Below are 143,109 nucleotides of genomic sequence, written 5' to 3' on the forward strand. Positions count from 1 at the left end.
GCTCTTCTGGCACCTCTCCAGATTGTCGTGAGCTGCTATACCCACTCACCTACCCTCGAAGTAAATCTCTGTTCCACCCTTTAGCTCTAGAAGGGCTTCTTATGTGTAAGACTAATGACTTGGTATGCAGGGAAGATTAATAGAGAAGTTGAAAAGTTTTAAATGAGAACTGTTAGGTTCTTCTATATCTGTGAAGGCTAGGGAGAGCTGGGCATGGGGAGCACACCTGTAGTGCCAGTGCCCGGAGGTAGAGCAGGCAGATAGTGGGTTTAAGGCCATCTTCAGCTATATAGTGTTTGGGGCCAGCCTGGGCTAAATGTGACTCTATCTAAAAAAAAAAAAAAAAAAAAAAAAATTAAAAGTAGGGAATATATCCTAAATAGCTTAAAAATACATGAAATCAGTATTCAAGTTTCTATAAGGTTAAATCATTGAAGGTAGTATGGCTGAATATTGCTTTGATAAATTAATAGTTTAATATTACATATAATTGTACCCCCCCATAACAGCATAGTTTAACCAACCCCCAATATAATAGGCCCTACCATTAGCTCAATTTTGCTCTCGACACATAGGTCTTGACCCTGGACGCTAATTCTCAAAGTGACAAATTCAACTTCCTTAAGGCAATGCCCACTGGGGCTCTTCACCTGGCCCTCAAAAGTCACCACTCGGAAGCCTAGCTGTGGTACAGCCCAGAATCCCGGCACTAAGGAGGCAGGAGAGGAGGGTGGTGAGTTCAAGGACAGCATGGGCCGTAGAGCAAGGATGTCTCACAAAACTAAGATCAACGGAGCTGCTGCTTTGGTGTGGTTTTGTCCGTTTGAGACAGGGCCCCACTATGTAGCTCTAACTGGCCGAGAACTCACACGAGTTCTGGGACTAGAGGGCCCTGAAACTACTCCTTTGTTATTCACCTGAACTCACTGTTTACCCAGGGAAAAACTTGTTTCAGAATTAGCTGGATTGCTCTGGGCTCCTCCCAGACAGAGGTGGTGGGACCTCTAAGAACTGACTTCGGGGGTGTCCTATGGCGGGAGGGGGAGCTCAGACACCGCATGTGGCTAACGTCTAAGCGTGACGACAACAACATTTATTAGATATATTCAAGTATCTGTAGGACGCCCACAGTCCTGGCCACTCAGGAAGCTGATACAGAGCTTAGGGCCGACCTGGGGAAGTGGGGACACTGCCAGACTCTTGTTTCCAAGCTGGGGGGTGAGGGGGGGGGTCAGGACCATCTCAAACGCCCCTCAAATGCCTGTTGAAGCGTAGACTCCAATAGGATGGGGGAAGGAGGGGGGGGGGCTGTTCCGCAGTCTTTCTTGCCTTCTTGTCCTTGAGTACGAGCTTCAGGTTTAAACACGTGAGAAACAATGAAACGCGATGGGCTATTTTCTAGGTACAGAAAATCCATCACTTAGTCCATCAACTTCAATTTTCCTGGGGTTTTAGGTTTCTAAATGGCACCGCTGTAGGAGGGATGGTAAGTATATTCACAGAAGGAGGGCTGCCGGTGTGGCTCTAAATAGGTCTGGAATCTGAATGGATCTACTTCACTGGTTCTACTAACAAAAAAGTGAAGGCCACGCCACTGCAAAATTACCTGTAAGAGTGACTGTCAGAAAACTCCCGTCAGCCCAGACAGCCTAGAAGATTCTGCTACATTAAGGTAGAGGATTTGTACCTGCTATCTTCCTCTTTAAACTTAGGTAAACCTCTCGTTACAAAGTCTGAAACTGTCCTCCTGGTGTCTAAGGACACACTGTGGATGTGGTTACCCGGCCCAGGGTTAGTGCACGGACCTGCCTCTGTGCTTAGTTATGTGTACTGACCAGTTTCTCTGTTCACGACTTCTTTACCACTGACTTCTCCAGCCCTTTATTTTAGCTGACATATTTTTATTAAAAATGAGGTATACTTGATGTTAAGTAAATAAAAGGCCATGTAAGAGGTTGGGATGCTAGGAAGCAGACAGTTAAAACTACTTGTGATTTGGTATAGCCATGTCTTAAAACAAACTTTTATACATTATAATATATAGTTATACATTAAAATAGCTACTGATTTCCTATATGGCAGAAAATACTTAGAAATCATTTTCTTTTTCTTTTTGGTTTTTTTCGAGACAGGGTTTCTTTGTGTAGCTTTAGAGCCTTTCCTGGAACTCGCTCTGTAGACCAGGCTGGCCTTGAACTCAGAGAGTTCACCTGCCTCTGCTTGCCGAGTGCTGGGATTAAAGGCGTTCGCTATCACCGCCCAGCTAAAAATCATTTTCTTAAGGACATAATTCCTATGAAACGAGAGACAAGAGTTAACAGCTTAGAAGTGTGCGTGTGCGTGTGTGCGTGTGCGCTCTGGAGACTGAACCTAGGGCCTCACCCATGCTAGCAAGCCCTCTGTAGAGGAGCTTCATTCCCAGTCTCTAAAATACTCTTTAACACAGATCTCATCTGCTTCATAGTCAAGTTCATTTTACTGATTCTGCAACCTGGAAAAACAAGAGATTTTATAAATAATCAGTCACTCTAAAGTTTCTACATCAACTTCTGGTTTTCAAATTATAATTTATAAAAAAGCTTATGGGATAATTTGAAAGTTATGTTTAATATCCATATCTTATAAGAACTGGTATGTACAACCTCAAAACCAGGGACAGATTATTTTAAGTCAACAGACCATGAGAAGGTAAATAATTTATGAATGAAAAGCGGTATAAAATTCTAAAGGAGAAGCCGCTACTCCACAAGGATGGTGTCCACACTCCCTTGTGTGAGCTCTGACTCTAAGGCACAAGGCAAGTCTAAATGTTCTTGTGACAGCCGAGAACTTTTCAGGGGGACATCGGGCCAGCTGTCACAATACTGCTGAAACCTCTGGGCCAATGAATTTCCAAACCTTTGGCATCTGTTGTATCTGTAAGATTTACCTTTATGTGTATACATGTGTTCCAGTAACTGGCTTTTTCGAAGAAATTTATGACCACAGATGGTACAACTGATTTTTCTTTTTCTTGAAAAAGAAAAATTACAGTTTAATTCTACTGGCTCGGTGTCTTTGGAGATCAAAGACACTTGACTGATCTGTAAAGGCTCGGCAGTACCCCGGCTCGAGTGCTCAGGCGGCGGCGGCGGCTGCTGCTGCTGCTGCTCATTCTCCTTGACGACGAAGGAGCTAAGCCTCCGGCATTCAAGAGCCTCACTGCTGTCACCAAGTGGATGCACTTCACCAAGGTCATTACTTTCCAGAATGGAAGCAGGGACACCAAATGGGAGAGACCCAGATACATGCGTGTGGAGGTGCTGTCTCAGGCTACTGCGAGATTCGAAACGTTCCCCACAGTAATGGCACAAGTGGACTCTGATACTGTTTTCTGTAAAAGAGGGGCCAGTCACTTCTGAGGAGGACGAGGAGTGGCCCTGGGAGATCCCGGACTCCGGATCACATCTCTCCTGTTTGATGGACACTGGGGGCTTCTGGTGCTCCTCCAAGGCCTGGGCAGCAGGATGGGCCCTCTGCTGCTCTGCACTTCCGTCATCTAGGCCAATCGCCAGAGAGAGCTGCAGCTGGGGGTGGTCACTCTGGACAGCAGCTCTGTTTCCACTGCCGCTGGGAGGAGTCTCTTTGATCTCCAGCCCTTGTTTGACAGCTGGCTTCTGGGTTGTGGAAATCTGAATACCGTACAGATTTGAGGTCTGCACAGTCTCTGGAGAGAACACTTGATTCATTTCAGTTGCAATGTGGGAAAGGTAGTCAGCATGGAGAAATCGGATCCCTTCCTCCAAACGACTATGATCCACAATCTGTTTTGGCCCTTTTCCTGTGTACATAATATGTAACAAGTAGCTGAATATATCGGGCTGGATGTCAGTTGGTTGTATTTTTATGCATTCACTGTTAAAAAAAAAACCCACACAAAATGAAACACAACCTAGATGGCCTTTTGGTTTCTAGCAATCTTAGGTTAAAACAAATTCTTCCTCAGATGTTTAAATCTGGCAATCTGCCTTGATGAAATACAATAGCAAAAAATCAGTCTCTGATTTTAACTACTTTTATGGGCCACTCACAAACCTTTGTGCATCCAATCTACTGCCTAGCACCAGGACACACAGACAGATATTCAGATTAGTTCAACATTAAGAAATGCCATCTATTATTCTAAGTGACAGAGGATAGAAAAACCAGTGACTAGAATAGGTGCTTGCTTTTATATTGAACATATAACTCAAGGAACTAAACACAGAAACTCAAAAGGATACCTAAGTGCTGGTGTTCACTGCAGAACTATGTACAGTAGCTAAAAGCTGGAAACAACTAAATATCCATTAAAAGAGGAATAGAGCCAGGTGTGGTGGTACAACCTTTATCCCAACACTTGAAAGGCAAAGACAGGCTTGAGTTTGAGGCTGGCCTGATCTAAGTCGGGAGTTCCAGAACAGCTAAAGCGGTCTCAAAAAAGAATGAATAAACAAAATGGGGCTGTAAATACACTGCTATGTTACTCTACCATAAAAAACAATGAAGTTCTGGTGTGTGTTATAACAAGGCTGGACTCTAGAAAACATGCTAAGTAAAAAAGCCAGACAAAAAAGTCCAAAAATTGTATGGTGCCATGTCCATGAAATAGTTAAAACAAAGCTGGGTACAGTGGCACATGCCTTCAATCCCAGCACTCACCTAGAGCCAGGGATACAAAAAGAAGCCCTGTTTCAACAAAACAAACAAACAAACAAGAAATACTGAAGACAAACACATTTAAAGAGACAGAACTGGGCTGGAGAAATGGCTCAGTGGTAAAAAACAACAACAAAAACAAACAAACAAACAAACAAACCCAACACTTGCTGTTCTTCCAGAAGACCTAGTTTTATCCCCAGGACCCACATGTGGCTCACAATTGTCTGTAACTCCAGTTCCTGGGGACCCAATGCCCTCTTCTGGCTTAGTGGGCATCAGGCATGCAAGTGGAACACAGACATACATGCAGGCCAAGCCCCCATATACAAGGGGCAGGGCAGAGACATGCGGGGTGGGGAAAACCTACAGTTAGACAAGGGGTAGTTATAGGTGGCGGAGGGAGAATGGAAAGCTACTGCTTAATAGGTACAATGTCTCTGTTGAGGGTGTGAGAGGGTTTTGGAAACAAAGATAGTTGCAGGTATAACATTCTGAATGTAATTACTGCCATTAAGTTGGATGGTTTGAAACTGTTAATTATAATGAGACCCTATCTCAGAAACCAAAGCCAGGGGGCTGGAGAGATGGCTCAGTGGTTAAGAGCATTTACTGTTCTGGCTTCAGTTTCCAGCACCCATATAGCAACTCACAGCATGCAGGCAAAGCAATCACACACATAAACAAACAAAACGGCAATCAAACGACCAAAAGCAAACCAAACCAAACAAAAATATTCACGTTTTTAAAGGAATCTAGTGAAATTATTAACATCTAAAATGTAAATGGTGCTAAGTTTATTCGGCTTCTAAATCTTTAAATCACAAATGAATACAGGTATAAATTTTGAAAAGCATTATAGTAATTTCAAACACAATTTGGTTACTAGATAGAATAACAGAGTAAATCTCTGTAAAACTGGAGTAGAAACAGCCAAAGGACAATAATGCCCCTGAAGAAACAGTGGACAGCATCAATGGACTCAGTTTCCCTGAGCAGAAGTCTGTTCTCCGAGTCAGAATGCCTGGGATTCAGCATACTGCACTCTAGTCCCTCTAGTCCTAGACTTTGGGATCCTTGCTGCCTTCCTCAGGTTTTACTCTCTTTGCTCGGCGCTGTCTGCTCACTGGCATGTTCTGTGACAAGCATTTTTGGGGGTATGCATTCAGAATTCCGTTACCTGGAGGAGTTTAGCTGCTCAATACAAACACAACCCAGGGCAGGCCTCACTTTCACAATGCCTATGTTTGGATAGCACCTAGCTCACAACAGGGGCTTTAGAAGCTCACAGCTTCTAAACTCACAAGTCACAATCCAGAAGCTGAGGGGACATAGCATTTGTAATGCGGTGAATGTAATCTACAGTGTCACGTCAGAGACAAAACTTCTCTAGCAGAAAAGACTTCCCACTGCCTGGCTGGCTGGCATTCCAACCCCATCTTTGTACTGTGCTACTTTCTAGCCACCTCATCTACTCTGTTGTCTGGGGGACCAAGTCCACTTCATACCTATAATGTTTTTATAGCACTTTTGTTTCATTTGGAGTTTTTTTTTTTTTTTTGGTTTTTCGAGACAGGGTTTCTCTGTGTAGCTTTGCGCCTTTCCTGGAGCTCACTTGGTAGCCCAGGCTGGCCTCGAACTCACAGAGATCCGCCTGGCTCTGCCTCCCGAGTGCTGGGATTAAAGGCGTGCGCCACCACCGCCCAGCCCTTCATTTGGAGTTTTTTTGAGACAGGGTCTTACTATGTAGCCCAGGCCTGACCCTTGCAATATAGCCCACAGTAATCCTCCTGACTCTGTTCCTCGAGTGTTGGGACTACAAGCATTGGCTAGTAAACCCTGATCCATGCCATTGCCCCTCTGACTGCAGTACACCTCCTCACATTCCTCTGCAACACCTGAAGGACTCCTGATTTTTCAGACTTGTAAACTCTGTTTCAAACTTCTCCAAACAGGTCTGTGAGAACTCTTCTACTTTGAATACACTCTGACGTTACCACCACATTAATAACAGCAAAGCTCTGTTCCTAACATTTTTGTTTTCCAAGACAGGGTTTCTCTGTGTAGCCCTGGCTGTCCTGGAACTCCCTCTGTAGACCAGGCTGGCCTCCAACTTGGAGATCTGCCTGCCTCTGCCTCCTGAGTGCTGGGATTAAAGGCCTCTGCCACCACACCTGGCTGTTCTAGGCACCTTAATGTTACTAATCCATTTAATCTCTCAGTACCCCAAGGAGAGTATACTGTTCTGGCATTTAACAGCTAAGAAAGCCGAGTGCTAGGGTGTGAATCTGAACCGTCCTCTGAAAGGCCCTTGTCACAGACTTGGCAGCCAGCGGATGGGCTCTGAGGAAGTGACTGAGTCATGAGGACTCGGGCTTCATCAGTGGATCAGTCCACTCACGAGTCACTGTGACGGCATTACTGGCGGGTGGACGAGGACTATTCGCCTCGTCCCTGACCTGTCTGCACGGCTCCTGCTGTCTTCCTGCCTAGTATGGATGGGCAGCTTTTCTGTCATGCCCTTCCTCCATGGTATCTCTGCCTTCCTCGTCTTAAAAGCAAAGCAGAGTCAGCCACAGTGGACTAAAGCCTGAGGCTGCAGAGACTGCAGCCCAAACAATCCTTGTCACATTTTGTCACAGCAATGAAAAGTGACTAACACAGAGAGGTCAAATTATTTGCTTTATATTTAATTCTCTATCAGACTATCGATTTCCTGAAGACATTGAAATTACTATGGTCTAGCTCAATCTCTTAGCATATGTACTTAGGAAATATTTAAATGACTGAACAATTAAATAAAAATTATGTAATTAAGGTTTGACACCTCAATTTCATGTAAGGTCCTTTAAAAACAAACAAAACAACAACACAACAATTATACACGGAACCAAGTCTGGGGGCTCGGCCTATAGGCCCAGCTACCTCAGGAGGCTGAGGCAGGAGGACCTTAGTGAGACCCCATCTCAAAACTTATAAACAAACAAACAAATAAATAAATACGGGGTGTTCTAGGATGGACTAAAGCCAGACTAAAATTAGTCTTTTCCCAGAGCTAAGAATTTGAATTCCCATGTTACCTAAATTTTAAAAATGCAAAAGAATTAAAGGCAACAAAACAAACCAAACACGAGAAAAGCAGTGACCTCTGACTGGTGGTGTGGAACATGTGATGGTACAATGTGGTACCGCAACATTGCTACACTAGCCATCAATAACCTGGCGCTTCAGACAGCTCCATCGGAGCCCAGCTCATCAGCTGTTTACTCCTGCATGGACCAGTCAGTAGCTCAGGCTCCCAAGACCCGGACACCAGTGGAATTTACATGATTGAATTGGGTACCGGTTAAACCTTTTTTGGTGGTGATGTTTCTTCAAGACAGGGTCTCACTAGGTAGCCTTGGCTGGCCTGGAACTCACTCTGTAGACAAGGAGGCCTCAAACTCTGAGATCCATTTGCCTTTCCCTCCCAAGCAGTATGATTAAAGATGTGCACCACCACACCTGGCTGGGCTGTCTTAATCAATTTTAGTTATACTTGTTGCCATTGATATGTTCTACCATAAATACTATGTACTGAGGTTAATTACTCATATACAAAAAATTAATTAAAATTTTGTATTAGGATAACCCCATAACAATCCCTTAAATGATTTTATAGTAAGACATATATATACCACGATATTAGAAATTCTTCCATCTACAAGAGCACATTCTTACCTTGTTTGGTGAATAAATATCATCTTGAAATAGTTGGAAAAAGCAGCAAGCACTGCTCGGTGGGCTTTGAAGTAAACATCTCCAATAGCAACCGTGCAGTCGCACAGAAATCCAAACTCTCGCTGCATGTTCAGCTGCTGCAGAAGAACAAGGCTGTGGCTGGCAGTATCCATTGTGGCTCTGAGAAAATCAACACAAGTATGTATGCTTTGGGTGTACAGATGTGTCTGTCCATAGATAAATATGTGTACACACACACACACACACTGTATACAGTGTTTTGCCTGCATACCAGAAGAGGGCAACAGATCTCATTACAGATGGTTGTGAGTCACCGTGTGGCTGCTGGGAACTGAACTCAGGACCTCTAGAAAGACTCTTCACCGCTGAGCCATCTCTCCAGGCAGGCCCCTAAGGCCTAATTTGAAATGAAGATACTCACCACTGTTAACTTCACCCCTATCTAACATTAAAGACTTCCATTATGAAGCTGACAGAAACTCTACTGAAGAGTAAGACAGGTCATTTTTTTTTTTAACCCAAGTAAGAAGGTAGCTTTGTATGAGTGATACATGAGTAAAAGAAATGCTCATCCCTTTCTATGTAATCACGTTTCTTTTCTGTGTATATGTACTTGATCAGACCTAGGGCCTTGCACATGCTAGGCAAGCCCCACCCTACTTTCCTCATGGTTCTGGAGATGAGCCTAGGACCTCATCTACACCAGGTGAACAATCCACTACTGAATTCCACCCCATCTTGTGATCCTTCCTTCTTTCTCCCTCTCTCTTTCCTTTTCGGTTTCTGGAGATAGGGTTTCTCTGTGTAGCTCTGGCTGTCCTGGAACTCTTTTGTAGACCAAGCTGGCCTCAAAACTTACAGATCTGCCTGACTCTGCCTCCGGAGTGCTGGGATTAAAGGCATGTGCCACCAATGCCCAGCATGATCATATTTCTAATGATGTTTCCTCATTGGAGAGATGGAAATGAGATACTGATGTGTGGCTCAGAGTTAGAGGAGGTAAGTGAAAATTGGGTTGTAATAGACACTATTACTCAAATATTACTTGTAAGTGGGAATAACAGGGCATCCTACCTGGCTGCAAGCCTAACCTATCTCTCTAGCCTAATGGGCATCCATCCTACCTGGACTAGAACTCTGTTTTCTTTGGAGATCCTCTGACATTCAGGAGATACTGGCCTGCTGGCTGTCATAAAATGTGTGGAACTTAGCCATACCCCAGTTTATATGGGGCCTGGGAGCTCATGACAAAGAACCTATAACCTGATCTCATCTCAGCTAGACTCAGATATACCTGGATGCAGATTCTCCATGGTAAGAAAATGGAGATACAGCAAATGAGCCTCAAGGGAAAAATGCATGAGAATGTGCAAGCCGGTTCTGGCCAAGACAGACTGTGTGACCGTGAGCAGCAAGGACACAGCCGAGTTAGTTTCAGGCAGACTGTATTTCACCCCCACCCCACCCATGCTATGCCAACAGCCCTGGTGCCATGTACCACTCATGTACACACATATGCAAACACTAAATAAACTACAGGAAAATTTTAATATGTGGTTATGTGTGTTTGGGTAAAAGCATGCCACAGCACACATGTGGAGATGACTGAGAGCTTGCAGAAATGTCATGGTTCTTTAATTCCAGCATGTAGATCCAGGGGTTCAAACTCAGGTTGTCAAGAAGCATCCTTACTGCTAAGTCATCTCAGTTACAAATGCATTATTATTATTATTATTATTATTTTGTATGGGGGCATGCACACCAGGGGTATTCAGGTGAAGGTCAGAGCACAACATAGTAGAATTGGCTCTCTATTGTGTGGGTTCCAGGGCTCAAACTCAAGCCATCAGACTTGTATAGCAAGTGCCTTTGTATGCTAAGCCATCTTGCTGGTCATTCCTCATGTCACTAACACAAAACAAAACTTTCAGCATCACTGAAATAATTAAACAGAAGCTACAGAACCTTGAGCCTATCCTCTAAATAAAAACAAAACTGCAAATTGTGGGTATTATTCTAAAAGGTTATTTGATCAAAAGTTACTACTTACAATCACCAAATTTGGTTCTAAAACACCACCAATTTACAAGCTTTTTAAAAAGCCCTATATTTGAAGTTTCAGCATACAAAAACTCTTTAGAATCAATAAAATGACTCCAAGTGTAATACTTTAACTCAGATGTAAGGGGGAAAAAAAGCTTCACAGAAACTGCTACCAAATTCTTCGATCATAGGCATTTGCACCAGTTTTACACACACACACACACACACACACACACATACACACATATATGTGTGTATATACGGTGCATTGGCAATGACTAGCTATTGAGCCATACAGAAATGAGAAATAGCACAAAAAAAGCTGCAATGCAAAGATCTCGTGGTTAATGGGCTAAGTGAGTTATAATTTTCATTTCTTCAGTAGATACTCACTGAAACACACACACACACACACACACACACACACACACACACACACACTCAAAAGCATGTTTTATATTAGGCTACAGACAGAAAAAAATGACAGTCATAAATGTCAAGTCAAGAATACAGGCTAAGCAAGGAGCTAAAACACAGAATAATAATCATATTACAAGAGTGTTAAAAGTGCCACCAGGGCAGCTGGAGATAAGTCCAGAGAACACGGTGAAAGTTAAGATGTTCAAACTGGTCTTACTTCAACAGGCAGACAGATAAAACAGTAACATTACTGGGAGGGGTGTGATACTCTGATATCAGAATTCAACTCAGTCTAGGTGGGGGAAATAACAGGCTGGCTCAGCTCCCTGAGGATACTAAGCACAAGCATACCCCAGCTGCCCTTGAAGCTGCTCCAGCTGTGTGGAAAGGAGCTACGGCGGACACTCCTGGAGGACACCACTGTCAGGTACTCATTCTGCGGCAGGAAGAGCCGAGTACTGAAAGCCTGGCCTCTGAAATCCAATCACTTCAAGAGTTTCAGCTCTGCCACTACGTCTGTGATCCTGACAGGACACTCAACTTCCTGGGCCTCGGTTTCACTTACAGAATATGGATAATGGCAGCATCTTCCTGAGAGTTGTCATGTGAAGACACCCGTAGGCACTCAGGAGACTGGGGCAGAAGGGTCTGGAGTTTAACGCCAGCCTGAGCTATATGGTGAGACCCTCAATGAGGGTGTGTAGGGGGAACAAGAGGCTGAATAAATTTAATAGTGGAACCCATAGTAAGTGTGCAGTAAGTACTAGACCAGCAATTCTCAACGTGTGGGTCGTGACCCCCTTTTTGGGGGTCAACACCCCTTTCCTAGGGTTCGCCTAAGACCACTGGCAAACACAGATACTTGCATTATGATTCATAACAGCAGGAAAACTAGTTATGAAGTAGAGTGAAAATAACTCTATGGCTGGGGCTCACTACACCATGAGGCACTGTATTAAAAGCTCACAGTGTTAGGAAGGTTGAGACCCTCTGGAGCAGACGGATCATCACCAGGTCTGTCGGTCAAGGAGCCAACTAGGAACCACGGAATGGCAGTGAGAATAGAGAGAACCCAAGAGACAGAGCAGCAGACACAGAGCTGACACAGCTTGGCGGCAGACCGGATGCAGTCAACCACAGGCTGTGAGGTAAAGGTGAGTCTCAGAACTCTAGGCCGAGTTACTAGAAGATGTCATTTGCTTCCTCAGAAAACACTTTCAGAGTAACTGCCGTGTTCTTGGTGTTGATAAAAAGGCACAGCACCAGAGCCAGCCGCAGGAACTGGCTTAGTAGAGGTTTCTTAGCCGGCGAGTTCAAAGCGTCTACTCCAGGAAAAGGAAGCAGACCTGTTTGGTTGAGGGGTGGAGACAACTCTCGAAGGAGCAGCGTCAAGAGGGGAGGCCTCTTTGACAAGACTGAAGTTTCTAAATGCGCATGGAGCTATACAGTGAGACCAAACTGAGGAAAAAAAAAAAAAAGCCTTAAAAAGCTCAGCATGAGTCGAGCCGGGTGGCAGAGGCCTGCTGTAATCAAAGCTGCCCTGGATACCAGGACATGGAGGTCACAGGGTGTTCAAGGCTTGCCTGGGATAGAACATAAACTTAAGGCCAATTTGGGAAACTTAGACCTTCCCTGTGGCAAAATACAAAATCATTTTTAAAAAGGGGTCTAGGTAGCGGTAGAGGACGTACCTAGCATGCATGAGTTTCTACGTTCACTCTAGTACAAACAAAAAAAAGTATGAATCCTTGGAAAACAGACAATAAAACAAAATAGAGACCCAGCGGTGACAGCAGAAACTTTAAATCCCAGCACTTGGGAGGCAGAGGCAGGAGGACCTCTGAGTTCAGGGCTAGCCTGGTCTACAGAGTGAGTTTCAGGACAGCCAGGGCTGCACAGAGAAATCCTGCCTCCAAAACAAACCAAAGAGGAAAACACCGGGACTGAGGGAAGGCAAAGGAGGTGAGGAAGAGAAGCAAGAACCTGGGGAGAGGAGGGAACAGTGGTGGCCGACCGGGAGAGCATGTGACCGCCCACAAGCGCAGGCAGTGGCCAAGGCAAACTTTCTGATTCAAGAGTAGAGACAAGAGGGAGGCAGTCAGGAGGACTCTGAGCAAGCTGCAGATCTGAGCTCTGGGTGGAAGGCAGGCAGGGCCCAGAGGAGCCTGGAGTTAGCTGGAGGGAGCTCTTTCCAACAGCAGAGATGACTGAGGTTGGAGGGTCTGAGCATTTAGCTCACAATGAAGTTGGGCCATATGGGAAGGGAAGAGAGACCAGAAATACTAATAGAGGATTAGACTGCATGAGGAACTTCCATACACGGTCATTTCTACGTTAGCGTCCATTAACTCACCTTCAACATCACTGACCTGTCTTTTCTAATTGGTTAAACCTACTCCATGAGACCCCAGATCTTCTTTCAGGTCTAAACATTTGTTTAACTTTGTCCTGCTCTTCTCCAAGCATTTTACCTCTCTGCCTTTGAGTACCTTTGCCAGAATCTCAGGAAGGTGCTGAACCCCCAACTTGGCAACCATGCCCTCCCTAGGCCTTGGTGTTGGCTTGGTTTTTTCTTTTTCTTTTTGAAGTCTTTTTGGGCTGCGAGTCTTCCTATTTGCTTACAACCTTTTGCATCTTTGATCTGCTAACTTTTGTTACTGTGGGGTCTAATCTTTGTTTGTTTTTGGTTTTTCGAGACAGGGTTTCTCTGTGTAGTTTTGGTGCCTGTCCTGGATCTCGTTCTGTAGACCAGGCTGGCCTCAGACTCTCAGAGATCCGCCTGCCTCTGCCCCCCAGTGCTGGGATTAAAGGAGGGTGCCACCACCGCCTGGCTCGTGGGGTCTAATCTTTATTGATCAGGGTGATGGTCTTTTTTCCCTCCACTTCACGTCTAGTCATTTATATCCTAAAAACCATGATGAGGGGCTGGAGAGAGGGAGCAGTGGCTACTGCTCTTGTAAAAACCTCGGGTTCACTTCCCAGCACCCACACGGCAGCCTTTTTTAACTCCAGTTCCAGGGGGGATTAAACACCCTCTTCTGGACTCCATGGGGATCAGGCATGCATAGTACACACACATATATATATGCAAAGCACTCATACATGTAAAATAAACTGTTATTAATGTAAGAGACTCTATATTCAGTAATACTCCTCCAAAGAGTCATGTTTTTATTTTAGTAATTAAATTGGCTGAACTTAACACTCCCAGGGTCTACCCCCTCGACTGTGAGCAGCAACTGAAAGCCATGTTTTTGGCCTTAGGAACACTGTTTGGAGACTGCTATGAACATGTCCAGTTCTGTGGTGACAAGACTGAGTATATACATATCACTCCAACATACTGTCTCTTGGCTATCCCCCTCACTTTCCATCTCTATGTTCTGTTCTACTGCCCCCCTTTTTTCTTCAAGCAATGGTTACCCCAGTTTTAGACAGCCACTGTACCACCAAAGCCATAAAAACAAACATCCACTGGTAACCCTTCTGAATCAATCCTCAGACAACACACACACACATACACACACACACACACACACACACACACACACACGCCAAGACATATATGCAGGCAACACAACCACATACCTAAAATAATAAAACAATAAAAAATCTAAGCCAGGTGGTGGTGCACGCCTTTAATCCCAGAACTCTGGGGGCAGAAGTAGTATCTCTGAGTTCAAGGCGACCCTGGTCTACTAACTGAGTTCCAGGACAGCCAGGGCTACACACACTACAGTCCACATTTGTAGTCCAGGATTGAGAAGCTGAAGCAGGAGGTTCAGTGTTAAACAGGGCTACACAGAGAGTTCAAGGCTGGCTGGCTCGAGCCGATCTTTAAAAAAAATTAACAAAAAAGATTTTTGTAGGAAAAAAAAAAGATGTAAAATTGGTTGTAGAAAAATGATTTACCCCTCATTATGTATTTATTTTGAGAAGCAAAGAGTGGCTCATTTAAAAAACCTTTATTAACAAATTAGTACTTTAATATTTTATTCTTTGAGTATTTCATACATGCATACAAAATATTTTAATCATATTCACCCCAATCCTCCCCATCCAAGCATTAACCCCTCATCCCCAAAGTAATATTCAACAATAGGCTTATTAGCACTGATAGTTATGAGACCATAAAAGCATTCTCTACTTTCTAGAGTGTAGTAACTTAGTTCTGGGTTAGTTCAAACTAAGAAAAGCAAGTGCACACTAGTCTGTTTATAACTCGGTTAGCACGCTAGTCACTATCTGTTTAGAAGGATCTCTGGCTGGATTGCACTCTCAGATCAGCAGGGGCAGAATGACCTCGACTACTCAGCTCTTCATTCTCTCAGGCTGTAAGAATCTCTAACAGACTTTAATCAATGATAACTAAAAAGATAGGGGAGTTGGCAGAGAACAACAAGCTTTTTTGAGCTACTTACTCATGGCTAGAAATACAAAGGTTAAAAAAAAAATCTCTAGCACTACATGATAAAAGGCTTTCTACACTGATTGTAACTTGGTAATTGTAAAATGGTAATCATTTTTAGATTGTGAGTGTATAACATTTGATTATTTAAGAAATGAATGAATTCATCTGGCTTTATTTGTGAGACAAGATCTCAGTATAGCCTAGACTGACCTGGAATTTACTATGTAGCCCAGGTTAACCTTGAACTCTATATTCTCTTGTCTCAAGCTCCGGAACAGTGGGATCATAAGCATATACCATTATTCTTAGCAAGAATGAAAGAGTGTGCAGAAAACATTTTCCCCTCGGACAGTGCATCCTATCACTGACTACACAGTACAGGCTATGCAGAACTGTACAGATGCTGAAGTCCCACCACAAAATAACCTGAAGAATTGCTGGGGCTGGGCTCTAGGACTTGTATTTCATTTTATTCAAGATGGAGGCTTTTGTGCACAGACCCGATGACCTGTGTCCAATCTCCATATCCCACAAGGTGGTAGGAGAACTTACTCCAGAGAGCTGTCCTCAGACCACTCACATAGTTTTAAAAATAAATAATTGAAAGCCGGGCGGTGGTGGTGCACACCTTTAATCCCAGCACTCGGGAGGCACAGCCAGGCGGATCTCAGTGAGTTCGAGGCCAGCCTGGTCTACACAGTGAGATCCAGGACAGGCACCAAAACTACCCAGGGAAACTGTCTCAAAAAAACCAAAACAAACAAACAAACAAACAAATAAATAAATACTGCTATTATTTGAGAGATGGCTCAGCTAGGTTTGATTTCCAGCACTTATATATGGCAGCTAACAATTGTCTGTAACTCCAGTCCAATGGGATGGATCCAATGATTTCTTCTGGCCTCCATCGGCACTATACACACATGGTGCAGATTTACATGTAGGCTAAACACCCATACACATAAATTTAAAAACCTTTATTGTATGCATGATCTGTGTGAGTACAAACCCACACATACATGCTACAGCATGCATGCAGATGTCAGAATAGAATCATTTTTCTCCTTCTATGGGGGTTCTAAGGACCAAATTCAGGCCATCTGGCTTGTCTGGCCAATGCTTTTACCTGCTGAGCCATAGCACACACACACACACACATCCCCACCCCCACAGAGTCCCTGCAGGCCTTTTTTTTTTTTTTTCTCCTTTTTTAAGAAACTTCCCAGGAGATTCTAACAGACACCTTAGTTAAGAACCTCTGCTTTAGAAGAACAAGAAGCTAAGGAAACCCAAAAGAGCATCTTACACTCTAACACCGCACTTGATATTTTACAGACTACAAAACCCGATTTACTTTCTAGATTACAGTAACTCTGCATTAGTTCAAACTACAGAAATGGGACACTCTTACACTTATTTATAAAGAAATGATTTCAAGGGGCTGAAGAGATGGTTCAGCAGTTAGGAGTATTGCTGCTCCTGCTGAGGACTTGGGTTTGGTTCCCAGGACCCATAATAGGCCACTTATAACCAATCACAACTCCTGGAAACCTGATGCCCTCTTCTGGTTTCCAGGAGCATGTGCACACATGTAGTACACACACATAGGAACGCACATACACATAAGTAAAATAAGAACATTAAAACTATTGCACATAGGTTTTCAAAGAGTTATATTGATTATATTAGATAAATAAGTACCAACAATTATTCTAAATGTGACCTCAAACTAAAACCTTGGGTAGTTTAAGGAAGCTAGACATGCTGTGCACACTGTAACTCTAGCTCATGGAAGTCTGAGGCCTGAGTTTAGGAAAACCTATCTCAAAAAGAAAACAAGCAGGGGACTTGAGGAAATAGCTCAGTCAGTCAAGTGTCTGCCACTCAAATATGAGGACCTGGGTTCAGATCCCCAGGACCCTTACTTAAAAATAGAGTGAGTGAGTGTGTGTATGTGTGTGTTAGGAATTTAGCAGTCACTGAATCGGGGTGGATATTAGAATGAACAGCTGTTTTTTTTAGAAGTACTTTGACCTTGAAGAATCCTTGTGGAAAACAGAAATTGTTTTCCATGATTGGTAAAACTGTTATGCTGAAGGGGCGTGGTAGCCATCCCATGACTGTGGTCACAAGAAGCCTCAGACATACCTGAGGCTCTTGTATTACTGTGCACTGCAAAAGATATATAATAAAGGACCAGAGTCATGGGGGCCTGTGATGCTCTCTCTTAGTTTAGTAAGACATGTATATTAAATTCGGGACCTTGGTATGAATAAATACTTTGTGTAAAAATCAGTAAATATGTCTTTGTATGGCTGTTCTGGGTTCAGTCCATCAGAAAGTTGGCTCTTTCTGCTGCCACAGAGTCCTTAAAATTGCATCTGGGAGTGCTTTCTTTCTTCAGCCGACCTGCACTGCAGTGTACCCTAACATTCATGCACGCGTGTGTGCATTCGTGCCTGCATGTGTGTGTGGTGCCGGGGCTGGAAAGATGGCTTAGTGGTTAAGAGCATTTGTTCTGGCCGGGCGGTGGTGGCGCACGCCTTTAATCCCAGCACTCGGGAGGCAGAGGCAGGCAGATCTCTGTGAGTTCGAGGCTAGCCTGGTCTCCAAAGCGAGTTCCAGGAAAGGCGCAAAGCTACACAGAGAAACCTTGTCTCGAAAAACCAAAAAAAAAAAAAAAAAAAAGAGCATTTGTTCCTCTCATAGAGGACGTGCATTTAGTTCCCAGCACCCACCCTGTGTCTCTCAACCATGTGACTCCAGTTCCAGAGGATCTAACAGTTCTCTGGTCTCGGCAGGCACCAAACACACTTGTGATCCACATCCACATAGACGAAACATCCATACACATACAATTTTAAAAAGCCTTTTTAAAAACTTAAAAATGTGTTTGGTGAGTCCTGGGGAGATGGCTCAGCAGTTAAGAGACTATACTAGTCTTCCAGAGGACCCAGGTTGATTCCCAGCACCCACACCAGGAGGCTCACAACTGCCTGTAATATCAGCTCCAGGGGATCTCACAGCTTCCTCTACTCAAGGGTACTGGGCTCACATGCACAGCCCCCTCCCACACAAGTAATTAAAATAGAAATAATCTTTCTCTATCATGTGTGCTGCAGTGATGTACAGCCGGACTAGTGCTCTAGGGGCAGACAGGCAGAACCCTGGGGTTCACTAGCCAGCCAGCTTAGATAACTGTCAGTGAGCTTCAAAGTTCAGTGAGACATTGCCTCAAAAAACTAAGGGTTCTGAAGAAACGGAGGAAGACACCCAACATCAACCTCTGCCCTCAATTGCACACACCCAGACATATACACCCAAGGAAAAGAGACAGAAATGATCTAAACTAAACAGTAGGGAGGTGGGAGACAGGAAAGGCCACACCATTTCCAAATTTTTTGTTGAAAAGTATTCCTAGGAAAAGGAAGCATGTCTTCTCATACTCCTTTAAATTTATTTCCATAGTGTCTACAAATGAACCAGACCTGCTGAATCTGAAAATGCAGTCCCAGATAAAAATCTGCCACGGACCCTACATATCTACTTACAACAATTTACAGAGAATGTTAGAGAAGGAGGCATCGTGGCGGACACAGGAAGGGCAGTTACCCTCTAGAACCCACCAACAGGACAGTTTGGGGCTCCTGGCAGACGGCAGCCTTTCCCACCTCTTACCATGGTGTGTATGCGCCTGATGAAGCACCAAGTCAATAGACCTTGGGAATAAAAATCTTAATACAGGAAGAAAAGGACTTGATTCTTCTTGATTTGTTATAAAGACCCCATCCTATCAGAACAAAAGAACGTCCTCAGAGAGCAGGGGATGTCAGAGATGACAAAAGTCAACAGACCTAGAATACAGCGCACAAGGGCAACTACAGCTCCTGGGAGTACTCACACCAGCACTTCCTGTCAGTGAACTACAGCTCTGTGAGCACACTACCCACAAGGCCCTGCAGGGGCGAATAAGACCCTCTGCCTAAAAAGCCTGGTGTTTCAGAATAAAACATTGATTTTCATCTGTAACTAGGAAAGCAATGAACTAGAAAAATCTCAAAAACTTAACAATATAGAAACATTTCTCTTAAAGAAGTGTGCTTTTTTTCTTTCTTTCTTTCTCCCCCCCACCCCCAGACAGGGTTTCTCTGCCTGGCTGTCCTGGAACTCACTCTGTAGACCAGGCTGGCCTTGAACTCAAGAGTTCCACCTGCTTCTGCCTCTTGAGTGCTGGAATTAAAAGCATGCATCACTCACAGCCCAGTTTAAATATTTTTTTAAGGGAGAAGAAAAAGGCTTAAAAAAATGAAACCAGAAGCCTGGCAAAGGGCTGGGGATATAACACAGCTCAGTAGTAGAGGCCTTGACTAGCATTCACAAGATGCCAGGTTTGCTCCCCAGAGCATAACCAAGAATAAATAAAATCAACTAGTAATCAAAACTCATACTAGCTTTAAACACCTTTTCCTCTACGTTTTTTGGGGTGGTGGGTGGGGGTAGTAAAACAGGGCCTATTATGTACCTCTGACTGTCCTGGTACTCACTCTGTAGACCAGGCCGGCCTCACACTCAGAGATCCACCTGCCTCTCTCTCCCAAGTGCTGGGATTGAAAAAGTGTGCATCACTTTTTATGTGCACCAGTCCTGGCAAAACATATTTCATGCGTGTACTTGCATGGATTCAGGTGCACCGTACGTGCACAGGAACCAGAAGGAATCAGATTCCCTGGATATCCTAGACAGTGCTGGGGACCAAATCTGGGTCTTCTCCAAGCACAGTAAGAGCTCCTACCTGACAAACCATCTCGACAGCCTAAAGGAAAAACAGACCGAGGGACCTAACTAACTGACGGCCTAGAGATCAAAGGCCCTAAGTCCACAGCCGGTACAGGCACCTATCCACTGCAGCAGTATTTTCTTTTCGGCCTTCTCTCAAAGGACTCAGGTTCGCATGCTCTGTGGAATAAATAAGCAGAAAGGGGGCACAGGAAGTGGTGTAGAACTTCTTCACCATTCATCAAGATAAGAACACCTGTACTGCTTTTCTAAGAGAAATCTACACTAATACAGCCCTTCCAACTCTTGTCTAGCTGTTACTACAAAAAATGGACAAATTGGTCAAATACTACCTAAAGCTGGCACAGACTCAATCACTGCGGGTGGGGGTGGGGGGCATTACACAACACTTCCCAGCAGCACAGCCACGGTCAGGGTATCTGACTGCCAAGCCACTTGGGCCCCTCCTCCCCAGCTAGACAGCCTGGCTCCTTTGCATTCCCCTCAGGAGATAGGGTGGAAGTACACAGCTCCACTCTGTAAGGCATAGAGGGCAGCTGAAAGTCCTGCTTGGCCTCTCTGGGCAACCACAGGCGCCAATAAATCAGCCACAGGCGATTCTCTCATCCCCTTCCCGGCTTGAAGTGGGAGCAAGACATAATGCACACGAGCACTGACTAGACCTGGGAGATAAGTGATCTAGGCTTACATTCCTCTGCAAGTGACTGTCACCACAGCCAGGTATCTCTCTCTGCTTCATTTCTGCAGGCTTAGAACGTGTTTGTGGCACGGAGAACAGGCTACCTTTTTAAGGGATTTCACCTGTGAAAACAGCTAGCAAAAGGGCAGCACGTAAAACTAAACACACATCGACAAAAACCCAACTGGGAACTCTTTATAGCTAAAAAAGACACAGCAGCCGGGAGGTGGTGGAGCACACCTTTAGTCCCAGCACTCAGGAGGCAGAGGCAGGCGGATCTTTGTGAGTTCAAGGCCAGCCTGGTCTACAGAGCGAGATCCAGGAGAGGCGCAAAGCTACACAGAGAAACCCTGTCTCGAAAAACAAAACAAAACAAAACAAAAAAAAGATACAGCAGTGGGCACAAATGTCTAGTGTGTGGGGGAGTGTAGTGGGGGGGGGGGAGCTCTTCTTGCTGACCCCCTCCCCCATGTTTCACAGCTTCCTATCTGCATCCCAGCCATCTGAACTATTTCATGTCTATCCCACTGTCTGTCAGTGGCTGTTTACTCTTAACTAAAACATACCCAGGTCGTTAAGGCTGATGCCTAACCCGAAAGAAGAAACAGTGGCCAGACAAGGTGGCATAAGCCTGTAGTCCCTGAACCCAGGAACCTGATGTAAGATCGATCCCTAATGCTACGATAGCCTGGACTAAACTCAGAGTACGACTCTTGTCTCAAAAAACAAACAAACAAACAAAAGCGTCAAATGCCTAGCCCTGTGAGTATAAGGTTGACGTGGTGCTGGGGGTGTGGGAAAGGAAACGAGCGTTTGGCTCCAAGATACACTGTGCACAATCACCCAGAAACAGTACCGTGCCTACTACTCTCTAGAGCCATCCCAAGGGCCAGGCCTAACTTCCCACTCAACCTGAGAAGTCCTGCAAGGCAAGTGTCATCCCTTCTGGTGGATACATTGTCCGGAGCAGGCTGAACTGACACTGTACAAGTTCAGTGGCAAAAAGTGTCTGCAGCTCTAAACCTAACCATGAAAGGTGCGGGATCTTCATCAAGCAACACTAGGCTCTTTAGGTCCGGTGTCTTCTGTGAAATGAATGAGAGATGAACTCGATTTTACCCAAGGTCCGTCTCAGTTCTGAAAAACCCAGATTCCAAGATGTACTTTAATCCTGTCAATCAACAGCTCTGCAGCTTTTAAAGGACTTGCTCGAGGCTCTAGAGGAAGAGCGGCAAGTTTTAACCCCTGAGAGGGGTACGGGAGTTAATTTATAAAACACAACTCCAGCTGCTATCAGGTTCCAGGTACCGCGCCGTGCGTTTCCTAAGCAACTGATAACGGCTTGCTATCTCCAAATGAGTGCTAGGGAGACAGACGGTGATGAGATGGGGGCGGACTTCAGAAAGAAAAACCATTTGGCTATGATACACGTGGGGGGGGGTGAATTATTAGGGTTGGGGGGTCTACCTGCCTTGGGAACTAGGTACTCACAAACTGGATGGGGGAGGGGACAGTGGTGGTAGCGCAGCCTGATCTGGATGGATACCCGCCCACTAGCTAGAGCCGCAGGCCTGGCGCGGTCGCCTGGAGCTAGCAGCAGCCACGGACCGACGGACACTTCTGCGCCCGATCGGGAGCCCGGCCCGCAGCGGGATGGGCTCCAGGGCTGTGCAGGGCCCGCGCGCACGCACGCGCGCGCGCCCTCCCGCCTGCGTTAGGCCTCGGCGGCCCACGGCCAAGGGCGGACGGCTCCGGGCGCCGCGCGCCCCAGCACTCGCTCGCCGTTGCTAATTTCCTTCCAGGGCCCCCGACTGACATCTCCAACGGACCAGAAAAAAAAAAAAGAAAGAAAGAAAAAACACACCCTCTCCCCGGCTACTTGCATCTGTCCCGCGCCGGGTGCAGCTGCAGCCGCCGCCCCGGGGCGGCTCGCGGCGGGAGGGGACTGAGCCCGGAGCAGCCCACAGGGGCAGGGCCGCGTTGCTTACCCAGACTCCGCCGCGGCCGACGGGCGGGCTGGCGGGCGGGCGGGCGAGCGAGCGGGCGGGCTTCTCCGTGCGGGCGGGGGGCGGGCTCCCGCGCGGCGCACGGCACGCGGCGGCGGCGGCGCCCGCTCACGCACCCGGCGGGCTGCTCTCGCGCGGCTTCCCGCGCCGGGCCCACGTGACCCGGCGGCTGGGGTGCCAGCGGCCCCCGGGCGGGTTGGTGCCCGCCTGCGTGCGTGCGTGCCTGCGTGCGTGCCTGCGTACGTGCGCGCTTCCCTGCCTGCCTGCCTGCCGGAGTGGCCAGGCGGGGGTCGGCCGGCGTTTCGGGCGCCTCCGCCACGGTCCCAAAGTCGTGACTGGAGGCGGAAGTGTGGGGACAAGCCTGAGCGTCACAGGCTCCCCACACGCCTCCGCGTGACCCGGGACTTTCCCCCGCGTGTGCAAAAAAAAAAAATACTAGCAAAGCAAAGAAAAAAAAAAAAAAAAGCACGGGTGCCCCCCTCGGCCCTGGGTGGGGACGGGCAAGGATGCTCCCGCGCATGGAGCGGGAGCGGGGTGAGGGCGCGGGGCAAGGCGGTGGCACGCGGCGGGAGCCAGGGAAGGAGGCGGGCCGGGCGGGGCATGGCGGGGGAAGTGACTCAGGCCAGAGGCCGACGGGCCCGCGCGAGGAGGGGTGGGTGGGGGGGCGCAGGGAACGGGCGACCCCGAGCGGACAAGCTTCGGGCGGGACGGGACGAGGGTGGCAGCGCTCCCTGAGCGTCCAGGGTGGAGCGGCGGGGGCGGGTCCAACTGCGGGGCCCTGCGGGGCAGGGGTCTGAAGATCCGGGCCGAGGGCGAGCCGCATCCAGCCCCGGGGGAGTCGGGAGGATCGCCTCCCGCCCCCCCCCCAGTGGCGTCCAGCTGTGCAAACAGGAGGAGGGCCAAAACCGACCCTGGGGGAGAGGGGCGACAGTGCCGCTCCAGCCGCCGCCCGGGCGCCCGCGCTGCGGGCAGTGCCAACCTCCTCGCAGTGCCCGACGCAGAAACTTGTTGCAACCAACAGGCGACCGCGGGTGCCCCTAGCCGCCAGCGGCGGAGTGGGTGGGCGGGCGAGAGGGAGGGGAAGGCTGGCGGACGCCGCGGCGAACTGGTGGGCAGACCCGGAGTCGCCGCGTAAGCGGGGCCGGCTCAGTGCGGTGCGGCAGGCGCGGCTGTGCGGCAGCGGAAGTCCTTTGTTGCAGCGCAGTCCCTGGCAGAGCCCGAGTGTCTCGGCGCAGCCCAGCCGAGCGCCGCGCGCCGTCAACTGCAGCCCCGCGGCCCCTCGCCTCCGCCCGCCTGCCCCGCGGCCCCGCTGCCCTAAACTCCCGAGAACCTCCGAAGCCGCGCGTCCCGCCGCGCCCGGTGAGTATCTGCCAGTCGTCGGGGCTATTTGCTCAACTTTGACCGGGGCCGGGCCACGGGCCTGGCGGAGTGCGTGGCCGCCGCCGCCGCCGCCGCCGCGCCACCGCCGCCGACCGGTGCGGGGAGCCGGAGCGCGGAGGGCGCGCGGCGAGGAGCCGGTGGCGGGGGACTGCTGAGCCGCCTGCTCGGTGCCGGCGATCAGTCCGGTGCGCGCGGCCTCCCCGGGTCCCGGACGGATTCCCCTCTCCGGACGACTTCCCAAATTACTTCTTTTTCCCTTTATTTTATTTTCTGGTGGGGGAGGGGGGAGGGGAGGTGGAGGCGGGAGGCCGCGCTTGATTGACGGGCCCGGAGCGCGCTTCGCTAACTTCCAGCTGCGGCTGGGCGGCCGGTGGGAGGGGAGCGTCCCGGAGCCGGAGGCCGCAGACTTGGGCGCGCTCCGAGGGAGGAGGCGGCTGGGCCGCGCGGATTCCTGCTTCGCTCTTTCCCACCCCCTCTCATCAGCACACACGCTTTTTGTTCGGGTCAAAAGTGGTAGGTCTCGGGCGTTGGGGGATTTTTCTGGGTACCAGATTGGTTTTTCTCCCCACCCCACACTCCCCCGAGTCCCGAGAAGAAAGTGCTTTTTGCCTCCAGTGGTGGGCGCTTCCAAGTAGAAGTTCTGGGAGAGGCGGTGAGCGAGTTGGGTGGCGATCGAGAGAGTCCTTGCGGCTGAAGCGTGCAGGCGTGGGTCTGAGCTCAGCCGCCGCTCCCAGGCTGCCTTTCCACCTGAGCCACCCCGTCCACGTGATCGGAGGGGTTGACAAGACATTTTCCAACTCGGACGGGTCAGGAACAGGTTAATGAAAGTCCTTGTTTTCGGGGACTGGGGTGTTTGTATGTGTGTGAGCGTGTTCCTGAATCGAGTGTGGCTGTGAAGGTACACGTAGATTCTCCACTGGTCAGAATGTATTTCCGTACAGTATGTACCGCTGCGGCAACATTTTCCCCTTTGACACTGGAATCCACAAAGCGTTCCAAGCATTTTTTTTTTCCTTTCTTTTCTGAGACAAGGTTTGGCAGGGTAGCCCAGGATCGCTTGGACCTAATTCTCCTGCCTTAAGGAATCCTAAATTCTAGGGTGATAGGCATGAGCCACCAAGCCTGGTTTTGTGTTCCGAAGACCACTTAGAATGAATTTCTTCAGCTGAAGTTGGAGGCACCCTGAAGCAGATTTGGGGAAGCCATGTAGTTCTTATGGTAACTTTAAAGCAATCATGGTTTTAAAAAGTGTAAAACAGATTCTCTGGAACTTTGTCACCTCAAGCGGATGTGATCTGGAGAAATGGAGAAGGTGGAGGTGCAGGAGTATGAGGCCTGAATGATGGCTGGTCGGTTGCCCAGAACCGTAAAACTTCCCCTTTGAATCACTTGCTGTTATCTCCTAAAGTCTCAGTAATACTGAGTGGCATTAGGAGCTGTGTGCGGTTCCTTCCTCTTAAAGAAATAGATGGAACTAAAGCAGAAACTAAGTAGAAATTCTCCAGTACAGTGTTGGTTACAGCAACCCACTTTAACAACAGCATATCTCCATTGACACCCGAGTTTTTCAGGGTGTGGTTGTGCCGGCCTATAATCCCAGCACTTCCAGAGGCTGGATCAGGAGGTGGAGGCTAATCAGGACCTGGTCTACAAAGCGAGACCTTTTTTTTCAAAAATCAAAAGTCGGGGCTACAGAGGCTGGGTGGTTAAGGGCACTTGCTTTTCTTGCAGAGGAACTGAATTTGGCGCCCAGCACCCATATCAGGCAGCCCACAACTGCCTGTAACTCCAGTTTCAGGGAACTCATGTGCACATACCCCTCCCCCCACATAAACATAGAAATTAAGAAAAACCCCACCCAGAGTCTCAGTTTTCATGATACTAAATTCCTGCAAATTCTAACATCATGCCTACTGTTTTGAACCAGTGCAGGTGGTGGGTGCATCACTGTCAGAAAAAGAGACCCGTTTTTAACCAGGGCAGAAGCACAGCTTCTTGATCGTGTGTGTGTGTGTGTGTGTGTGTGTGTGTGTGTGTGTGTGTGTGTGTGTGTGTGTGTGTGTCAGAGACAGAGACAGAGATCTGCCTGCCTCTGCCTCTTGAGTGCTAGAATTAATGGCAAGTGTCACCATGCCGGCTGGTTTTTGTTTTGTTTTGTTTTAAAAGCTCGACTCCGGCTTTCTGGTCTAGGGCTGGCCTTAGCTTTCTACCCTCCTGCTCCAACCTCTCAACCAGTGTTGGGATACCAGGCCTGTGACACCACACCGGGTTTTTGACCTTGTGGGTTTTGTTTGTTTGTTTGTTTGTTTGTTTTCTGAAACAGGATCTGACCATGTAGCACTGGCTGACCTAGAACTCTAGACCAGGCTGGCCTCGAACTCTTAGAGGTGTGCCCACCTCTGTCTCTCCAGTGCTACGATTAAAGGTTTGCGCTGCCACGCCTGCTCACGACCTTGTGTTTTGATTTCATGGTAGCTGCTAAATGTTTGTACCGTACCTTCTGCTTCCTCATTCCCCACATCTGTCTGTGTCTGGTACAACCAGGGTCCCTTTTCAAAGGGTCCAGTGTGCCTTGCAACACCATTTTTTATTTTTCTAACATCCAGGAGAAAAATGTTGCTTTTTGGGGGGAGTTCTCTAGCTAGGACAAACTATATATCTTTGCCTAAAGGGGTGTGTGTGAGAGGCATTTGTGATAGAAATGCTAAAATATATATTTAGGCTGCAGTCTTTTGCCTTGGGGAGTGAATATGTGAAACATCTGCTTCAGAGTTCACTTCGGTCTCTAGTATTTTTGTGATAATTTCTTGTGGTAGTGTCTCTGGTAATAAAATAGGGAAAATGCTTTGCTATTCATTCATATGTTCTCTGTGAGCCTAGTTAACTTATTTGTGTCTATTTTTCCTTAAAGTGGGAATGCCTTTTCTTTTTTATTTAAATTTTTTTTTTTTTTTTTTTTTTTTTTTGAGACAGGGTTTCTCTTTTCTCTATGTATCCCTGGCTGTCCTGGAACTCAGCTCTGTAAACTAAGCTGGTCTCGAACTCAGAGACTCACCGGCCTCTGTTCCCTGAGTGCTGGGTGGCATGCCGTTTCAATGATAAAAATGCAACCTATACTGAAGTACATAAAATATGAATCTGGAAAGTTATTCTGACTCCCACTCCCCCAGAGGTAATCACTGTGAACAACCAGTTCCTCGTTTTAAAAGTGGGAAGGCAGCCCCTGAGCATCTTGCTGCTGTGTGAGCCTCACTGGCCTGCCTCCGCTCATACACTTGGATTCTCTTTTCATAACTCAGATAGGTGAGAACTGCCAGGGGCAGGGGAAGCGGGAGGGTTTTTGCTTTGAGCTGATGCCAGTTCCTATAATTTAGTAACAGGCATGTAAGTTTTTGTTCTAGTTCAGCCCTCCTGAAGTGTACCTTGGTGGGCTGCTCATCCTTTGCAAATGCTGCAGTCCGTCATCTGACAGATTAGTGCAGGCTAAAGTCATTAAAACAAGCCCTTCATGTGTAGAGAGCTTCCTAGCTTACCATTGGGAAGGAGTGGGTAGACTTGCCTCTAAAACCACTGCCAAGATGTCCCTGTGCCTTTTTGTTATGGTGTGGGTTCCTCTTGATCAGCATCCAAAGCAGCCAGGGAAACATGATAGGAAGGAAAGCAGAAGGGAGGGGGCATTAATGACCATCTTGTTTTAGGTTAGGGCATGGGAGGGCTACCAGTGGGGGATGAGGGTGGGGGTGGGGGGAGGGGCATGCAAGGACTCTGGCCTGAACTTTGCTCCCATTTGGCATCTCATGTATTTAAGGTAGGTTTCTAAGTATACTGATATTTTGTCCTGTGTAGTCATTATGATAATAACTAATACATAATAACTAATACATTAGTTCCTTAGCCTAGTGTATTCAAGAAGGATGAGCTGTGAAGTTAATTTTCTAATGAAGTCCCGAAACAATACTTACAAATTGAATCACGGTAGTCACTTGAGGGTACTGAGGACATGCTTTTTTTAAAACACTACTATGTGAATGTAAATTGTTCTCAATCATATTTGAGGGCTGGAGGTATAACTCAGTGGTAAGAGCGCTTGCCTGTCATGCCTGAGGCCCTAGGTTCAACCCTCAGCGCTGCAAAATAGAATAATGAGTATTGAAAATTAAAGAATAGCGGAGTGTGGCCTGCGAGACTTGAATCCTAACACTCAGAAGGCAGAGGCAAGTGGACTTCCCCTAGGTTCAAGGCCAGCCTGACATACACAGTTCCGCGCCGGCCAAGGCTGCGTAGTGAGACCCTGTCCCCCAAAACAAACACAAAATATTAAATGATAAAGTACTAATTACATTTTCTGTTAGTGTTCTGTGTGAGATGCGTGTTGTTCTTTTAAGAGCTAACTGAAGAGCTCCTGCCCACTTGAAGTTGCCAGCAGTGGGGTGGGGGTGGGGGTGGTCAGCAGATGGAGGAGGAGATAGGGGAAGGGGGAGCTTTCTGCCTCCCTGCAAGATAAGACAGACAGAGCAAGAAGGATGGGAGCTCTACAGTGACAGAAAGTGTGACTGTGGGAGGCTTAGAATGTTCCAGAGGGGCACTGCGCTTCCTTAATAATCATACCCAGAGAGTGTTGTCTGGATTACAAAAACAGAAACGCTGCATTTGGAATCAAGAGTTAGGGTCTCAGCCCTGGCTTCTGTTTACGGGATGAGTAGTTAACTACCTCACCTGTTTTCTTCATTCACAAAATAGGGGTAATTTCGAACCTGACTCAGGGTGCTGTGGGAATCAGTTGGCTAATGTATGGAAAAGACCCTGTCAGTTGCCAACAACTCTACAAAAGTTTCGGTGACGATATCTACTGAATGTCAGGAAACTACCAGAAGCTAGAGGTTGTAATCATGACTGACATGACACCATGGTCTCCAGGACCAGACTATAAAACAAGAGTGACTGAGACAATCTCCAGTTAGATAGCCATCCTTTGTCTCCCAGTGCTGGGCTTTTGCAGTGCAGAAGAGAGATGCCTGCCTTGTCATGGGTCAGAAAGGGTTCCCCAAAGGTGTGTGTGTGTGTAATAAGGAAAGCTTTTACTTTTAGAGTGTTTGGGGTTGGGGAAAATCTTAAGAGATTGAAGGTTAAAGAATGGTATTGTGCTTAGAATAGATACTTTTTATTGGTTTTATTTCATTTATTTTAATTACATAAAAATTTGGAGTTTTTCCAGGTGTGGTGGTAGCACACACCTTTAATTCGAACACTCAGGAGGCAGAAGCAGGCTGATCTCTGGAGGACAGCCTGATCTAATAGACAGATCCTGTCTCTGAGAAAAAAAAAAATTAGAGTTCACACGGTTTTGGTTAGAACTAGACAGAAACGGCTTGAGCTGCAGAACTGGAAGCGGTACACTTTATAAGAAGGAGAGCGACTGATCACTGTGGGAAGAGCTGCCTGCCTGCCTGCAAGATACTCAGCAGCACTTACTGAATAAAGTTCTCAAATGAAGAGCAGGCCAGTGGCCTGTGTCGAGCTGCTCACAGTTATAGCAGACGGTGAGAGTGCACGGAGGGAATACTTTGGAATAACAAGTCCTGCGCCCCAAGCCCTAACAAAACAAGTGCCATGTGCCAAGGGGGACCAGCTTTAGGTCAGAGGCACCTACAGTGCCCTCTGGTGTTCAGGGGATGGCTGTGCTGCCTCTAGGATAGGGGTTAAAGATGGAGGAGGCATAAAATACCTTTCCTCTGTACTGCAGAGAAAAGAGCATTCAAAACTCCCCATTTTCCCTCCAGTGTGGATGAATTCCTTGTCTGGGATCCAGTGGAACTGCAGCAATGGTTCATTCATGGTACTTGTTGTAACATTTATTGTCCGTTTTCCTGTCAAGAACTCAAAGAAGGCAGTTTGGTTGCCTGCTGCCATAGTACATGGGATCTCAAAGAATTAAATTATGTAGCTTGTTTCCCTGAGTTTTTGTCTAGTCTCACAACCTCTGGGATTAAAATGGTGGACAGCCCAGCATACCTTTTAGAAGGGACAGCTGTTGGCTTGACCAGGCAACAGGAATACCGACCCACAAACAAGCCACGGTCTACCGCAGAAGAGCGGCAGTGTGAGACTGTCTGGAGTGCAGACGGTTCCTGCATTTCGGCAATGCTTAGTGGGGAGAAGTCCCGGGAACTGTTAGCAATAGGAAGAGCCTAGGCAGGAGGCTGGAGACCCTGACAGCCACTGAGACCCCGTGTGCTGAGCATAGGGCTTAACCCCTGAGAGTTCTCATCTGCAGAAGAGTAAGTTGAACTTGATTTTTCATGGGATTTTATAAATTGTGTTCAGTGTGATGACATTAACTTTAAGTACTGGATTATGGCCTGGAGAGATGGCTTAGCAGTTATGAGCACTGGCTGCTCTTCCAGAAGTCCTGAGTTCAGTTCCCTGCAACCACATGGTGGCTTACAACTATCTGTAATGAGGTCTGGGTGCCCTTTTCTGGTATGCAGGCAGAATGCTGTATACATAGTAAATAAATAAATCTTAAAAAGCAAAACAAAACAAAAAAAACTGGATTGCCCAAAATATTGTCATACCTAGTTTCTACAAGAACTCTTTGCTGGGTGTGACTGTCCTGCTTTGATGGTTGAGAAGGAGGATACAAGGGATGGAAAGGTTTCCTGGGAGCTACCAAGCGGGTAGAACTGGTACCCATATCTAGCAGTGCCTGTTTCCAGAACTTTTTTTTTTTCTCCCTTAACAAACATGTGCTAAGTGCCAGCCATGTGGGAAGACTGCGCTGGGCACAAGAACACTAAGGCCTTTAAGTGTGTCCCTGTCCTTGAGGGCTCAGCATAGTGGGCATTACTGTGCCATAGTGCTGCTCACTTGGGTCAGTGAGTGCCCATGACGGGCAGTACTACAGCATTGTTCGGATCCACACGGGCACGTGATGGCTTTCACAGACTGTTGGGTGTGAGCAGCAAACTGAGCCGCCATTTATAGCATTGTTTCTATGGGAATGTGTGTTTCAGGTTCCAAATAACTTAAAAATACGTTTTGGAACATTATCCCATTATAAATTCAGAACTTCCTGTACTAAGTACTGAATTTAATAGCTAGCCAGAATGCCTGGTTTAAATAGTGAATTTTTTTTTTCTGCATTTTCTCTTTATGTGGCTCAAAGTAAAATCCTTTTATCTTTAGGAATCTCTACAACTGGTTAAACAGAGAACCTAGAAATATTTGTTCCTTTTAGAAATTGGACTGTGTACTCTGGAAAACGGCATGTGAGGGATTGTGTGTGTGTGTGTGTGTGTGTGTGTGTGTGTGTGTCTGTCTGTCTGTCTGTCTGTCTGTCTGTCTGTCTTTACCCTGTATAGCCCTGGCTGTGTGTGGAACTACTGGAATTAAAGATGTGTGCCATCCCTGCTTTATGTGCATATTTACAGACCTTTATGTAATCAGATCAGAGCTGTTATTTACCATTTAAGAAATTTGGCCATAGAATGAATCGGTCCTGAAAATTTACTATTTCAGTGAGAACTTTACTAAAAATAACTTCTACGAGGCTGGGGTTGTAGCTCCTTGACAGAGTGCTTACCTAGCATGTGGGAAGCCCTGGGTTCGGTCCCAAGCACTTAGGAAACCAGGTATGGTGGTGCAGGCCTGTAATTCCAGAACTTGGAAGGTGGAAGGAGGAGGACCAGAAGTTCAAGGACTTCCTCTACTATAAATCAAGTTTGAGGCCAGGCTAGCCTACAAGAGACCCTGTCTTTAAAAGAAAAAAGAAGAAAAAGCCACATAGTATACTTAGGGAACATATCAATAAAGACAGATAAAACCACATTACAGCTATCATTCAGATGAGGCTCACCACTTACAGGATAGTACCTGAATTCAGGACCTGAAACCAGTTCTTAGTTGATGGTCTTTGCAGAAGACCACACTAGATTGTACCGAGGAAGTTTTAGTACCATCTGAGGTACATAGGAGTCCTCGTCTGTAGTCCCAGTACCTGGTTTTCACAGTTAGCTAGATGTTGATATGATGTTTATTCACCATAAATGTTTGCTTTTTATGAAATAAGAATCTTGGACTTCTAAGATCTATGCTCTATAGGTTTATGACTGTTTGAATTGCTTAATTCAGTTGATGTGTTTTGTGACCATTTTTTACTTTTAAAATAAACTGGTAAGCACTTTCAAAGTAATTTGTAGTTATGGTGTAAGATGTACTGGATCGCTGCCTCCTTATGGCTGGAGTACTTTCCTGGGTGTAGACCTTCGAATGCAACTAGAAGGTTTTACTTTCTGTCCCGGACCAACTGCCAGCTGTGATGTGATCTTCCGGTGATAGCTGGTAACACACAAACATGGTCACAGATTTTAATCTCAAACCAGAGCAGGTGAAATAGAGGGACTCTGTTTATGGAAATAAACTTCTTGATAAGCTACATAATGTAAAGCTTACTAAATTTTGGTGACATTATTGTTTGTTTTGAGTCTGGGTCTCACTGTGCAGCCATGATTGGTCTGGAATTCACCAATTTCCCCATCCGCCTCCTAGTGCTGGGATTACAGCCACATCCAGGAACATTTCTTTTCCACCTGTTAATTTTATTGTTTTGTGTGTGAGTGTTTTCTCTCTGTGTAAGTTTGTACACCACGAGTGTGTCCGGTGCCCGCTGAGGTCTGAAGAGGGCATCAGATCCCCTGGGACTGAGTTAGAGACGGACAGGTATGCGCCTCCATGTGAGTGCTAGGAACTGAACCCGGGTCCTCTGCAAGACCACACAGTGCTCTTAACTACTGAGCCTTCTCCCGGGTCCCAGCAGTTTTTTAAATTAGAAATAAAAAATTGAAAAGAAAGCAAACTTTTTGGAATTTGAGTGAAATTGTTTAATAAAAGTAAATGCTTTATACCATTTTTTTAGAGGGGGGACAGACGTAGGGGTTTGAGACAGCAGTTTCTCTGTGTTGCCCTGGCTACACTGGAGCTCACTCTGTAGGTCAGGGTGGCCTGAAATGCAGGGATCCTCCTTTCTCTGCCTCCTTAGTGCTTGGATTGAAGCAATGTGCTACCACACCCAGCTGCTTTACACAAGTGTAATGCAAAACTTAACCTTAAAGAGATAAGCTAGAAGTCTTTCAGGAACTTAGATCCTCCTTCACTCCCCACTGTCTGGGTAAAATCATCTTTATCCAGTAGATAATAAAGTTGTATCATAAATACTAACATTGCTTAAACTAGAATTGCAGGTCTGCCTGGAGACTGTAGGGTAGCTCTGAGAACTGCCTGCGCCCTGTTCAGCATCTCCCAGTAGGCTGGGAAGACAGGAGGATGTGACACAGAGGCAGTAGGGTTTACATCCGCCATTTGGACACAGTGCTTGTTCTCCAGCACAGCGTGACGCCTTCTGTGGAGCGTCAGACACTTCCTGACTTCATGCTGAGTGAAGTGGCTGGTCTAGGGAAGAAACCCTCTCCAGGTGTATTTGGCCTTTGGGGACAGCTGTGCCTTCCGTTGCTGGTCTCAGTCCTGTATACAGTGACCGATGTATTGAATGAAAGAATGTGCATCCATGTGCTCTAGAGGCTGTCCTAATCAGTGTAGCGCTTGTTTAGGTGCATGTAAAATACGGATTTTAACTAATCGAATGTATGGAGTTGACTTTAGTTAGTGGCCGAATCACTGGTTTTCATTTTAGATAAGAAAGGGTCTTGGAATGTTTTGACCGTCATTTGGCTCTTACTTGGAAGGAAGCTTAAAATTACCTAGTTAGATTTACTTCCTGGTGCTCAAATAAACATCGCCACCATTGCAACTGCAGCCAGTATTGTTTCCGTTAACGTCACATGGCAAACCCCACATTTTACACATTGGCTGTGGGATTCCTTGTGTCTGTTATTTGAGTCGTTATTCCCACCTTAATCCTGGGGCGAATGATCGTAAACAGATTGCAGGCTGGGCGAACAGGACGGGGACCCAGCTCTGTGCCCTGCCTCACTGGTTTCTTCCCCACTGTGTGTGGGCATCACTAGGTTCCGCTCAGGTTTGTTTCAGTTTCCAACAACTGTTAGTTCTAGAAAGTCTTTTTTTAGACTTTTGGCCCTCTGCTTCTTTCTCTTTTTCATTAAACGTTTCTGTGAATCATACAGTAGGGTGACTAGTGACCTCCAAATCTCACCCTACTTAAAGTGGGCTTGGGTCAGTGTTTTTGTGTACTTTTTAACCTTTTGCATTCAGTTGTATTATTGTGTAGATTTGTTGTATAGAACTCTAATTGTAAAAATTTTGTTTGTGCACCTTCATTTTCTGCCTTCACATACCAATATATTTATCTTTAAGATTTACTTAATTTTATGAGTATGAGTGTGTTGCCCACATGTATGTCTGTGTAGCACATGCGTTCCTGATGCTCTTGGAGGACAGAAGAGGGCATTGGATCCCATGGAACTGGAGTTACGGATGGTTGGGAGTCACCATGTAGGTGCTGGGAATTGAACCTAGGTCTTCTAATAAGAGTGACAAGTGCCCTTAATTGCTAGACCATCTCTCCAGGCTTTTTTATCAATATATTCTAAAGGCTAGTAGATTAACTTTAGTGTAGTTAACCCTCAGGAGTAACATGAATGATGTCTTTGAACATCCATTGCTTTTATATTTAGGCATATCCTCTCTCAGTTTAGCTGTAGACACTCAAGATGCAGGTTTGAATTTTATTACCTTCTGGAAACACTTGATTTGGCTTCCAGGAGACACAGTGGCTTCTCCACTCCACAGGCCCCATCTCTTCCTAGGGAATTCTGTGGACATTTAGGTAGAGAAATAGGGAGGTAGCATGAGCCTGTGTGTAGCAGGAGAGCATGGAATGACAGGGTGTGTGACCTAGAATTGATCTGTGAGGACAGATAGAAGCAAGGAGAGACGAACGTACTCAGTACTCTCTTGATAACTACTGCCGAGATAGAAAAGCCTTAATAGTACTACATTTTGGCAGAAGGTGGCTCACACCTTTAGTCTAGCACTCTGAAGGGAGAAGTAAGAATATCTGTGAGTTCAAGGCCAGACTGGTCTACAGAGCAAGTGCCAGAACAGCCAAGGCTGAATAGAGAGAGTCTGTCTTTAAGAAAAAGAAAGAAAGAAAAGAATGAACATTTTAGTTCACTGAACAGCTTGTTATGGTTGTCTTTTGTTTTTTCAGTAAACAGTATAGGAAATGTAGGGTATTTCTAATAGAGAGTAGATTATAAAGTTTTATGTATACAGATTAAAATTTGAGACTAAAGTCAGAAACTGCATTTTTTATTTATTTTTTATTTATGGTTTTTCGAGACAGGGTTTCTCTGTGAAGCAGTCCTGGCTGTCCTGGAACTCAATCTGTAGACCAGGCAGGCCTCAAAATCACAGGGATCCGCCTGCCACTGCCTCTGCCTCCTGAGTGCTGGGATTAAAGATGTGCGCCACCACTGCCCGGCAGAAAACTGTCTTTTTTTATACCTCTTTAAAATACACATATACACACACAAACACACACACACACACTAAAACAAAGAACAGGGTCTCTCTCTCTCTCTCTCTCTCTCTCTCTCTCTCTCTCTCTCTCTCTCTCTCTCTCTCTCTCCCTGACTAACCTGGAACTCTCTGTGTAACCTAGGCTGGCCTTGAACTCAAAATCCTCCTGCCTCAGCCTTTGATTAGTGGTATATGTTGTGTCCACCTTTAAGCTGGATTTTAGTTTTGTAAAGTAATAGCACCTCTAAGATTTTAATGTTTCCCTCTCCTACCCCAAGGTAACTCACTACATTAATAATTACACTGCCCATCAATGTTATAGGAACAGGTTACAGAGAGGTCTACATACTATGATACCATCTGAGTTAGAAAAACATAAAAGCCAAAATAGATGGCAGGCATATTAGTACTCAGTATTACAAAGCATGTGTGAGCCTAGACAGATGTGAAGGTTATATGACCCAGAATGCTTAGATGATCACCTGAGAAGAGCAGTGTCATTCAAGGTGTGTTTTTACTCTGTTTAAACTCCTACAATGAGCATGTGTTACTTTTAGTGTCTTGTTTGTTGTTTTGGTTTTTCAAGACAGGGTTTCTGTGTGTAGTTTTGGTGCCTGTCCTGGATCTTGCTATGTAGACCAGGCTGGTCTCAAATTCATAGAGATCTGCCTGGATCTGCTGGGATTAAAGGCGTGCGCCACCACCGCCCGGCTTTTTTTTTTTTTTTTTTTTTTTTTTTTTTAATGTTCATTGGTGTTTTGCCTGCATGTGTATCTGTGTGAAGGTGTCAGGTCCCCTGGAACTGGAGTTAGTTACAAATGGTTGTTACCTGCCATGTAGGAACTGTGAATCATTTATGGGTCCTCTGTAGGAATGCTCTTAACCATTAAGCCATTTTCCAGGCCTAATAAATTTTTTTCTGTGGAAAGTTTCAAGCAAATAACAAAATGAGACTCTATGGCCCTGCTTCAATAGTTAACATGGCCGGTTTTATATTATCTGTAGCTTTCATCCCCTCCTCATTGGTTTTGAAGGTTATCTCAAATGTGTAATTTCATCTGTAAATACATCAGTACGTTCATCTAAAGGATGTGGTGGTTCACACGTGTAATTCTGTATTCAGGAGTCTGAAGTAGGATTCTGAGTCTGAGGTTAGACTGGGCTACATAGAGAGAATTCCAGGCTCTCGAAACTAGATGGTAGAACCCTATTTCAAAAACCCAAAGTAGAGGGCTAGAGAGATGGCTCAACAGTTAAACACTTAGTGCTCTTGCAGATGACTCTGGTTGGCTTCCCAGCATTCACAGGTACTTCATCTACCTGTAACTCCAGTTCCAGGGAATCTAATGCCCTCTCTGACCTCCACAGGCTCCACAGGCATGTATGCAGTCCACATACATATACACATAAAATGATTTTTTAAACCCCAAAGTAAATTTGAAAAAGGAAAGAGCAACAACTCCTTAATATCAAATCATTCAAAAGGCTGTTGATGCTCTGCACTCAAATTAGTAACTTTTAGTTTAAGTTGCTGCTTTATTTACGTTTGTTGTTTGTGTCGTCATGTATGTGTTTTCCCTCTAGGATGAAGAGTATTTGTGTGTATATGTTCATTTGTGTACAGAGGCTTGTGTGTTTGTGTGCATGTGGAGACCAGAGGTCAACCTCGGGCGGGCATTGTTCCTCGGCTGCTGTCCGCTTTGTTTTGAGACAGGGTTTCTCGTTGACTTGGGATTTCACAAGTAGGCTAGCTGGCTGGCTCACCACAAGTCTCACGGGTGTAGACATGGGCACCCCGTGCCCAGCTTTTTAATGATAGGGTTTCTGGGGGTCCTCATGCTCCCTTATATGTCTGTTTGTTTGTATACAAGGTCTCACTGGGTAGCCTTGGCTGGCATGGAACTTACTGTGTAGACTAGGCTGGTCTGGAGTTCATAGAGATCTGCCTGTCTCTGCCTCGTTTTTTAACTTGAAAAATATTAAGATTTTTGCTTTTGGTGCCTTTTGTTCAATATGAGAAAACAATAAATGGCTAGATATTTTCATCTTCAAACTTAAAAAGATTTAGGCATGTTACAGGCTTTTGCTTCATTAGCATAGAAAACTGTGCTTTGATGCTGAGAGTGTCCTTTTTTAAAGTGACTTTCTCATACCTGACTGTCATATTTTTGTTCTCCATAGGTCTAATTACAGACGATGGCGAGGCCCAGTCACAGCAGCTACGTCCTCCAGCAGCTGAACAACCAAAGAGAGTGGGGTTTCCTCTGTGACTGCTGCATTGCCATCGACGACATCTACTTCCAAGCGCACAAGGCCGTCTTGGCTGCCTGTAGCTCCTATTTTAGAATGTTTTTCATGAACCATCAGCACAGTACCGCACAACTGAATCTCAGCAACATGAAAATAAGCGCCGAGTGCTTTGATCTCATCCTGCAGTTCATGTATTTGGGAAAGATTATGACCGCTCCTTCCAGTTTCGAGCAGTTCAAAGTGGCAATGAACCACCTGCAGCTGTACAATGTCCCTGACTGCTTAGAAGACATACAGGACGCAGACTGCTCTAGTTCCAAATGCTCGTCCTCGGCTTCCAGCAAGCAGAACAGCAAGATGATTTTTGGGGTAAGAATGTATGAAGACACCGTGGCTAGAAATGGCAGCGAAGCCAACAGGTGGTGTGCCGAGCCCAGTTCAACAGTGAACACACCACACAATAGAGAGCCCGAGGAGGAGCCGTTACAGTTAGCTCACTTTCCTGAGCCACTGTTGGATGTGTGTAAAAAAAGTTCCGTGTCCAAACTATCGACTCCCAAAGAACGTGTGTCCCGGCGCTTTGGACGGAGTTTTACCTGTGATAGCTGTGGATTTGGCTTCAGCTGTGAAAAATTACTAGATGAACATGTGCTGACCTGTACTAACAGACATTCATACCAAAACACAACAAGAGCTTACCACCGAATAGTGGATATTAGAGATGGAAAAGAGAGTAACATCAAAGCTGAACTCGGTGAAAAGGATTCTTCTAAAACATTTTCTGCACAGACAGACAAATACAGAGAAGACGCCAGCCAGGCGCCTGATGATTCAGCTTCGACCACTGGAAGCAGAAAGGGCACAGCGGAGCCTGGACTGGCTGGGGAAGAAAAGGGTAGAGCTGCTGAGACGAAAAGAATTATCATCAAGATGGAACCAGAAGATATTCCTACGGATGAGATGAAAGACTTCAACATTATCAAAGTTGCTGATAAGGACTGCAATGAGTCCACTGACAATGACGAGTTAGAGGATGAGCCGGAAGAGCCATTTTATAGGTACTATGTTGAGGAAGATGTCGGCATTAAAAAGAGTGGTCGGAAAACCCTGAAGCCTCGCATGTCCATCAGTGTGGATGAAAGAAGCGGTATAGAGAGCGTGAGACCCCCTCACAACAGCAGTCCAGTGCAGGAGGATGCAGAGAGTGCGTCCTGCGAGCTGTGTGGACTCACCATAACCGAGGAGGACCTGTCATCTCACTACTTAGCCAAACACATCGAAAACATCTGCGCGTGCGGGAAATGTGGGCAAATACTGGTCAAGGGCAGACAGCTTCAGGAACACGCGCAGAGGTGTGGAGAACCTCAGGATCTGACGATGAATGGGCTAGGAAATGCTGACGAGAAGATGGACATGGAAGAGAACCCTGATGAGCAGTCTGAGATAAGAGACATGTTTGTTGAAATGCTAGATGATTTCAGGGACAATCATTACCAAATAAACAGTCTCCAGAAAAAGCAGTTATTTAAACATTCCGCTTGTCCTTTTCGGTGTCCCAATTGTGGCCAGCGTTTTGAAACTGAAAATTTAGTGGTCGAGCATATGTCAAGCTGCCTAGACCAGGATATGTTTAAGAGTGCCATCATGGAAGAAAATGAGAGAGATCACAGACGAAAACACTTCTGTAACCTCTGTGGGAAAGGCTTTTATCAGCGCTGTCATTTGAGAGAACACTATACTGTTCATACTAAGGAAAAGCAGTTTGTTTGTCAGACATGTGGGAAGCAGTTCCTAAGGGAGCGGCAGTTGCGTCTGCACAATGATATGCACAAAGGCATGGCCAGGTATGTCTGTTCCATTTGTGATCAAGGAAACTTCCGAAAACATGACCATGTACGGCATATGATTTCTCATCTTTCTGCTGGTGAGACGATATGCCAGGTCTGCTTTCAGATATTCCCCAATAATGAACAGTTGGAGCAGCATATGGATGTTCATCTGTATACGTGTGGAATATGTGGAGCAAAGTTTAATTTGAGGAAAGATATGAGATCACATTATAATGCCAAGCATTTGAAAAGAACCTGAGGGGCTTTCTGCGGTATGAATGTTTAGTTGATAGGCAGAACACCAAAGCAAAAGGATATGAGCTATTTAGACACTGATTTTATAAGGAGTGTTGGGAAATTTTTTCCAAGGCCCTTTACTTTAACATTTTTGTTTAGGACCTTAAGTATATTTTAGGCATTAAATGTTTATCACTTTTGATGTTTCTAAGAGCATTCTTTGTTCCTAGTTTTCTTAACTACCATTAAAAGTACTTTTCAATGTAGACTCAGTGCTGGCATCCCTTCAATGACTATTAACTAGTTGGTTTTTTTTTTTTTTTAATCAATAAGGTAATGATTTCACTATTTCTCTGTACTTTCTTCATTTTAAGGTTATCCCATGAAATTTTAAACCCGAGATCATTGACCATTCCTGCTTAAATTTTTTAAAGAATTTTTAAAGAATTATTTAAAACTATCTTATTCTTTTTTGGTTTTGCTTTTTGGGCTTTTTTGTTTTTGGTTTTATTTTTTTGCTGTTTGTCAGTTGTAAAGTGGGGTGGCTGCTGTTCATTCTCCCTTATCAATGAAATCCATATTCTTAAATTGACAGCCTTAGGCAAGTGAGGTGCACTGAATCTAACCTTTAAGGTGGACATGGGCTCAATCTTGGCCTAAGATTGATGGACCTAAGGAAATTCCTATAAATGAACATTTCCTATAATTGATAAAATGTTATCATTTAATAATCACATTTAAAACTTATATTAAGTGTAAATCCCAATGACTTTCCCTCACTTGAGAAATTAGTGGGGATAAGCCATTTTGTTTTGTGATACTGAATTTAACTATGATAGTTAATTAAAAAGACATCTTGTATTCATTAAAATATTTTAATTTAAAAATATTCTGATTTCTAAAGTGTGTTAGTTTATCAATTATTTTGTTTATAAATAGACTTTAATAGCTCTTTAGGAATATGACATCTAAGGAAAAATGATTTTTCACTTTTAAAATTACTTTGGAACTGAGATTTGAAAAAGCTGCCATGTATATTGATAAATCTAATAAAATAAAGAAATCGATTATAAATCTGGTTGTTCTATAAAAGTAGAGTGCACAAAAGTGTGTCGTGTTTTACACTAAGATTTGGAGGAAGTGTGTTGTGGAAAATTGCTATGCTTTATATATCATTTTCTGTAAAAGATACAAGATTTGAGGACTATAACATAATCCCAGCATATAAATGGAAAGAGCTTCTACTTGTCAGGGAAAGTCATATTGTTAGTTGTCGACAGGGTCTATACTATATCAGTTACATGTGAACTAAAACACTGGCAAAACACCCACCAATAAACACATCTGCCGAATAGAATGCCTTTTAATGTGAATTACTTGGAACACCCTTCTTATATTGAAAGGGATTTTAGTTAACATCTATATTTAAGAGTATGGCTTTGATTCTGGGTGGTAGTTTAAAAGCATTGCTCTTTCTTGCTCTCCATATTTTTAAGATATGCAAATCATATTCTCACATGCTATTTGCATAAAGGCACAGGTTGCCACCCGACCTGAGAGACATGTTGGCTAGTACAGGGTTAGTGGACAGTACTGGATAGAGCACGGTGTGAACACAGACAGATCAGTGGGCATGTGTTGAAATGTTAGTGAGGACAGGGCAGTGTGGGCAGGAGCCAAGAGAGTTCAAACCCGATCCTGAGAAAAGGCGCAAAAACAGTGAGGTCTGGGGAAGTTTTTCAAGGCCACATTGTTAACAGAAAAAGCTGAGGAAGTCATTCATATTAAATTGTCTTAGATATAATAGTTTAACAAGTACTTAAAACTAAAAAGAAAATATAAGATGTGTATGTAGATTACTAGTAAGCACCTGAGAAATGTTCTCTAACAAAGTCAGAAAGAGAAGACAAAAACCAAACGAAGTGCTCAAGTTATACAGTATCTGAGGGGACCTCATTTTTTTGAGGGGTCACTTTTCTGTTGCAAAGGCTTTCCCATAGCTAAAGGCATTTTTAAAAATATTTACCCTCTTTGAAGAAGGAATCCTCTTTTAATGAGGAAGAGAGGTTTGATTTAGTGGTTTTAGTGTGTGCTAATGACTAACAAATTAGCCAGCAGACGTAATCTGACTTTACCCAACCATGACAGTTTCCAAAGGCATGTTTGATGGTGTTTTCTGTTTCATTTTATATAGTATGCATGGTTTGGGGGAATTTAGCTACAGGGTAGCACAGGCTTCTCCAGAGAGAATGTACAATCAATTGTCTTTAACAAGACAGGGTTCAGGTAAAAGTTACTTAGCTTGGGCTGGAGAGATGGCTCAGAGGTTAAGAGCACTGGCTGCTCTTCCAGAGGTCCTGAGTTCGAGTCCCAGCAACCACATGGTGGCTCACAATAATGAGATCTGATGCCCTCTTCTGACATGCAGACAAAACACTGTCTACATAATAAATAAATCCTAAAGGAAAAAGGAAGAAAACAGACAAAAAAGTTACTTAGCTTGTAAAATTAAGGGGGATGAAAGACATCCATCACTCCTCTGCCTCTGCTCCCGCTCGCCTTCCTTGGGCTGTGAGGACAATGGCTCAGGCTGGAATAGTTGCCTGCTGCTTCTGTCTTTGATAGCTCATACCTTCAGGATCGAGGTTTTTTCCAGATCTGGAGAGGAAAAGAGAAACCAGAGAAGAGTAGCATCTTTTCCCTCTATTAATGACACTTTTCATTTGAAGTCCCATTTCTGGGATTTCTTGAAAAACAGTAGTCCAATTGGATTTTTTTCTCTGGCACTCCAGATCAAACCCAGCGCCTCGACGTGCTAGGCAGCCATTATGCCCCTGAACTGTGTATTAAGTTTCCCTTTCATCAGTGAGAAAATAATCCATTTCTAACATGGTTGATGCTCCAACATGGATCTGTAATTTGTCATAAAGACTGGACCTTAGAACTTAATAAAGTAGAACCAAGGCAGTAAAAGTCTAGCACTCAACTGGTTTTAACCCCTCTTTCCTTCATTTTTCTCCCTTGTAGCCCAGGCTGGCCTGTCATTCACTGCCTAACCCAGGCTTGCCTCATGATCATGCTGATCCTGTTTCAGCCTCCCAGGTTCAAGAGTTACCAGATGGGCTGGGCGGTGGTGGCTCACACCTTTAATCCCAGTACTCAGGAGGCAGAGGCAGGCGAATCTCTGTGAGTTCGAGGCCAGCCTGGTCTCCAAAGCGAGTTCCAGGAAAGGCGCAAAGCTACACAGAGAAACCCTGTCTCAAAAAACCAAAAAAAAAAAAAAAAAGAGTTACCAGATGGGAACTAAAGCGATCAGCTTCTCGTGTCCTTTCAGGTTCTTTCCGTTTTTCAGTCAGGGTCTTGCTTTGTAACCCAGGGGTTGGAATGGAAGTCTCCACTCCTCTAGTGCTCTTAGGGAGTATTGGGATTATTGCATAATGCTCCACCATATGCAGCTAATTTCCCATATTTTTTTAAAGTGAAATTTTTCAGAGAAATGACCCACATGGGTAACAGCAAATGTGTAATTAATATAAAGTAATGAACAATTTGACTTTAAGCAAAATAGTAGGTCAGAAGGATTCCAGAGGGTACTCTTAAAAGAATTAAGCTGAGTATGATAGTTTATGCCTGTAATCCCAGCATGCAAGAGGCTAGGCTCGGTTCAAGGCTACCCCTTGAGTTCAGGGCTACCCTGGTCTTTACATAGTAAGACCCCCGTCTCAGAAAAATGAAAAATACTGTTGAGGACAGCTTGCTAAGACAGAACAGCAGTGGGCTTGAAAATCCATGTTCTAGCTTGAAGCGAAAATAGGATGTAAAATGGTTGGAAGAGGAGGTGTAGGATTTCAAGTCTTGAGGCTAACCCAGCTGTACCTGTGAAATACCCAATGGGAGAGTGGTTCTAAGCATGGCAGGGATGTGCCCCCAGAGAGCCCGGGGGTGGTGGGTGGCGGTAACCTTCTCACTGGTTAAGCAATGTTCCTTTAGATCACTAATAAAGTTCTCTATTTACTAAAGCTCTGAAAAATCTTCCTACGAGCCAGTGTGATGTTGAAGAGAAAAACTGTCATTGTTAACAAAAATAGATAAATCAGGACGAAGAGAAAAGGACTTGAATATGTACATATAGCTGAAAAGCTCAAAATTGGACATAACCTAATTTGACTGGGTTTATCATTAACTTAAGGGCTGGATATGATGGCACATACTTGTAAACCCAGCATTCGGGAGGCTTAACCAGAAACAGCAAGAGTTTAAGGCCAACCTGGACTACATGATACCGGGTAACAAGTTGTTTAAAAAAAGCTCTCCCCCCACCCCCCATTGATCTGTTTTGATCAGTTCCTCAACTTTGCTCACCATCTTTTCCTATGTAAGTGCTTCCCAGTGATGAAATGCCAGTTCTCTACCGTTAACCAGGATTGCAGAGTAGCAGAAGGTGAGGGGAGCATGTTTCCTTCCTTCCTTCCTTCCTTCCTTCCTTCCTTCCTTCCTTCCTTCCTTCCTTCCTCCCTCCCTCCCTCCCTCCCTCCCTCCCTCCCTCCCTCCCTCCCTCCCTCCCTCCCTCCCTCCCTTCCTTCTTCCCTCCCTCCCTCCCTCCCTCCTCCCCTCCCTTCCTCCCTCCTCCCCTCCCTTCCTCTCTCTCTCTCTCTCTCTCTCTCTCTCTCTCTCTCTCTCTCTCTCTCTCTCTCTCTTTTTTCCCTTGGTTTTTTGAGACAGGGTTTCTCTGTATAGTTTTGGTGCCTGTCCTGGATCTCGCGCTGTAGACCAGGCTGGCCTCGAACTCACAGAGATCTGCCTGGCTCTGCCTCCGGAGTGCTGGGATTAAAGGCGTGTGCCACCGCCACCCTGCGGGAGCATATTTTCATAAAATTCTGTCCTCGGTGCTTGCTAGCTCAGCTCAGTAAAGTAGGTGTGATGGTATGGCCGCTAGGAAACTAACACAAGTGAAGCCATCCTTCGTGTTAATAATTTGAAGTTTACATCCCAGCTTAGGAAACCCATAGTCTGCCCAAAGTAGGGCTCCCTACAGTCTGAACATCCATTTCTTCAGCAGGCTATATGCAGATGTTTTGCCCACTCAATTTTTATTGGTCCTCCTCCTCTTTGAGGTAAGTATACTAATTTTCCAGATGAAGGACTAAGGTCCAAAGACTCTTTCCTAAGCCACACAGAAACTGTATATGTTAGACCTGGAATTTGAACTCAGTCTTTGACGTAGGCTACATTCTTGTACTTGCTCATGAAGACACACGTTCCATCTACAAAGAAGTGCCTTTTCAGCTTAGGACACACATGATAAAGATGGTGTGGGGTGGTGCTCATCCGTCATCCGTCATCTGTGACGCCTGGTAAGGTGGACTGGTAATAGTGGGTACGTAGGTAAGGATCTGCAAGGAGAAAGCACAACTGGATTTAAATGTGTCATTCAGAATGTTGTTTTAGACTGGAAATGCTGAGGACTGTTTTGGTTATGCTTCATTTAAACTTAAAGCATTCGGTGGGATAGTTAGTTGAGGGCCCAATAATCAATTGAAAGTTAGTTTGAATTCAGACTGCACGTCTGGGCTGGGGCTTCCTCTCCATCTGTTCCTGCTCTCTGTGTTTCATTCACTCCACCAACCTCTGTTCCCCTGTGTTAGTCCTGGAACTAGTGAGTTGAAGAAGTCAGAGTACTTGAGCAAATCTCCCCGAGGGGGGGAAAAAAAATAAATAACCAGTTTTCTCCTTTTTGCATGAATAGACGTGGATAAGAAACTCAGGATTCCTTTGGCTAGCAGACATTCCCCTCCCCCAATGGTGTAGTGTGGTTGCTTTCCTAAAGGAATCTGCTTAAAACCAAAAGTTGGTTGTTCTAACAGTGTATAACTCCACTGATGAAAATATCTAGATTTCTAGGTGAACTCTTCAATGGTGGTCTCACAGAAGTGAAAGATGACCCCGGGAGGTCACAGCTTCATGACCACCCATGTGGCAGCACTCAACACAAAAAGTTAACTAGTGCTTTAAGGAGAACAAGATTCAGACCTTTGAGCTACTAGTTAATGACTCGACAACAGATCCTATGCTAAAGCTACCACTTGGGTAATTTGCCTACCATATGTCAGTGACATTTTGAAATAAAGGAATGAAATAGAGAATGTTCTGTGACTGGAAACAATGTAGACATTTAAATGGCCTGCTCCTTACGCAGCTCTCTCTAACTCGAGGACACATTACTTGGTAATGGGTATGGTCTCAAAAAACATGAAACTTAGCTCTTTATATGTTTATATTCTGGCAAAGGCAAAAAGTTAGCATTGAGATTAAATCTTTAACTTCCTTATGATAGTCAAGAGAACCAAATCACTGAGGCAAATTAGTAATGAGAGATTTTCTTTGTATCAAAGCCCACGCAGATGGATGGAGGGCAGAAGAGCATTAAAACTGAAAGGTGATATGAAGAATACAGTTCAATCTTGGTTTCTAAATTTTAATGTGTCTGTGCTAACCACTGAGCTAAGTAGAAAATCATAGGAAAGGCTAGCACCCGAGGAAGATGATAAAAGACGTTTCGGAGCCAAGAATAAAAATTTGCATTAAAAAAAGCTGGTCATGGTGGCATGCGCCTTTAATCCCAGCACTCGGGAGACAGAGGCAGGCGGACCTGAGTTCAAGGACAACCTAGTCTACAGAGCAAGTTCCAGGACAGCCAGGGCTGCACAAATAAACCGTCTCAGAAAACCAACCAACCAAACAAGGAAATGGCACAGTAGTCTGTAATGACCCATCTGAAGAAGGACTAGAGTTACACTTACAGCCTTTAAGCCGTACTTAAAACATGGCTTCCACTCTGGTTAAGCCAATAGTGCTACCCGAGTGTGCACTCTCAAGTGAACAGACAGAGCTAGGGTTTGGTTTGGTTGTGTTCTGAAGGTGGGGTCTCATGTAGCCCAGTCTGGCCTTGAACAGGGTGATCCTCCTGCCTCTACCTCCCAAGTGCCATATCACAGGCATGTATCACCATGCACAGCTACAGGGTTGTTTCTGATTAAACAAATCTAAGCACCCAGATTATGAAAATCACCTTTTCCTTCAGATGCTTATGTTCCCTAATGTGAGAAAAATATTTTAAGGGACTCTTTTTTTTTTTAAGGATATGAGTATTAGGGCAAAACATTCTTGCAAAAAATACCGCTTTGCCCAATGTCAGGGGATGGGTGAAGAGAGTTTCAGACCCAGGACCATTCCCGGCCGTGTTTGTACTTGGCTTTCATTTGCAAAGTACACGCCTGGTATTTGAAGAAAGTAGTTCCGTGTGATGGTGGAAGATGAACTTTCAAATTCATCGCATCTGTATTTCAGTCAGATGTTTGTCGTTAGCAAACACGTTGTGAAACCATCTCATTCGAAAGGAAGCCCCTCTCGCTCTGCTCCCCTGCTTCTGAAACGCCATCTTGTCTCTTGTTACGTACTTACGTGCGCAGCCACGCTTACTTAGACCATACGACAGCAAAACTAGAGAGGTGCCCTGTATCCGAAGACTTAGACCAGGAGGAATCGTTTGTAAGTAAGTTCTAGGAGCTGTGTATGCTCTTGTTCCTACTCTGTTCCTTCAACAGTGTGCCTTTGCCAAAGCTAAGATATTCTGACCTAAGCATGATGTTGTCGTGTAGAGCAGTTTGCCTTGTGATGTTATTTTTCTTGAGTTTTGTCTTTTTCTGTGTGGCAGTGGTGAAATAGGGCCTTCTAAGCCTCTGGAGAAGTGACAGATCTGGCTTTGGAGAGGACATGGGGAAGAATCATTCTTCAACAGATAATCTTTAAGTGCAGACCCAGGAACTCAGATCTGACGTGGTGCCATCTCTTTCTGTCTTCCTGACACACGCCGTCAGCCCCCAAGTTCCAGTTGCAAAGATCCAAGAGAACTCAGTAAAGATCCCTTTGGAATCACACTGTTGTAACAAAGCTGATTCACAGTGACTCTCTCAGTACTTATGGAAAACCTGCTCAAGAAAAGTGACTGTAAAAGTCATGTGATACCAATGATTAAGCTGCAGTAAAACGAAAGTTTACGCCATGTATCTCCACGGTTCCCTTCTAGAATGAAGGGCTTGCTAGGCTACTGTAAATGTGTTATAAAGGGAGATACATAGTTCCACAAACACAGCATTCTAAACTTAACCAGAATTATAGCTTATATACTATGAAATGTAGTTAAACAATTTAAAAGGATATTAAAAAAATATCTGTAGAGTGTAAGTAAAAAGAAATGGGTACAGAAAAGGAAATCCAAGACCAGTTCTTTAACAAGATAATGTAGCCATTATGGAAGTGGAACACTAATCTTCCTCTCTCACTGCGTACCAGTCACACACTTGCTTATGCATACCAGTGAAGCTTCTTTCTAAACGTCTCCTGACAGAGGAGCATTATTCAGTAGTGGTAGATTTCCACAAACCATACATTATTTTCTTCTTCTGAACTTATCGATATGCTCTCATAATGTAGAATAAATTTTTGTTAATCTCAGAACTATTGTGTAGTGTCCTGCTCAGCTTCACATTTCAAAATAAAATTAAGTATCAAATGAAATGATAATATGTTTATTAAAAAAACCTTTCCTGAGGTGAGATTTAGTGAGGTTTGAACCAGGCTATGACTATAAATGCTTTGCTACACATACACTCTTTAACCGTATGAATCTTATAACTATATTATTTCCTTATTGTGAATATACTTTTTATTTTTACTTTTTGTTAACTATGTGACTAATTCCTTATTGCTTCTTGTTTTGTGTGTGTGTGATTTCAAATGTTTAAATGCTTACTTTGTTTTTATGCAAAATCTTCAATTATTTTAATAAGTTACACAAAGAAATCTGTCTGAAGAAATGGAAAGTGTGGGTAGTGCACACCTTTAGTCACAGTATTTGAGAGGCAGAGGCAAGCTGATCTCTGAGTTCATGGCTATCCTAGTCTACATAATGAGTTCCAGGCTAGCCCAGGCTATATAATGAGACCTTGTCTAAAAAAAAATATTTTAATTAAAAAAAGAAGCTGGGCGGTGGTGGTGCACACCTTTAATCCCAGCACTTGGGAGGCAGAGCCAGGTGTATCTCTGAATTCGAGGCCAGCCTGGTCTACAAAGCGAGATCCAGGACAGGCACCAAAACTACACAGAGAAACCCTGTCTCGAAAAGCAAAAAAAAAAAAAAAAAAAAAAAGAAAGAAAGAAAGAAAGAAAGAAAGGAAAGAAAAAGAAAGGAAAGAAAGAAAGAAAGAAAGAGAGAGAGAGAGAAAGAAAGAAAGAAAGAGAAAGAGAAAGAGAAAAGAAAATCCTAACTTTAAGGTAGTAATAACTTGAATCTCATTCTGGAAACTAACTGGCCGAAAAATCAGAGAAAGAGTCCAGCAGAAGGGATAATGGTAGAGAAGGAAAGAGCAAAGAGAGTCCACTTGAGTTCAGCTTTGGAGCAGGCATGCTGATGTGTGAACTCCACCAGAGTGGATAGAATACTATCCTAGCACTTGAAGGGGAAGGGGGAGGATCAAGAAAAGGTCAAGGCCAGCCTTGGCTACAGAGTGAATTCAAAGCCTGGGCTACATGAGAACCATCTCAAACAAACAGACAAAAGCATTCCAAGTATATGACTGCTGCAAGACAAAAAGTCTAGACCAGTGTTGGAGTTGAAAGACCACAGAGTTAATTAATCTCTTTGGGGAACGTAAGCACATAGGCTGCAGGCTTTTTACAATACATAGAAAAATTTTAAAAATCCCATAACGAAAGGAACCAGATCAGGATAGAAAAGATACAATTTTTGGCTAAGTTTTTATTGTGCTAGATTTACTAAAGAAAATGGTTTGAATTTTGACTGAACTAACTACAAGTGTAATGAAATACGATAATTACAAGTGGCATAAGTGCATACTATAATGTGATTATTTTCTGTACATTACTTTAAGTGGAATTCTTGGATTACATACATTATCTTTGTTACATTCTGATATCCGTTGCTTTTACCTAATAAAATGTCCTCCTCTACATTCAGAAGTTAAACTGTCTGTACATTACTTTCATTTGTATTGCATTGTTTTGCAGCCTGTTCTTTTAAAACGTAACTAGTTGGTTATCAACTCCTACCCTCTGGTGTCACAATGTCACCAGCGGTGGTCATGTGTGGTCCAAAGAGAACTAACTAAAATTTTACTGCCTGTTTTTTGTTTATCTGGTTTTGATACAGAAGAATGATTAGAAAATACTGTTTCAAGGCAGACATGAAAACAAATTAATTAGGTTTATTCCTGACACAAAAGAATTACTTATTTTAAAAAAAAAATCTGATAGGAGAATCAGCTTTTTCACGGACTTCCCATAATTTACTATTCAAAGAAATTACTTAGCTAATATAATTTGCTTTGCTTATATTTAGGTAAGGAATTTTTCATGTGTTGATGATAATGAAATGTTTGGTCTGCCTGTCCCCTCACAGGGCAGCCTCTCTTTGCCGCATTGTTTCAAACTGTTCCCCAAGGAACATGATTTGGGGTAGCACTCAAGGTGAAGAAAGCAGATTGCCCGCAGCTTCCCGACATCTCCCTCTTGGAAAGCATCCCTTCCAGGGCCAGGTGCTTAGCTGTCCCCAAGGGATATGGCAGTCTCCCTGTCATCTTACTATGTATCTTCAGGTTAGTTGAATTTAAGACTAAGCTTTGTTTTGTTGTTTTTTGAGACAGAGTCTCAATTCTAGCCCAGGCTGCCCTAAACTGGTGGTGATCTTCCTGCCTCTGCCTTCAGGGTTCAGGAATTACAGGTTTAAATCACCATACCAAATGACAAATTTTTAAGACTCGAAGAAAACAAGTGATTTTTTCCCCCCTGTAGGGACAGGGAATTGGAGAGTTACTTTAAGACCATGCACGTTAGGGCTGACGAGGTAGCTCACCAGGTTAAGGCACTTGCCACCAAGCCTGAAGGCCTGAGTTTGATCCCCCAGAACCATGTGAACATTAACTCTCTCAAGTTGCCCTCTGACCTCCATGTGCACTAGGACACGTGTGCATGTGTGCTCACAAGTATGTCTTAGGAAAGCAGAAACAGGACTCTAGGGATGGGGATCAAAGCTAGCCAGTGTCTGTGGCAAGACCCTGTCACAAAATGGGGTAAAATGCGTGCTGGCCCGCACCAGGGAGGCAGAAGCAGGCCAATCTCTGTGAGTTCAAGGCTAGCCTGATCTACAAAGGGAGTTCCAGGAAACCCAGGGCTGTTACACCTTGTCTTGAAAAACAAAACAAAAAAGGAAAATAATTACAAAATGGGATCTTAAATATATATATATATATATATATATATATATATATATATATAATCATTAGTTGAACTCCAGGCTGCTCATGCATCCTCAAATTAGAAGCTGTTACTTATTCTACTTTCTCTTTAGCCTCCTCAAAACAATCCCAACCCTAATGAAGGCTGCCCCTGGGTGGGATTAAAAGGACAGGTTAGCCTTGCACTCTGCTGTCAGGTAACACTCGCCCACATCATCTTGAGCCTCATATTAGCTCTGGATCGCTAGTGCAGATATTTTCAGATGTTAATCTGTAGTCTCTGCAATGTCATTTAATACAGAAATGTGTAAGAGGATTTTCTTCTTACACAGGAGAAAGATTAAGTTGTTTTCGGATTGAAATATTGTGCTTTGGGTAACTTGTAATAAACAATGAATGGGCTGGGAACATGGCCTAGAGATAAGGTGCATTATAGGCTTTGTGTATATGAAACCTTGTGTTTAATCCCCAACACCAAGCCAAAAACCAAAACCCACCAGGCTAAGAATTACTCCTGTGTTCCAGATACTCTTCTGGGTACCAGGCATTAATTGAAGAGTGTTTACGGTATGTTAAAGCTCTTGATTCTTTGACCAATCTGAAAATTTAGTCTTTGGATTAAAAAATATTTTGGAAACTGTCTAGTATGTATGTTCTGGTAAAGAGATTTTACCTGTTGGAAATCAGTACTGATTTATATGTAAGCAATGGGACTGGTGAACTTTGTTTCAGTTGAAGGTTAATTGTTGTATTAAAAATCAATTGGAGGGGCTGGGGAGGTAGGGCAGTTGAAAGAATTCTTGCCTAGCATTCATGAAGCCCTGAGTTTGATCCTTACTTGAATGTACTTATGATGTTAGCACTTGGAAGGGTAAGGCAGGAAAATCAGGAGTTTTGAGGTCATCTTTGACCACATAGTGAGTTTGAGGTCAGCCTGGGCTACATAAGACCCTGTCTCAAAAAAAAAAAAAAAAAAAAAAAAAAAAAAAAAAAGCACTGTCAAAATATAATAAAACAATCACTGATAACCCTGCCATCTAAATTCTGGTGTCGTTTTCATATACATGGAATTATTCTACTAATAAAATAAGATACAGAAGCTGGTAGGATAGCTCATTGTTTAAGAACAGTTGCTGTGGGGGGTGGAGAGATGGCTCAGTGGTTAAGAGCACTGTCTGCTCTTCCAGAGGACCCTGGTTCAATTCCCAGCACTCGCATGGCGGCTCACAACTGTCTGTACCTCCAGTTCCAGGGGATCCGACACCTCACACAAACGTAATGTGTGAGGCAAAACACCAATGTACATAAAATAAAAATAAATACATTAGATATATTTTAAAAAAAGAGAGCAGTTGCTGCATGATCCAGAGTACCGGAGTTCAGATCCCAGCATGAATATAACAGGACAGGTGCACCCCACACACCTGTGATCCAGCTCTGAGTGGGAGGATCAGAGCTGGATCAGAAAGGGACAATGGCTGGGGCTTGCTGGCTTCCAGCCCGCACAAACAACCGAAAGCCCCGAAACAACCAAAGGACTAGGAGGAGTGTGCTAGAGAAAGACAGTCTGCAGCGTCTTCTTGACTTGTGCAAGCAAATCGGTATGCATTCGGGGTGCGTGTATGTTGCTGGCATACGCACACACAGACAATAAAAAATTAAAAGCATACAGAAGTTGACAATCTCCTTTTTCAATTCATTATATCAAGGGTGATTTTGTGTGTCATTAAAAATCTTGTAAACGGGGCTGGAGAGATAGCTTAGCAGTTATGAGCACCTGCAGACTTTCCAATTCCAGAGAATCTGAGTTCAGTTCCCAGTATCTACCTTTAGTGGCTCAGGACTACCTGTAACCCCAGCTCCAGGTGATCCAGTGCCCTTTTTGACCTCTGTGGGTACTGGCACACACATTAAGAAACATCTTAAAAAATAAAAGGGGGGTCGGGGCTGGAGAGATGGCTCAGGTTAAGAGCACTGGCTACTCTTCCAAAGGTCCTGAGTTCAATTCCCAGCAACCACATGGTAGCTCATAACCATCTGTAATGAGATCTGGTGCCCTCTTCTGGCCTGCAGGCATACATGCAGGCAGAACACTGTATACATAATAAATAAATATTAAAATAAAAATAAAAAGGGATGTGATGGTAAATGTATATGCTTCCAAATGTTAATGCTAGTGTAGCATTTTTTAAAAAAAAATCTTGTGAATAGCTGAGCACAGTGACACACACCTTTAATCTCAGTACTCGGGAGGCAGAGGCAGACAGATCTCTGTGAGTTCAAGACTGGCCTGGTCTACATAGTTGAGTTCTGGGATAGCCAGGGCTATGAGAAAAGACCCTGTCTCCAACAAACAAAAAAACTGTAAACACTTTTGTAACTACATAATTCATCATGTGCATATAAGTAATTGATTTTTTTGTGTTCAATATTTAAACCATGTCTGATTCATTGTTGCCACCATAAATAATAGCACAGGTGTTTTCTATGATCTCCTTAGGATGAACCCACACAAATTAATATTAGATCAAGGATATGGTCTCTTCCAGGTGAAAACAAACACTGCCACATAGTCCTCCAGAAAAGCTGAGGCAGTGAGCAGTCTTGGTACAGCTTGCCTGTTTTGCTATATCACTGATAACACGGATGTTACCTGGTCCAAAACTTGATGATTTAATCACGTTTAATGGACTGTGATTTTAATTATTTATTTACTTTGGGTTTACTATTTCAATCTATAGCTCATGCTGGCCTGGAACTCACTCTGTAATAATCCTCCTGCCTCTTCGTCCTGAGATTATAGGTGTGTGCCGCCACACCCACTTAAACTGTGTTTTTAATGAATTCTGAGGTCTAATTGTCAAAAGGAAAAAAACTGCCTGTTTTAAAACGTAATACAAACAAGGGAAATGTAAAAGATATCCACAAAATGAATGTATGCTAATGTTCTGACTGAAGAAGTGTCACATAAAATAAAAATGTTGTTATTGTATCTTTGTGGGAAAGATCAAGATACCATGAAACATGTAAACATCAACTTATCAGGCGAAAAGTGAAAGCAGAAAAACATAGCTATAAAAGCGCAGGATAACTGCTGTTGTCATTTCAGAAGACTTAAAAATGAATGAGGTGAGAGACTGCAAGACTGATCTGCAGTGACCGCATCCATAGGACACAGTGACTTCACAAAAGAACCTCTCCCTTTGAATGGGAGAGGTCTGGGCCTGCTGGAGACGGAAACCTGTGTCATGTGTGATGCCCTCGGAGGCCAGGAGAGGGTGTTAGTTAGAACCGCAGATTCAGATGGTTGTTAGCCCCCATGTGGATGCGGGCACCGAACCTAAGTCCTCTACAAGAGACATCGCTCCAGCCCACTAACCCCCATATTTTTTTTAAAGATTTATTTTCTAATAAGACTATAATAAAGGTGTTTTCTCTGCGTGTCTGTGTACCCAAGGTTTCTTTTTAATTTATGAGTACGTGTGTTTGCCTTTGTGAGTTTACGTGTGCTTGAGTACAAGAGCCCAAGGAAGTCAGAAAAGGGTGACAGTCCAGAGCCTGAACCCCGGGGCCCTGCAAGGGTAAGCAGGATTCTCAACTGCTGAGCTGTCTCTCCAGCGCCCTCCCCTTTGGTTGAGCCTCCCCTCCCCAGGGCTGGGTATGTAAGCATTTACCCGCCATGCCTGGTCTGATCGTTTCTTTAATTCTTTTCCTATTTCAAATTTTTCTTTAATTCCTTTCATGGAAAATAAAGAACTGTAGTTAAACTAGCTAAATCAATGAGATGAAGGAATCAAAGCAAAGGTGCTTTTAAAAACTAGAAATTATATAGAGAGATAAATAAAAGAATCTTTAAAAAAAAATTCCTGATTAAGTTTTATAGAATTCTGAGCTGGAGAGATGGCTCAGAGGTTAAGAGCATGAGAGAGAGAGACAGAGAGAGAGAGAGAGAGAGAGAGAGAGAGAGAGAGAGAGAGGGAGGGAGGGAGGGAGGGAGGGAGGGAGAGAGAGAGAGAGAGAGAGAGAGAGAGAGAGAGAGAGAGAGAGAGAGAGAGAGAGAGAGAGAAATCTTTTAAAAGTTTTATAGAATTCTGTCAACATTACCTTTTGGACAGCTCACAGCTGCCTGTAACTCCAGTTCCAGGGGGATCTGACACCTTCACACCAATGCATTTAAAATAAATGTGAATGAGTTACTTAAAAACAATAGAAGAATGCCTCCTTCCTTACCCTCCTCGGCAGGACTTAGGCATGTCACTTTCTCGGGGATGCACGCATCTGACACTCTCCCTAGGTCTGTGTGTGCCCCTGCCCTCTCTCCACGCCCTTCTCCCAGCACTTCTCTTGAATTATGTCTACCCCACACTACGGCCTACAAACGGACCATTTCCTTTTTCCTTTCCATCTCATATCAAAGTTTTCGGGGATGGGACGGCTCAGCTTCCCATTCCGTAAGGCGAAGCATCGGTGGCTCCACATGACCGCTCTCCGTTTTCCTCCAGGAAGGAGTCCTTTTACCGGAGCCAGCTTCTTACCCACCCCCTCGCGCCAGAGAGTGCTTTCCAGAATTACTCTCACATCCCGTCTACACAAGAGCGAAAGAGGTTGACTCTTTTCCATCTACCTTCTCCCACGAGTCTGTGCTGCCAACCCAACTTCTCCGTAGGAAAAAGACAATCGCATTCAACCGGGCACAGCTGCAAAGACTAGTTCCTAAACCTGATCTCCTGTGCGGAGATGGGAGGCAGAGGGTGGTGACATTTGGCTCAGTCCACCATACCGGCAAGAAAGCCAAAACCGCCCATAAGGGCGCTGGAAAGAGAAAACGAGAAAAGCGGAGTGGGGACAGCGAGGCCGAGCAAGCAGGCCCGCGGGCCGCGAAGCCGCGCGCCTCCCGGGTAAGCACCGCGCAGCCTTTGCCCCGCCGCGCACCGGCCGAGGCGCGCGTGGAAAAAGTCGCATCCGCCCCGCTCGACTTTGCAGTCCCCTCCCTGGAACCGCCCCACACCTATCCCCGGTCCCCGCTGCTGAAACGGCAAGGGGCGGGGAGAACAAAAGCCGGACCCAGCCGTTCTTTATTCCATGCAACCGCCCCGGAGAGAATTCGGTCCCGGGGAGCTGGGTCCGCGGCGGCCCCTGGCCCCGGACCGCCCTTAAGCCTCCCGGGAGACCCGCTCTCCTTCCGCGCTGCTTCGCGCACCCCGCCCCACGCCCCGCCGCCGCCACCGCCCGCTTAGGCTTCCGCGCTTCTGATTGGGCATCTGCCCTGCCCATCTCAAAGCGGTCAACGAATCACGCTTTCGGAAAGGCCTACTGAAACCGGGGAGCAGGGGGGGGGGGCTTCCCACCCTGGCTCCTCCCCACCCCACCCCACCCCCGGCGCGAGCCTAACGCCCCCAAGCGGCCGGAGGCACTGGGCGGGGCCTCATTTGCATAACGGCCGCCCCTCGGTCTCCCCGCCCGGGGCCGGAGTCCCGCCCCTCATCCATCTAGATAATCTGTTGGACCACCGGCTGGTCACTCCGACCAGGCAAGCCTGTGGGGGAGCTGGACGGGGCGGGGCGGGCGGTCCCGGGGGCGGATTGGCTCGGGGAGTTTGCAGAAAGCAGCGGGGGGGAGGCGACTATAAGAGCGGGGACCCAGCCTCGGGAGCCCCGGGAGACGCTGATCGCGCTCGTGGGTAGCTGTGCGCGGCGGCGACCGTTGGCTGGGGTCCGGGCTTGGCTCTCCTGACTCTGGTCCTAACGTCGCTGTGCCTGGTTATATATATTTTTGGGGGGGTTTTTGCTTTTTTTGTTTTTCTCAGCCAGGATGTCCGCCCGCGGCCCGGCTATCGGCATCGACCTGGGCACCACCTACTCCTGCGTGGGGGTCTTCCAACATGGCAAGGTGGAGATCATCGCCAACGACCAGGGCAACCGCACCACCCCCAGCTACGTGGCCTTCACCGACACCGAGCGCCTCATCGGCGACGCCGCCAAGAACCAAGTGGCCATGAACCCCACGAACACCATCTTCGACGCCAAGAGGCTGATCGGGCGGAAGTTCGAGGACGCCACGGTGCAGTCGGACATGAAGCACTGGCCGTTCCGAGTGGTGAGCGAGGGTGGGAAGCCCAAAGTGCAGGTGGAGTATAAAGGGGAGATGAAGACCTTCTTCCCCGAGGAGATTTCCTCCATGGTCCTCACGAAGATGAAGGAGATCGCCGAAGCCTACCTGGGGGGCAAGGTGCAGAGCGCGGTCATCACGGTCCCCGCCTACTTCAACGACTCGCAGCGCCAGGCCACCAAAGACGCGGGCACCATCACGGGCCTCAACGTGCTGCGCATCATCAACGAGCCCACGGCGGCGGCCATCGCCTACGGCCTGGATAAGAAGGGCTGCGCCGGCGGCGAGAAGAACGTGCTCATCTTCGACCTGGGCGGTGGCACCTTCGACGTGTCCATCCTGACCATCGAGGACGGCATCTTCGAGGTGAAGTCCACGGCCGGCGACACCCACCTGGGTGGCGAAGACTTCGACAACCGTATGGTCAGCCACCTGGCCGAGGAGTTCAAGCGCAAACACAAGAAGGACATTGGGCCCAACAAGCGCGCCGTGCGCCGGCTGCGCACCGCCTGCGAGCGCGCCAAGCGCACCCTGAGCTCGTCCACGCAGGCCAGCATCGAGATCGACTCGCTCTACGAGGGCGTGGACTTCTACACCTCCATCACCCGCGCCCGCTTCGAGGAGCTCAACGCCGACCTCTTCCGAGGGACCCTGGAGCCGGTGGAAAAGGCTCTGCGCGATGCCAAGCTGGACAAGGGCCAGATCCAGGAGATAGTGCTGGTGGGCGGCTCCACCCGCATCCCTAAGATCCAGAAGCTCCTGCAGGATTTCTTCAACGGCAAGGAGCTGAACAAGAGCATCAACCCCGACGAGGCGGTGGCCTATGGCGCCGCAGTGCAGGCGGCTATCCTCATCGGCGACAAGTCGGAGAATGTGCAGGATCTGCTGCTACTCGACGTGACTCCGTTGTCGCTTGGCATCGAAACAGCTGGCGGCGTCATGACCCCACTCATCAAGAGGAACACCACGATCCCCACCAAGCAGACGCAGACCTTCACTACCTACTCAGACAACCAGAGCAGCGTGCTGGTGCAAGTGTACGAGGGCGAGCGGGCCATGACCAAGGACAATAACCTCTTGGGCAAGTTCGACCTGACTGGGATCCCCCCAGCACCCCGTGGGGTCCCCCAGATCGAGGTCACCTTCGACATCGATGCCAACGGCATCCTTAACGTCACCGCTGCCGACAAGAGCACCGGTAAAGAAAATAAAATCACCATCACCAACGACAAGGGTCGTCTGAGCAAGGACGACATCGACCGTATGGTGCAGGAGGCAGAGCGGTACAAGTCGGAAGATGAAGCTAACCGCGATCGCGTGGCAGCCAAAAACGCAGTTGAGTCCTATACCTACAACATCAAGCAGACGGTGGAAGACGAGAAACTGAGGGGCAAGATTAGCGAGCAGGACAAAAACAGGATCCTCGACAAGTGTCAGGAGGTGATCAACTGGCTCGACCGAAACCAGATGGCCGAGAAAGATGAGTACGAACACAAACAGAAAGAGCTTGAGCGAGTGTGCAACCCCATCATCAGCAAACTTTACCAAGGCGGTCCTGGCGGCGGAGGCGGCGGCTCCTCTGGAGGACCCACCATCGAGGAAGTGGACTAACTAAGCTCTCGCTGCAGTCCGCGTAAACCTCTTTTCCTTTCTCCCCCGCCCCTTCCCCTTTTGTTTTGGTTTCTTTGAAATGTCCTCGTGCCAAGTGAGATCGGTTGTTGGAAGTCTTTGGCCTGGTGCATACATGCGAGAGGAAAGGTGCAACAGCTTAGTTTAGTTACAAAAGGTTAGTTCTCAAGTTTGATTGGGGGGGAAAATGAGGTTTCTCTTTAATGCCTTTTAAGTAATTGCTGATTTGAGCTTTTTTTTTTTTTTGGTTAAGCTTAGTTTGTACGTGGAGATTTGCTCGAAATGGGAAACCTGATGTTTGCACACCTGTCCTATGGAAGCTTGGTAACACTAAATGCAGAGGAGCTTGAATTCTTTATTTTTATGTACTACTTTGAGAATAAAGTAAACATTGCAGTAATTTTAAAGACAGGTATATTCTGTAAACACATAAATGCAAATTTAAAGTAAAGCTGAAATTGATCTCAAAATTGCTGTCTGGAGTTTTCAGTTTTTTCTTCCCATTTTTACTCACATTAATCTTTAATCTAGTATGATGTGAAATTTATCTAATCCAATTTTCTCTAATTCTCAGATGAAGTTCCTGCCTCGAATCACCAACAATTTAAAGGGTGAAGAATCTTGGTAACCATGTCCTCCCCCATTTAGTATACAGAAACCTGATGGGACCTTCAAGTGAATCTTAACTCCTAAGCCCCAGATTGAGTATCCAAGTTTAAAACAACAATAACAAAAAAAAAACTTACCTAATGTTGCAGAAAAGTACAAACTGTGTTCCAGAGTCCTGTATAAAAGTTTCTCTAGAGTAACAAAAATGACAGCATCTTTTCATATAGCCAAAGGGAGGATAGAAACCTGCACCCTGTGACATACAGGTTCCTGGAACAAGAGCCAGCAGGCAAGTTTAAAAGTGTTTAATGTTGAGTCCAAGTCTGGTCAAGCTTGTTTTAACTTCCTATAAAACAGCTCAACTGCCAAGCTTCTGACAAATTCTGTAAGAGCTGGTTTGGCAGCCATAATTACTTGGGACGTGGTTCCTTTTCTGATTTGAAGATCTTAAGAGCTTTTATATCTGTCTCCAACCACTACTATCGTTAAATTGTTCCACCACATTTGTTTATTTGGGGGTGGGAACTTGGGTGAGTGGTTCTCTTCACCATGTGTGTCCCCAGGATTGACCTCAGGTTTTCAGGTTGGTGGTAAGTGCCTTTACCGGCTGAGCCATTTAGATTTTAATGGAAGTATGTTTAAAAGATCCTTTAAGGGGAACTTGGAAGAAATTTAGTAGTTGATTTGAAAATGCATAGTTTTAACAGCACATAGACATTTTAATATCTTCCTAACATGATAAAAATTTTCTTCATGTTATTTTTAAAATACTAGTGAGTTTTAGAAGCTATATTTTCAGTTTAATAGAGGATCCTTCATTCACAGGGATTTATTTTTGGAGTAATAGTATAAGTTAATTTAAAAATTAGGAAACAAGTTAATCTAAGGCTATTGGGTTTGGTAATGACCTTCACATTATAGTTGACCCTTAGGTATAGATAGATCTTTTAGCAAGCCTCACTTAGGTGGAAGTAGGAAGATAAATGGGCAATTGTGAAATTGCTTCAAAAATACTTAGAAAATTTTCAAAGATTACGCAATACTCCGTAAATGTAAAGGCGGATTAATCTATGCGTGTAACACTAGTGAAAATTTCCGGCAATGAGCATCAAAAGATGCTGTGGAACAAGGCTACACAGACCACCACGTACACATTTGATAAAATACTTCGATGCTAATAGATTTAGAATGCTTTGTTTTTGAGATGGTGTCTTAAGTAGCCTAGGCTAACCTGAAGCTCTGTGTAGCTGAGAATGAGCTTGTAGTCTTGATCCTGCCTTCACCTCCCAAATGATGGGATTACAAGTCTTAAAGTGACTTTTTTTTTTTTTTTTTTTTTTTTTTTTGAGACAGTCCTGGCTGTCCAGGAACTCGTATGTGAACAAGGCTGGTCTCACAGGGATCCACCCACCTCTGCCTTCAAAGTGCTGGAATTAAAGGGTTTTTTTTGTTGTTGTTGTTGTTTTGATTAAAGGTTTTAAAGTGACTTTCTACTTGAGTTTTACTAGGACAATATTCATTATATATTGTTCTTATGAATTCAAGGATTTTGTTTGTTTTTATTTTCCTGTCCTGGGAAGTTGGGGACCAGAAGGCGATGTTGGACTCAGCCCCTTGTTCATGCTAACTGAGCATTCACTATCCCAGACCTCTGATGAAAATACCCCTGCTCTAATTTCAAATAATAAGGCCTTCCTACAACTGCGAGTTGGTGTGATTGATTTCAGGCCTCACTTTAGAAGAGATTTCTAAGGTCTCAATGGCCAAAGTTACTGTGGTCTGACCTCCAGCCCCTCACTATTACACTAGCCTCTATGTGTTAAGACACCTCGTTTACCGGTATTTGGAAAAGTAAACTAGCCTTTTTGTGTAGGCTTTTAAATTTTTAATTCTATCTTCTCAAATTTATCTAGATTTGAATATTACTAAGATAATGCCACTAAAAGTAGCCATTTAGTGTTTCCAAGAGTTAATTGAAACTGGTAACTCAAGAACACCCGGGAGCTCCTTACCACGTGTTAGGCTAGCCCTGGTCATATAACAGTGGAAACAATGCTTGCTCTTAGGGGGCATTAAATTACAGTTCAGGGAATAACTAACATCATTTGAACTTCCAGCTAGTAGCTGGGGTAACTAACACAAATGCTTACAAATAGAAAGCTAGAGGCTAAAACAAGATTTTATTAAAACAGACACATTTGTATCTGAACATCTGATTACTTTGTCTCTGTTTTGAGGTGATAAAATGGAGATAATCTGTCCAAACAAGATATAATGATGTTTGCAGTATTTGAGATAGATGACATTTTGAAACACTCTCCCTTTAAATTCCTTGTACAGTTTTATATGTGTAATGGAAAGGCATTAAAACTTACAGGTACCTTAGGAGATATTGTTACTTACATAAAACTTAACATAATAGAATTTTTAATCTATCACACATTAAATGTTCAATGGAGGCTTAAGGAGAAGAGTTTTTGAGAATTATTGATCGTTTAATTTTTTTTAAATTTTATTTATTTTATTTTACAATACCATTCAGTTCTACATATCAGCCACGGATTCCCCTATTCTCCCCCCTCCCACCCCCTTCCCTTACCCCCTGCCCACATTTCCACCTCCTCCAGGACAAATCCTCCCCCGAGGACTGCGATCAACCTGGTAGACTCAGTCCAGGCAGGTCCAGTCCCTTCCTCCCGCACTGAGCCAAATGTCCCTGCATAAGCTCCAGGTTTCAAACAGCCAACTCATGCAATGAGCACAGGACTTGGTCCCACTGCCTAGTTGCCTCCCAAACTGATCAACCCAATCAACTGTCTCACCTATTCAGAGGGCCTGATCCAGCTGGGGGCCCCTCAGCCTTTGGTTCATAGTTCATGTGTTTCCATTCGCTTGGCAATTTTTTTTTCAATAATTGAGTAAAACTGAAATTTATTATAAGCCACAGTCATCCTAGGGACCTCCATGCTATATATATAGCCTCCATGGATCTATGGGTTGTGGTCTGATTGTTCTTTATTTTATATCTAGAATCCACTTATGAGTGAGTACATACCATGACTGTCTTTCTGGGTTTGGGTTACCTCACTCAGGATGGTTTTTTCTAGTTCCACCCATTTGCCTGCAAATTTCATGCTTTCATTGTTTTTCTCTGCTGAGTAGTACTCCATTGTGTATATATATCACTTTTTTTTTTCATCCATTATTCTGTTGACGGGCATCTAGGTTGTTTCCAGGTTCTGGCTATTACAAATAGTTCTGCTATGAACATAGCTGAGCATGTATCTTTATGGTATGAATCAGCATTCCTTGGGTATATGCCCAAGAGTGGGATGGCTGGGTCTTGAGGTAGTTCGATTCCTAATTTTCTGAGAAACCGCCATACTGATTTCCACAGTGGTTGTACAAGTTTACATTCCCACCAACAGTGGAGGAGTGTTCCCTTTGCTCCACATCCTCTCCAACATTGACTGTCATTGGTGTTTTTGATCGTAGCCATTCTGACAGGTGTAAGGTGGTATCTCAGAGTCGTTTTGATTTGCATTTCTCTGATGATTAAGGATGTTGAGCATTTCTTTAAATGTCTTTCAGCCATTGGTCGTTTAATTTTTTTATATTTAAATTTTTTTTATGTAGGTATTTTGCCTGCATGCATAGCTACACCGTGTGTGTACCCACTGAGGCTAGAAGAGGGCATGGGATCTGGGCCTGCAGTTACAGACAGATGTGAGCTGCCATGTGGGTGCTGGGCATTGAACCTGGGTCCTCTGCCAGAGCAACAAGTGCTCTTACCCACTGCGCCATCTCTCCAGCCTCAGTCTGTTTTTCAAAATGACAGTTGTATTATGTGCGTGCATGTTTGCATCCCTGCCACGGCGCACATGTGGAGGTCAGAGGACGACTTGAGAGAGCTCGCGTTCCACTACGGGCGTCAGTCCTAGGGACTGAACTCAGGCTTGTCAGCCAGCTCCTTACCCCCTGAGCCATTGGTCAGCCCCTCACTTTTTTTTCAGTACTGTGCTGAGGATCTAACCAGGGCTTTGCCCATCCTAGGCGAGCACTCCAACTGAGCTACATCCTCAACCCCATAGCTATCAATCTCACATCTTCAACAGGAGTACAATCTGAACATGTGGAGGAAATAAAAAGATCTTTTATGAAGCTAAGGGGACAGGCACAGAAGACATTCCCACTTTATCTTTTTTGTTGTTGTTGTTTTGTTTTTTGTTTTTTGAGACAGGGTTTACTCTGTGGTTTTGGTGTCCTGGATCTCGCTCTGTAGCCCAGGCTGGCCTCGAACTCACTGAGATCCGCCTGGCTCTGCTTCCCGAGTGCTGGGATTAAAGGAAGGCGTGTGCCACTGCTGCCCGGCTAACATCCCCACTTTAAACTGTAGGGGTAGAAGTTGTGTTGTAAAGCATGTTCCCCTTGCCACTGGATACTGGAAATAAAAAACAAGCCAACCTTGAGCACCCGAATTCCATCCTCAGGCTCTGCATCACAGGAGAGAACTCCCACAAGTTGTCCTTGACACTCCACCTGTTTATTATAACACGTACACACATGTACACATAAATGAATGTGAGTAAAGATTTAAACTCATAACCATATGTCAAGACCATTGCTAAGGGAATATGCATGCTAAGATTAAGAAATAAGAGCCGGGTGGTGGTGGTGGTGGTGGTGGCGGCGGCGGCGGCGGCGGCGGTGGCAGCTGCGCACGCCTTTAATCCCAGCACTTGGGAGGCAGAGGCAGGCGGATTTCTGTGAGTTCGAGGCGAGCCTGGTCTCCAAAGCGAGTTCCAGGAAAGGTGCAAAGCTACACAGAGAAACCCTATTTTGAAAAACCAAAAAAAAAAAAAAAAAAAAAAAATAAGAGGGGCAGTCCGGCAGTGGTGACGCACACCTTTAATCCCACCACTTGGGAGGCAGAGGCAAGTGGATCTCCGTGAGTTCCAGGACAGCTGGTCTACAGAGCGAGTTCCAGGACAGCCAGAGCTACACAGTGAAACCCTGTCTCAAAAAAACAAAAATGAACAAAAGAGTAGGAGGGGTTGGAGAGATGGCTCAATGGTTAAGAGCACATACTGACTTTCCTGAAGACCTGAGTCCAATTTCCAGCACCCACATCATGTGGATTACCACGGCCTGTAACTTCAGCTCCAAGGTACCTGACACCTCTGACCTGGATGGGCCCTTGTATTCATGTGCATATAACACACACACACACACACACACACACACACACACACACACAATTAAAATAACAAAATGAATCATAAGGGCCTGGAGAGATGGCTCAAAAAAAAAGAACATTTGCATTTCTGGTTTAGTGGGACCGAACTTAGTTTTAAAATGTCTTGTCTTTAGACCGAATCAGGATGCCATGGGCACTCTTCCACTGTCAGAGAAGGCTGGCTGCAAAGTGAAGTTCAGGAAAACAAGCAGGAATGTTTATGCACTATTTGGCATCACAAGTGTTTTGTTTTTCGATTCTAACTTGCTGTGTAGCCCAGGCAGGCTTTGAACTCCCGGTCTTCCTGCTCCAGTATCTCCAGTGCTGGGATTACAGGCAAGGACCCCCATGGTCGTCTCAAGCATTGTTCTTTTCTTTCATGGCAGAATTGCAATACTGAAAATCTATCTTTATGATTTTTTCACTAAATAAGAATATGAATTTTTTTGTTTTTGAGACAGTGTCTATATAGCCCTGACTGTCCTGGTTTGGCCTGGAATTCACAGAGATCCACCTGCCTCTGCCTCCTAAGTGTTAGTAGCACTAAAGGCATGTGCCACCATGCCCAACACAAGTATATGTTTATATCTAGTTAATGTCAGGTCTTAAATTCGGAGACCAGAAACTTTGTTCTGAGTTACATGCTCTTAGTTGCTTTTTTTTTAGATTAAAAAAAAATGTATTATGAGTGTTTTGTGTGTATGTATGTACGTATGTATGTATATCGTGTGTGTACCTACTGCTCTTGGAGGTCGGAAGAGGAGGTTTTATTGCTAGAAATCCACAGAGTCTGTATAAAAGGCAAAGGAATTTATTAGAAGATAAAACTCACTACAGTCTGAAAAAACGAGCTATGGTCCACGATGATCTTCCTGGTCCAAGATCTGCCTGGTCCGTCTCAGCCTCCAAACCAGGAGGGAGCGAAGAGAGCGCCACTTATGTGCATCCCAGGTCTTAGGGGTCCAGAGAGGCCACACCTCAGGGGCATGGACTTCAAGGTCAGAGGCAAGTGTAGCAGTTACCTGCTGCCTCTCTGGGGGCGGTGCTTCAAGGTCATCATCAGAACAGCTATCCACTACAAGGTTTGATCCCTGAAGCTAGAGATGGAGTTATAAGCTACCATGTGGGTGCTGGGAACCAAACCCAGGTCCTCTGCAAGAATGACCTTAACCTCTTACCCATCTCGTCAAACCCTGCTTCTCAGTTTCAATAAGATCTTAAGGAGTTTCTCTTGATTAGGCACAAACAACTCTTTCTCTCGCAGGGTACTTAGGAGTATTAAATACTTAGAAAGTAACTTTATATTTCTTTTTTTATAACAGTATGAACTTTAGGAAGTTTGTTCCTTTCATATTGCATGTGTGTGTAGGCATGTGCTTCCCTGAGCATGTGGATGGTGGGGGATGAGTGAGCTCTCACTTCCACCATGTGGGCCCCAGGTTGGCCTCCAGCTCACCTCCAGAGTGCGGGGATTCCAGACATGCAGCACCATGCCTGTCTATGCATGGTGATCGTCTGTTTTAACTTCTCAGGAACTTCCTTTCACCTTAGTTTAGACTGAGGTTAAAGATGGTGAGGTCTACAAAACCCTTGGTGTTCCGTTAGCACTGAATGCATTGAGTGGGCTATCTGAAGAACATTATTCTTACATTCTCTACTGATTGCAGAATAATAGATTCCTTGGTCTTAGTCTTTCCTGGAACCTTATCTCATTTTCTCCCGGTTCGCTCCACTCCAGGTTGTAGATACTGGTTGTTAAATAATTCTTGGGATCTAGGATTCTCTTTCCCTTTCAGTAAGGAAGCCCGCTTGACCCTTAGCCTCAGACTAGCACTGGAGGTGTACGGGTGGGTTTCCATGCATTTAAATTAACTTCATCAAGTAGAACTGACTCCGTGAATAGAACAGGGATTTATTGACTCCAGTTTTAGACCGCCATAACCAGTGACTGGGAGACTAGGGCAGGCAGTGACATGCCAGTTGCTGTAACTGTAAAGTTTATGGACATATTTACTGCGATTCTCATTCCTATTCAGCTGTGGGGATACAAAAGCAGGCTCATTAGGCATTCCCAATCGCCCGCCTCTTCATCTAGCATTGCTTATATGGAGGGGGAAAATAATCCATTCTCCTTATCAGTTCAACTGCAGAGAGAAAGAACAGGAATCGTGACCTGAAGTGAACATAAGCTCATTTGAATATCCATCAACTCTGAGCAAGTCATTCTTGCTTTTGTTTTGAGCAACACTAATTTTGAGCACTCATTAAGGCTAATGTTTATACTGGGTAGGTTTTGGGGTGTTTTTTTGTTTTTTTGAGACAGTTTCTCTGTGTAGCTTTGGAGCCTGTTCTGTAACTCACTCTATAGACCAGGTAGGCCTTGAACTTGCAGAGATCCGCCTACCTCTGCCTCCTGAGTGCTGGGATTAAAGGTGTGAGCCACCACCTCCTGGTATTTTTTTAAAACTTATTTATTTGGAGTTGGGGATTTAGCTCAGTGGTAGAGCGCTTGCCTGGGTTCGATCCTCAGCTCAAAAAAAATTATTTGTTATGTATACAGTGTTCTTTTTTTATAAATAATTTTTTTTAAAACTTTATTTTATGTGCATTGGTGTGAAGGTGTCAGATCCCTTGGAACAGGAGTTACAGACAGTTGTGAGCTGCCATGTGGTTGCTGGGAATTGAACCCAGGTCCTCTGGAAGAACATCCAGTGCTCCTAACTGATGAGCCATCTCTCCAGCCCTGTATACAGTGTTCTAACTGCAGGAATGCCTGCACACCAGAAGAGGGCGCCAGATCTCATTACAGATGGTTGTGAGCAACCATGTGGGTGCTGGGAATTGAACTCAGGGTCTCTGGAAGAGCAACCACTTGGGGTTCTATAAGAAACAGGATGAGCAAGCCGTGAGGCACCAGCCAGTAAGCAGCACCCCTCACGGCCTCAGCATCAGCTCCTGCCTCCAGGTTCCAGCCTTGCTTGAGTTCCTGTCTGGACCTCCTTTGCTGATGAATTGTGATGTGGAAGTATAAGCTGAATAAACCTTTCCTCCCCAAGTTGCTTTGGTCATGGTTTCTCATCATAGCAGCAGTAACCCTAACTTACACACGCACACGCACACACACACACACACACACACACACACACACACACGTTACTCAAAAATCCCTATGACCTCTGACTTGGATATTTTCAGAATTGGGTTAAAGCCAACTTTCACTAGTTAAAAGAATATTTTATTTCCGTGCCCATAGTCCCTTCCACTAAACAAACTCTCCAAATCAACCTAGGTCCAACAGTGTTTCGGCTTCATCGCCCTAACCATGGCAGTTTGGAACAGATCTTTACTATACGACCGTACTTAGTTATTCCGATCAAGGCATAGGGGGATGGTTTTCATCCGGGCACCGCAGTAAATGTCAAGTCCGGCAGCGGGGAGGTGGGGGGCTGGCAGGGCACTCCCGGTCCTCCGTCCGGCGGAAGCCCCGCCCCTCGGGCTCCAGCCCGCCCGCCCGCGGCGTGGCCGTATCCCAGGTGACCGCTGTGGGATGCTCACTGAGGTGACACCATGTTGTCGGTGCCCGAGTTTTATTCCAGGAGGAAGCAGTTCGACGGGCAATCCTCCACCCGGCTGGACGTAAGTGAGGCCTGGGAGCACTTCCTCGGGGCCGGTGACGGACGGGCCGTGCTGGCCGGGAACCGCCCTCGACGGGGCGGGAGGTGTAGCAGGCACTGTGGGAGCCCTGCGGGACTGGATGGGGAGGCCGGGACGCCGGCGCCTTCGTCTTGTGCTCACCGTTCTCAAGAACAGTGGGGGCATCGTTGCCTCCAAACACAGAAGTAGAGAGGTGTGTTGTCAGAACTGAATTCCATCTGGCGCTCCACGCAGCTATGTAGAGTATTATGAAAGCCCACACCCCTCTGTTAGGTTGTGAGCTAGGCAGTCCTGCTGCATTAGAAGCGTGCCTGCTCTGGACTCAGGGAGGGGAAAGGCTGGTTGTTTGTCCCCAACTACTGTGTGAAATTCTGTCCCTGAAGGTCAGGGACAACTTTAGAGTCGGCTCTCCCCCCCCCCACACACACCTTTTATCCCCCCCTCCCACAAGACAGGGTTTCTTTGTGTAGCCCTAGCTATCCAGGAACTCACACTGTAGACCAGGCTGGCCTCAGACTCAGAGATCTTCCTGCCTATGCCTCCGGAGTGTAGGGATTAAAGGTTTGCACCACCACCACTGCCTGGCTTATTTATTTATTTATTATTATTTTTTAATGGGAGTTTAATTTAAAGATGTAGATTAACGGTTACTGCATGGCATCTTTGAGTACACTTCTTTCCACCTTTTCCCTTCCCATCTAACCCTTTCCTGTTCTCCTACTTTCCATCTTTCATCCTCTCCCTTTCCTTATTGAAACAAAAAGGATGAAACCAAGTAGAAACACAAAACAATGAAAGGGATAGCTCAGCGATTAAGAGCACTGGCTGCTCTTCCAAAGGAGCCAGGTTCAATTCCCAGCACCCACAAATCGCCTCATGACCATTGGTAACTCCCAACTCCAGGAGATCCAACGCCCTCTTATGATCTCTTCCAGCATGACACACACGTGGTGTACAAGCAAAACACCCCCACACACAAAATAAAATCACGGAAACCTGGTGTCACTTAGTTGGTTGAATACTTGCCTAGCGTGCACCCACCCCTGTCTTGGACACGGATCACCCAGCATCACATAAAACAGGTATAACGGTGCTTGTCTGTAATCTCAGTGGAGAGGTAGAGACATGAGGATCAGAAACTCAAGGTCCACCTGGCAGTGGTGGCGGCGCAGGCCTTTAATCCTATCAGAGACAGGCAGATCTCTGTAAGTCCGAGGCCAGCCTGGTCTAGAGATCGAGTTCCAGGACAGCTAGAGCTGTTACACAGAGAAACCCTGTCTCAAAAAACCAAACCAAAACCAAAAAAAGAAAAGAAAGAAAGAAACCCAAGGTCATCTTCCACGAAGCTAATTCGGTAGACTTCACAAGGGAATAACAGAAAGTAGGAAGTTTATGGGGACCTGTGGGCTATAAAGTGAATTTTTGTTATATTTGATGCAATCATTTCATTTTACAGCAATGTGGATTACGATTAGGAATGTGGTACTGGAAAGATGAAACCAAAACTCTGGAATTTAGAAGGTAAAGTTTAACCAAAAAAAAAATTTAAGGCATTTTTATGACAATTACATGTGCTGGGGCTGGGGTGGGGGTGGGGGAGGAATAAGCCATACAGAGAAGTCTAAAAGCTAAAATTAAATCCCACATTCTGAAAATGATTTTGCTGAATAGCCTTTAATGATGTTGTTTTCTTTTTTCCTTCCTTCCTTCCTTCCTTCCTTCCTTCCTTCCTTCCTTCCTTCCTTCCTCCCTCCCTCCCTCCCTCCCTCCCTCCCTTCCTTCTTTCCTTTCTCTTTGTATAGCCACAGCTGTCCCAGAACTTGCTCTGTAGACCAGGCTGGCCTCGAACCCACACAGAGATCCACCTCTGCCTCCTAGGTGCTGAGATTAAAGGTGTGCGCCACCACTGCCTGGTCAACAAAACAAGTATTTAACAAATGTTTATGGAGCACGTCCAGTTACCCAGCTGTTCACTGGGGACCCAAATAAAAGGGCAGTGACAGGGGAGGGGAATTGTAGAGAGGTGATTGATACAAGTGGAGAATCAGAACTAACGGTGCTGGTACCTAGAGAGGTGAGTGGAAGACATTAAACAGGAGGTTTGGATAAAACTGACAGACTGTAATACCCACACGTGAAGGGAGAAAGAAGAGTAGGCGGTGAGGCTGCTCCCCAGGTAACTGGGCGGCTAGCATTGCCATCCCCCCACAGACAGAGTAAAAAGGAGAACAATGGCGTGTTTAAGGTTGCTATGACAGGCTCCCATGAAAACAACTGTTACCATGTTGGACAGATGAGGCTGGAGGTCAGGAAAAAGAGCTGGCTAAGCACATGTAGTTCGTACTTAAATTATAGAAATATAAAGGCATCTGATGTATTGTCAGATAATCCAAAGACCACATCAGAGTCAAAAATCAACAGTTTCTATTTTATGTTTGTCTTGCAGTCCTGGAGCTTGAGCCCAGGGCCTTGCACACATCTGGCAAGCATTCAACTTCTCGGCCACATTTCCAGCACGCATTCACGTTTCATAGATTTATTCCAGCATCTCCGAGTAGCTCGCTGTTTCCAAAGCAGTCATTTCAGTTTTGTTTGTTCTTTTTTTTTTTCTACCGAGATGTCACAAAAGATCCTGTTCGGTAGCTCCTGCAGCATCACATACAGTGAGTGTGAGCCAGATAATGAGGCTGTGTGGGCGTTAGGCAGGCGAGCTGCAGGAGGGCGAACAGCTGCAGCACAAGAGGACATGGGTGGACTCTTACGTGGCAGCACTGGTATTGAAGACCAGCGTGACCATGCTCGCCATGGACTGTAGTTCTGTGTAAATGAGGTTAATTGGAAGTACTTTTCAAACTACGTTTTAGTGTTAATCATATAACATTTCAGTTAAGATTACTAATAAGTTTAAAAGTAAAAGTTTAATATTTTTTTCATATTCATGAAATACGTTAATAAACTAAAGGTTTTAAGTTTTGCCTTTTTTGTTTGTTTGTTTGTTTTTTGTTTTTTGAGACAGAGTTTCTGTGTGGCTTTGGTTGTTCTAGAACTCACTCTGTAGACCAGTTGGCCTCGAACTCACAGAGATCTGCCTGGCTCTGTCTCCTGAGTGTTGGGATTAAAGGTGTGCACCACCGCCGCCCAGCTAAAGTTTTACTTTTAATTATGTGCATGTGTGTGAGATGCCCATAGAGGCCAGATGAGTCCCGAGTTTTTATTAGCTTGCTCCCAAATTGTTCTGAACATATGGTTTGATTGGACTGACACTAATTTTGGAGAATATTGATGGTTATGACTTCAAATGTAGGTTGTGGAGCTTAAGATGTGGTTCAGTTGGTCGAGCGCTTGCCTCACATACACAGATCCCTGGGTTCAGTCTCCAGCATCCAACTGGGCAGAGTGGTAGATGTCAGTTAACTCAGCTCTGGGGAGAAAGAGGCAGGAAGGTGGTAAGTTCAAGGTCTTCCTGGTTGAGCCTGAGCTTCAAATAAATAAATAACAACAAAATAAAATGGAGGTTATCTTAGTTAGGGTTTCTATTGCTGTAAAGAGACACTGTGACCGTGGCAAGTTTTATAAAAGAAAACATTTAATTGGGGTGGCTTACAGTTTCAGAGGTTTAGTCCATTATCGTCATGGTGGAGCATGGTGGTGTGCAGGCAGACATGGTGCTGGAGAAGGAGCTGAGAGTTAGATCTTGATCCACAGGCCTACATGCTGTTCTTGTTGTTTCTGGGTATATACATGTTAAAAATGTCATCGAACTGTGCACTGAGCATTTATATGTGCAGTGTAAGGGATGCCAACCTAACGAGTAACCCCTCCACTCCCAGGCCTCAGACTGTGGAGACTACACACAACAAGGACAGCTAGGGGACCATTGAGAGCTACCATGAAGAAACAGAGTTAACCCTATGTGCCATCCACCTTACCCCTCCATTTGTTTTTTTAAGCAAACCCCAGTATCACATAATTTAATCTACAAATATTTCAGTATGTAATTAAAACTATAAGCACTTTCATAGGAAACCTACTGTTACTATTTATATGTCTAATATAAGCCTTAATATCAAATATTCAGTTGGCATTCAGCAGACTCCTGGTGTCTGATATATTTTATTTTGCTCCAATCAGAGTTCAAATAAAGCTACGAATGTGCCCGGTGCTCACAGAGGCCAGAAGAGGGCATGGGATTGCCTGTAACAGTACTTACAGTTGTGAGCCACCATTTGGGTGCTGGGAATTGAACCTGGGTCCTCTGGAAGAGCAGCCAGTGCTTTTAACCACTGAGCCATCTCTCCAGCCTTTAGAAGCTAACATTTTATCACAATATGACTGTTGCCAGGAAGTTGGAAAACCTAGAAGAAAGGACCAAACTAACTTTAATACTCCTATGAGGAAGTATTTCTCAAAAAAATATTTCCTTGTGATGTTTGAAAAGGAGGTAATGGGAGTTTATAAAGTTGGTCAGCTGGACGGTGGTAGTGCACTCCTTTAATCCCAGCACTGAGGAGGCAGAGACTGGAGGACCTCTGTGAGTTCCAGACCAGCCTGGTCTACAGAGCAAGATCCAGGATAGCCAAGGCTATGCAAAGAAACCCTGTCTCGAAAACCCTAAAACAAAACAAAAATGGTCTCCATTTTTGGAGAATGACTGAACTTGGGAGAAAGTGCTTCTGTTGCCACCTGGCGAAGTTTAACAGTAAGATACGTAACTTTGGGCAGAGGCAGAGCTGCTTCTGACGGGTTAGAAAAGGAAGTCGTAACTGACATTGAACCGCCAAACCGTTGGATTTGACATTGTGTTCCCCAGAGTCCATGTGTTGGCTGCACTCGGGTACCACCTTCTTTCTGTCCAGGGCCATGGAAATTCCCAGCACATAGTAGGGCCTCGCTGTTCAGTATGGTCTGTTGTTTGTTAGCTTCACTCCGCTTTCCTAACTCCTGTGTTACGTGGTTGGGGGAACTTGTCACCAGGGAAGAGGTTTCGCTGAATTCTGACAGCGTGTTAGACTACCTCACAGCATGAGACTGAAGCCCAGACCAGGAGGACAGTAGAGGATGGGACCACACCTCACTGGGATGCTTAAATGTGCATAGCCTCGACCCCTCTATTCGAACTTTAATTTCCCTTCAGAGCCTCTGCCCTGGATCTCTTTGTCCCTCTTCCCAATGTGCACTCTCTCTCTCTCTCTCTCTCTCTCTCTCTCTCTCTCTCTCTCTCTCTCTCTCTCTCTCTCTCACACACACACACACACACACACACACACACACACACACACACACACACCAGATCCAGTCAAAGTGGTGAAACCTTCCCAGAGCCGTGATCCTGAGATGGCTGCTTGCGAGGCAGAACTGCCCGGTGCCTAGAGGACATGGACACCTGTTCCGGCTTTACCATTTTCTATGTAATCTCGAAGCTTCACATCCTAGGTGTGAAAATGATGACAGTAATGTTTTTCTCATAAAGTTATGAGAATGAGATGGTGCCTAAAAGTACCTGGCCGGTCACAAGTACTCAATGAACTCAGAAAGCCTTCTACATTTATGAGTTTCCTTTTTGTGACCATACTACAAGATGTTCATTCAGAAATGTTTGGTGTACAGTCATTCCATAGGCACATTTTTCCTATTCCCTTCCCTTAACAAACTCTTACAGTGGGTTTTGTTGTGCCTCATGGCTTCTCTCTTATGGTAAACAGTACTGTTTAATAAATACCATTGTGCTGTGACTTGGATAGGTGGATCTCTGAGGTTGAAGCCAATCTGGTCTCAGAGTGAGTTCCAGGACAGTCAGGGCCGTGTAGAAAGACCCTGTCTCAAATAAATAAAAAAAAAATTTACAAAATGAAGAAAGAAAAAATGATTTGAATTCCTTGTTGTTAACACACATTTTATAGTATTTAGTTAAATAAAAAGACATATTTGACAAAAAAAAAAAAAAAAAAAAAGAAATGTTTGGTGCATGGTGACATTCTAGAAGCTGGAGGTGAGTCAGAGGTGCCAATCTTCCTCTTGATAGTGGTTCCACGTGTACATACATCCCGAGTTGAACACTGCTCATCAGTGCCAGTCTTCAGACTCCATAAGCTATGGCCCCATAGGGCTGGCTTTCCCCCGGGAAAAGGTCAAGCCCCTAATCATCTCCTTCTCATTGCAGCTTCACCCCTGCAGTAGAGCTCAAGGAGAAGGGCAAGAAGGGGAAGGCCGTTCACTTCGCCGAGATGGACGGGGCGGCTTCAGAAAGGTGGCTCCCCTTCGACCACGCCGCCTCACAGCGGACTCGCTTGTCTTTGCAAACTCAAAGAGATACCCGTCCTGTTTTCCTAGGTTGCCATGCAGATATCCACCCCGGGAACACAGGCAGGGTCTCAGCTACAGCAGGAGTTACAAACAGCCCCTAGACATTCATTCCGTTGATAATGTGGCTACTAGTACATTTTAAACTTGTTACATTTTTCTTTTAGTCTGAAAATACTAGCGACACCAGAATTTCACTCATATCTATCTATCCATCCATCCATCCATCCATCGTGCTGGAGATAAAAGCCTCACACATTCTAGCAAACATCCTATCACTGAACCACATCCTCAACCCATTAAGTGATTTAAATGATCTATTTGAAAGTTGAGCACTGGTAGCACATGCCTTTAATCTCAGCACTCAGGAGGCAGAGGCAGGCAGATCTCTGAGTTTGAAGCCAACCTGGTCTACAGAGTGAGTTCCAGGACAGCCAGGGCTACACAGAGAAACCCTACCTTGAAAAAACAACAACAACAAAATGATCTATTTGAGTTTACATTTTATATCAGTATGCATGCTTCCACTCCTATGATAAATGCATTATTCAAAAGTGCATTCTGAAACAATACTGCATTAAATGGAACCCGTGCATGACACTCAAGCTCTCATTACCTTACAAGCAAATTCTCAAGCATCTCAGTACGTACTAAATACAACTAGATCTTTTAAAAATACTCTCTGAGGGATAGAGCGGTGGCTTAGAGGTTAAGAGCACTGGCTGTCCTTCCTCTAAGATTTGACTCTCAGAACTAACAGGGTGGCTCACAGGTGACTGTAATTCTACATGGGGGATCCAACACCCTCTTTTGGCCTCCTGGAGCACTGCACGAATGTGGTGCACAAACATCCAAGCAGGCAATCCCCTCCTCCCCCCATACAAATAAAATAAAAATCTTAAAACAACAACAACAAAATCACCACCTGAGCCTATTCTATACCCAAACAGGTTGACAGATAAAAGGCTTACCTCAAGGGACGAAAAGTCGGTGAAAGCCCTGGAGAAACGCTACCAGCATGGCAACGTCACGCTGGACGACGTCAAGTGTGAGTCGCTTTCTTCCTCGCCGCCCTCCGGTGCGATGCCGCCTCCAGCATCCCGGGGCCGCTCTCTGCGTCGTCTAACAAACTGCCTCCTCTCTTTCAGTTGTCGCGCTGCTTTCGCTCCAGGACACTGAAATGCAGCGGGTCTGCTCTTTCACGACGTTCATGAGGTAAAGCTGCCCTCCGCAAGGGGAAGGAAGTGAACCAGGCCTGGGAAGTGGAAACCGATCTGATTCTTAGAGAAAGAGCACACGGTGCCTCTGTGCAAGCCATCCTCGCAGCGACTAGAGAGTGTGGGGGAGATACCTGAGGTCACAGGGGCCCCAAGACAGAGATGCTCCAAAGTCCTAGAGCAAGGGGGAAGAGCGACTTGCCTGTGGACAGCCGGTATTCACAAGTGGCCACTTCCGGAGTAAGATGTTTACAAAAGGATGGGAGAAGAGAACTTCATCTATTTCTGTACTTTGGTTTGTATTTTGAGATAGGACTGTGCTGTGGAGAAGTTTTCTCTCCGTTATGTTTAGCAGCCCAGGCTGGCCTAGAACTTAAAATCGCCCTGATTGCTGGGGTCACAGGTGTGAACCACCATGCCCAGCCTGTACATTTTACAAACAATGGAAATATGTTGCTTACAGAGCAAATACTTGTGAAGTGATAAAAAAATTATTAATAGTACATTAATAATTTAACATCTGACTTTCCAGAAATGTGTTTCTCAGATGTTTTTTTATATCTTCATCACAACGGGTAGAATTTGAGATAGTAAGTTAATTGTGTGATAGGTTTGGAACCACATATTTCTATTTATTCTTACACTGTGTCCCCCATTGTTTTTCATAAGAAACCTAATGTTTGCAATCAGGAGTGCTGATTTCTTTTTTTCTCTTATCATAAATTTCCCTGCAGAAATAAGAGTCTTGACAACTTCCTTATGGCACTTTTATACTATCTGTCTTATTATGTGGAGAAAATCTCAATGGAAAAGAAACCCCAAAGCTACATGGTGTGAGTAAGATTTTATAACACGCTTGAGACTTTTTATTTCTGGCAGTATTATCTAGGGTGAAGGGATGATGGCGTCTCTTTTAAGTCTGGTCTAGGAAAACATTCTTCATGGGAGGCTTTGCTCTGTTTTAAAGCTCACTGAGCAATCACACAGGAATTCTCATACTGAAACATTCCAACAAGCGCAGATCAGCACTGCTCCATGCTGAGATATAATGAAAGCCATATTTGTAATTTAAAATTTTCACCGGGTGGCACACGCCTGTAATCCCAGCACTCGGGAGGCAGAGGCAGGTAGATCTCTGTGAGTTCCAGGCCAGCCTAGTCTACAGAGCGAGTTCCAGGACAGCCAGAACTGCTATATAGAGAAACCCTGTCTCAAAAAAAAATTCTAATTATGTGTCTTAAAAATATAAAAAAGAGGGGCTGGAAAAATGGCTCAGCAGTTAAGAGCACTGGCTTCTTTTCTGGAGAACTCAGGTTCAATTCCCTGCATCCATATGGCAGCTTATAACTATCTATAACTCCAATTCCAAGGGATCTGACATACTCCCACAGACACAAATGCAGGCAAAACATCAATGCACATGTAATAAAAATAAACAAATAAATAAGATACATAAAAAAATAAAAGATACAGGTAATATGAAGTTAAATTGTTATTTTATCCAACCCAGTGACTTAAAAATATTATGTTAATATGTAGTCTATACTAGGATGTTACTATTTTATTTATTTATTTATTTATTTATTTATTTAGGCTTTTCGAGACAGAGTTTCTATAGCATGAATCTTAAAGGGTCCTATTAATAAAACAAACCCGGGACCAGATATTGGGGTGAATGCTGGAAGATCAGAGAAGCAGAACAGGTCACAGCTTACCTCACCTTGCCATTTCCTCAGCTGATCCTGTTTCCTCAGACTGGAAACCTCTGAGTCCTCATCCAGAATGAATCTCAGCTGAACTCCTGCTCCAAAGCCTGAAAGCTTAACCAGCTAAAAGCTTCTAGTTTCTGGTCTTCATTCCTTATATACCTTTCTGCTTTCTGCCATCACTCCCTGGGATTAAAGGATTAAAGGTGTTAGTCACCATGCTTGGCTGTTTCCAATGTGGCCTTGAACTCACAGAGATCCAGACAGATTTCTGCCTCTGGAATGTTAGGATTAAAGGCATGTGCTACCACTGCCTAACTTCTATGTTTAATATTGTGGTTGTTCTGTCTCTGACCCCAGATAAGTTTATTAGAGTGCACAATATTTCGGGGAACACAATACCACCACAGGTTTCTCTGTGTAGCTTTGGCGCCTTTCCTGGAACTCACTCTGTAGGCCAGTAGCCCAGGCTGGCCTTGAACTCACAGAGATCCGACTGCCTCTGCCTCACGAGTGCTGGGATTAAAGGCGTGCGCCGCCGCCGCCGCCGCCGCCGCCGCCGCCGCCGCCGCCGCTGCCGCCCGGCTGGATGTTACTATTTTAAAATAATTCTTTCCTTTAAAAATTTGTATTCTTTCTTTGTGTGTGTGTATGTGTGTGCATTATATGCATGTGTATGTTATATGCATGCATATGTGTGTATATTATATGCATGTGTATGCATGTGGTATGTGCACGTGTGTACATGTGGGAGGTAGTGTGTTCATCCATGCATGGGCACATAGAGGCCTGAGGTCTGTGTCATATCTTCCTTGGTCACTCTCTACTTTGTGTTTGGAGCTTGCTGTTTTTCAGCTAGACTGGCTGGCCAGAGCACCCCAGGAATTCGCCTGTCCCATTTCCCCTCAGAGCTGAGGTCACAGATGCCTGCCACCATGCCGAGTTCTCACATGGGTGCTGGGGATCTAAACTCAGGTCCTTGAGCCCTAGCAGCAACCACGCCGCCTACTGGACCATCTCCCCAGCCCCTTAGGATGCTATTAATGGGATGCTTTTGCTTTTCCTGTCATCTCCAGGGTCTGGTGTCTCTTGTGTCTATAGCATCTCAATTCAGATGAAGCCCTCGAAGTGCTTGGCAGGCCCTCACAGCTGGTGATATCAGCACAGAACCATGCAGGGCCTCTCCAGCGCCACCTCTTTCTCTTCTCATGTTTTTTGTCTGTTTGTTTAGAGACAGGGTTTCTCTACTCTGTGTCTCTGGCTGTCCTGGAACTCAGTCTGTAGACAAGGCTGGCCTTGAACTCACTGAGATCTGCCTCCCGAGTGCTGGGTTTTAAAGGAGCAGGCTAACCACCGTCCAGCTATTCTCATGGTTTTTATGCTTACAAAATCTATGCTAAAAGGATTGTAAGCATCTTATAACAAATGGCAAGGTATTTTAAAAAGTAGATTTGGCTGAAACTAAAACCTTCTCCGTCAAAGGAAAATCGACGCAGTTTCTTAACCTGTCTGTAGAAAACTTGCCTGCACTGGTAGGCAGCAGTGGCCTAGAGATAAACACCAGAGCCACGATCTGGGAACTTGGAGTCCAGAACACAACAATGCCTCTCAGGCTTAGTGACCTTTCACAAACCATGGAACTTTCCAAGTGCCCAGGCTGTCCTGTCCCCTCCCCTCCCCCCAGCCTCGTTCGTGTGGAACCAACTCAATGATTTAACTATTAGGAGTGTTGGGGAGGGCCGATAATTTGTTGCTACAGAATGTTTTTCAAATATAAAACTCTCGGATCTGATCAAGCAGCTGGAGAAACGTTTTGTGAAATGACAGATGTCCCTGCACAGCAGTTTTGTAAGGAACCAGATACACACTTCAGACACTGCTGGGCCTCTCATGCCACCATGATCCACACAGAGTGTTATTTCAGGGTGGCATCTCACAGCAGGGCAGCCAGAGCGGGAAGCGTTTCTATGGCAGCATCAAAAGCTAAAGCCAACTGCGGCTTAGGAGGCTTGAGGAGTCCTCTTGTTCCCAAACTGAGCTCAGTAGGTTTTCATGGCTCTTTGGCTTGTCACAGTCTTCTGGTTCCTTCCAATTCTGAGGCTTCTTACTAATCTAGCTAATTATTACTAATCTTGTTTTATATATTAATTTATAAGTAACAGAGAAGAAAGTTTTCCTGGTAAGTTTTTCAATGCACTGAAACTAATGCATTGAACACAGTGGTATAAGAAAACAAACGAACTCAGAGCTTCAATTATGGGATCTCGAAATCATGATCACCTTTCATTTTCGTGTGTCCAGTAGTCAGTTGGTCCTACTTCTTTATAACAGAGTTAAATATAGATTGTGTTGGGGTATTTACACAGAGGAAAATATGTGATTCCAGTTGCACAAAGTTAATAAATGTCAAGCCTTAAATTCTAACTTACTGGCTGTGTGAGTGGTATTCCTTTTATCCCTTTTGCTTATTTATTTTGAAAATTTCCTGTTTCTTTGATAGATAAATAATAATTGCAGACCAGGCATGGTGGTGCATGCCTTTGATCTCAGCACTTGGGAGGCATTAGCAGGTGGATCTCTATGAGTTTGAGGCCAGCCTCATCTACATAGTGAGTTTCAGGCCAACCAGGGCTACATAGTGAGATACCCTGTCTCAATAAATAATAATAATAATAATAATAATAATAATAATAATAATAACAACAACAACAACAATAATTTTGTATTGAATTTTTTGAAGTTTTTTTGAGACAGTCTTATTTAGCCCAGAATGACCTTGAAATCATTATGTATCTGAGGTTGATCTTGAATTCCTGATCCTCCTGCTTCAATTTCCCAAGTGCTGGGATTATGGGCATGTGCTACCATGCTCAGCTCAGAATTGAATATCTTCATTCATAAAATTTCTCTGTCTGATTTTGGATAATTTTTTTTAAAAAAGAATTTCCAAGAGAGATCCTATGGGACCAAAGCTTATAATCACTTCCATGTCTCTTTAAATTCTTTTCAAATGTTTTTTTCCATAGCACATGCACTACCTCCCTACTCCTTCATTTGCATGTTTGAGGATTATGTGTGTTGATTCAGGTGAACCACTAACTGTGTTTAAAGACTGTTGAAGGGTTGAGGATGCAGCTTAGCTGGTAGAGCACTTGCCTAACATACACAAAGCCCTGGGTTCAATCCCCCGTACTGCATAAACCTGGTAAGGTAGTGTAGCCTGTGATCTCAGCACTTGGGAGGTGGAGGCAGAAAGATCAGATCCTTAGCTACACAGTGAGTTCAAGTCCAGCCTAGGCTACATGATACTCAGTCCCCATCCCCACCCCAACCCTACACACAAATGTTTGAGGCAAAGAAGACACCAAAACCATCGAGGGGAATGATTTTCAGACACAGAATATTGATGCAAGCAGACCAGCGTTGCCTAGAAGTTTGTATTGCGGTTATTTTTCCTTTGGCTTTGGTTACAGAGCTTTGCCCCTTCCTTCTACTTCAACAGAGCTTGAAAATGATGTATTAGTTTGAATTGTGTGTAAATGTGTGTGTCTGCATATCGGTGTGCGCACGTGAGTGCAGCCACTCTGGGAGACCAGAGGAGCCGGGACCTCTGGGGCTGGAGTTACAGGTCAGGGGCCACGTGGGTGCAGGGAACTGCACTTGGGTCCAGGGAACTGAACTCGGGTCCTCTGGCAGAGCAGCAAGTGCTCTTAACTACTGATTCATCTCTCCAGCCCTGGGTTCTTTTTGTTTTTGTTAATTTTTTAAAATTACATTTTATTTCTTTGTTTAGTGCGTGCGTGCTGCATGCATGCGTGCGTGCGTGCGTGTGTGCGTGCGTGTGTTTAAAGGTTAGAGGACAATTTTTCTAGAGTCCGTTCTCCTACCATGTAGGTCCCAGGGATTGAACTAATGGCATCAGGGTTGATGACAAGCACCCTTAACTGCTGAGCCATTTTGAAAGCCCAACACGCAGGTTCTTTATGTATATTGCAAAGTGAGTCCCCAGCTTCATAGTCAGTGGGAATGATAGTTTTAATTTTCCTGGGCTCTCTCCAGAATCTGGAGATGGGGTCCCATTGGGACTCTGTACTTTGAGCAAGTACCTCAGGATAGTTTTCCTTGATGATTGAGTAAAACCTGAGAACCATTGTCCAAATGTTGGAGAGCATCCCTTGATGGCTGTTTGGTTGGGTTTCTATAGCAAAAGAAGAGGATTAGCCAGTGGAGTCTCTGGCGAAGGAGGCTGGAGGCAGGCGCTGGGATGTGGTCTGCAGGCTGCACGTAGAGGGTGTGTTTGCACTGTACATCTGGGATCTTCAAGTTGAAGCCCACTTTCTCTATCCCAGAAACTCACTTTACTCCAGTGACTCACAAGCCTTGTGTTGCCTGTGATAATGCTTCATGCCGTGTGACGGACGGTCCAAGCTATCCTTGAACTCATCCTTCGCCACTCACAGCGTGTCTTCAGATGTTTTGTTCTTTGTTTTTTGTTTTCCTAGACAGGGTTTTTCTGTGTAGCCCTGGCTGCCCTAGAACTCACTCTGTAGACCAGGCTGGTCTCGAACTCACGGAGATCCACCTGCCTCTGCTTCCCAAGTGCTGGGATTACACGTGTGTGCGCCACCACCTCCCAGCTCTGTCTTTACACCATTGGTGCAGCAATTCACTTGAGAAGGAGCAGTAATTTGTCACCATTGGGAGCGAATTCCATTCACTTTCCAGTGACACTCAACAGTATCGTCAACAGTACTGTCTCCTACCATGCTTTACCGCAAACACTTAGAATTAGACTTCAGACCCGCTCTAGCCCAAGAACAAGTGTCTTACAGAGGTCCTTTGCAATCCAATCAGAGCTGGGCTGTGTTTTCATAGGGAAGTGATGTGCTCACACTTGATGCCAGAATCCACGGAGTAGTGGCCAGCAAATGGCTCCCTACCAAGCAGAGCCAAGCTCAGAACTGGGAGCAGCCTGCAATCGGGCACAGAGTGCCTGAACTTAATAGCAACACCAGGGCCTTGGGGAGAGCTGAGGTGGCAAAGAGTCTCCACAAGTGTTTTAGAAAGAGCAGGGATGGGAGCAGGCAGCTGCCCTGCAGCCGGCGCCAGTAACTTGTTACTGGAGCGTTCTATAGGAATTAGGATTCACTGTGAATATAGTTGAGGATACATAAAGAGCATCAAATATAAGGGACCTATCCAAGTGACATTCACCCTAAACTTGAGATGCTGCCTCGAGTGATTAATAGCCATAAGAGGCTTTGAGGGGCTGTAGAGATGGGTTAGATAGATGTAACCAACCGTCTTATTAAATAAGAAACACAGAACCAATGTAAAAGAGAAAGCCGAGAGGTCAGAGCTCAGAGCTAAAATCTCTCCCTTCCTCCTGCGGTGGCCCTAGCTCTCCGAAAGAGAGCTACTTCCTGTGTGTGTATATCTTTTCATAGTCTTTTTGTTCTGCCTTCTCATTGGTTGTAAACCCAAACACATGACTGCCTCGTCACTGTCTGTATGTACAGCCCCCCAGGTCTTAAAGGCGTATGTCTCCAATGCTGGCTGTATCCCTGAACACACAGAGATCTACCTAGCTCTTCTACCAAGTGTTGGGATTAAAGGCGTGTGCCACCACCGCCACACTCTTGCTATGGCTCTAATAGCTCTGACCCCTGGGCAACTTTATTTATTAACATACAATCAAAATCACATTTCAGTACAATTAGATTACCACCACAGATGGGTTGGCAGTTAAGAGCACTGACTGCTTTTCCAGAGGTCCAGGGTTTAGGTCCAGCCCCCACATAGTGGCTTACAACCACCATAACTCCTGTCCAGTGCCCTGTCTTGTGTGGGCACTGGGCACCAACACAGTGCACTTAACATAAATACGTGCAAAAAGCATTCAAATAAAAAAATCTATCTTTTTCAAAAGAGAAAGAGAGATTTTGAGGATTTTCCCCATGCCAGAACTCAAGGAAGTCAAATTGGTGAGTGCAATTTGTTGATTCATTACTGTTTCTTTTAAATAGCCTATAATTCTGACTTCTTGCTCGTTACTACAGACTTACACCAGAATTAATCTACCTTGTCTCTCTGCTTGCCCCCAGAGGCCTGGTAGAGAAAAAAGAGATAGAGCTGGTTATGAGCAAGTTAGAAGACGCACAGAAGAACCTGGCCCAAAAGTACTGCTTCCTCGTGCTGGGCGTGGGCATGGCGGACAAGCATCACATGAACTGTGGAAAGTACGCATGCGCTTCAGCTGCCCTTAGGTTGGCACATCCCTAGCACCTGTCCATTTGACTTGTGGTACCCCTGAGAAAGTGTTCCCTCTAATGGGGCTCAGGTGAGAATCTGTCCCAAGCACTAATGATAACTGCGTTGAGAGAGCCAAGTAAGTATTGGAAGGCATTCCGGAGTCTCAGCCAGCATTTTATAAACTTCTCCATCTTGGGATGAATGAGATCACTTGTTCTCTCTGTGGAATCTCGTGCAGCCTGAGGACCTGGGCTGCTTGGCTGTCTCAGGAGGAGACCAAGTAATGACCAGTGTTGTGTGGGGGAGGGGAGCAGTGTCTGCTTCTCGTGCAGCAACCACAGCTGTGAGGACCACCAGTTTGAGACACCACTGTCTGTAGGAAACTGTTTTTTGTTTGTTTTGTTTTGTTAACCTCAGGATGCCAATGCCTACATACCATAGCTAAAACCCAAAAGAGGCTCACAGCTCAGGAGAGTTTGAACTTACAGGGTGGGGAGCTTTGGTTCTTGACTCTGAAGTGCCTCAGGAGTTTCACAGTGGCCCAGGAGCCACGCCTTGAGCACAGGAAAAGAAAGGAGTATAAGACATCCCTCGTGTGTCTTCCGAGGAGTGTACTGACTCAGTTGTCCTGGATACCTGTTTTCAGCCTGCATTTCCTGTGCTTTCTTTCACACCCCCCTCCGTACACAGTCTCAGTAGCAGCTTTGGGCCTGCTGTTGTGTGGGGGAACCATCCAATCCACCATTCTTCACTGTTCATCACATATATACTCTGTTCGTATGTATTCTTTGTGTGTAGTTTCAATAGCGGTTATAGGGATTCTGTTGTGCGTCTTAGCCATTTGATCCACCGTTCTTTTTTGTGAACACGTACATGGTTTGAGCTTTTCTGTCTTACATTTTCACTTTGAACATTTTTGTCCACATTACATTTGGGCTATTCCCTTATGACTTATTACCCAGAACATGTTTAACTAGAAAGTGCAAACCATTAAATGATCATGCTGTATACTGTCAGTTAACGGCAGGCACGTTATGTCAGTGATGCGTGCCTATAGTATGAAGCACCTGGGAGGCTGAGGCAGGAGGGTCACTTGAAGACCTCCCTGGGCAATACAGTGATGTCCTATCTCAAACAACAACAAAACAGAGGATTCCAGAGCCCTCTCCAGCGCTCCCACATGAGGAGCCAGGAGCCTTAGTTCTAGTGGTCAGCTAGTGGTGGCGCACACCTTTAATCCCAGAACTCCGGAGGCAGAGGGAGGTAGATCTCTGAGTTCAAGGCCATCCTCATCTACAGAGCACGTTCCAGGATAGCTAGGGCTACACAAAGAAACCCTGTCTTGGGAAAAAAAAAAGTCTTCTGTTACCATCCATTCTTAAGTTTATTTGGCTATCATGGAGTTTATGACAAATTCTTTTGAAAGTTTAAAGGTGTATATATAAAGCCTCAAGGTGTTTTTATCTGGCTATCTACTTATTTAGTTTTAACCCTTACCAAGGAAGAAATAGGAATCTGTATAGATTGTGTGTGTCCCATAGCAAACACTGGTCATGTGTCCTACTTTGCCGTTTCCTGCAATTTATATACATTAGAAAAATGGTCTACATTTTTATTTATGTGAATTTGTCCAACTTATTTCTGATACCCTTTGATAATCATACAAGTTCTTCTGGGGTTAAACTGCTTATCTTTCTTTCTTAGTTTTAAAACATCACATTAAAAATGCTGCATTTTGACCCATTTGAAATGTGTCACGTACATCAGGTGACCCACGAATCCAAGATACCTTTCCTTACTAGTACTCCCTTTTCCGGTACTATTTGTGATTTTTCTCTATTGCAGCATTTTTTGTTTATAAGATGTTGACTTTTTCTAGTATTTTAATCCAACCTGGGAAGTTAATATTGAATTTTATTGATCAGTGTTTCTGTTTTAAACAGAATTCTACAATTTACTTTTTTTTTTTTTTTTAAGATTTATTTACTTATTATGTTAACAGCATTCTCCCTGCATGTTTGCCTGCATGCCAAGAGAGGGCACCAGATCTCATTACAGATGGTTGTGAGCCATCATGTGGTTGCTGGGAATTGAACTCAGGACCTTTGGAAGAGCAGCCAGTGCTCTTAACCACTGAGCCATCTTTCCAGCCCAGGTTTTTGTTTTTTGTAATAGTTAGCATTTTTATTAAAAAAGTTTATCATACAATATATTTTGATCATGTTTTTCCCTCCGCCAATTCCTTCTAGATCCTCCCTACCTATCCAACTTTATGTTTTCTCTTTCTTCCTTTCTTCCTTTTTTCCTTCCTTCCTTCCTTCCTTCCTTCCTTCCTTCCTTCCTTCCTTCCTTCCTTCCTTCCTTCCTTCCTTCCTCTCTCTCTCTCTTCCTCCCTCCCTCTTCCTCTTCCTCTTCCTCTCTCTCTCTCTCTCTCTCTCTCTCTCTCTCTCTCTCTCTCTCTCTCTCTCTCTCTCTGAGGCAGGGTTTCTCTGTGTAGCCCTGGCTGTCCTGGAGCTCACTCTACTGCAGACCAGGCTGGCCTCAAACTCATAGAGCTCCTCCTGCCTCTGCTTCCTTAGTGCTGAGATTAAAGGCCTGTGCCACCACCTCCCAGCTCATGTCTCTCTCTTTAAAAACAAAGTACAACAAAACACACATACACACATCTGATGTATTTAACACACACTCAGTGCCCACCCAGCAGAAAAGGTGCTGCCCAATATCAGAAAGCAGTATGAGGAGTAGGTAGGGTAAGGGATAGCCATCAGCGGAAAGATGAGAGGTGGCTGCCTAGCACCGTGGACATACAGACAGAGAACTGGACTTGAATCGCAACATCATCTTCCTCAGTGTGACTAGAAATCACAGTGCTGACTCCCTCGTGGGGACAGTAGGGGATGAAATATCACAACCAATGTGAAGGTCTTAGCAGTTCTGGGTCTGTGGTGAGGAAGAGCGTCATGGCAGGCAGGCATGATAGAAGAAAGCTGCTTATGTCGTAGCAGCTAGGAAGTGGAGAGAGAGGAAGAGTCCCAGGACAGAGCCACCCGGCAGGGCACATTCCCAGTGACCTACTTCCTCCAACTGGGCCCCACCACTTGAAGTTTCCACTACCTCCTGATATTGCCATCAGCTAGCAACCAAGCCTATGGCCTCGAGACCTTCCAGATCCAAATTATAGTAGGGCCACCAGTTAGAACTCTATATATTGTGGACAATGAACTTATCACCTATAGTTGTGATTTGTTCTATTTCAGGGAGAAAATATCAGACACGCAAAAAGACTGGAAATTCTTTGAGGTGAGTCCCTTGCTTTGGGGACTTTTCATTTGCTACGAAAACACATAGCAATGACCAGTAGCCATTCGGCAGGCACATCTTTTTAACAAATATCCTTTTTAGAAAGGATGATAACATATTGTTTGTGATTCCTTAGATTTTTGGCCTTGTTTTCCACCCATAAATGTGAGTACACGGGCAGTTCTGGACAACTTCCAGGGATCTCGAACAGCTGGGTCATCCGGGTTTGTGTCTACTCAATGATACAATGGGGACAGGGGGAGTTTTCATAGCACTTCCGGGGTTTGTGATTCTTCTGTTTTCTCTTTCAGTCCCTTTATACTTTCTGTACATACGTAGCCTGGATTGTCTTCCGACGTCAGTATTTGACAGAGATCGAGGAAGAAGTAGGAAGACTTTTTCGTACCAATATGTTCAACATCCCTCGAAGGAAGCGTGAGGATGAAGAATCAGGAGGAGAGAAGAAGCGCATGACATTGGTACAATTTCGGTATGACCTCTATTTTATTTTATTTCATTTTATTTTGAGACAGGGTTTCTCTGTGGAGCTTTGGAGCCTTTCCTAGAACTCACTCTGTAGCCCAGGCTAACCTCGAACTCACGGAGATCCGCCTGGCTCTGCCTCCCGAGTGCTGGGATTAAAGGCGTGCACCACCACCGCCGCCCGGCTTTTTTTTTTTTTTTTTTTTTTTTTTTTTTTTTTTTTGAGAGAGAGAAGTCTCTCTGTGTAGCTCAGGCTGGCCTCAAACAAGGTATGATCCTTGTACCTTAGCCTCCTCTGTAGCTGGGATACAAGCCTGCACATGGCATCTGTCTCAGCTATGACCTTTAGCCCTTTCGTTCACTCAAGGACATTTGTCAGAAGCAGGACAGTGTAACATGACTGCCACCCCTCCCTCCCACAGGAAAATGATGGCGAAACGTCCAGCAATTAAAAAGGCTGTGGACATGCGCTCCCCAGTTTTGTCTACACTGCTGCCCTCTCTCAGAGAAAAAGCTCAAAACATCGTTGAAAAAAAGTACGCGGCAGGCATCAAGCTGCTGCCCCGAATGCAGAAGGATACAGCGAGTCAGGACTCGGTGACCATACCGGTGTAAGTGGTCCCAGGGGAATCCCAGGAGAGTCGTGGCGGCTGCCTCCTGGTCGGTGCCTCCGGGGACTCAGGCTCTGCTCCCCGAGAAAAGCATCTGTTCCCGTGCCAACCCCTGACTCCCTGACCAGAGCCTGTCCACTGAGGCCCATCTGGACCAGACAAAAAGAGATCCCCAGAAGTTGTGCTAGACTCTATATAGTTGTAGCCTGAAGGGGTGAGGGAGGGTCAGATCTTCAGTGCTGAGGGTCTATTGTAAGTATTCATCTTGAGGAGATTTGGGTAGAGCTAGAACAGACTCTTGCTAGGATTCGGTTTGGGGCTGGTGTGTAAGACCACAATGGAAATAGGCCTGGAAACAGGTCTGGCTTTTTAAAGTATATGTATGTCTTAGCTTTAGTGTGTGTGTGTGTGTGTGTGTGTGTGTGTGTGTGTGTGTGTGTGTGTGACTATCACAGACTCATAATCACAGTCACAAACACAACTGTGAATCACAGTCTTTGGCCTTACCATTTACTGGGTTAACTATAGCAGTAATTCTTCTTCCAGAGTTGGCATCCTGGGGGAGCCTCGACATCTCTTCAACCCTCGTACTCTCCTCCCGCTTGAACCGGAAGAAAATGGGAAACCGAGTGGCAGAAATTCTTCCGTAATAGAGAGAAATAACTCAAGGACTCAAGACACACTAGATTTGGTCATGACAACACTCTCTTCGCAAAACTCCTACCCCAAATAATCCAGTTTGTTCCAGTCTTTGTCCAGGTTCCTGTATTTGAAGTAAACAATTTTGCCTTAACACTTTATATAGGATTAAACTTGATTGTCATCTAATAGCTGCTTAAAATGTTCAAGATTTCTTGGCTCAAGTTCTTTTAAAAGTTAATAATCGATTATTAGGCATTTTAGAAAGCTCTTAAAAAGCACATTTTCCTAGTTTTACTAATTTTTCTTTGTGCATGAGTGTTGGTGTGTGTGTGTGTGAGCACTTGTATGTGCAGGTGTATAGGGCACTTGTGTGTTCATGTATGTGTGAGCACGTGTGTGTAGGTGTGTGTGAGCACTTGTGTGTTCATGTGTATGTGAGCACTTGTGTGTGCATGTGTGTGGGAACACTTGTGTGTGCAAGTGTGTGGGAGCACTTGTGTGTGTGCAAGTGTGTGGGAACACTTGTGTTCTTGTGCATGTGGAGGTCAGAGGACTACCCTGACTACTATTCCTTACATGCCATTTTCCTTGTTACCATGCTAATATTTAATTCTATATATTTATATTTTATTTCTAAGTTATTTGCTATGTGCGCATGTGTGTGTGTGTGTGAGAGAGAGAGACAGAGAGAGCACATGTGGAGGTCAGAGACAATGTTTGGGAGGTGGTGTTTCCTTCCACAGTGTATGGGATCAGGGGACTGAGTTCAAGCTGTCAGGATTCTGCAGCAAAGGCTGGAGTCCTCTTCTCAGCCTCCGCTCCTGCCTTTTTTTTTTTTTTTTTTTTTTTTTTTTTTCCTTTTTTGAGACAAGGAGGTAAAGATCTTTGAGGTCACCTTAGAATGTCAGCCTGTTGTGCTGGTAGATGAAACCCTGGGCTGGAAGCAGAGCCCCGGGAAACGGCTGAGATAGGATGCCTTGGTTGGAGGATAGGCCAGAGCCCCACTGCGGGAGCTTCTAGAAGCGTATAAACACGCATAGGAATAATGAATGGGTGGTTGTTTTCCGTCAATTCAGTAGCTGCCCCTCAAGCAACTGCTGTCCTAATTGGTGATTGTAACTCCGAGGCTATCTGCAGCACTGACCTTAGCCAGGCAGGAATTCTGTTCCCTCAGGCACCGGCTCTGTTGCAGCTGCTGAAGGGAACTTTATCTAGATCTCTATCCCTCTACAGAACTCAGGATTCAAAGGCTCAGGTGAAATTCTGCTCGCTCAGAGAGGCTGAGTAGCTAACGTTCCCTCCTAGCTCATGTCTCCCCAAAGTCCCGGGCGTCCTTCTGCTCAGCCCCCCACTACGCGCGCTTCCTCCCTACCACTCCCTGTCAGCTAGTTGCTGGCTCTGCCTCCTGACTGCAGGATAGTTTTATTTAATTGAACAAATGTAACACATCTTAAAATAATATTCCACTATAATGGGTGTCACACAGCGGGATCATACAGTTTGTGTCTGGCACAGAGGTGTAAGCCAAGTGTCACTGAGTGAATCTTGGCCTGGTTCTAGATCTTTCCAGAGAGGGACACTTTTTTATAAATCGGAAAGCTGCAGCCTTAAATGGATGTTCATAGATGTGTGTGTGTGTGTGTGTGTGTGTGTGTGTGTGTGTGTGTGTGTGTGTGTGCGCGCTCATGCATGCAAGCGTGTACATGCCTGTGCAAGTGTGAAGGCTCAAAGTCAATGTCAGATGTCTTCCTCTGTTGCTCTCCACTTTATTTGAGATAGTCTCTCACTAAACCTGGAACTTTTGCCGTTTCAGCGAGGTTGCCTGGCCAACCATCCCCAGCGATCCTTCTGTCTACCTCTATCCCTACCAGTGCTGGGTTTAGGCACATGGAGCGGCCCCCGGCTTTTATGTGGGTGCTGGAATCCAAACTCAGGTCATCAGGACTGTACAGCAGACACTTTGCCCTCTGAGCCTGCTCTCCAGCCCTGTGACCATTTTAAAGCAGGTGTGGTATTTAAGCTTACTGCATGCTTTTTATTGTTGTTAATTTTTTGTATGTGTATGTACATGGACTTTGTGTGTATGTATGTGTGTATGTGTGTGCACATATATGTGCATGCATGTAGAGGCCAGAGGTGTTACACTGCAGGAGCCACATGCTTTGGGTTTTTTGTTTTTTGTTTTGGAGACAGGATCTCTCACTGGTCTGGAGCTTGGTAAGTAGCCTAGGCTAGCTCCTAGGGATTACAAGCACATGCCAGCACACCTGGCTTTTTTATGTGCGTTCTGGAGATGAAATTCAGGTCCTTGTGTGGCAAACACTTTACTAAGCCATCTCCCCAGCCCCTTCAAGTTTACTAAGTTTCTAAGAATCAAAATACTTCCAGCAGTTATGAGAATAGAAATAAAAGCTACAAGATTAGAGAAAATATTAACAAAAGATCTAATAAAGAATTTATGTGAAAAATATACAAAAAACTCTTAAAGCTCAATAATATGAAAACAACCCAATTAATGCCCAAAAGATCTGACCAGACACCTCATCCAAAACGCATAAGTGACGTGCACATGGAGACATGTTCAGCATCATCCGTCATGAACGCAAGTTCAAGCAACCCAATGCCACTGCACTCTTCCTAGAATGATTGAAATCTAAAATGGTAATTCTAAATGATGGTGACGAAATGGCATTGCCCCCTCACAAAGCAGGCTGACATCTCCCTCCCTCCCTCTTTCCCTCCTCTTCCTCCCTCCCTCCCCTCCCTCCCTCCCTCCCTCCCTCCCTCTCTCTTCCTCCCTCTCTCCCTCCCTCTTTTCTTCTTCCCCTTCTCCCTTCCTTCCTTCCTTCCTTCCTTCCTTCCTTCCTTCCTTCCTTCCTTCTTTCCTTCCTTCCTTCCTTCCTTCCTTCCTTCCTTCTTTCCTCCCTCCCTCCCTTCCTCCCTCCTTCCCTTCGTTTTCTGCAAATCCAGTTGACAAAGCTCCCTAAACCACTGATCTGGGAGGACTGGGTCAGCTCATAAAAGCACTTGCTGCTCAAGCTTGACACCCTGAGTACCCTCCCTGGAAATCATGGAGAAAACCTAGATGCAGCAGTCTGCATCTCTCATCACAGCCTTCCTGCAGAAGGCAGGAAGCAGAGACAGGGGCCTCATCCACAAGTGCCAGCCAGCCGCTCTTTAATACACAGGACAACAGGGTGCGAGGAGGAAAGTTGTCTTCTGACCACATATACATGCTGTGGCCCATACACACAGCCTTCACACGCGCATATCCATCACACACACACACACACACACACACACACACACACACACACACACTTACACTCACACACACACATTAAAGATAATTCAAAGATAAACATACCCATCCACACAAAAACATGTTTGTAGAAATTTTATTTAATAATCACCAGTAACCAAAGCAACCAAGATGGCATTTAATAGGCCAATTGATAGGCTGTGGTATATCTATACAATAAAGTGTTATTTGGCAATAAGAAGAATGATCTGCCAAGCTACACAAAGATACAGATGGCTAGGCATGGTGGCGCACGCCTTTAATCCCAGCACTCAGGAGGCAGAGGCAGGTGGATCTCTGTGAGTTCGAGGCCACTTGGTCTACGAAGTGAGTTCCAGGACAGCTAGAGCTACAGAGAGAAACTCTGTCTCAATCCACCCGCCCCCCCAAAAAAAAGAAGATACAGATGAATGTTAAGTAGATATTGTGGAGTCAGAAAAGCCTATGGATAATTCTAAGTATACAATATCCAGGACAAAGCAAAAGCAGAGAGATTATAGACACCTGAGCCAGAGGAGAGAGAGGGCTCCAAGGACTTAGGCTGAGGAAGGCTGGCTAGGCAAAACACGGTGTTTCCAGAATAGCAAAGCTATTCCGTACCACACTCTGGTGATGAGCTCACCGTGCACTTGCGTTGGTCAAAACCCACAGAATCAAGGAAATATGAAACAGTCTCACTGGGGTGGGGTGGTTCATCATCACTGTCAGCTTAGCCAGATTTAGAATTGCCACGGAAAAACCAGCTCTGGATAAGTCCGTGAAGGTGTTTCCAGAAAGGTACAACAGAATGGAAGACCAGTCCTGAGGGTGGGCAGCACCGTGGCCTGGGCTGGGGTTCCAGAATCAGTTCACAAGAGGGGATGGAGAAACGGCTCAGCACCGACAGAAGCATCTGTCAGTCCGGGTCCGGGGAACCTGACAACCTCCTCTGGCCCCACAGGTACCAGGCAAATGCATGGCGCACAGGCATGCATGCAGAAAAACAAACATAAAATAAATTTAAAAAGGAGAGAGCTGGGCACCAGAATTCTCTTTCAGTTTCCTGACTGCACACGTAATGTGACCAGCTGCCGCTCATGTTCCTACCACCACGCCTTTCCCACTGTGATACTCCATCAAGATACTCTAGAGCAGTGGTTCTCAACCTTCCCAGTGCTGCGGCCCTTTAATGCAGGTCCTCATGTCGTGGTGACCCCAACTATAAAATTATTTTCAGTGTTACTTCATAACTGTAATTGTGCTACTGTTATGAATTGTAATGCAAATATCTGTGTTTTCCGATGGTCTTAGGTGACCCCTGTGAAAGGGTCGCTTGACCCCAAAGGGGTCTCAACCCACAGCACACCTGTTTTAGATGGATACTGTCAGGTGCTTTGGAGGACAGTTAGGATAAAAGGAGTAGTTTATCACCTTGGATTATATGTAGTCACTTGTTTTAAACTGATCAGTGCTCTGTGCCTTGCTAGGTCCATGAAGGACTCAAGAAATTTAAAGTAGGTTACATGCGGAAGAGCTGAATTAGGGAGTCAGGGTAACAGAACCCAGTAACAGACCTGGAGAGCGTGCTGGGAGTCGGGGTAACAGAGCCCAGTAACAGACCTGGAGAGCATGCAGAGAGTCGGGGTAACAGAGCCCAGTAACAGACCTGGAGAGCATGCAGAGAGTCGGGGTAACAGAGCCCAGTAACAGACCTGGAGAGCATGCAGAGAGTCGGGGTAACAGAGCCCAGTAACAGACCTGGAGAGCATGCAGAGAGTCGGGGTAACAGAACTCAGTAACAGACCTGGAGAGCATGCAGAGAGTCGGGGTAACAGAGCCCAGTAACAGACCTGGAGAGCATGCAGGAGTCGGGGTAACAGAGCCCAGTAACAGACCTGGAGAGCATGCAGGGAAGCCTAAATTGTGAGGCAGAGACCAAGGCCTCAGCAGTGGGCTGACCACCGATGCAGAAGTGATAAGGACAGAGGAGAGGAGGGCCTCACATCTCATTTCCACAGGAGAGGTAGCTGTGGTCTCTGCCCCCTCTCCCTCCCAGCACCCATGCTTGGATGCCTTGCTTCCTGAGGAGTACAGCTGTCCACCTGAGATTTGCCTCTTTTCCTGTCCTCTTTCAAACCTGACAAACCTCAGAACAGAAGGCAGTAATTTCCCTTTCAAACTGTATCTCAGGGCAACCCAAATCACTGATGACAGAAATTTTTTTCCTTATAGAACCATTGTAAGTAATTATTAGGGATAGTACCACTAGAATATTACTTTTCAAAATTGAAAAGCTCCTTTAGAATATGATCATTTTGCAAAATTAAAAAAAAAAACTTTTTATTTTATGAGTATGAGTGTTTTAACTGAATGTATAGCTCTGCATCATGTAGATGCAGTGCCTGAGTAACCAGAAGAGGCCATTGGGTCCCCTGGGACTGGAGTTACAGACAGTTGTGAGCTGCCACGTGGGTGCTGGGACTTGAACTCAGGTCCTCTGGAAGAGCAGTCAGTGCTCTTAACTGCTGAGCCATCTCTCTGGCCCCATTTTGCAAAACCTTAATAGAATAACAGTCCTAGACAAGGACCTCAGGTGCAGCTGGCATCATGAGAAGCGCTCGGGCCAGGTTGTGAGTAGCTGCTGAGTACTGCATCCTCTTCCCAATTATTTCTTCTTTGCGTTCAGCACAGAGCAAAGCATGGATGAGATTTTTAAAAAGAAAAACAAAAAACATACTGTCAAGAAACCGAACGGTAGGGGCCCTCCTGTGTGCTCAGTATCCTCAGTGTGTCGGGCCAATGGCAGTGGATTTCCAGACACTTTCTCCTGGGGGGACCATGCTCTTTGGTGTGGTGTCTCTGATCCATGAGTCATGTAATTATTTCATTTTCCACCCAAATACTGGCGCTTCATTCCCTCCTCTGACCCTTCCCTTCGTGTGTGCTGATAACCACGCCCCAATGCAAAGCTGAAGGGCAAAATGGGAGCATCTATTTGAGGACCCAAGACTGCTACTTGTATCACTTGTGTTAATGTGTGCCTGTCCCTGCACATGACGAAGCACAGGAGGGGGTACCCTAAGTGTCAACCCAGGTCTCCCACGGTAACAAGTGCTCCCTGAAGAGCTGCCATGGGGATTCTCAAACTAATTTCCCTCCCACAAACTGGAAAGAACGGTGATTGTAGAAGTTGGCTTTTCAGGTTGGAGCTCTGAGCTGCAAAGCTGTTTTTACAAGTCTAGAACTGCAAGTCTGTCCTTCTAAATCAGTGGGTCTCCTCAAGCCGTGGGTCTCAACCCATCTGAGGAGTCAAATGACCCTTTCACAGGAGTCACCTAAGACCATCACAAAACACAGATATTTACATTATGATTTATAACAGTAGCAAAATTACGGTGATGAAGTAGCCATGAAAATAGTTTTATGGTTGGGGGGTCACAACATGAGGAACTGTATTGAAGGGTCACAGCATTAGGAAAATTGAAAACTACTGTTCTAAATCACTGATTTAGTGACTCACAACAAGAATTCATTGTGCACCTGCTACACAAAACCCCAAGAATGCTCCCATGGTGATCAGACATGAGTCACGCATTTCTTGACAAATGAGAATTAACAGGGAGAGATGCTCAGGGCTTTGTAGGTTGTAGGGTGTCAGGATTTTATACAATGTGCCAGGGAGAAGGTGGGGGGCTTTAGTCAAATGAGTGGCAGTAATTTGTGTTTGAAGGAATTTCTCTGGCTACTGTGTGGGATCTAGGCTGGAGGTGAGAACAGGGAATGGACAGTGGAGGCATTTAGAAGCCCCATTGGTTCCTAGGAGACAAGGCCAGGGATGGATTCTGGACAGGGTGATGTTGGGAAGATTTGCTGATGGACTGCCTGCCTGTTGGCTAACAAAGAGAAAGCATGATTACATGTCCTGGTTTGAACAGTTGGGGATGCTGTGTTTCCATAGGGGAGGGTGCCTTGATGACATTTAGAGTGGTGATAGATTATGGAAGTGTGGATCAGTTGGATTTTGTACAAATGCCACATTCTAGGCAACTAGCTGAGCTGGAAATAGAGACTTGGAAGCAACTGGTGCCAGGACTGCGTGTGACAAGCTAAGGAGAGAATGCAGGTAGACAACAGTATCCAGATGTAGGGCTCTGCACGTCAGAAGAAGCAGAGGTGGGGAAGAAAAAAGTGGTCTATTCCTTCCATGCTCCCACAATGCAAACCAACTTCAAAACGTGCCAGTAGCCAGTGACAGAGGAGGGACACTAAGAGCAGGGGTCATGGAAGAGAAAGGTGTTCTGTGAAGCAGGGAGTGGGTAAGGTATGGCCACAGGAAAGGGACCATCAATTGTGGGATCATGCAGTCAACTGTGCAGGCTCAGAGATGTGGACCCCTCTGATACAGGTTGAGTAGAGACAGGTGAGTGAGAAAGCGGAGACTGAGCTTGACCACAGGGCTTGAGGAGCTACAAGAGGTGGGGTGCATTTGCTAAGTGATGGTGTGAGGTCAAGGTCATCTTTATTGGACTGGTTTCTTGGTTGTCGGTTAGTTGGTTAGGTTTTGTCCATTTGTTAGGTTTCTTGATAGAGGGTTCCATGTAGCTCAGGCTAGCCACAGACGCATTATGTTGCTGGGACTGCAAGCATGCACTGCCATGCCTAGCTATTGGACTGTTTTGATGTTTGGCTTTTCAGAAGCAGGAGATAATAGAACACCAGAACATGTCTGTATTTTGTATGTGTGTGAGTGTTTTGCCTGCGTGTATGTCTGCACCATGTGCTTGCCTGATGGAGGCCAGAAGAAGGCATTGTTCCCCTAGACCTGGAGTTAGAGTTGGTTGTGTGCCACCATGTGGGTGCTGGGATTCCTGGATCGGAGCCATCTCTCCAGCCCTCCTGTCTGTGTGGATGCACGTGATGTAGTTTGTGGGGAACTGATTAGGATCCTAAGACTGCCTGGGAGGAGAGAATGATAGGACATGAGCTTTTGCTGATGTAAGACAGGGAGGAGAAGCACAGGATAGGAGTGGCCCTGCACGGCAAGGCAGGGGGTGTAATAGTCTCTTCCCCTTCCCCCTGGTGCTCCTGGGGGCCCCTCACTGTTTATCACTTGAACACATTCTAAATTTTCAAATTTTTTTATTTTTTATTTTATTTTATTTTTTACTTTTTGTTGTTGTTGTTATTGTTTTGTTGTTTTGTTTTTTGAGATAGGGTTTCTCTGTGTATCCCTGGCTGTCCTGGAACTCACGCTGTAGCCCAGGCTGGCCTCGAACTCACAGAGATCCGCCTGCCTCTGCCTCCCGAGTGCTGGGATTAAAGACGTGCGCCACCTCTGCCTGGCTTCAAAATTTATTTATAATGTGTGTGTGTGTGTGTGTGTGTGTGTGACATGTGTGTGACATGTGTGTGACATGTGTGTCACAGTGCGTGTGTGGAGGTCAGAGGACAGCTTGCAGGAACTGGTTCTCTCTTTCCACCACGTGGGTGCCAATGCCGAGGCTTGGGGGCAAGTGCCTTTGCCTGCTGAGTCATCTCACTGGCCCCCCGAGTTTTCAGCATGAGAGCCCAGCTGGTGACAATGTCCCCAATGCTGAACTCTGATGTTACACACAGGAAAGAGAGCCGCATGTGACAGTCTTCCTTATTTCCCTGAAGTCATTCTTCCTGGGTGGTCCTCCACCCTACCTGGGTGTCAGAGCAGGCCAGGAAGCTGTGTCCTTTAAAATTTTTCTTTAGGATCCAAAATAGGCCAGTCACGGATCACCAAACATTAAACTGAACATCCCTGAGCCTCCTGATGCTCAGCCATGGGGAACTCACCTCGTACCCTGTGGTTGTACTGTGAGACTAAGTCCATTTCTTTCTCAGAACTGACTGCCGGGAAGAGGGGGGGAAGAACGTCTCTCTCTTAAAAATTAATGTGCTTGTTTCAAATCAGAAAACAAGAATACGTAACCTGCCATGCCAGCTTCCTTCACTTCTGTCTCTAGGAAATACAGAAACAACTTAGTTAATATTTAATCATCAGAGTGGCCACTGGCAAGCTCACATGTTGCCACATGGGCCTTGTTTTTCTAGAGACAGGGTCTCTCGCTCCAGTGAGCCTTTTCTCTCTGCCTCCCTGATGCTGGGATTACAAGGATATGCCACCAGGCCCAGATTTGTTTTGTTTTTTGTTCTTTGAGACAGAGTTTTTCTGTGCGACAGCTCTGGCTGTCCTGGACCTTGCTCCGTAGATCAGGCTGGCCTCGAACTCACAGAGATCTGCCTGCCTCTGCTTCTCTGGATTAAAGACCTGCACCACCACGACCTGGCTCAGCTGTTATTTTTTAAAACATGGGTTCTAGGATCCAATTAGCACACCTGCATGCTAACTGCCTGCATCCTGCATGTTGATTGAGCTCTCTCCAACAGCCCCAATCAGTTGATTTTTATCTCCCGTTTTTATAGATTTGTATTGTCTGTACCTTTTCTTTCTCTCTGATCTATTTTTTTTTTAAATATAAGACAGGTTCTATATAGACACAGCACACACACGAACACACACTCACAGGCATGCGCAGGGTTTATTGTGGGTTTATTATTAAACACTACTGTACTGGCTAGTTTTATGTCAACTTGACACTAGCTAGAGTTATCAGAGAGGAGGGAACCTCAACTGAGAAAATGCCTCCATAAGATCTGACTATAAGTTATTTACTTAATTGGTGATTGATGGGGGAGGGCCCAGCCCACTGTGGGTGGTGCCATCCCTGGGCTGGTGGTCCTGGGTTCTATAAGAAAGCAGGTTGAGCAAGCCATAGGGCAAAAGCCGGTAAGCAGCACCCCTCCGTGACCTCTGCATCAGCTCCTGTCTCCAGGTTCCTGCCCTGTTTGAGTTCCTGTCCTCACTGCTTTTGATGATGAACTGTTATACGAAACTGTGAGTGAAATAAACCCTTTCCTCCCCAAGTTGTTTTTGGTCATGGTGTTTCATCCCAGCAATAGTCACCTATCTAAGACAAATACATATAAGTATAAATTGACACGAGACAAACTGTTGTCAAGTAGAAACCTACTAGACCTTCTGCAAAGCTAATATGAGCTCTTTCTGCACTAGCATGTTTAGATTTGCTTCATTTCTAGAGTGACTACTGGTGTTCTGCTACATGGTCTAACCATAATTAATGAAATCGATCTGGGGGATTTTCAAAAATAATACCCTGCCCTCACCCCTCAACAGTGTCATCACATTGGAGATTCAACAGTCCAGGGTGTGTCAACCAGTTCTATTTGCCAAAACTCCCCAGACAGTTCTAACCATCAGTCAAATCAGAAGTTCCTTTAATAAAGTGGGGGTCAAGGCTGGAGAGATGGCTCAGTGGTGAAGAGCACTGACTGTTCTTCCAGAGGACCCAGGTTCAATTCCCAGCACCCACATGGCAGCTCACAACTGTCTCTAACTCCAAGATTTGACACCCTTACACAGACACACATGTGCAGGCAAAAAAAAATAAACAAAAAAACACTAATACGCATAAAATAAAAGTTTTTTTTTTTTAAAGGGCTGTCTTTACTTTTCTTGGAGACAAGGTAGAAACAAAACACTACAGAAACCTGTGTTTAAAAATATCCAGTTCTTCGGTTCACAGTGGTCCTGGCCTGCTACTAGATTGCAGTGTTTCTCTGCTTAGCCCCAAGTAAAAGCAGTGCCTGTCTGTGGGCAGAGGGAAGGGTAGAGACTTCTCTGTACTTTGTACATAGCAAGGCTGAGCCTTGGCTTCCAGAGAACACTGCCGTCTCCTGTGTTTAGAATAAATTCAGCCTTGGTTGTCTTCCAGGAGCCAACTTGTGGCCAAACATCAGTATTTCTTCAGATTTGGAAGCAGATCGGGACTGTTCTCTTCCCAGCAGGCAAACACTTCAGATAACTAGCAGCAGTTCTTAGAAAGGATTACAATGTGAACTTAGATTCCCCATTCGCAAGCTATCTGGCAGCCAGGAAAGTATATTTATGGAGAAAGAGGTTTCTGTAAATACTTTCTTCGGTGACCTGCATGGTATGGTTGAGGCCAAGCATTTTGTGTTCAGTGAATGATACCAAATTAGGAGCTGCTACCATCCAGACAGTGAGCTAACCTCGCCAAGACTTTTCACACTTTTCACGGGTTACCATGAGACTTGTGCATACACATATAAGTGAGAATAAACTTCTCAGGGCTTTGGGAGAAAACTACCCCCATATACAGAACCAGTGAGCAGGAGAATGCTAGAAAAATGGGCTGGAGAGATGGATGGGCAGTTCAGAGCACTTGTTCTTACAGAGCATGGGGTTTGAGTCCCAGCACCCACAGGACAACTCATAACCATCTTTAACTCCAGTTCTAGGGCATCTGATGTCCGTAATGAGTCTTACCCTGTCCCATCAGTTAACTCCCAAATAATGACACAGAGACTTATTAATTATAAGAGCTCAGCCTTAGCTTAGGCTTGTCCTACTGGCTCTTATAACTTAAAGTAACCCATATTTTTATTAATCTACATTCTACCATGTGGCTTTTACTGTGAGTCAGACTCCTTCTGTGTCTGCATGGTGTCTCTCATATGAGCTTAGATTCATCTTGAGTTTCCTCTCTCTCCCTAGAAATCCTGCCTGTTTCTTTGCCTAGCTATTGGCCATTTAGCTCTTTATTAAACCAATCAAGAGGCACCTTAGGCAGAGACACATCTTTACAGTGTAAATACATATTCCACAACAAATGTCCACTTCTGAATTCTGAGAACACCAGTATGCATGTGATACATAAGCATACATGTGAACAAAACATAAAATAAAATTTAAAAATTAGGGAGAAAAAAGGAGAGAGAAAATGTGATGCTGGATTTCTATTTTAATAGGATCTTGCTCTGTACCCCAGATTGGCCTTAAGTTTATGAACCAGCCTGGCCTCCACAGAGCTGGGATCTCAGGCACGAACTTCCACAATAGGCTGATGCTGGAATGTTAATGAGGAAATAACAAGCAAAATTCCTGACTCCTTTTCCCATATACGGCATCATCAGGGCCTTACTGGAGAACACGCCTATGCACTTCGGAGCTTTATAACACAGGAAAACTACTCAAAAAGTTACGTATGTCCTGAAAAATACGGGTGAGTTAAGATACAGGAAGGAACGCTCTCTTGGAGAAATTTTAAACTCATTGGAAATATTTACACTGAAAAGTCTGAACTGTCTTCAGGTATTCAAGGTTAGTGGCCAAATGCTGAGTATTTTTGGCTCTCTTCTTGGAAGACACAAGCAGAAATAAAAGCAAAATATGGAAGAATTTGAATTCCCCCATCCAAGGCCTGGCTTGCCTGAGGAGGATTTGAGTCCTGATGCTTTTCTATACAGCATGTGGGGGACCATAGGACATGGATGCAGCTGCTTGAGTTCAGAACTGATGTGACCTCATCTGAGGGCTGAGTTAGGTTAGTTTACCTCAAGTTGCCTCTGCTTTCCCATCACGGGGAGATCTTAAAAGTTTTTGGGGAGAATGGTATATACAAATCTCTGACAATTGTGGTGTGTGTGTGTGTGTGTGTGTGTGTGTGTGTCTTAAACAGAGTCTCTATGTAGCTGTGGCTGTCCCTGGTACTCGATATGTAGACCAGGCTGGCCTTGAACTTACTGAGATTTGCCTGCCTGCTGTGGGATGGTCTGTATGTCAAATTGCTCTGATTGGCCAATAAATAAAACACTGGCCAGTGGCTAGGCAGGAAGTATAGGCCGGACTAACAGAGAGGAGAAAAGAAAGATCAGGAAGGCGGAAGGAGACACTGCCAGCCACTGCCATGACAAGCAGCATGTGAAGATGCCGGTAAGCCACGAGCCACGTGGCAAGGTATAGATTTATGGAAATGGATTAATTTAAGCTATAAGAACAGTTAGCAAGAAGCCTGCCATGGCCATAGAGTTTGTAAGCAATATAAGTCTCTGTGTTTACTTGGTTGGGTCTGAGCGGCTCTGGGACTGTCGGGTGACAGAGATTTGTCCTGACCATGGGCAAGGCAGGAAAACTCTGGCTACACTGCCTCTGCCTCCAGAGTACTGAGATTAAAGGCATGCACCACCACTGGCCCCTGTGGGTTATGTGATCACAATGGATGGCAAAGTCTGTGTGGGGGGAGGTCTCTAGAAGGATCCTAGAGTCTATTGACATTCAAAAGTCATCTTAAACTTAGGGTTAAGTTCAAGTTCTCATAGCGTCTCTCTGAGACATGCGACTGACATAGTACTCAGTCATAATTTCAAAACTGCCTCATTTTTATGGCTTAAAAAGTTTTATTATTGTTATGTATAGGAGGATGTGGGTATGCCATGGCATGCTTTGGGAGATCAAAGGGCAAGGTACTCCTGTGAGTTGGGTCTCTTCTACTATGTGGGTCTTGGGGACTGAACCCAGGTTGTCAGGCTTAGGAGCAAGTTCTTTCTTTCATCACTCATTTTCCACATTTTATATCACAAAACTACGACTCTTGAACCCAGCCATGGCTGCCACACATAGAGCACAGATATTCAACTTGCATGGTTCTGTTTTAACTTTGGCACAGTGGCTGCTCCTTAATCTATTGCTATTTCAGCCAGCAGTTGTGACTCCTCAGTTACCAGCCTGTTTCTCTGTCCACTCTGTCCACTCCTGCCAGCTGCAGCCTGGCAGGAATTCTGTTCCCACAGGCACTGGCTCCACCACTGCCACTAAAGGTAGCTTTAACTAAATCTCTGTCGTATTTATAAATAAAACTCGAGATTCAAAGGCTGGGGTGAAAACCTGCTAGCTCAGAGAGGTTGAGTAGCACCTAGCTAACCTTCTTTCCTTGCTGGCATCTCTCCAAGAGAGCATCTTTCTGCTCTGCCAAAAAAAAACAAAAAACAAAAAAACAAAAAAACAAAAAAAAAAACAAAAACCAACCAAACAAAACAAAACAACAACAGCAACAACAGAAACTGTGCCACTCAAAACTCCTCCCTACTACTTCTGGTGCATCTCTCTATCTTCTCTAGATGTCCTCTGATGCTCTATGATTACTGTCTATCAATTAGTTGCTAACTCAACCTCCTGATACAAGATTAATTTTTATTTAACTAATTCAAATGAGAAATTGGGGTTCACAGTATGATCAAATATCCCCCAACAGGTTTCTTTCTTTCCCAGGATTCATGTTGGCTGGGGATTTAACTCAAGGCCTTGTAAATGCTAGGCATGTGCTTTTCCATTGAGCTACATCTCCAGCCCTTTTATTTTGTGATAAAACTGCAATAAGTTGATCCAGGTTGGCTTAGAACTATGTAATCCAGGCCGGTCTTGCATTTGGGATTTCAGGCACCATGTCCAACAAGCACAACGCCATGGATTTCAAACCTGGATGTGGTTCATAAAAGAGTATGTTTGTTGGTGCTTTGATATTCTAGTAGTACTAACGAGTAATCTTCATAACATACTGTGAAATGTATTCACATCTGAATCTTGTGTTATTCTGAAGCCAGTGTAATTCAATTAAAATAAATAGCACTCAGCTCAACTGTCCATCATTGAGAACCTGTGGGAGGTGCTGAGAAAGATAAACGACGTTTGTTCTTTGCAATTCCAGGTGCAATTCCACAGCCCAAGTAACAAGAAAGAGAAGGAACAGAAGCAGTTCATTTGGCTATCCTGGGATAAACACCGGATTTCAGCGACAATCGCTATGGCAGCATAGAGCTTTGCTGAGGATTTTTGCCTTGGAAATCAGCGACAGTCAACAATGCCCCAAACACTTCAATGAGCCTTAAAGAATGTTTGGGGAGAAGAGAGCATTTCTTGAGGCAGAGCCAAGAGGGAGGAGACTGGGAGTGAGTTTCTACCAAGTCCGGGCCCTGGACACTGCAGGGCTGGAGTGCAGCACAGAGAAGCAGAGGCACATGGAGAAACAGGGGCAATGCATTTTAGGGGCTGATGGCAGTGCTCTTCCAGATTCCAAAAAGCCCCCTTCTGCCAGAGCTGAACTAGGTGGTCTTTTAAGATCTCTAGTTTATTCCACACGCACTGGGTTGGGAAGTTATTCATGTAAGTTATGTGAATAACTCATCTGTGGCCTCTCTATAGATTAGGAATACTTGCCCAAGGATTGAGTCAGATTCCAGGCTTGGATTCAAGTCCCAGATCTGCCATATGGAAGCTGCATCTTCCTAGGCAGGGCATTCATTGGCACTCAAGTTTCCTGGCAGTTTGGTACTGCCCAGCTCAGAAAATGTGGAGCAGATGAAAAAAGGGATTGCATGTGAAAGCAGGTCACACAAGGTAAGATGGTCTAAGAATTTTCTCCCTGGAGGGTGGAGTGCTGGTCAACCTCCCTCCGTTCTTGGTCCCAATGACAAACCAAAGTTCGATTCCACCAAAGTTCACCCTGGGGAACCAGTGAGTGTTTTAGGTTGGGTCAGAGGTTTCAGGTCAAAGTGTGTGTGACCCTAATGGAGCGGGACTGGAAAGTTTGCACCCAGTGTGGATCACAACTCTCCATTGCTCCAAAGATGGAGCCCCTTCTCCTAGCCTTCCTCAGTCCACACACTCTGGTTCCTCTCCAAGACCCAAGTGTAGCTTACGTTTTCCTGCCTTGCCCACAGTCAGGACAAATCTTTGTCACCCGCCAGTCCCACAGCTGCTCAGACCTGACCAAGTCAACACAGAGACTTATATTGCTTACAAACTGTATGGCCGTGGCAGGCTTCTTACTAATTTTTCTTATATCTTAAATTAATCCATTTCCACAAATCTATACCCTGTGATGCGGCTCGTGGCTTACTGGTACTTTACATCTTCCTTGTCCTGGCAGCGGCTCCAGGCAGTGACTCCTGCCTTCCTGTTCTTTTATTTCTCCTCTCTGTTAGTCCCGCCTATACTTCCTGCCTAGCCACGGCCAATCAGGTTTTATTTATTGACCAATCAGAGCAACACATTTGCCATACAGACCATCCCCCAGCCCAGCCAAGTGCAGACCATCTCAGACACCTGCACTCAGGCCCGTGATCCAATCATCCTCTATGCGGACCTGCTGGGTAAAGCCATGAGGAACCCGAGAACGGGCTCCCACAGGACATACAGCACATTCCACAGCACCCAAGTCCAATAGGGCAGACTTGCAGATGACTGGGTGGTAGGAGGGGCCAGATGCTCAGGTGAGAGGCCATTGACCCTGCCCACCCTCTCCTTTTGTGAGAGAATGTCAAAGGTCAACAAGCTCGGCTGTGACGATCTTTTACAATCAGACACAGCTGGTTTTATGAAGATCTGGTAGTTGTTATACCCTGGAGGATGGTGCTGGACAACTGTCTCCATAAACGTCTGAAAGATGTGTGTGTGTGTGTGTGTGTGTGTGTGTGTGTGTGTGTGTGTGTCAGAGGTAGATGTCAGCTGTGCTCTTCTATCAAATCCCTACACGATTTACTTCTTTAAAATACTTTTTAAAGATTTATTATTTTATGCATATGAGTGTTTTGCCTGCATGTATCTGCATATATGTGCACCACATGCATGCCTGGTGCTTGCTGAGGTCTGAAGAAGACATTGGATCCCCAGGACATGAATTTTAAATAGTTGTGAGCCACCATGTGGATGCTGAGAACTGAACCTGGGTCCTTTGCGAGAGCAACAAGTGTTGTTAGCTGCTGAACCATCTCTCCAGCCCCCTGAAGCTTGTTTCTTTGTTATTTTCTTAAGTAGAGCTGGACTAGAACTGTGACGTTCCAGGATGAACATGATGTGGTACTGGAGTTGGTGAGAAGCCTGGGTTTAAGCCTCGCAGAGATCCAGTAAGAATCTGTGTGTTTGTTCACTTGTGTATCAAGACCATTTTCTAAAGGATGTGCTGGATCGGATGTCCCCTCTGTGACAAACACAACAGAAGAAAACTCCTTCCTTAAGTCCTATCTCTAGAGACTCTGGAAATGTCACCCCAAATCATAGACGAGCATTCTAAGGAAGCTCTAGCCCCAGTTTAATTATGCTATGAATTGTCCTCTAGGAAAACTCAAGATGTTCCAAACTCCCAAAAGTAGTTCAGGAAGGCAGCTGAGATCCAGGACAATGAGGAACAGCAGCCAGCTGAGGACTCCAGGTGTCCCTAACATCCAGGCTGGAGGCCGACAGGGACCACCTTTCATCGGTACACTGTACCTCCCACCCAGGCAGCATGTTTATTTATCCTCACAGATGTTTCTCTAAACGATGAGTGGATTCTGTAATAAACCAGCCTCTCCTGGGGTCACAAGGAGGGGCAGCAGTGGTGCCATTGATGAGATCTGCCCTAGCCCAGGCGCTGAGGATCCTGAGGGGACAGATGTTGCTAGGCCCTCCTGGAAGTAGCAAAAGTCTCCAGCATCATCAACAGAAACTAACTCTCTCTCTCTCTCTCTCTCTCTCTCTCTCTCTCTCTCTCTCTCTCTCTCTCTCTCTCTCTCCCTCTCTCCCAGAGCTGGGCTAGGGAGAAGCAGCTGAATAAAGAATCAGTACTTTCTCAGCCGGGCGGTGGTGGCGCACGCCTTTAATCCCAGCACTCGGGAGGCAGAGCCAGGCGGATCTCTGTGAGTTCGAGGCCAGCCTGGGCTACCAAGTGAGTTCCAGGAAAAGGCGCAAAGCTACACAGAGAAACCCTGTCTCGAAAAAACCAAAAAAAAAAAAAAAAAAAAAAAAAGAATCAGTACTTTCTCATGATGCAAGGTCAAGGCTTTTGTTCCAAGCGAAAGACAGATTGTCCTTTGTCCATCTCTAGCTAAATTATACCCAAGGCTCCCGGAGGAATAGCTGGTACCTGTCACAAGACACCACAGCCTTGTCACATGTTGTGTCCAGCTCGAGAATGAGAATGCTGACCTCTGACCCACTCCCCAACTTCCAGTCTCTTCTTTTGGTGTCTGCTTTCACAAATGCCAGCGATAACCTCCATGGACTAAGAATTTCATTTTCTTTGCAACACATTTCAAGATGGTTTTGGCAAATAAAAATAAAAAGTTGTGGTTTTTGTTTGTTTGTTTGTTTTGTTTTTTTAAGACAGGGTTTCTCTGTGTTATGGTGATATTTTGTTCCCCAATATATTGTGCACCCTAATAAACTTGTCTGGGGTCAGAGGATAGAGCAGCCACTAGATAGACATAGAGGCCAGAAAATGGTGGCAAACACACCTTTAATCTATCACTTGGGAGGCAGAGATCCCTGTGGATCTCTATGAGTTTAGGCCACACTAGGAACAGAGCCAAGTGTGGTGGCACACACCTTTAATTCTAGCACTTGAGATCTCATGCCTTTGCTTGGGAAAGACACATGCCTTTAATCCCAGAAAATGGTGTCAGGAAGCAGAAAGGTATATAAGGTGTGAAGACCAGGCGCTTTGGCTTTTTAAGCTTTTAGCTTTTAGCAGCAATTCAGCTGAGATCCTTTCGGATGAGGACACAGAGGCTTCCAGTTTGAGGAAACAGGACCAACTGAGGAATTGGCAAGGTGAGGTTGGATGTGGTCTGTTCTGTTTCTTCGATCTTTCAGTGTTTACCCCAATACCTGGCTCCGGGTATTGCTTTTATTACAAAGACCTTTTAAGATTCATGCTACACTGTGTATCTTTGGAGCATTTACTGGAACTCACTCTGAAGCCCAGGCTGGCTTCAAACTCACGGAGATCGGCCTGGCTCTGCCTCCCAAGTGCTGGGATTAAAGGCGTGTACCACCACGGCCGGCTTTGTTTTTAATAAGAGGAGATTTATCCCAATTCAGATAATAGATGTGTTTTTTTTTTAAAGACTTGTTTTCCGCTGGTAGTAGATTATTTTTCTTGTCATGATGAATCTCCAACTGACTAACGAAAACCTGAAGATGATTTGCTCACAAGAAAACAGGGACCGGGGAGGTGGCTCCGTCTCCACGTGTTTGCTGTGCAAACATGAAGATCTGAATCTGAGCCCCAGAGCCCAAGACCTGCGGAAAAGACAGACATTGTAGTGCACACCTCTAGTCCCAGTGCTGGAGAGGGGGCTGGGCTTGCAAGCCAGTCGGTCTAAGTGAGGCACTCAACTCCAGGTTAAGTGAGAGCGCCTGCCTCACAAAATAAGGCAGAGGTATTATGGTTGAGAGGGAATGCACTGTGTGTGTTATGAAATAATAATGCATTTTAACATCTAAGCATTTGCTGGGGATCACTCATTCCTTTTTCCCCCCGTGAGACGGGGTTTCTCTGTGCAGCCCTGGCTGTTCTGGAACTCGCTCTGTAGACCAGGCTGGCCTCGAACTCACAGAGATCTATGTCTGTCTGCTTCTCCCAAGGGCTGGGATTAAAGGCTTGCGCCACCACAACCAACACCTGTTATAGGTTCTTCGTCTTGTAGGAATTTGGAAACAGAACTCAGAAGGAAGCTTGAGGCCAATTTAGTTTGAAAGAAGGACAGAGTGGGCAGCCTCGGGAATGAAGGTCTTCACCCAGCTACACTCAGGGATGGAGGGGTCTTCAGAGGGTGAACAAAAACGTCCAGTGTCAGGACAGATACACTTGAGATCTTGTTGAGTATCTAAGAGATGGAACTGCTTGTCCCAACCCTCCCCAAAGTGACTAAAAGCCAGGAGGCCGTGCAGAAATGGTTCTTGTGCATCCTAGCCTGGCACTGTCTGAATGCCATCAAGCCTTGGCTCCTCCTCGTGTTCTGTTTACGCTGTCTCAGGCACAGCCATATTTCACCTCAGACTGAGGCATTATGAATAAAGAGCTGGGAAGAGTACCCAGCCTGTCTGGCGGGAATGACAGTATTCTAAAGAGAATGTGCGCCCTTCTTCGGCTCTCAGACTGCTGAATGAATTGATCCCAAGAAATTAGTATTTCCTAAGGAGTTCCTGCTGGGAAAGGAAACGGTGGGAACCCTGGGGACTCACAGAGAAGCTACAAAGATTTAAAAGTTGTCAGCTGACCTTGCAAGAGAGAGTGGCATTACCTGAGAGACCTAGAATTGAGACAGTGGTGGGCAAGGGACCCCACTTGGGGGCACAGCTTGTTTATTATGCATGTCTCTTTCTTTCTGCTTAAACCCTACCCACAAGGGTGTGTGTGGTCCCAGCACTCAAGAGGCAGCGGTAGGAAGATCTCAGTGAGTTCCAGGCCAGCCAAGGCTACACAGTGAGACCTAACTCAAAATAAATAAATGAAAATAAATTATGTGTAAACACATGCGTTGTTCAGTAGCCAAGCAAGGGCCCGCGTCCTGCGTAATCCGTGTGCTGCATGGTTTTCTGATTTGCATACAGCGTGACCACGCAATCTATGCCCATGCCTGGTGTAGCTATGTGAGCCCATACGCGCACATGGTGCGGGATCCATAAAAAGTGGGTCATGGACTCCCGAGCATACCCTCTCCTGTCTCCCCCTTCTCCTAATAAACTCTCATAGTGGGTTTTGTTGTGCCTTCTGACTTTTCCTTGAAGGGTAAACAGCTCTGTATAAAACCAACAACTACCCTCAGGTCACTCAGGTCAGGACCCCTAAGATGGGCTTGGGGGAGTCACTAGATCTCCTTGTTTCTCTTCCCAATGTGGCCTCATCAAATAAATCTTTTTCTGCTTTTCATTATGAAAAAAAAATAAGGTAAAGAAGCCAATGAGGAACAATGTGATGTTGAACTCTGGCTTCCACACACGTGTACATACATGTGTACATGTGTATAAGAACACGTAGACATACAAGAAAGAAGAAAGAGGTAGGGAGGAGGGGATGAAGAGAGGGGAGCAGAAAGGGAAGGGAGGAATATGGGAGGAAGGAAGGAGGAAGAGAGGGAGGAGGGACGGAGGGCACAGGCGTATCTGCACTTGTTTGGATACAACTCTGTGATTAGCACTGTGTGCCGGTGAATACTCAGGAGGGAACAGTGACTGCCAGCGGCCCGCTTTGTCTCCTGCGCAGAACTCAGGCCCCTTTAAAAACAGCTGCATAGAAAATCAGCACACAGAACAGACACAAGTAATATTAAACATTGGTTAGGTTCCTACCTATGCTAGGTGTTAGGTTATTTTAAAAAGCGTGCACACACACGTATATACATATTGGTGTACATGTATATAAGAACATGTAGACACATAAGAAAAAAGAAGGAGGGGATGAAGAGAAGGGAAGCAGAAAGGAAAGGGAGGTGTATATATATATGTGTGTGTATATATATAGATATATATGTATGTGTATACACACACACACACACACACACACACACACACACACACACTTCACTTGGGAGGCAGAGGCCAGCCTGGTCTATAAAGTGAGTTCCAGGACAGCCAGGCAGGGCTGTTACACAGAGAAACCCTGACTCAAAAAGCCCCCAAACCAAAATCCTTACCATCTATTTTTATTTATGTGCCTGTATATGTATCCCATGCATGCACAGGTACCCGAGGAGGCCAGAGGAAGGTGTCAAGGCCTCTGGAGCTGGAGTTATACATGGTAACATGGTGCTGGGAACCGAACTCGAGTCTCCAGAAGAGCAGCAAGCACTCTTAGCTGCTGAACCATCTCTCCAGGCATTTTAAAATTATTTTAAGCCATATGTGGTGGTACTCACCAGTGACCCCTGTACAGGTTTGCCAGTTTAAAGCCTTGCCAAGCTAGCCTTGATGACATAGCAATCTGCTTCAAAAATCTAAAAACTTAAAAAAAAAATTCTGACCTTTTTCCCCCATGAAGAAATATTGTATTAGCAAAGGCAATCTTAATAGAATTGCTCCCATTATGATTCAAACTGTTTAAATATGTTTTTCCAACCTTCATAAAGGTTCAGAACTTGGTGACCTGTGCCCATATAGAGACAGGAACAGACACACTTTTCTAGCTGACTGGAGTCTCCTTTTCCCAAGGCAGTATGGGAGTCCACACCAACCTGAGGGGTGAGAAATACGCTTCCGCTGTGCTCAGAAGCACCTCACAGGAAGTGGGTTTAGTGGCATTTGAATGACATAAAGCCAATTGGGCACATGTACCACAGGGATTACTGGGCACTTCCTGTGAATAAGTTGTTTTCTAGAATTCTCAGGGTCGGGAAGCAAAAGGGACCTCTGGTGTGGTGCTTTGGGGGCACCAGACTTCAAAGGAACTCTGTGAGGGCCACCTTCTCAGCCCCAATCACAAGGGCAGACAGAGCTATGGACCCTGGGACTGACGTCCCTGGGAAGGCACACTCCAAAGCATCATTCCCAATGGCCATCTCCTTTCCTAAGTTCCGAAACCATGGTGACCACAGCTTCTTCCCTTTTGATTCCCTCCCCTCTCTGTAGGTCTGTATGCGAGGGTACCTGGAGGCCTCTATTGCTGCATTCCTCCATTTTATTCAGCTGATTCCCTGGGGGGAGGGAAATAACTCATCTCCCTCAACAGGGTGCAGGGCCAAGGCCACCGGGGAGGGCTGGGGCCAGGACCGCAGCATGTTAGTGTTCGTAAATGATCTGATGCTCCTGTGAACACCTGGAGAAAGACAGTGTAGACAGCCCAGGTAGTTCCTGGCCATGCCCACACAGGTGCCTCCTCACCTGTTCCCGCCTTCTGTGCCTCTTCATCCGGGAGATTGCTTTCCACAGACTGGTTCTTCAGCCAGCACAAGCTCTATGGCTTGGCTCCCTGTCCATTAAAAATGGCCGCTCTGGGTGAAACCTGCCCCCCAAAGGTCTTGAGGGCATCAGTGACTTACTGTGAGTTTGTCGACCCTGCCTTCTGGTTTCTAAACTTGCCTACTCAGGAGAGAAAGCTGAGCAAACTTTGTGCCTTGACACCCAGCACAGGATGTGGCCCTGGGAAACCAAACCTGCCCTCCCCACAACATGCAATTATCGTTTTAATATTTGGATGGTGCGATCCACTGCCAGGTCTCTTGGAGCAGCCAGGACATTATCCCCGGTCCCCTCTTCCAAAACAAACCAAGAAGCCTTTATTCTTGAGGCCGACTTCCTCTGATGAGGTTTCCCTGGGCCTGTGGAGGCCTCTGTTGGCTCACCTCAGCCTCTAATTACAGCCCTCACTTGGCTCGTGTGTTTCGTGGTTTGAGCTGGAGATGGACGTGAGGCGGATGCTCTAGCCTTGCTTGGGAGCAGAGGCCTTTAAACACAGCCTTCCCTGTCATTTCTAGTCCTCCTAGCTTTGAGTCAGCCCGAGATGTACTGAAACACATATGCAAAGAACAGACGGAGCTCAGGCTCCTCCCTCCCCAGTGCCCCGCCTCCACCCTGCCTGATCCGGAACAGGAATCAGAGGATGGAGCCGATTTCCACTGTCAATGGTCCCTCGGTTGGCAAGCCGGCCAAGGCCCATTGCCTGCCAATGAAGATGCCAAGAGGCCATGGGAGTTCACGGGGTAGAGGCTGCCCTCTGCTCCCAGGGGGACCCCTTGACTGTGCACTTGTATTATAGCCTCAGCACAGACCCAAATCTCTCACAGGTTCAGTGGCTCAAGACCCCTGCCGGTGGAAACACAGGAAAAGAGCTGTTGAGCCACGCCCCCTTCCACACCCCCTCCCATCAGTGTCTCATTGTGTCTCAGCCTGGCTAATCTCAACCAAGGCTCCCTCTTTTTAGATGACTCTGGCTTGTATCAAGTTGACCAAAAGCTACCCAATCGGTGATGGAGGTATTTAGGTGGAAGGGATGGAAGACAGGAAGAGCTGCTCACACTTCTCGTCCAGGTAGGGGCGTGCTGAGCACTTCCGGGCACTGACGCTGGCACTCTTCCTTCACTTCCAGAGTTCTTCCAGACTGTCTCCTTCAGTTCATTTAACCAAGGAAGAGTCTCAGGCTGGACATCTTCAAGAGCAGTTCTAGACTCCGAAGGTAAAGAAGCCCTTAAACGTCATCACCACCACACCCGCCCCCACCGCAGGAACCAGGACAGCGGCTGAGGGACGCTGATCAGTTCGGCTGGTGTGAGGTCAAAGAGATGGTTGTTGGTCGGGGAAGGGTAGGCAGCTGGAAGGGATGAAGTTGTGAGACCAGAACGAGCCATCTTAGAAATAAGACCAAAATGCTTTCACCCAAAAACTAAGGAGGCCTAAGATTTCTCCTTCTAGGAATAGGCCAATAGTGACTGAAACAAGTCAGTTCAGATTCCAGAAACCAGGAAGTGTAAAAGTACAGAGTCACAAGGTAGTCACAAGGTAATGACTGCCAGACTATGAAATGTTCCAACCCTGGTTTCCAGGGTAACTGACCATAAAAGTGTCCCCACCTGAGGGCAGCCAATGAGAAATGGTGGCGGGTAACCGCTCCCTTAGAAGTAAGATTTCTAGAAAGCCCCTAGAAGCGAGCCAATCAGAATTGTACCCGTACTAGCACCCCTAAATGATGTAACCTTGTGATTTTTTTTTCCCTTTAAAAACTGAGCTTGCAGACAGGCGGGCACTTCCTCCAGCCTCCACTGCGTTGGATGTATTGGACGAAGTCCCTGCCTAGGCTCGTATATCCAGAATTAAACCTTGCCTTTGCATTCCGGCATGCTCGTCCCTGGTGGTCTCTCTGGGGGGTCGCAATCTGGGCACAACAAAGTAAGGGCTGTGACTCAGTGCTAACTCCCAGCCCCATAACAAATACCTGAGATAACATTAAAAGAGGAAATGTTGGTTTGCGCTCACAGCCTTGGAGCATTCAGTCCAGGACCCTATGGCTTTGGTGCATGGGATAAGACACTATAGCTGGGTATAAAAAGGAGAGAGGGGTGGAGTCCTGACCGTGCAGTTCCCTGCTCTCAGGGCCTTAAATTTCCCACTTTGCCCCACTTCTTAAAGGATCCAAACGTCTTCAAGTAACGCCAAACTAAACATTTGAATTGTGTGTGTGTGTGTGTGTGTGTGTGTGTGTGTGTGTGTGTGTGTGAATGTGCATGCTACTACATGCTTGTGGAGGTTACAGGACATCTAAGAGTCATTATCTCCTTCTACTTAGTGAGTCCTGGGGATTGAACTCAGGTTGTCAGGTTTGGCCACAAGTACCTTTACGTGCTCAGACATCTCAGTGGTCCTGAGGACTAACCTTTTAACCGTGGGCCCTGGGACATTCTAAATCTAACTGTGGCATCCCCAGTCTGAGTTCTTTGAAGCAGCACACCAACCTCCCCATACCGCCTCAGCTACATGAGATTTCATCCTTAAAACTTGGTGGATGGAGGGCTGGAGAGATGGCTCCTTGGTTAAGAACACATATTGCTCTTGCAGAGAGGAGGATCCAGGTTTGGATTCCAACACCCACACGATGACTCACAATTATCCATAACTCCAGTTTCAGGGGATCCGAAGTCCCCTTTACATCCATTCTGACCTCTGTGGGCACCAGGCGTACACATCAGATAAAATAATCTGACAAGTGATAGAAAATCGGTAAGTGGAAATAGCTCCAGGGCTTTGTGAGAGTGTGGCTTGACTCTCAGATTAGAGCTGAGGGAAGCTGGTTCACTGTAGGAAGCATGGCTTTTCTTGGGGAGAGGAGTAAATAATGGCAGTTGAGGGACCGGAAAGATGGCTCAGTGGTTAAGAGTGTTCACTGCTCTCGAAGAGGGCTAGGGTGCCTCCCCCCAACCCCACCCCCATGGTAGGTGGCTCACATCCACCTGTAATTCCAGCTCTAGGGCATCTGGTACCCTCCTGGGTTTTGCCAGCACCTACACTCACATGCACATGTTCACACTCATCATCACGCCCATACCTTCACATGCATAATTAAATATAAAATAAAAAAAATTTTTAGAAAACGGCAAATGAACAAGGTGTGATGTTTCATTACCCCTGTGATCCCAGGACATGGGAGGTAGAGGCAGGAGGATCATGAGTTCAAAATAATCATTGACAGGGTTGGGGATTTAGCTCAGTGGTAGAGCACTTGCTAGGCCATGGGTTCAGTCCTCAGCCCCCCCCCTCCCCCCCGAAAAAAAAAATGCTGGGTGGTGGTGGCATATGTCTTTAATCTCAGCACTCGGGAGGCAGAGCCAGGTGGATCTTTGTGAGTTCAAGGCCAGCCTGGTCTACAGAGCGAGACCCAGGACAGGCACCAAAACTACACAGAGAAACCCTGTCTCAAAAACCAAAAACCAAAAAAACAAACAAAAAAAAATCATTGGCTACATGAGACACTGTCAAGGTGGGGGCTCTGGAGAGATGGCTCAGATACTAAGAGCGCTTGCTGGGGACCTGGGCTTGGTTCCCAGTACCCACACGGTTGCTAACAAATTCCTGTGACAAACTCCAGTCTCAGGGCATCTAATTGGCTCTTCTGGCCTCCATAGGCTCCTGCACCTCATGCATGTGTTGAACGTAAATTCACATAGACATAGACATATAGACATAAAAAAATTAAAAATAATAAATAAATAAAAATTTAAATGACAGTTGAACATCCTTTAAGGGCCTTGCTATGAAGTCCAAGCTGGCCTTGACCTCTACTCCCTGCCTCAGCCTCCTGAGATGACAGACTTTACCACTACACCAAGCTCAGGAACAGACCCCTGATACATGTGAAAATGTGAATCAGTATCGAAATATTATGTTATATAAAATAAGTCAGATATAGAAGGAATGGTGTGTTATGATTTCACTCATAGGAGCTGTCTCATAACTCACAAAGTCGCCGAAACAGAGTATAGATATGAAGTTACTGGAGGCAGAAGCCAGAGAATAATGGGGACTGATTGCCACTAAGTTTTTTGGTGGGAGATAGAAAGTTTGGGAAAGAGAGTTGATGGTTCTCTACTGTGAATAAGTAATGTCATTTATACTTTGCCACAGTTTTTTTTTTTTTTTTAATGTGAGTCAGGCTTAGGGGTGCATTCCTGGAAGATCATAAGTTCCAGGACAACCTGGGCTACAATAGTGAATTCCAGGCCAGCCTGGGCTATGATGTACTAAGACCTTGTCTGAAAGAACAAAAGAAAAAGAGAACTCGTGGAGGGACACTTGGTGTAGCTCCCTAAAGCTGCAGCCAGTTCACTGCCCTTCACGTGGGTGCAGCTATTGTACGGTAGACCTGGCACAGGGTAGCAGTATGGTGGCCCTGGCACAGGGTGGCAGTTTGGTATACCTGGCACAGGGTGGCAGGACCAGAAGGGGTATATGCAAAGCCTGGAGTTAGAAAGCCCAGTTCGTGTAATGCTTTGGTAGAAGGGGAAAGCAGGAAATTTTTGAAATAAACCTTCACGTTTGTGGTCCCTGGATTTTGACAAGATGGTCATGGCAGTTCAGGAGTTCGTACCACCACTGAGCAAAGAAGCAACTGGAGGCCAGCCTACGAGAGAGAGAACTTGGATTCCTACTTCACACAGTGCAGCAGAATTAAAGTAATGTCTGTTGCTGTAATAATGTACTCTCAAATGAGCAGCTGAAGGGAGAAACCGTTCAACTCCACCCCCAGCTTGAGGCATAGACCATCATGTCTGGAAGTTCAAGGTAGCAGGAACCTGAAGTATCTGGTCATGTCGGCAGTCCAGAGAGAGCAATGAAAACATGCTGGTGTCAGCTTGCCTTCTCCACTCTTACACAATCCAGGATCCTCTGCCAAGGGAATGGTGCCACCCACAGTGGGCAGGCAGGCCCACCTCAGTTAGCGAAATCAATATAATGCCCCACAAACATGCCCAGAGGCCCATCTCCCAAGTGAGTCTGGAGTCTGTCAAACGGGCGACACTAACAACCACACGTGTATTGTAGATCTAAATACGACAGCTGAAATTACGAATTCCCTAGAAGGAAACAGTCATAAATTTTCCTGATTTTGGTTTATGTAGTAAGTGATTCCTATGATATGATTCTGAAGCACAAGCAACCAAAAAAATGATAAATAATAAATAAATAAATAAATAAATAAATAAATAAATAAATAAATAGGACTTATCCAAATAACAATTTTTTGAGGCTAGCCTGGTCTACATAGTGAGTTTCAGGCCAGCCAGGGCTACATAGCAAGACCATCTCAAAACAAATGAAGAAAATAATAAAGTAGCAAAATAACAACTTGTGTGTGCCTGTATATGTGTGTTTAAAAGGGTATCATTGCTATCTTTAGGGTGGAAAGTCCTGGCAAGATGGAGCAGAAATAGAAGTGTTTGTAGCCAAGCCTGATGAGTTAGATCCCCAGGACCCACATGGTAGAAGGCAAGAATCCACTTCTACAAGTTGTCTGACCTCATACGTGAGCCATGGCACGTGAATCCCATACATACAAACATACAAAATCATTCAACGTACTTTAAAGTGGATATCAATGAAATTTGAAGACAACCAATAGAAATGAAGAAAACATTTGCAAAACAAATGCAGAAAGGGACGTATATTAAGATATATGAAAAACCGTAACAACGATGGAAAGAAAAATAACCAATTTTAAAATGGGCAGGGATGGGGCTCAGGGGTATAGGAGGCTCTTAACACACTTGAGACCCTGGGTTTAATCCCCAACATGCACACATGTGCATACACACACACATACAACCTGTGCATAGATGGAGAACACATGCTCTGGGCAGTCCCACGTCTCTGTATTTGCCTTTGATCTTGGATGTCTGAGCCACTGCTGAACTGGAGCCAGCTTCCGTCTCCTCCCTCCGGCTTTCTGCTTTGATGATTTCCCTAAACTAACATCAGCTATGACACAGGCTTGCCTAGGATCTCAACTGAATGAAGGAGGGAGGAGGCAGAAGTCCACACACACACACACACACACACACACACACACACACCCTCGGAGCTGCTACCCTGACTCCCTAAGAGGCACTTTAGCTATTTCTCCCAAACACAGAAAAGACTCCCATGGATGGTGACTAAAGGTACCACGGGAAGTCATCACGGTGCACAGTGAAGGACCAGAGACCACGTAACACTGTGCCAGTGCCCGGCTGTGTTCTAGGCTCTTCCCTCATGTTAACTTGTTTTACAGGACAGGCCTGTAGTGGGTGGCCATTCCAATCTTGATCTGGAAGTTCCAACCCCCACTGAGGCTTCGGTAACTGTCACACCTACAAGGCAGGGCCAAGAGAGGACCTTGAAGACCCGAGATCTGGATGGGGGAGCTCTCTTGGTTCTTGGACCCTGGACGCTGGAGGTAGACCGAGCAGAGTTCTCCAGAGAACACCGCCGGACTGCGCTGCGTCTTTCCCAGACCCTGCAACCTACCTATCCCTTCATTTGTAAGTTATGCCACTAAATAAACCTCCCTTTTAACCATGTGGAGTGGCCTTAATAATTTCACCAATACAGGCCAACTAGGTAGATACTGTTGCACAAATCCTCAACGGTCTCATGATAAAAACGTCTCATGATAAAAACCCGGAGTCAGAAATTGAGGTAAATGCTGGAAGATCAGAGAGACAAAGGAACAAGCCACAGCCACTTCTCACCTCGCAAATCCTCTGACTGGATTTAAAAAAAAAAAAAAAAGAATATGTTATTAAAACATCTTCAATGCCATATTCTGTAGATCTCTGAAGTGTTTGAAGATGACTTGTTTATCTAAAATATGTTTGACCTTGAAACCATACCTAACCTGACAAGTTCCATTGTAATAGGTGACTAACAACTAACCTGTTTTTCTTTATTATCCTAAATAGTTGGTACTAATAACTTTCTAGGACTAGCAATTTGCATTACATTGTTAAATGAGCTGCATAGGTACAATACCTTGAACAAGAGTAGAAGTGTATGGACGGTATGTTCTAACAAAAATAATCTCAACTTTGTATCAATATACACAATTTGTATACAATATAAAAGAAATCCAATCCAATGTAAAATATTTAAAACTAGTAGTTGCTTTTTAAAAGCAGATTCAAAAACCTACCTTTTTATCTAATCATATCCATATTCTCCCTTTTAGAGTAGATTCAATAATTTACCCTTTTATCCTAACATTTCTTTCTTCCTTTTTTTTTTTTTTTTTTTTTTTTTTTGGTTTTTTGAGTCAGGGTTTCTCTGTGTAGCTTAGGAGCCTTTCCTGGAACTCACTCTGTAGCCCAGGCTGGCCTCAAACTCACAGAAATCTGCCTGCCTCTGTCTCCCGAGTGCTGGGATTAAAGGTGTACACCACCACTGCCTAGTTTTTTGGTGTTTTTTTTTTTTAAGGTTTTTTTTGTCCATAACTCATTGAACAACCAAAAATTACCCCACCTCTTGGGAATGTGTGAGTCATGTTCTTAAATTTACTTCCTGCTGTCTGAGGTCAAAGGCATCTTTAGGGGATCCTGAAAAGAAAAATATGGGGTTAATTGTCAAGTCATGGAAGAGGTAGCTGTATCATTTGTTGTCCAGTCTCAGCTTAATGGGAAAGTGCAGGGCTTGTCTCAAGTCATAGCTATAGTAGTCTGTGAGGCTGGATCATCTCAGCTAGCCATCTAGATATTGTGCTGAGCAGTTTGTAGTCCAAAGCCAATCTTTGGGTGGTGTTTGTCAGCTTAATGGTGTTATTCCTGGTCGTTGTGGGGCCCCACCATCCTTTTGGAGACTTCAAAGGTTGCTGTTAGGTGTGGTCATGGTTCACTGCAGAAAATCTTTTTCATGGGATATTTTTTCTGGATGATTTGTCCCTTTTCTTCAGATGTCTCATTTGTCCAGTGTTCTTCAGATTGATTCCTTAGCCTTCATTCTCCTGAAAGACAAAAACAAAACCCTTCTCCAACCCTAACTCTGGGGAGGTTCCCTTTTGGCAAGTTATATCTGATCAAATGAAAAGCACTGTTAGTCATATAAGTTAGTTTAAATTGAATGGTCACGCTGGTTGATGACCTATCATCTCTTCTAATTAAGAGGTCTTTCTCGTTCAAATCGAACTGTTATCAATTTTGAAGATACCCATAGCTTTTCTTCTCCTGTGGAAACAAAAGCAAAACTCATCCACAACATAACACATATCCTGGTTTCCATTCTGAGATCAGCACATCCTTAAAGTATATAGGCTGATTTAATTCTGTAGTTTTTTTCTGTTATCCAATGTCTCTCTGCAGCTGTTGTTCCTTTCTCATTAGCACTGAGAAAATTAAAAGTTAATAGAGCATTATGTAATCTATTTCTGGGGGTTTTTGTTACCCCTTTCTGTTTATTTATCATATCCTTTAGAGTTCTGTTTGATCTTTCTATAACTGCTTGACCTGTAGGATTATGTGGTATACCTGTAATATGCTTTATATTGTAATAAGCAAAAAACCGTTTCATTTTAGCAGAGACATATGATGGAGCATTGTCAGTTTTGATTTGTGCAGGTATACCCATGATGGCCATAACTTCTAGCAAATGTGTGGTTACAGAATCAACTTTTTTGGAACTCAGAGCAGTTGCCCATTGAAATTGCAAATAGACATCAATAGTGTGATGTACGTATTTTAATTTTCCAAATTCTGCAGAATGAAACACATCCATCTGCCAGGTTTCATTCCTTTGAGTGCTCTTTGGATTACTTCCTGTAGGTAGTAGAGTTTGGAATTATAGTGGAGCAGAAATTATAGTATCTTTTACTAACGATAAAATTGACAAATTATGGGCAGAAAGTGAACCTTGGCAAAGAGCTTGCAGTAATTTTTGGAGAGATTAACAACAAATATCCCAAAAGCAAGAGAATTCAATTTATAAAGAGAACTAAGTGGATCCTGCCTCACATTGCACAGAGAATGCCAGAATCTGGAGTCCCTACATTTTATACTGATGCAAATTGATCAGGAAAGGCAGATTACAAATTAGAAAATTTAAGTAAAGTGGTTCAAAGTCCTTATAATTCTGTCCAAAAGTTGGAATTATATGCCATTCTGATGGTATTAATGGATTTTACAGAACTTCTCAACATAGTTACTGACTCTCACTATGCAGAAAGAGTTGTTTTTACACATTGAAATTGCTGAATTTATCACTTATGAGTCAGAATTAACTTTGTTATTTATTCAGTTACAAGAAATAATCAGGAATAAGAATCATCCCTTATATATAACACACATCCAGCTCCATGTGGGTCTGCCAGGCCCTCTAGCACAAGGTAATGATGAGATCGATCAACTATTGATAGGAAATGTGCTGGAGGCCTCAGAATTTCATAAAAAAAAAATCATGTCAATAGGGTTTGAAAAAGGATTTTTCCATAACCTGGAAACAAGCTAAGGAAATCATAAAGCAATGTCCTACTTGTTCTTTATACAACACTTTGGACTCACCAAATTATGATAAATAATGGAGTGTTTTCTCTGAACTTGTCAAATGTTAATGCACTGGACATTGTTAATGTAATTCTTGACTATATATTGTATATAGTTATTGTACTTACTGTATATAGTTCTTATATTAATTATAACCTTCTTTTATTATTCTAGACAAAAAAAGGGAAATGTGATATTTTGTTATACTCTAATAAAATTTGTCTGAAGATCAGAGGACAGAAACAGCCACTAGATTAAACATAAAGGGCAGGCAGTGGTGGCTCACACCTTTAATCCCAGTACTTGGGAAGCATACACGCCATTAATCCCAGCACTAGGAAGGTTGAGACAGGAAGTGAAATGGCTGGGTGGAGAAAGGTATATAAGGCATGAGGAGACAGGAACTAGAACCCCTTCAACTGAGGACTCAAAGACATTCAGTCAGAGGATTTGTGGAATTGGGCTGTGGCTTGTTCCTTTGTCTCTCTGGTCTTACAGCATTTACCCCAATATCTGGCTCCGGGGTTGTTATTTTAAGACCATTTAGGATTCGTGCAACAAGGTACTTTCATCTCTCCCATTTTATACTCAGGAAGCGAGAGCAGCAAGAGGTCAGATGGCTGTCCCCTGGGAGACAGTAAAGGCGGTCTGGTCCAGGGTTGGGCCCCTATCATCACCATCCATTTAGAATCTTGACAAGGCGGTATGTTACACAGCACAGTTCTACTGTGTCCCTAGGTACAGAAGCCACTTAACTCTGCCTTGTCAGGAGTATTGGAGACCCACATAAAGCTGGGCCATTTCAGTTCTGGGGCTGAGGAGATTGGAAGTCTGAAAACTGTCCAGAGCCCTTCTCCAGAAAAGCAAATAGTTGCATATGTAACTCTTGGGGTTCGTGGGTTCCCTGAAGTCCACAACAGGTTTGAGAACTTAAAGAGAAAGGACTCAAGATGTGCAGCTGTGGCTGAGTCTGAAGAGGGAAGCTGGCCTGCTGGAGACAGCCTGACTATGAGGCTGTGAGGGGCTGTGAGGCCAGGGCCAGACTCTGCTGAGAGCATCTGCTTCCCAAGGCTCCACCGCCCAGCTCTGCAGAGACGAATGTGCTCCCTTCCAGCTCTAAATCACCCCTTCCTATTTCTTTACATATTTTTGCAAGAAAAGAAAGAAAGGCTTTATCGGGAATGATTTGCCAGCATAGTATAAATCAAGAGATACTTAAACAGACCTAAATTCTGTAGAATCCTAGAGACAAGGGGGCTATAAATATAAACTGTTTCCAGTGTTCCCCAAAGGAGGCATGGAAACTCAACTTCAGAGAAAAGAGCAGATTGAAATCAACCACTGCTCAAGGTGGAGGCGGATTAAAAACCAAGCCACAGGATGCACAGTGTAGTTCTTTTCAAGCTCTCTTTACCAATCTTGTCTTTATTCTATGGCAATTTCACACATGTATATGATGTGTCTTGGTCATATCTACCCCCAGCTCCAGCTCCATGCCTCCCTATGCCCCATACCTTCTACACGGTTCCCTTCCCCGCTTTACATGCCCCCCACACCAATACATACATCTAATTATATAGTTATACATACATACAATTATATACATACAGCTGTCTGCTGGAACATTGATGCTGTTGCATGACTTGATCTTGTGCAGCTGACCATAATTATATTTTCTTTTTAAAGAGAAATAAGAGGGGCTAGAAAGATGGCTCAGAGGTTAAGAGCGTTTACTGTTCTCCCGGAAGACCCCAGTTCGATTCCCAGCACCCACATTGTTCTCACGAACTGTCTTCAACTCCAATTCCAGGGAACCTGATGTCCTCGTCTGGCATTCATGTGATATACACACATGCATTCAGGCAAAACACGCATACACATAAAATTTAAAAGAAAAAAATTCAAGTAAAAAACTTGGAAAGTCTAACAAAAAAGTCAATCCCATTTCTCCCCGAGCCCTTTAGGGTTAACTTAGTTTTTCATTGTTGTGGTTTTGGTTTGGTTGTTTTTTGAGATAGGGCCTCTCTATGTAGCCCTAACTATCCCAGAACTCACTATATAGACCAGGCTGGCCTTGAACTCACAAAGTTCTACCCACATTTGCCTTCTGAGTGCTGAACTAAAGGTGTGTGCCATCACTTTAAGGCTAACTTTGTTCTGTTATTACCACCTTTAAATAATATGCTTGATTTTTCTTGATCTGCTCTAATAGACAAGGATTTAGATATGTTATCACCCATGTGACCACCCTCTATTTCTTCCTTCCTTCTTTTCTTCCTTCATTTTTTTTTTTTTTTTTGAGACCGGGTCTCATGTAGTCCAGGTTAATTTCAGATTTACTATGTGTCTAAGGATGGTCTTGAACTCCCTGATCCCCCTGCTTCTGTCTTCTGAGTGCTGAGGTTACAGGCATGGACCACCATGTCCAGTTTCCATGTGGTGCTATTGCAATGAACCCCAGGAATCTGTGCCAAGTGAGTCACATCCCTACCTAGCCCATCTCAATTCCTTTAGAGTTGAATTAACATCTGTTTATTATATCAGCAAACACTGTAACTTTGAAGTGCGAGTGCATGTGCACATGCACATAGACACACACACACACACACACACACACACACACACACACACCTCTGTTCGTTTAACCTCTGAAATCAGTATGCAAAGTGGCATTTCCAGACACAGATGTCATTTGGTTCTCATTTGTCCCCTCCCTCCCTGCTCTTTGTGCTCCTCCCCTTCCATCATTCAATTTCAGAGTCTCTCTTGTTTCTCTCCAGTAGAATGGAGGCTTGAGGAAGCTGTGCCTTGCCCAGGCCTCAGTTGGGAAATGAGAGAGTTGGCTACTAGCTCCGGTCAGTCGCAAGCCCCTGAAACCTCTACACCACACAGTGCAATCTCCCTGGCCTGGAAAGCACGTCGTATCCTGGCTCCCCTTGCAGAAGTGGGGTCACCCGCTATTTTTATAGCTGTTACTATATGCAGTGAACAGTTGTCCCAGAACTGCACTGTGCTAGGGACCTGAGCATCTGTTCTCTGGTTCTGAAGGAACACTTTATAGATGGGTTACAGAGTGCTACAAGTCTGCGCCTTTTGAGTTCCCTTATCCTCTGGCTGCCTAGGCCAGGGAGGAAAGAGGCCCGCGAGTGTATTTGATGGTAATAAGGATTGTTAGGGGAAGCCAGCTCAGAGGTTTCCTCTTCAACGCTGTCACCCCACAGAACTAAAACCGAATAAAGGCATTGAAGTGAGCGGCTATTTGTTCAATGTCCCGCCCTGATTATGGGAAGACATGGCAGGTCTTCCGGGATTCATCTCATTGTCTCCCTCTTCTGCGGCACTGTGGAGGACCGGATTTGTTCGCAATGCTCCGTGGTGGTTTAAATCTCACATCAGATCTGGGCCCCACTGAGATACTTGTCTCTCAGCCTTTCCAGTTATCCTACTATTTTGTCATAACGCGGAGTCTACAGCCCGCGTTAAGATCTGCAGAATGGTGTGCCGGGCAGTGGCGGCGCACGCCTTTAATCACAGCACTCGGGAGGCAGAGGCAGGCGGATCTCTGTGAGTTCGAGGCCAGCCTGGTCTACCGAGTGAGTTCCAGGAAAGGCGCAAAGCTACACAGAGAAACCCTGTCTCGAAAAACCAAAAAAATTAATTAATTAATCAATTAATTAAAAGATCTGCAGAATGGTATGCCGGGAACTCCTCAACGGAGGACTCTCCTTGGGGCTGACAACATCACGTTCGCCAGTTTTGCTGGGTTAAGCACTTAAGTTGTAGATGATTTCTGACTTCACTGAGCAGAGTCAAGAAGAGAGGAGCAGAGAGGTAAGTTCATGACCCAGTGTTTCCACGGATGGCTGCTGAGACAGAAACTGCCTTGGAGCATAGGTAAAAGTCAGATATACTAACATAATTAGGAAACAACGAACATCTCAGTAGCTATTACTTTAAAAATTAGTTACTTGAAAACTAAGCGCAGTGGCACATGCTTGTAACTCCAGCATTTGGGAGACAGAAGCAGGAGGATCACAAGGTGGAAGTCAGTAGCAAGTTTGAGGCTAGTCTGGGGTATATAAGTTAGTGTGTCTGTCTGTCTGTCTCTCTACAAATAAACAAACAAACAAACAAACAAAGACAAAAAGTTGTCTGCGTCTTTGTCTTTTATTTTTCTGACCTTGAGTTTGGATCTAGGGCCTCACTCATGCCAAGCATGGACTCTACCTCTAAGCTACCCCCAGCCTCTATAATTTCACTTTTAATAGTGGCTGTGTTCAACAAGTTGCTCCCAAAATCCTCTTTAGACTTCACAGCCAGCTCTCAAGGGCACATACCCATGAGCTCCAGTGTTCCACCGCACCTGTGTTTGACTTGGCGGCCTGTTGCTGGAACGAAGTGAGGAGGCTAGGCAGGTCTAAAGCAGCGAAGTATCTGGAAATGGTAAAATGTGGGCTCCGATCACAAGAAGAGAGCTGTCTGCCCAGGGCAAGCCCCGGCCCTCTAAACTAATAGGTTTTCTGCCCCCCACCCCCATCCCATAATATGTTTTTCCGCCGACTCAGTAAACCAGATCAAGCCCAATTGAACAAGTATAACAACAGGTTTATTTGAGCACAGCAACTCCCGGGTGGGTTCACCAGTCCCGGGGATGAAAGCTGGAGAAGCCACATCCCACCCCCTCCCCTCTACCTATCCTGCCCCCTCTACCCTCCTACCCAGTCCCGTCCCACCCCCAACTAAAGCAGGGAGATCATATAGATTGTAGGTGAGGGGGTGATGACGTGTCCTGCACAAGCTGGGTTTGTGCCCAAGTGTGGTCAAAAGCTGAGCACTTTAGGCGGGGACTCCGGCTGCCGGCAGCTCTACTGGAGGAGCTGCCGAAGCCACCCGGAATGTGCCAAGAATGGGCTTTTTGGTGCCCTCCCTTTGTTTGGAGATTCTCTGAGTGGGCGGGGTTTGGAGAGACAGGAATAGGGTTTCTCAGACTGTGCAGGAGCAAGGTGGAGGTTTCAACTGAACATGAGCAATTTAAGAATTGTGTTTGGGGGGAGTTATGGGTTGGGATTTTGCTGTGTTTAGGTGAGTTTTTTGTTTGTTTGTTTGTTTTTAAGATATGATGTACTAGTCGGGGTTCTCAAGAGGAACAGAACCGATAGAATTGAATATATATATATATGGTTTTTGAGACAGAGTTTCTCTGTGTAGCTTTGCTGCCTGTCCTGGAACTCACTCTGCAGACCAGGCTGGCCTCGAACTCACAGAGATCCGCCTGGCTCTGCCTCCCGAGTGCGGGGATTAAAGGCGTGCGCCGCCGCCGCCGCCGCCGCCGCCGCCGCCGCCGCCGCCGCCGCCGCCGCCGCCGCCACCCGGCAGAATTGAATATAATTTTAAAGTGGGTTTATTGCTGGGCATGGCATTCTACACCATTAATCCCAGCACTCGGGAGGCACAAGCAGATGGATCTCTATGAGTCTGAGACCAGCCTGGTCTACATATAGAGTTCCAGGTACATCAAAGCTACATGGAAGATCTTATCTCAAAAAAGGGCACAGGGGCTATTAGACAGACTGTCTGGGTAGTCTGCCAAAGTCTGATCCACACTGGAGAGGCTAAGAACCTGCTACCTGCTCAGTCCGTGAATGTCTCCAGGGTTCTAATCTGGTGCTGTAGGCTTGAGTTTTCTTAGAGCTGCTGGCCTTCAGTCTACACTGGAAGCCTGAAGAAGCTGGTTCTGGTGTCAGTGAAGGAATGCTGCCTTAGCATCCACGAAAGGATGAGCTTGCCAGTATGAGCAAAGGCAAGCAGGCAAAAAAGAGCAAAGTTGTCTTTTCTTCCGTGTCCTTTTGTCTGGGCTACCACCGGAAGGTGCTGTCCATGTGTAGGGTAGGTTTTCCCACCTCAACTAATCAAGAGAGTCCCTCACAGGGGTGCGCAGTGATCTATCTGCCTTTTAGTTCATTCCAGATCCAGTCAAGTTGACAGCCAAGATTAGCCATCACACAGTCTCGTGCAGCCCAAGCTGGTCTTAACCTTGGTAGACAACGGAAGCTGGCTTCGAACTCCTGATCTTCCTGCCTCCAACTTCCAAGTGCTATGATCACAGGCACACAGCACCACACCTGGCTCAGAGGCAAGTGTTGTTAGGATGAAATTTGATGCGGTACCCATGTACAAGGAACGGCACGGTTCTTGGCCTGTCTGTGACGGTCTCATCGCTCAAAGGGGAGGTGCGTCCCAAATCCATGTGTTCGGAGCCTGATGTCCAGTGCAATGGGGTTGGGAGGCTGAACTAATGGCAGATGTTTAGGTGATGATGCCAGGCTGCTTCCCTTGACCTGTAGAAGGCCATCTGCCTGCACAGTCTTGTCAGAGCGTTCTCTCTGTCTGCATTGACTCCTCCCGTGAGGAACGGTCTTGTAACTGACCTTGAGCTTGTTCTGTAGCTGAGGATGGTCTTGAACTCCTGATCTTCCTCCCTGACATCCCAATTGCAGGCTTTATAGCGAGTGCTACTACAACTAGTCTATTTGGTGCTGACGATCGAACCCAGGGCTCCATGCATGCGAGGCAGGCTACTCTGCAAACTGAGCTCCTGCCCCAGGCCTTCTATAAGGACACAGATCATACTGGAGCAAGGTTCACACCAGTGTGACCTCATCTTAATTAATGACTGAAACACCCCTATTTCCAAATTAGATCAATGTCTGTGGTCCCCGGAGGTTAGAGATTTAGTATATGACAATGGAGTAAGGGGCACAATTCAAGCTATTAACACATGGTAGCTGGCTGTGTGAATCTGGAGAGAAAGTGATGCGCTGTGTCCTCCCGAGATGGAAAACCTGCAGGTTGTGCACACTGAGTCTTAGGTGCTCTAGTCTCTAAATGCCCTGACCCTGCTGCCTAGCACTCACTCAAGTGAGGGTGACCTCACCTGGCTATGTCTTTTCTCTCTCTCTGGTTTTCCAAGACAGGGTTTCTCTGTGTAGTTTTGGTGCCTGTCCTGGATCTCTCTCTGTAGACCAGGCTGGCCTCGAACTCATAGAGATCTGCCTGCCTCTGCCTCTTGAGTGCTGGGATTATAGGTGTGTGCCACCAACGCCCGGCCTATGTTGCTTTCTTATGTCACTGGTCCCTCTGGTCATTTGGTCTGTATGGATGCTCTTTGTCCTGAACGTTTTTGAGAACTCACAGATACGGAATGTCAACTGTAGATCTGCAATACCTATGATTATATGTATGTATATGTGGTGATGACAGATGTATATATTAATATGATGTAGTTTCAAAGCAATATATACTTATTAATATAGTAACAGTACATATCACATAAAATACATGCTCACAGAGAGACATTTTAAGGGATGAAAAAAAATGTGGAAATTGTACCAGTTTCGTCCTGTGTCCCTTTGGCGTTGTCTTGGATACACTCCACTTTGAAGACCACTTCCCACTCCTATGTTCTAACAAAGACTTTTTTGTAGAGGAATTTGTAAGCTGAAACAGAGCAATGACCTAGTTATTCTCAACGGCGTGTCCCTTTCCCTAAAGCACAGAAACCTGTTCCTGAAACGGGTGGAGGCCCACAGAGCACCCTGATTTAAGTGGAAAGAAAAACACACCAGTCCGATGTACTCCAAAGTGCCGTGCCCATTCTGCGGCAACCAAACACAATGGACCGGCCCTCTTTTTCCAGGCCCGGGAGCAGGCACGCTGCCTCTGCAGTCAGCGCACAGCTTGTTCTCGGTTCTCATGGAACACCCGCTGATGTGACAATGCTTGTCTTTCTCTACCCTACTTGGAACACCAGCACAGGCTAGCGTGTCCTTCATGTCAACGAGAGAGGCAGGTGGGTGCCAAACGTGCAAGAGGAGCCAGGAGCTGCCTGTAGTACAAAGCAAAATGCGAGGTTCTACATGCCAGGAAGTGCAGTCCAAATCCGGATTTAGCTGTGGTGACCATGCATCCCATGCTTGAACACACACCCCCACTCTTGAATAGCATGACCCTGCCAGTCTGCCTGGAAGTCCTCACGTCAGGACACTAGGCCAGATTGTAGGTAGATACAGAATAAGGCATCCTTGTAAGTACAGCACGGTTCACACAAGGTATTTGAGAACCCAGGACATCTAGGGAATCGAATGCATGATCCTGTTTGTATATTTTAGTAAAGACTTGAGACAAGGGTTGGGGATTTGGCTCAGTGGTAGAGCGCTTGCCTAGCAAGCTCAAGGCCCTGGGTTTGGTCCTCAGCTCGAGAGGACCTTGAGACAAAAATTAGGGGCCTTTGAAGAGTTCCACTGACTAGTCACTTACCCAAGATCTATTACATGGGTTTGTTTTGGCAGTAACCTCAGTGTGGCCAAGGAGAAACAGCAAATTGTTGGTTCCTAGTAACTGTTCATGGGGTTGGGGGTTGGGGCAAGTTAATTATGTCTAGCCCTCTCTGCCTGCTGATAACATGCTCTGATATAAGAAGATGTGTACCAATACACAGTGTTGAGTAAAGCTAGCTGACAGGGAAGTTGAGGCTTACTTAAATAATGTTTCCCCCAGCATTTCGGAGCATCGTCTGCCTGCCTGATGCCTGTCCCATCAACCAGGAAGTAACTCAGAGGGATGATTGAAGGTGCCTGGTTGGAAAGCTGCCTAGACATGTGTAACATTCTAATTTAAAATTAATATGGGGTGGGTGTGGGAGAGGAAGAAGGAGAGGTGATAGAGTTCAAGGCTAGCCTAGACTATACAGAGAGACCCTGTCTCAGCAAATGTGGTGGTTTGAATAAGATCGGTCCCCACAGGCTCATGTGTTTGAATGCTTAGGGAGTTGGCATTAGGAGGTGTGGCCTTGTTGGAGAAGGTGTGGCCTTGTTAGAGGAAGTGTGTCATTGGGGGTGGGCTTTGGGGTTTCAGAAGCCCAAGCCAGACAGTGTCTCTCTCTTCCTGCTGCCTGCCAATCTGGATGTAGGACTCTCAGCTCCTTCTCCAGCACCATGTCTGCCTGCATGCTGCCATGCTTCCCACCATGCTGATAATGGACTAAACCTCTGAAACTGTAAGCCAGCCCCAGTTAAATGCTTTCCTTTATAAGAGTTGTCATGGTCATGGTGTCTCCTCGCAGCAATAGAACATTGACTAAGACAGCAAACAAAACACAAATAATTGATTAGTGTGCGATGTGCATATAAACTGTCTGGGAGGAAGCATTAGAAAAGTCACCAGACAGGTCCTCGACATATTAATGTCCACTTGGTGGTCACAGTACCTTACTCCCTTGTTGCCATGGTCTTAGGCACAGTTTCAGTGTGGGTTATCACATTTACATTTACAGTAGGAAGCTCTCTTAACACCTGACTGTCTTCAAAATTAAAAGAGTATATTGCCCACCCTAGGACTCCAGGTGGCCTGACCGGGCATAGAAATAAGCATTTGTCTGAAACTTGTGTTTGGAAGGGACACATTTGTCACATGTAGCTGAGCCAACAGCTGCCTATTGGACCTCAGGCACGGACTTGGTGAAGCCTCTCTTGGTCCTGAAACATCTTTCTCATAGTCAACAACTGTTATCTTTAGTTACTCATTGCCAGGACTGTCCTTCCCAGAAGTGTGATTGGTTCTTTCATGAGATGGACAGGCCCAGGCTGGACCAGCCCCCACATGTACACAGAGATGCCCTTCAAGGAACTGGAGAAGGAAACTGGCATGTAAGCAATGGGGAGGTGAATGGGGTTGAACTAACCCTCCTGGTGGTGTTTCTGCACAAGCAGATCTGTGGGGAGCATCACATGGGAGTTTGGGCCTGGTGGCGAATGTCTTTAACTGCAGCACTCAGGAAGCAGAAGCAGGGAGATCTTTGTGAGTTCAAGACCAGCCTGGTCTATGTAGTGGGTTCCAGGACAGCTAGGGCTACATAGAAAGACCCTGTCTCAAAACAAACAAACAAACAAACAACCCGAAAAAAAAGACAATAAAAATAAAGTCATGTGTAAATGGTCAAAAATTTGAAGCCAAGGACTGGGGATGTATCTCAGCAGTCGAGTACTTACCTAGTATCCACAAGGTCATGGGTTCAATCCTCAGCACACACAAAAGATGCAGGCTGGTGCTATGGTCTTCTACTCCGACAAATTTGTCTCACATCTCCAGGCGTCTGTGCAGACCTTGATGGACTCTGCTGCTCCTGTGGGAAACACTGCCACCTGCTGGGCCTCTTTATAACGTCAGCAAACTCTGTTCCCAAAACACCAATCTTCCCCTCTGCCACGAGTGAGAGACACAAAAGACTCAAGATCTAATGACTGGCTTTCAGTGTGGCTTCCAGGAGAAGCTTTTCAAAGACCAGAATGGACACATATTCAGCTAGAAGTTAATTTCAACGTTGGAGATTACTGTTTTCTTGTTTTGGTTTTGTTTTTGATTTTTCAAGACAGGGTTTCTCTGTGTACCCTTGGCTCTCCTGGAACTTGCTTTGTAGAACAGGCTGGCCTTGAACTCACTGCCTCTGCCTCTCAAATGCTGGGATTAAAGGTGTGCCGCCGCCGCCGCCGCCGCCGCCGCCGCCGCCACCACCACCACCGCCACCACCACCCCGGCAAGATTCCTGTATTAAATGAAAAGGTTAACTTCCTTCCTGAAATGGTATTTCTGTCTTACAGTTATATTGTCTCCACACAAATGAAAATGAGAGCTGGAAACGACAGCACAGGCTTGAAATCTCAACACTCAGGAGGCAGAAGGATCACAAGGTCGAGTCCAGCCTGGGCTATATAGCAAGACTATCTCAAAAGAAAATAAATAAATAAATAAATGGGGCTGGAGAGATGGCTTGGGAGTTAAGGCAGCCTGCAGCTCTTATAGCGGCCCTGAGTGCATTTCCCAGCACCCACATGGTGGCTCACAACTGCTTGTACTTCCACAGGATCCAACACCCTCTTCTAACCTCCCTGGGTATCTACATGTAGGGGCACATCATATCGGAAGACATACACGTAAATAAAAATCAACACATTTTTTTTTTAAAGAAACAAATGCAACCAGCAAGACAACATTAGAGGCAATGAATAAAATGCTTTCTTCGATTTCTCCTTGATGGCTATAGGTCATGGGACAAGCTTTAACTTAGCAGTAACATCTACTCCGCATTTCTGTAAGGACTTAAAACACGTGGCATCTGAGTGCTTGATAAATTGCTGCTCTTATTCTTGACTCGGTTCTAAAATTCTCTGAAATCGTTTAATCCTAGCACGTGGGAGGCAGAGGCAGGCGGATCTCTGTGAGTTCGAGGCCAGCCTGGTCTACAGAGCGAGATCTAGGACAGGCTCCAAAGCTACACAGAGAAACCTTGTCTTGAAAACAAACAAACCAACCAAAAATTCTCTGAAATCTAAAACGTGGTAACATATTGACCCATTATGAACCCAAATAAGGCCCTTTGTTCTCCCTGATGGGGGTCCAGTCCTAAGAGAGGCGCAGACAGTGGGGATATTCTGTCCCAGTCATACCCTGCCTCTTGTTATTCTAGAATAATCATGCTCCATCACTCTTGGTTTCCCGAAAACAAACAAACAGAACAGAACAGAATAGCTGCACACCCTGTAGCACACACTAAGAACTCTGACCAGAATGTTCGTGCCTGGAAGACCCACAATGGGACAGCAGAGGAGGAAAATGCCTTCAGCACTTCCATTTCTGGTCTAAGAATTTGGGTTTAGTACTGATTAAAGCTCAAATGTGACTCTGCAGCGGATGAGGGGAAGAAATATAGAGGCACAGAGCAGGTCAAACAGGAACTAGACTGGTCACTGGGATTGTGGGGGTGGGGGGTGGGGAGGCCTGGGGAGTTGGTTCCCTCCTTCAACCATGTGGGTCCCAGTGATCACTCGGGTCAGGTGTGGCAGCCGGGAGAGAGAAGGACTTCTGTTAGCAAGCTCTGTGAACCAAACATCTGCCAAGAAGATGTCAAGTGAAGAGGAGGCTGGAGATGGGGAAAGCCGTGAGAAAGGGAGAAGCAAGTTCTCCAGGAAGCGTGCCCCCCCCCCATTTCCTTTGCACCCACTCTGTGCTGAACCTGAAGTGGGAACATGGATCATGACTGGAAAGGCAAACTCAGGCCTTCTATGAGTTTCAGACAATGGAATATTCTGTTCCAGATGCAAGCTTGCACCCGGACATCTGGCCTTGACGTGAGAACATTCACTCCTTTGCCTGCAGAGGCACAATTTATGCAGAACGCACAGTGGAAACAGGTGTTTTCAGATGTTGGCTGAAAAGACGTTTCATTTTGGAGTATTCTGACTCTGGAAGCCGTTGAAACAAACCCTGCAGGCATCGACCCAAATGTAATCGGGGTCTGAGTAAAACAGAAAACAGAAGCGGTCTGATCACTACCCAAACAGCTGGCTGTGTTTTGTTCACTCATAAATGGGCATTGTTGACGGATTAAAAATGGCCCTCAAATTCAGTCAATCAGAGCTCAGCCGTACTCAAGGCAGGGAATCTGTTCGGTGAGGGTCCTGTCTGCCTCTGCTTTATAAGAAAATTAGATCCGTCTAGAAAGTGGATCACTAGTGTTTGGTAACAGCAATTAAATAAAACCTAGATGGAAACATTACAAGAGCAAAAAAATGTAAACTGTATCATTCAAAACATGAGGCAGCCGGCGGCAGCAGGGTCTGGACGGATTGCAGTGTGTGTGGTAGGCTTTGGGGGTCACGGGGAAACAGGAAGTGGCTTTGGGTAGAGAGCGTGGCTACCAGATCTTACAGCATGTGCTGTGGGCTGCATGTCCATGCTAAACTGAAACTCAAAGAAACTCAAGCATCATCTGGGTCGGTTTTCTGTCTGCTATGGGTGGAGTTCTAGGGCATAATTCCAAGGTGATATAGTACTTATGTTTTTAACGACCCAGAGACCAGACAATTATCCAAAGTGACAGACTTTTTTTTTTATTTTAGTTTTAAAGATTTCGATTTTTTTAATGTTCAAACAATTTCACTTTATTTTTATAACTTTTACTTTTTGACATTATTATATTCTTATATCATTTCCCCCTTCCTTTTCTTCCTTCCAACCCTACCCATTTAACCTCTCGTTCTCTTTCAAACTGATGGTCTCTTTTTCCTTAATTTGTTGTCGACGGAGGTGTGTGTGTGTGTGTGTGTGTGTGTGTGTGTGTGTGTGTGTTCTTAAATATATAAATACAAGGTGCTCAGCTATATAATGTTACTTGTGTGTGTAAGTTTTCAGGGCTGACCATTTGGTAGTGGATAACCAGTCAGTGTGCTCTTCCCATGGGAAAGACTATTTCTCCAATTCTCAGCGCTCCTTGGTTGCCTGTGGTTCTTCTTTTAGTATTGCAGCCTCATGAGCTATGAGCTGCCCCCATTCCATGTCAGCATGTCTATCGGTATTGTCCTTGTTCAGATCATGTTTTGGCAGTCATGTTGATGAGACTTCATGGGTGTCGCTTCTCTGACACTTGTAGGAGACACAATCTCTCAGGAAACTCCTTGATCCTCTGACAGTCTTTTTGACTCCTCTTCCACAATGTTCCCTGAGCCTTGGGTGGAGGGTACAGACTTCATTTTAAATAGCCATTTTAGATTCACAGTAAAATTGAGTAGAAAACAGAGAGTTCCCATGTGCCCCTGGCCCAGCAAGCACAGCTTCTCCTTTACCCACATTCTCCACCAGAGAGGTAGATGCGTTAATTACAATCAGTGGACCTCAAACACACAACCTTATCACTAATGTCCACAGTTTACATTGGAGTTTATTTATTTAGTGTGTGTGCATGGGCCACAGCTCCAGTGTGGAGATCAGAGGACAACTTTCAGGAATCAGCTTTCTCCTTCCTCCATGTGAGCCCCCGGGATTGATCAGGTCATCAGGCTTGGTAGTGGAGCTGAGGACCGAACCCAGGGCCTTGTGCTTGCTAGGCAAGCGCTCTACCACTGAGCTAAATCTCTAACCCCCAGTTTGACTTCACTGCAGTATTTTCAAATGAAAGTATTTTGGAGGAATGGACGCTGGCTCTAGACCTGATGAGCTTCACGGCTCCTTGTAGTATTGTGAGGTGCCAGGGAAAGCCATGGATCCTTTTTTAAAAGATATTCATTCTTTGAGAATTTCACACAATGTATTTTGGTCATATCTACTCCCAGCTCCTCCCCTAACTCATCCCAGATCCATCTCTCACCCCCACTAGCCCCCTAACTTCTTGTCTTTTTTTAAAAACAACCCATCAAGTCTAATTTGTACTGTCCACATGCTCCTGGGTGTGGGCACCCCCTGGGGCATGATTGACAAGAATTTCACTACGTAGCCCTAAGTCTTCATCCTCTTGTCCCAGACTCTCTCCTGAGTGCTAGGATTACAGGTGTGTGCCACCACACCCAACTAAATTACCGGTTTTTAAATTACCACAATTAAAAACATTCAATGTCAGTGAAAATGTAGATAAATAAGATGTCCCTAGATAGACCCACACATAGGTAGTCACCTGACTTCCAGCCAAGGTTCTATGCCATGCATTGGGAAAGAAATATGATCAACACACAGGGCTGATCCCCTGAGTATTCACACGTTCCCTATAAAACTCCAAATGCAAAACCCAAGGCCAGATCAATCACAGACCTAAAGGTAAAAGGTGAAATAATATGACTTCTAAAAGGTAACACAGGGGCTGGAGAAATAGCTCAGAGGTTAAGAGCACTAACTGCTCTTCCAGAGGTCCTGAGTTCAAGTCCCAGCAACTACATGGTGGCTTACAACCATCTGTAATGAGATCTGGTGCCCTCTTTTAGCCTGCAGGCAGAACACTGCATACATAATAAATAAAATTAAATTAAAATTTTAAAAAAAGGTAACATAAACTATCTTCATGAGCTTGGAAGTAATAAATAAAATTAAATTAATTTTTTTAAAAAAGGTAACATAAACTGTCTTCATGAGCTTGGAAGAGCCATACACAAAAAGTACTAGCCATTAAAGACGAAAAATATTGCATAGTTCATTAAAATGTAAAACTTCTGTTAATCACCAAGTAGTGTTGGCACAAACCTTTAACCCCAGCACTTTAAAAACCAAAATAAATAAATAAATAAATAAATAAATAGATAGATAGATAGATAGATAGATAGATAAGATAAGATAAGATAAGATAAATGATTTTTTTTTTGTTAACAGAGGTTTTTTTTGTTTATTTGTTTGTTTGTTTGTTTGGTTGGTTGGTTGGTTTTTCCAGACAGGGTTTCTCTGTGTAGCCCTGGCTGTCCTGGAACTCCCTCTGTAGACCAAGCTGGCCTGGAACTCAGAGATGCACCTGCCTCTGATTCCTCCCAAGTGCTGGGATTAAAGATGTACACCACCAGTGCCCAACTTGTTTGTTTCTCTTCTTTTCTTCCTTTCTTCCTTCCTTCCTTCCTTCCTTCCTTCCTTCCTTCCTTCCTTCCTTCCTTCCTTCCTTCCTTCCTTCCTTTCTTCCTAAGACAGGGTCTCATTGTATGTCCCAGGCACTCCTCAAATTCTCTCTCTCTCTCTCTCTCTCTCTCTCTCTCTCTCTCTCTCTCTCTCTCTCTCTCTCTCTTTGTGGTGGTGGTGGGTTGAGACAGAGTTTCTCTGTGTAACCCTGTCTGCCTGGAGCTTGCTGTGTGAACCAGGCTGGCCTCGAACTCACAGAGTTCCACCTGCCTCTGCCTCCCGAGTGCTGCAATTAAAGGTATGGGCCACCACCACCAGGTCAAAAATACGTTTAAGAGAAGGAATGGAAATCTACCAGATGTAAGACTACAGCTGCATGAAAGTAGTTAACATACAAACAAATGTACAGACACTTTCTTCAAGTCAGTAAGAAAAAGACAACCTGTCCAAAAGAGCAATAGCCATGACTTGGACAGGGGACATTTCAAAACAGAATGTCAAAGGGGCCAGTGAGTCCATAAAAAAAGTGTTCAGTAGCGTTAATAATCAGGGACAAGCAAATTAACCACAAGAATATCACTGCACCATACCAGAATGGCCAAAGGAACAGGGCAGACAGCCAGGCATTGCCAAGTGTTTGGAGCAGTTGAAAGTCTCACAAAGTACTTGCGGTGGGAGGGCATGTCAAAGTCTAGGACCACTTTAGAAAACTGTTTGGCAGTATGTGTTGATGCTTTATATTTGGGCACCTTATGACCCAGCAATTCTATTCCTAGGTATGTACTCAATAGAAATGTACACAGAGGTTAACCAAAGGATGTGTTCACAATCACTTTTTGTCGTTGTTTGGTTTTTCAAGACAGGGTTTCTCTGTAGCCCTGGCCATCCTGGAACTCACTCTGTAGACCAGGCTGGCCTCAAACTCACAGAGACCCACCTGTCTCTGCCTCCCGAGTGCTGGGATTCATGTGTATGGGTGCTTTGCCCGAATGTCTGTTTGTGTGCCACATCTGTGCCTGGTGCCCTTGGAGGCCAGAAGAGGGCATCAGACCTCCTGAAACTGGAGTTAACAGATGGTTGTAAACTGCCATTCAGGTGTTAGGACTTGAACCCAGGTCCTAGGACTTGAACCCAGGAACTATGGTGGAGCAGCCAGTGCTCTTAACTATTGAACCATCTCTCCAGTCTCCGGGGTAGAATGGCACCAGCATTAATTACCCGAGGTCACACACAGGGCCATACACAGTTGCGTGATAACAGTGGGTGATGTGGGAGTAGGCAGGAAAAGCTTAGTAGCTGAGGCTGGAGTTTGAATGGTGGGTAGGGTTTGTACGTTACATGACTGAGATCCTGCCAAGAAGACACAGAGGCACGCGGCTGATGCTGTGGGAGGAGAAACCGCCCAGCTCCGGCAGCAGACAGGTAAGGAGGGTCAGCTTCCATGGGTGCTGTGAAAAAGCATGGGGTGGGGGGGAGGGGAGGAAACCAATTCCTTTCTCAAAATAAAAGCTCTGCCACCCATGATCCAAAATTAGGTAAGGACTCAGCCTTCCATTCAGGGAAGTTTCTCTGGAGATGTATGTGATTCCTTTCCGCTGACAACACGGCTTATTGTCTCTTCTCTGTATAATTACAGTATCTGCTCTTGAGAGAATTTATGGGGCCTGATGAATAGCTTAACTTTTTTTTTTTCTTTTAAACTCCCAGATGTTCTGACCAGATTCCAACTTCCTGAGTTCCCAGTGCTTCACAGAGCTTCTGGTGAATTTCTCGTCCTCCCCGGGACATTCCGATTTCCCACTGAGAAATAAGAAAACAAGGCTGCTTCCCTGAGGGCTCTGCGCTCCATCCCTGAGCACTGGAATCTCCATTTTAGGAAAACTGTTTACCAGGGTGTAAGACTCTGAAAGGAAATGCTCCTGTGAGTCTCCTGGGAAATAAGACGACCCACCCCTCCACACACACACTCCCCACACCCCCACACACCCCACCCCCGCTCCAAAAGGACTGACCACAGGGATCTGCTGCTGTCCCTCAGTTTCTGGGAGGCCAGTTTCGATTAAACACCAGTTTGAAATGAAAGCATGTGTGTACAAAAGTCAAGGAGGGAAGTAATAGAGGAAAGAGTGCCGTGAGCCACCACAGACCTGTCCCCCAGCTTCAATAGTTTATCATTGTTATCAATAATTTACCCACTGTTTCCACGTCTCACCTCTCCTGGTTTGTTTTATTTTCTTCAATAAAGCTGAGATTGGCAAACCATAATTCCCTGGGCCAAATGAAGCCTGCTTCCTGTTTTGTAAATAAAGTTTTATTGGAATACAGCTATGCCCACTCACATGCACATTATCCTATATATACCTATATCTGCTTTTGCATAATTATCGCAAGGCTGAAGAACTGTGCCAAAATGTGACCCTTTCCAGAAAGAGCTTGTCAACTCCCACACTCAAATTTTAAAGTGACTAGTACACATCTCACAAACAAATATTTCAGTATCAGTCTCTAACAGATAAGGACTTTAAGAAGGCTTGACCATATAGAACTAACACTCAACAAAATGTATAGTCACATCTAATACCAAATCTGTGTCTAAAATTCAGTTCCATAGGGGAAATGTACCATGACCTAAATAAGGTCCACATATTATGCTCAATTAACATGTTTTCAGTATTTCTGAATCCAGTCACACCTGAACACCCTTTCTTCTCTTTTTCCCTCTCTTTTCTTTTCTCCCTGCTGAGGATCAAACCCAGGCCTTTGAAGGTGTTTGTAAGTGCTCTCTCACTGAGCTGTACATCCAGTGCTTGGTTTTGTGACAGGATCTCACTATGGATAGTCTAGGCCAACCTCAAACTAACGATACTCCTCAGCCTTCCAAGTGCTGGGGTTCCAGGCACACACCACAGTGCCTACCTGGCTTTTGCTTTCTTTTCGTTACATCTGTGTCTTGAAGAAACCGAATTCCAATCAGAATATGACTGTGTTCTCACTGTGTATTCAACATGGTCACAATGCAACTAAATTTTAAAAAAAATTCATTTTTAAGAGACCAGCTCTGCTGCCCGGACTGTTGCCAGTCTCCTGGGCCTAAGTTTTCCTCCTGCCTTAGCCTACGGAGCAACTGTGACTAGAGGCATACACCTAGGATTTCGAAGGGAAATCTAAGCCCCTCAAGGCACAGCTACTGCACTGAAGAGGCGGGATGTGTCCTCCTCACTCCATCCCAGGGAGTTCCTGGCTTTGGACCAGTGCGTTCTTCAGGGGATAAACCTGGAAAGGAGGAAGAAGACTGCAGGGGTACTGGACCCGAGTGACAGCAGCAATGCCTGCAGGGGACAGTTGCATTTGAAAAACCATAAGCGACACTCATAGCACTGTGAGAGCAGTCAGCTCCTAAATAACCCACCTCCTTTCCTCTCATTCACAAACACTTGGTAGCCTCACACAAGTTCCAGGTAGATCTTGCTTTGGCATTAGAATCAAGAGCCAGTGAAACCTGGGCATGACTGCGTCCTTATTGTACCCATGACTGGGATGGCTTGGCCACATCTGTGTAACCTCAATAAAGCTGGCTGTGTGATGCCCAGGGCGTAGTGAACGACTCCAAAACTTAAAGATTTACAAGCGGAGTTAGCATTTGCTATCTCACACAATTCTGGCATTTTGGGAGTGGCTCAGTTGAGGCAGTTCTGGCTCAAGAGTGTCAGGATATTACCACAGGATGTCAGTTAGAGCAATTAGGATCCACTTCTTGGCTGGGGCCGAAGGATGTCCTCACAGACGTGATGAGTTACTCTGGCTGTGGTGGGAGGCTTGCTTGCTATGGCATGGACTTCTCCATAAGGCTGTTCGAGTCTCCTTAAAACACAGCAACAGACTCCCCTGAGGGCAAGTGACCCCATAGACCAAGGTGGAGGTGTGATGAGAATGACAGTCTCAGAATTCCCCCCACTCCCTTTCTGCAAGCACTGGGTCGCAACGCCCCACCTCCCAGTTCAATGCAGAAGGGACAGTGTGCGAGAGCAGGACACTAGCAAGCAAATTCATCAGGGCTTTCTTCGATGCTAGCTTTGCAAGTCTGATATTGCACTCAAAAGAAATAGCAGACTGCTCTCTAGAGCGAGGGAAAACCAGCAGAAGGCTCTTCAGAAGTCTCTAGACGAGGTACGGGAAGAAGGAACTACACGGTAAAATGCCCGGTAATAGTTCTGCCCACACCGACCAGTTTCCCCAGTTCCCAGTCCTCACAGCAATTGCCCCTCAAGTCTCCTTTCTGGGCCCGGGAAAAATCTGAGGCTGCCCTCCTCATCGTGATCTCCACTGCGGTCTCTAGGATCACGTGTTCTGAGGTACGCCTGTCTGTCACTGTGTTGTGAGGAGATTCAGATAGTCCTCAGCTTCCCACCACAGCCAGCATAGCTTGACAAGCATGTGAGTAGATCCACAAAGTGGTGGGTAAAGATGCTTGAGGCTCAGTCTGATGGCCCTGATTGCTGAGATCCACACAATGGAAGGAGAGCAAGGCCTCTAGAGCATAAGGTGTTCATACACACACACACCATGGTGCACACACAGACATACAGACAAACATACACCATGGTACATACACACACACAGACACACACACACATATGCACACAGAGACACACACACACCATGGTGAGTACACACATATCACAGTGAGCATATACATGTACACATGCTATGGTGAACACGCATACATGCACACACACACACACACACACACACACACCACGGTGTACACACAGACAGACAGACAGACGTACACCATGGAACACACACACACATATATACACATACACCATGGGGAACACACATACATACACACTAACTAAACTAAACTTGCCCTTAAACCTGGAGACCTAAGTTCAGTCCACAGACCCACATGCTGTAAGGAAAGAGGCAATTTTTTTTTTTTTTTTTTTTTGAGATAAGTTTTCTCTGTGCAGCCTTGGCTATCCTGGAACTCACTCTGCAGACCAGGCTGGCCTGGAACTCCCAGAGATCCGCCTGGCTCTGCTCCCTGAGTGCTGGGATTAAAGGTGTGTGCCACCACTGCTTGGCCGAGAGAACCACTTTTTTTTTTTTTTTTTTTTTTTTTTCCCCGAGACAGGGTTTCTCTGTGTAGCTTTGCGCCTTTCCTGGAACTCACTTGGTAGCCCAGGTTGGCCTCGAACTCACAGAGCCTGGCTCTGCCTCCCGAGTGCTGGGATTAAAGGCGTGCGCCACCACCGCCCAGCTTGAGAACCACTTTTTTAAAGGTGTCCTTTGACCTCCACACATGGACCATGGCATGCACTCACCCACACACATGTGTACATCATCAATCAATATATCAATGTAAAATTTAAAATAATAATAATAATAATAATAACAAAGCATAGTGACAGGGTCTACCAGGCTGCTTCTAGGAGAGGTTGTCAGTGTGCACCAGACGCACAGAGGGAGAACACTGAGGAAGGCCTGCACACCACAAGTGCGCACCTAAGGTGACTCATAGGGAGGAGCTCAGCTCGGGGTGGAGTGGGGAGTGGCGGTGTCTTTGAGGGGGTCGACTAAGGAAAAGACAAAATGTGGTAGAAAAAAAAAAAAGGCAGCCAGGCGGCGGTGGCCCACACCTTTAACCCCAGCACTTGGGGAGCAGAGGCAGGTGGATATCCATGAGTTCAAAGGCCAGCCTGGGCTACAGAGTTCCAGGGCAGCTAGGGCTACACAGAGAAAGCCAGTCTTGAAAAACCAAGAAGAAGGAGGAGGAGGAGGAGGAGGAGGAGGAGGAGGAGGAGGAGGAGGAAGAGGAGGAGGAGGAGAAGAAGAAGAAGAAGAAGAAGAAGAAGAAGAAGAAGAAGAAGAAGAAGAAGAAGAAGAAGAAGAAGAAGAAGAAGAAGAAGAAGAGGCAACTAACCAAATACAGGCAAGCAGCTGTATTCGTGTTAACATCAAAACAGAAGGTTAGCAGCTGCAGCAGCTTGTAGATCCGCCTCGGTCTGTGTCGACCTGGAGCTGGGTAAATCTCTGGAGAATGCAGGCTCCTTCACAGGCTGCTAATACTGTGCTCACCCCACCCCACCCCACCCCACCCCACTCCAAGCCTGGCTGTCCTGGGATCACGTAGGCTCATCTGCGTACTAATCCTTAAACAGAAATTTAAAAATCGTCCAGGGAAAGCAGGAAGCGACGCTTCTCTCTGAGGAAGCAACTGATGGGAG

At 45.4% G+C, this 143,109-nt stretch overlaps 4 protein-coding genes and 1 long non-coding RNA gene across 12 annotated transcripts; 3 read left to right on the top strand and 2 right to left on the bottom strand.

Annotated features, from left to right (window-relative positions):
* Window positions 1–2,588: 2,588 nt before the first annotated feature.
* Zbtb25 (zinc finger and BTB domain containing 25) lies at window positions 2,589–22,888 on the bottom strand. Of its 5 annotated transcripts, none has more exons than XM_015992005.3 (3): window positions 22,757–22,888; window positions 8,398–8,577; window positions 2,589–3,894 (listed from the first exon to the last, which is right to left on the bottom strand). In XM_015992005.3, exons 2-3 carry the CDS (start codon window positions 8,568–8,570, stop codon window positions 2,739–2,741), a joined length of 1,329 nt encoding a protein of 442 aa, XP_015847491.1. In that variant the 5' UTR covers window positions 8,571–8,577; window positions 22,757–22,888; the 3' UTR covers window positions 2,589–2,738. The 5 variants fall into 5 exon arrangements, with proteins under 5 accessions (XP_015847491.1, XP_042116729.1, XP_042116734.1 ...); XM_042260795.2 differs by having other exon boundaries at window positions 22,633–22,764; XM_042260800.2 differs by lacking the exon at window positions 22,757–22,888 and adding an exon at window positions 22,260–22,573.
* Window positions 22,889–25,890: 3,002 nt separating this feature from the next.
* On the bottom strand, window positions 25,891–44,471 carry LOC143268451 (uncharacterized). 2 transcript variants are annotated; one of them, XR_013044383.1, is made up of 3 exons: window positions 34,862–37,837; window positions 30,167–32,491; window positions 25,891–30,021 (listed from the first exon to the last, which is right to left on the bottom strand). It is a non-coding gene; the product is annotated as an uncharacterized LOC143268451 (long non-coding RNA). The 2 variants fall into 2 exon arrangements; XR_013044382.1 differs by adding an exon at window positions 44,329–44,471 and having other exon boundaries at window positions 27,076–32,491; window positions 34,862–42,624.
* Window positions 37,847–50,004, top strand: Zbtb1 (zinc finger and BTB domain containing 1). The gene is made up of 2 exons (XM_006973148.4): window positions 37,847–39,744; window positions 47,681–50,004. The coding sequence occupies exons 1-2, from the start codon at window positions 37,847–37,849 to the stop codon at window positions 47,715–47,717; spliced, it is 1,935 nt and encodes a 644-aa protein (XP_006973210.1). The 3' UTR covers window positions 47,718–50,004.
* A 6,175-nt stretch (window positions 50,005–56,179) lies between these two features.
* Window positions 56,180–59,485, top strand: Hspa2 (heat shock protein family A (Hsp70) member 2). Of its 2 annotated transcripts, none has more exons than XM_006973146.4 (2): window positions 56,180–56,808; window positions 57,085–59,485. In XM_006973146.4, exon 2 carries the CDS (start codon window positions 57,090–57,092, stop codon window positions 58,995–58,997), a length of 1,908 nt encoding a protein of 635 aa, XP_006973208.1. In that variant the 5' UTR covers window positions 56,180–56,808; window positions 57,085–57,089; the 3' UTR covers window positions 58,998–59,485. The 2 variants fall into 2 exon arrangements, with proteins under 2 accessions (XP_006973208.1, XP_042116735.1); XM_042260801.2 differs by having other exon boundaries at window positions 56,674–56,808; window positions 57,089–59,485.
* Window positions 59,486–68,339: 8,854 nt separating this feature from the next.
* Ppp1r36 (protein phosphatase 1 regulatory subunit 36) lies at window positions 68,340–89,211 on the top strand. Of its 2 annotated transcripts, none has more exons than XM_042260802.2 (11): window positions 68,340–68,496; window positions 69,971–70,035; window positions 74,675–74,761; window positions 75,765–75,862; window positions 75,963–76,029; window positions 76,766–76,864; window positions 83,842–84,003; window positions 87,247–87,289; window positions 87,601–87,779; window positions 88,195–88,383; window positions 88,930–89,211. In XM_042260802.2, the coding sequence occupies exons 1-11, from the start codon at window positions 68,428–68,430 to the stop codon at window positions 89,114–89,116; spliced, it is 1,245 nt and encodes a 414-aa protein (XP_042116736.1). In that variant the 5' UTR covers window positions 68,340–68,427; the 3' UTR covers window positions 89,117–89,211. The 2 variants fall into 2 exon arrangements, with proteins under 2 accessions (XP_042116736.1, XP_006973209.1); XM_006973147.4 differs by having other exon boundaries at window positions 83,842–83,976.
* The last annotated feature ends 53,898 nt before the right edge of the window (window positions 89,212–143,109 follow it).

The sequence above is a fragment of the Peromyscus maniculatus genome, chromosome 14 (genome assembly GCF_049852395.1).
Source record: "Peromyscus maniculatus bairdii isolate BWxNUB_F1_BW_parent chromosome 14, HU_Pman_BW_mat_3.1, whole genome shotgun sequence".
Lineage (NCBI taxonomy): Eukaryota > Metazoa > Chordata > Mammalia > Rodentia > Cricetidae > Peromyscus > Peromyscus maniculatus.

Coding starts and splice junctions, on each gene's coding strand:
- Hspa2 (XM_006973146.4), top strand. CDS start 57,090: ATGTCCGCCCGCGGCCCGGCTATCGGCATCGACCTGGGCACCACCTAC.
- Ppp1r36 (XM_042260802.2), top strand. CDS start 68,428: ATGTTGTCGGTGCCCGAGTTTTATTCCAGGAGGAAGCAGTTCGACGGG. Junction 68,497..69,970: donor AATCCTCCACCCGGCTGGAC/GTAAGTGAGGCC, acceptor TTCATTTTACAG/CAATGTGGATTACGATTAGG. Junction 84,004..87,246: donor TGCGCTTCAGCTGCCCTTAG/GTTGGCACATCC, acceptor GTTCTATTTCAG/GGAGAAAATATCAGACACGC.
- Zbtb25 (XM_015992004.3), bottom strand. CDS start 8,687: ATGCAGGCAAAACACTGTATACAGTGTGTGTGTGTGTGTGTACACATA. Junction 3,895..8,397: donor ATATTTATTCACCAAACAAG/GTAAGAATGTGC, acceptor TTTTTTTAACAG/TGAATGCATAAAAATACAAC.
- Zbtb1 (XM_006973148.4), top strand. CDS start 37,847: ATGGCGAGGCCCAGTCACAGCAGCTACGTCCTCCAGCAGCTGAACAAC. Junction 39,745..47,680: donor ATGCACAAAGGCATGGCCAG/GTATGTCTGTTC, acceptor TCTGTGTGGCAG/TGGTGAAATAGGGCCTTCTA.